The following is a 143,743-nucleotide window of genomic DNA, read 5'->3' on the forward strand; positions in this document are numbered from 1 at the left end:
CATTTTGAAAAGTCTTTGTATGTGCCCCTCTCAGTACTTTTGCAGCTTATAACTGAATCTGTGTGGTTTGTACTTTTAGGGATCTGTTTTATTTTACTGTTTCATGTTTATTTTCAGTTGTAGGAGTCCTGTTAAGTTACTGCTGATGAAAACCCAACATTTCCTGATTTTGCTGCCTCATAATAAAAGCTTTTAAATAAAAAAAATAATAATGGGGGACCATTTAAAGAATTTGTTTTATTTATGTATTATGTATTTATGTGTATTTATGTAACAAGCTGTAATATATTAATTTATAAGCTTGGGAGGTGCTGGCTGATTCATACTAAACAGACAGAAATGAGAGGCCTATCGATCTTGTCAGAGTGAGTGAGTGTATTTCACAAAATGTTGAATTATCATTTTATATTTGGTGGAATCGATGAAATGGTCCAGTCCAATGCCTCATGGTGATGGTGTTTAGCGCTGAGGTGGTGATTCAAATAAACAGTGATTTAAAAGAAATGATAATAGAAAATAAATCAAAGCTTAAAGACGTAGCTTTATCAGTGGTGGGTTTCAACACCTTCAACAACCACATTATCAGCTTCTTTGTCTCCTGATGGTTTCCTGCTCCTACTTCTCCCTTCGCAAGACAAATAGTCATTATAGACAGGAAACACATCAGTCCTTCTCGCTGCGGTGTTGAAATCTTTCCATCCTTTTTTGGCATTAAACTACATTTCAATGATTGCATTTAAATATCACATATTTTATATATCAGTCCAGTAATTTAAAAACTAGAAAAATAAAAATGGTCTCAGACATAAAGTTGAACACTAAAGTTCAAACAGCCAAGAGGGCAAAAGTGCTCCAACAACAATCGACGCTCTTCAGCTCCTGCATTTCAATTTGGTGAAGTACCTGGGCGGTGCGCTGTCAGCAGGATCTGTGTTCCAGTTGGGTGACTGAGCCTTCCTGGTATTGAAACATGATGACAGTGAAGGCGAGTCTCACACCAGCCAATGGAGTCATCAATAATAAGACAAGGTGAGCGGGGTGGGGGGGTGTGGTGGGGGGGTTATCTGGGCACAGCACATGCACTTCCCAGTGGGCCGCGGGGGTAGACAGGGCCGCAGAGAGGCAAGATATGGCGTGACGCTCCTGGAATCTGTGATTTGACATCTGCTCTGTGTGTGAGTCTGTCAGAGGGCAGGAGAAGGTTTTCGAGGGCACTGCCGCTTCCTCTTAAGTCTGAGTCTTTGGGTTTTATCAAAGAGATCTGACTTGCAGGGCACAGAGTGTGGCTGAGCAGCATGGCGCTCACTGGAGGTGGTCAGCCTTGAATGGACGCTGAATAGACGCCATTCATCCGGCAAAGTCAGTCCTCCTCTTCCACATAGGTAGAGGGAAACCAGCCCACCTGAGAACAGCAAAACAGGACAGAATTCAGGCAACAGCTCTCAACTACACAAATATAAGACAGGATACATATTTTTTAGGAGCTGTTAAAATTAAGAAAGATTCAATTTAGACCCCTCTTTAAACTTTGGATTATTTTTCACCCTAAACCTAGATTAAATTTAATTATTTAAATTCTTTTCAGTTTTAGTTACATCAAGTCATATCTGAGAAGAAGATATCTTATCTTATCAGTTTTAATTATATCAAACAATTCATTTACCCCTGCACCACCCAGGAACCAACATCACTGACTGACCTTTAATGACTTTAATTTAATTAGAGTATTTAGGTCAATACATACACTGAAACTCTACTGCTCAGAAGAATTAAACCCCCAAGAAAACTCAAAGGGTAGAACTTGATTAATTATTGTAATTATAGTAATTGGCAGGAGAATATTACTCCACAATTCAATAGAGGGAAATGCCAGTGTACTGGACGTGCAATAATATGATAGATGTGAGGTAGATGTGTGCAGAAACGCTACCACTGTATATGATGAGAGCACAGATGACACGAAAATGCCAAGGTAAAGACGAGAGAAAATGTGCACAGACATCTGTCATGATGACAGGATCCTACTGCACACCTACCCTGCCATCGACCTCTCCTTTCCACCACCCGTTGGACATCTTGGTGTAGATCTTGATAATATCTCCCTGCAGCAGGGAGAGCTCTCGTGTGTCTCTGGAGCAGAAGTCATAGCGTGCCACTGCGATACCCACCACCCTGGGAGAAAACACTGAGACAAAGAGATCTTATTTTATGACTGAGGGCGACATCCACTAATTTTCACAAACATTCAGAGAATAGTCTCAGACATTCAGAGTGATTTAGTAAAGTTCTTAGAGGACTACAAATTAACAACAACTATTATCACGGGCATTGTGGTCATAAGGCTCTCTGCAAAGTCACAAAAATTACAATCTTAGGAATCTTATCCTAAAGGTGGCTCACAGATGTTCCCACTGGGTAGCGCAGCCTATTTTTAAAATGTTAATACTTCAGTTACACCAGCAAGGATTGACTTTTATCCCCAATTAAGTCATGATTTAATTTTAATTAATGATGCATTTAACTTTTTTTTAAACTAGCTTAAAATTAAAAGACTACATTTAAAACTCTCTTTAAACATCAGTTTAGTTTTTAATCTAAATGAGGGTTATTTCTGTTGCGCAAAAAACTTTAAACTTATTAATTTAAACAAATTAAGCTGTGATCCAATATCAACTTTAAACTTAAACGAAGTTTAACCTTTAAAATGGCGGCCATTTTGAGATGGATTGAAAAAAATGATTCTCTGTTGAGCCATTATGAGTAGGCTAACTAGGCCAACCAAGTTTTTTAGCTAGCAAGCTAGCAAACAATCTAACTTTTTAAAAAACTACCTAGGACACAGTTTAAGTATGTTTTTTACTTTTTAGCTAGCTAGCAAACAATGTAATGTTTTGTTAATTTGTTTAGCTAGCTAGCAAACAAACAATGTTTTTTTCTCTTTTAGCTAGCTAGCAACAATATACCTGTTTTACCTACATTTTGGCTGGTTAGCAAACAATGTAATTTAAAAAAAAAAAAAAACCTTTTTCCTAGCTGGCAAACAATATAACAATTTTTTAACAATGCAACATTTTGTTGAGAAATGCAGAGCAGGGGAAAGTTACTGATTCTCCCCCTGTTTTATACTTACTAGGTCCCAACATTGCTAAAATGTATTTTTATTTATTGGTTTACTTGAATTTAATTCAAACTATTTAATTTTGGTCTACACTAACCTTGGCTTTAATAAATAGCTTTTAAAAAGGTCGCACAAGTGAGGATTTGCTAAACTCTGATGAGAAAATCTTAGATTAAATTAGTCTAGTGCAACACTGTAACTTTCAAGTGAAAAAAAAAAACATCCTCATTCTTCACAGTCCAATCTGTGGCACCCTGTCATTAAACGTTTGGGGAATTTCTCACCAGTGTCAAACTCTTGGAGCAACATTTTTCCCCACATTCAATAATCCTGGGCTTTCCTCTAAAGTCTTAGGTTTGTCACTTTGGGAGACCTTGTAAGGGCAAGGTTGCTGGGTGTCTAATAGCTCTATCCCAAACTGACTTTATTTTTAAATATTAATATAACTTTGACAAGAAAAATGGTTACTCAAGGTTCTCTGCAATCAATGCAGGACCTTCAGTTAATATTGTCAGACTAGAGCTCCAACTCTAAGTACTAACAAGGTTTTTAAAACTACAAGGACAATGAGAACAAACTCAATTCAACTCCACTCAGTTTATCTACTTTTGATTTACAATGGTACATTATTATTATATTTCTTTGGGATTTTGCATTTTGTAGAAGATTTGAAATAGTATGAAGTTACATTATCCACATTAAAATGACTGTATACGTAAGAATAACAATAACAATAACAACCTATTCTCCTGGGTCTGAGTCATACTAAGTGTAAAAAAAAAAACCAACAAACACACATGAAGGAATAATGTTCACTATAAGTTCAGTACATTTACTCAGTTATTTTGCTAAAGTACAAATGCAACAAGGTGCTTGTGTGTTGCACTCAACTTGAGTATTTCCACTTTATATGACTTTATAGCCAAACTATACTCAATTACATTTCAGAGGCAAATATTGTACTTTTTACTGCACTACATTTGTCTGACAGCTTTAACTACTTCTCACTTGTAAGATTACAGATTTTTTATAGCCTTCCTGTCCAGTGAAAACGATTCAAAAAATCATAAATGCATTGTTAAATAAACTATTTAAAGATTAAAATGTCATCAGTTACATTTAGAGTGTAAATTCAGATATTTATACGCATTTTTATATACAGTATGAAACCTGTTCTCATTGTTCTCATCACTTGGATGTTGCAAACAATTATTTGTTAATAATTGTATTTTTAATTGAGTCCCACGGCTATCATGATCCTCATGTTAAATTTACCAACTCAGATTTTATTCACCAAGTTGTTTTTGCCAACAAAAAGGTGAAATAAGAAGGTTCTTGTTTCAAAAAAATAGAACCAAACCACTGAAATGTGTCACATTTTCCAAAAGCAATGAAGGATATTTGTTTTGGTACTAAAATAAAAATGCTTGTGATCAATGAATTTTCATAAATGCTAGATGTATCAATTATGTTAATCAATATATGATACATGAAAATGATATATAACTATATTTTTGTATTTTATCTAAAAGGTTCATTAAACACTTAAATAAAAAATATATTATTTGATATGTCAGGCTTTACAGGGTTGAAAACCTTAGATTTGTGGGAAAATATTTGTCACAGAGCTGAGCGGAAAACTGAAAGCTTTTATTGTTATTTATTTTTTTTATTTTTTTGACATAAATATATGTGGTTGTCACAGGACAGTGTCAGGTACAAACAGTAAAGGAGTTAAATGAACTCATGATTAAACATTTAACTGATGAAAAATCTAACATACACATTAACGCAGCAGTGACATGAATCCAATGACACTGTTTTTTTTTGTTGCTGATAATACTTATATAATTTTAGATGAGTAAAACTATGATTGTAGGACTTTTACTTTTAATGACGTATTTCCACAGAGTGGCATTAGTACTTTTTTTTAAGTAAAGGATGTGAATTCTTCCACCACTGCTAGTGAAAGAGTAGAAATACGCACAGCTGGCCAGCAGATATGGCAGGTCATGGCTTATCATGGTCATGTGTTGATCTTATTAAAAGTTAATGTACAACACAGCTGATATATTGCACTGGCACTACAGGTTATACAAGGTTATTCATACACATGTAGGTCAGAGCTCATATCACATGGGAACGCAGGTGTACATTCATTTGTTTACCTTATCTGTGGAAATTCAGGTGACATGACTGGGAAGATACGCAGAATGAAAGGAATACATCTACTCCCTCATGCATGTACATTCAGGCACATCATGCCAACACACGAGCTCAAGCCTACACATACATGCATGCATATGTATGCTCATGCACATAAATGCACGCAAAGACAGATACAGACTATTATGATGTATTTATGCCATGTCGGCAGAATGAGAAAAATGGGAAAACCTCCTGCTATTCCATCTTGGAAGCATGTACTCATTACTGTAAAAACAGTAAAAAAAAAAAAATGCATTGAATCTAAATTAACATTTTCTGTTGTTTACATATTTTTAGAACTGCAACAAGTAATCATTTAATTGATTTTTAATCAATTATTAATTAATTATTTCATGTCAGCCAGCTTATACATTTCTGTTTTTTTGTTCCACTGGGGAACATTGTTAAATTAAAATCTTTGGTGACCAAGCAGGATGGAGAAGATTATTCAAGCTTTTATTTCTTCTCGTTTAAATTATTGTAACGCTCTTACATCTGTTATAATCAAACCCGTGTAAACTGAATGAAATGCAGCTGCTCTGCTTTTAACTAGAAATGACAAGAGATCACATATCTCACCGTTTTTATCCTCTCTTTACTGGCTCCCAATTAACTTCTGAATCCATTTTAAAATACTAGTGCTAAACTTCAGAGCCTTGCCTGGTCAAACACCCCAGTATATTGCTGACCTCCTCCCTCCTTAAACAACAAGTCGGGCTCTTGGGTCTTGTGACCAAAAATTACTGACTGTCCCTCGAACCGGCTATAAAACTAGAGGTGACCATGTCCACAATGATCCTGAGACGCCTGCAATGTTTTTATGAGGCAGCTGAAAACATTTTTATTCAAACAGGCTTTTGATTAACCTGTCTAATTAGATTTTGTATTTGTTTTATCTGTGAATGTAAAATTACTTTCAACTTAATTCAAATAATACTCTGAATTGTACTTAATACTTGGTAATACTTTTGCTTTGGATGCAGACGATGCCAAAAGAATTCAAACCACATACCAAAAACACTACTCCTTAATATTGTTATTGGCATCAATCCTAAAAATTCAGTATCAGTTGGGCTTCAAGTAAAATTATACAAACAAAGGTGTGCTTTCCTTTTAAATGAGCGAAATTCATAATATTATTGTATTTTGGTAAAATGTAAATGCCATCTATGATGGCTTTGCAGCTCTTTTTTTCACTTGTTTGTTACAATTCTGCAGTTATTTTTGCCATGTGGGAGACATCACAGCTGTCAAAAATTCACAATATTTCCGATTTAGAATTTCAAAAGGCTGAAGTGAATGTTTTTTCCCTGCTGGCAACTCGTATGGTCCCTGCAATATGACGTAAAAAGTGGCATCATTAGACTACATTATTTATCAGAGACAGGAAAAACAAGACAGTTCATCTTTGGAAACCTGAAAATGTGGGCACACAGCAAGGGAGAGACAAAGAGAGTAGAAAAGCTGTACCTGTACCTGACCAGAAAGGCGAGGAGGAGGGAGGAACAAAGCTGCAGCCGCCAGGAGGAACTACAGAGAAACGGGGCGAGTGATGGGGGGTTCGGGCCGTAGTGGGAGCAAAGAGAGAACATAAGCAAAGTAAACACAAGTTTGACAGAAAGAGACGAAGAGAGGTGGTAAAGGAGAGACAGAGAGACAGAGGGAAAGAGGAAAAGTTGGCAAAGTCAAAGAAGAAGCAAAGAGCAAGGATAGGTTGGAGATACGAGTCAGAGTGGAGGGCAAAACAGACAATTTGTAACTTCACCTGGTGCAAGATTTTTTGCTGATACTGAGCAATAGAAGGGGGGGGGGGGGGGTACTGGGTAATTAACAAACCTTATTTTTGATTGAGGTAAATCTCAAATCCTCACAGGTGTTTTCAGTCATTCTGGTTGTTCAGACCTCTGTTCAGGTTCCTATATGTTTCTGGCAACTAGCAGCTAGCTAGGAATAGCTAGCAGGAAATGAACCATTGCCTCGAATAAATTACAGTTTCTCAGCACTTGAACATTGTTGGAAACAAATGTAAGCAAAAAACTCAACAAAATATAAAACATATCTAGCATTTTGGGGCATTTTAATGGGGAAATCTTACATATTATTGCTTTAACCATCTTCAAAACGTATAAAATTAATATATATGAAAATAACAACAGTATGTTTTTGTTACCTTAGAATAAGTAATAAGAGTTTTGCAGCCACCATAGGTTCAGTACTCCAACACGCTTGGAACGGGAGGGTGAGGCAAACTGACAGCTTGATGCCACTAATTCCTACATACTACACTACACACTCCTTTCAGTCATGCCAACGGGAACTGAAACAACATGCCTTGACCAGCGCAACCCCTTTATGTTCTATCAACTCATACTGTTTTCAGTTTCAACCTGCTTGTAGCCAAACAGCAGTAGTCAACCTCACTGATGCTCTTGTGACTGAATGGGATCAAATCCCCACAGCCAGCTTTCAAAATCTTGAAGCTGTCATAGCAACATTGTTGCCCGTGTTGCATATGGGTGTAAAGATCAGGTGTTCAACTGTCTACATACATTTGCCATGTACTGTAGCTTCTGCAATGTTCCCCCGGTCATACTGCATAATAATCAGCAATAACAACCTTTTGAGCTTCAGACCAGGTGAGCCAAAGCAGCAGCATGGGAGTATAAGTATACGTCTGGGCACAGCACGGCGCCCTGACAGGGCAACGTCTGGGGATCCACTCCGCAGAGCTGACGACTTCTGCTCCCATATGAAATCCCATCTGAGCCAGCAGACCCTCACACTGTGAAAAGCACCACCTGTCACCACAACAATATGGTTCTGTGCCTTCCTCCTCTCCCCCACAGAGATAAGTAAATGCAGGCCAATATGTGTCAACTGTTTGTCTGGCCAGAGTGCACACAAACAACTATACACATCCCTGCAGGAAGTATCTACACCATAAACAGGCACATACTGTATGTGCTGTACATATAAACATAAACTAACACTAGAAGGTGATACAATTTAGTATGATCAACCTAAACATTTTGCAATATTTTCAATATTTCTCTGATTTATTCTTATTTTGACAGATATTTTGAATAGTAGTCACTTATCCTTAAAATTATAATTACACTTATAATTTCCTACTAATATAATTGGACAGTGGTTTGTGTGTTTGTGTGTCCCACCAGTCCTCCAATCCCCTCCAAACATGGCCCCAAAAATGTTCAGGAGATCCTTTGCATGTTTGTTCTCTGTGATTTTTATCATTTAATTTAATTTTATTGTTAAAGTACCAGTATCCAGAACTTTTGGCGCTTGGAACTATGATTTCCATAGAACTACCATCTAATCTACTGGTAATATAACAAAAGAAGAAGAGAAAAATAGCTACACTTTGCTTCCGCTGTGTAGCTAAAGTTGGTCGTGGGTCTGTGTAGCTGACATTAGCATTTGGTCTGTGTAGCTAATGTTAGCAGATGGTCTTACTTGTAAATATTTCTCAGAAATTGCACAGGATATTTTGAAGGGGTGGGGACAGAGCATCATGGGGGATCAGGAGAAGCTGGGGTGAAAGCAATGAGAGGGCTGGGGTACAGAGGCAAAAGTGTCAGGGGTCGGGGAGACTTAAGGAAAAAGCTGGCAACACCCAAAGGGCACTTTTTTTGTAACAATTATTCATTTAAGACTGCACAACTGTGTATCCTGATAACACTGATACTACAAAATGATCTGCCTGACAGACAATAAAACATACTTTTAATTATTTCCCAAACCTAACATTCACAGATGAGCAGCACTCAGTCAGACTTAATTAAAGATGCTGGCTGGGGTTTTTCCAAACAAATTACTCCAGAGTTTTGATGGTTTTTCAGCAGTTCTGCATCTTGTGATTGTTTACTCAGACTTGCATTCTGTTTTCTTTGCTATGAGGTGTCTGTTTTGAGATTCAAACCATTTTGTGTGAGTGTGTGCGTGTGTTTTTTTTTTTTGTTCTGGCATGACATCTGTCTTTCCACGGAGGCTGTTTACCAGACAGAGAACGCGGTGCCCACACTAAGTCTGTCTATGGGGGTGGACGACTTAAGGCAATAATAATCTATCCCAGAATGCACTGAGGCAACGGCGGGTCTGTCAAGGCTTTCTCACAGAAGGAAGCGTGGTGAATGGCAGCAATGCACAAACACACCTCTCGCAGAGCTGCTTTGAAGCCTGATGCGCTGGGAGACCGACACTGCCAAAGGAGGCAGAGGGACAAGGATGTAGCAGAATTTTACATCCGAACAGACACAAAGGGCTAACTTTGACTTTGTTCCAGCGCTCGTCGGCTTGCCTCGGCTGCTTCTGCAGCGGCTGTGGTTGTTTACACGTACACCTCTCTTTAAGTTACGACAGTTTACCTCCAGCTGCTTCCTGCTCTTTTACATCAGATCATATTTGCAAACTTTTCCCAGTTTTTTGTGGAAACAGGCACGGTCCCTCAGTTGGACCAGGGGTATCCCCCAGGAGTGTGTCAGCAGGCGGCTGTCACACAGTTTTCTCCGCTGCCAGCCCAAGTGAAATGTCATGTCCTGTCAGGAAAATTGTGAAACCATCTCAGAGCTGAGCAGCGTGCGGAGTGTGACGTTTGGAGTAGCAGGCTCCTGGTGCTTGCCTGGGGCATTGGGCCCTAACTGGGACCTCTCTGCCAAGCCTGGTGAGCTGCCGAGGCTCCTTTCTATTTCCTTCACTCACTGTCGCTCTCACTCCCTCTTTTGTCTTTTGCTTTCTCTCTACCTCTCGTACTCCATATCATCCCTTTGTACCTTGTGTCTCTCGTTTACCGCATTTACACCTGGTATTAACGTGCCATCTGTGTTTGGATATCTTATCTGGGTAAGGAAAAACACATTAATTCAAGGTGCAAATACAGAGTGATTGCATCAGCTAGAACACATCTTCAGGTGGTCTGGCTTGTATTGGATCTCAGCGGGATGTAAATGCCGCATTTTTAAAGGAACAGTTCAACATTTTTGAAAATACATTTATTTACTTTCTTGCCAAGACTGATCAATAAGCCTCTTGATTAAGATCGAGAGTGTTTTAGGGTTGGGGGATGTCCACTAAATTGGCATATGATGATGCCCACAGCGAAACATCGCCAGTGGACAATGACGTTGTTTTTAGAGTTGCTCTGAAAACCCTTGCCTCTTTGACAGCCTGTATGCTTGAAGAATATATTTATAATACTACTTCACTTGAAAAGTGGTGTAGATTTGTTAGTGCCATTCCCGCTGCCTTTCAAGCAACTATTTTGCATTTAACAATCCCCAGACGATCGGTAAGCACTGAGATCTCCAGACCTTGCCAAGAAATGGTTCAGAACATAACAACCCTAAATTGTGGTTTTACACTGTTTTTTGTGCAGATTAAACAAATGTAATTAGTGAGCTTCAGAGATGCAGGACCAGACTATCTGTTTTCCCCTCTTTCCAGTCTTTATGCTACACTTAGGCAGCTACAGTATATCTGTGTAGTTAGTCTTAGTTAGTTAGTGGAAAGATTACTTAACATCTCTCACACTCTTTTTCTCTCTTATATCAATGTCTGTCTCACTGTGTCCCATTTTAGTCCCTTTCCTTCTCTCCTCTCTCCTCTTCCTACACCTTTTTAGCCATTTCCTCCTCTTACTGCGCTCTCTGTTTTCAGTCTTTCTGCAGTGGGGTCTTCTTTCTCAAGACATCTTTCTTCTTCACGTGGTTCCTCAGAGGGAGCGAGCATCTGCTTCTGTCTCAGAGGGCCAGTTACGACACAGTGACTGAAATGTTGACTGTAACCACAACAATGCATTTAAATATGCCTGTAAATGTCGACAGGTTGGGATCAAAGATGCTACTTAACCTCTTACAGCGATGCTACTTTAGAAATACGGTGGAATCATTCTTACAGTTACCACATCTGTCCAGGTCAAATTAATCACTTTAAGTAGATATTTACTATATAACTGATGTCTCTTTGTTTTTCTTCACTTCTCATGCAGTTTTCCATCTAAGTGACATTTGTATACCTCTACATGAATATAAAGTAGACTGCTTCACTATTATTTACTGAATTTTCTTGACTGTTTCAACATACAGTCAAAATACACTTTTCAAATTACTGTACAAATTAAATAACTTCACTGTTCATAATTCAAATACACTATAATCATGAGAGACCACTTATTTCGTTAGGAGATTTTTTTTTTTTTTCCATTATGATTTCAATGTGCACACAGCAGCAGCCTCAGCCAGCTGGAAACAGATGGGTTTCTGCAAGGCAAAACATCATGGGAGTAAAGTAAAAGAAATAGTTACCATAGTTTAAAATTGTTTTCCATATGTTGTTATGTATGTCATGCAATCTTGTCAAGAGTGTTATGTAAAACGCATTCAAAGGATTAATCACTGTAACTGTTCCCATGGAACAATACTGAGTGCATGTTTCATTCTGACACTGAGAAATATTTCTATATAAAATCTAATGTCACATAAAATGCATAACATCTATTAGATACCCACACAGAGGGGTCAGAACTGGTTAAATAATTTATCTCTTAGTGTTTAATGAATTATTTTCACTGATTAATTTCATTTTATTTTTTATTATATTATTATTTATTTATTATTTAAGATCGAGTGATTTGATCAAAAGCTCCAAAACAGCTCCAGAAAAAATACCACAGCTTAGGTTTAATTGAGGTTGAGTGTAGATTGACAGTAATGCATCATTAGAGGCGGTGAATTTCAACACCTTTTGATTTAAAAGGTGAATAAATAGAAAATATGATGCATAACAATCAGTGACAAAAACTGGAACATAGGACTCAAAATGGTTAATGATTTATTTTTAAAAGTTGTTCAAAATAGAGTCCATTCATTCATATTCATTATAGTTTTTTAATGTTGGCCATCTTACATTATTGAACTAAACTGCATTAATTACTATTGGCTGTTTAATGAAAACAAGAACAAACATGTCATGGCTATCCTCATGGTTTCTTTAATTTTTTTCCCTGTCAAAGGGGTTTTGGGGTTTTTTCCCTACTCTTTCAAGGGTCTAAACTCTGTACAAGCTGAAACAAATCGTGATTTGTGATATTGGGCTGCATAGATAAAAACTCACTTTACTTGGCTTGACTTTGTTTCAACACTCAGTGTGACCAACATCTAAATCCAGTGTCATAAAGAGGGTTTTGTGCACGTGGTCAAATCTAAATGGCATTAAACATGCGCTAAAATGCTCTATTTCACTTGATGATAATGACAAGACGATGAACCAGCAAATCTGAAGAGGTCTGTCTCGCAAGGAAAGCTGCTGCTGTCTTCCACCCCGCACTGTTCCGCAGGGAATCGTGTTAGCTCATTATGCTGTACTAAATATTTCTAGCATGTTTCACACGTCAAAGAGAGGACTGCCTCGGGTATCAAGACACAGTTTTGACTTGAGTGTCTAATAACCAAGCAAATGCTCTGTCAGCATGATTTTGTAATGTGAGCTGGGACATTTTTCTCCATGTCTTCGAGGTGAGGGCATACAACAGTACATTAGCTGGCCTGTTATAACAAAATATAGCCAATGAGATACTGGTTTCAGCAGAGTATTTCTGCCCTTATCTTTTGTTGTTATTTTATGAACTGGGAAATATATGTTTCAACTAGCTGTTTTGGACATATAGAGAGGCCTTACAACCCTTACTTTATCTAAACTGGACTGCAGTGGCAAAAAATCCACCCCTCAAGTTCTCCAAAAAGCTCAAAAACAAATGCTCAGAATTACTTTCAACTTTTACTTTCAAGATCTGATCTGAAACGGTTGTATTTCCACCTGTCAGGCAGGTAGTCTCAGTCAGGGGATCTGGATGTTTGTGAAGCAGACTCACCACTGCCAGCCTTGGTAATGGCCCTGGGCATGTTTCCATTGGAAAGTTCCCTATAGGGGATCTGCAAAGTGGTGTCAAGACTGCTGAAACCCTCCTTCAGAGAGTACTGCTTGTAGTATTCCACCAAGTCCTGTGTGAAACGAGCACAAAAGACCAAAACACTGTGAATATAGATGGTATTGTGTACAAACGTATAGAAATCTTAGCAAAGATGTGTGGTTGGTTAAGAAGGAGCTGCTTGTTTGATCTCAACAAGACAAGAGAAAACAGTGCTGGGGAGGTGTTCCTGAGCAGGGGAACTAACCACAATATATTTTTCTATCTGCCTGTTTCAAGTGTAAGTACTGGAAACAAGCTAATATTAGCTACTGCCATATACTACAACAGGCAGTAGCTTGCAACATGCCCTTGTGGCTTTGTGAGTGTGTACACAAATATGGAAATAAACCACTGGGAGATTTATTTCAAAACAAAAGTTCAATTTCCACTTGCATGCAGAGGTTTATCTCAAGAGAGTGCTGCAAAAGATGTGTAATGTCAAAATTATTATACTCATTTATGCTACAGTAGTTCACAGGGCACAAAAATCCATAAAAAGTTAAAACCTTTACCAGCACAGTCTTGAAGAGTCGGCTCTCTGCGATGTAAAAGCAGGCATCCTTGGTCAGAATCTTAATGTGCTTGACTTTATCGTTGAACCTGTGGAGGAAGGAGACACAGGCTGCTAATCAACTATACATGCTTCCACATCAGTAGAGTCTCCATCACCGGTCTGAGCTGACTGACGGTTACTATGCTGAGGAAATCAGACCCAATTCAGTCAAATCAGATAAGAATATAAGCATCAAGGGATTACTGAATTTGGGTAAAAAAAAAATACTTCATGCCAGTGTAGTATTATCTTAAATAAGTAAAGGTATTATCTAAAAAAGCAAAACATTTGAGAAAAGTCATAAAAAAATAGAATCATGTGTAATGGAAAATTATTTCTTCCTTTTTTTTTACCTTTTGATGATCTTGAGATTTCTCTCAAGCACAACTGCCAGACTGCTTGTGGCTAAAAAAAAAATGCATGCTAAACTGACTTTGACTGTCTCAACCAATAAAACCTTTATGAACTCTGTTTGCAAAGTATATAGTGTTGTCATGGTAACAACTCATTTCACTTTTAAACCAATGTGTTTAAAACAAAAAGTATTTCATTTTTGAAAATCCCTCCAAGGAGTCCCAGAATTAACTTTTTAAATATAAAATAACTAATCAATCATTTAAATCCAGGTTTTATGGTTTATTTGGCAAACATCTGAGTAGTGTGGTTTTTATTCTACAAAGAACTGACTGACTTATTAGCATCAGGTGTGGAAAATATACCTCTGCAAAACAGTCCCACTGTACTATGTAGTCAATCTATTGTGTGTTGTACTACATTCTTTCTACTAATCGACTAAAGTATTATTACATTATTATTTACTATTGAATAGTCAGTTAAGGCCCTGTTCCATTTAGTGTAGTGAAGAGCCATTCCAGTGAGCCAGCATGCACAATAGCAGCAGCATGACTCTGTTTGGCCTGAATGGAATGGAACCGTAATTAGCACGACTGGTAACATCTGCGCTTGCTCTACAATTTTAAGTCAATATGGCTGCTGTGAAAAAAGGTCTACTGTTTGTTTTTTGTGATGTTTTTTTGAGCTGTCACCACCGTGGGCCTGTTTCTGAGCAACCAGTGTGTCTAATAGCAGGAAGGGCACAGGTGTAATTCAACAGCCTTGTCTATTAAAATGTATCATGTATCAGTGAGCCGTGTCAGTGAGCCAGCATCCACAGTGGTAGGGCTCTGAAACGAGTAAAATCAAATAGAGTGCAATCCCTTATTAATATTGTTAATTAAACCTGTGGTTTTCCTACAATGACTTGTAAAAATGTCTGCTGTGAAAAAGGTAATTCCAGCTGTGAGGAGCTCCTCAGTGCCTTTGTGCAAAGTATTGTGGGATGACTGTCATCACCCAAACACATTTTGTATGCACACACACAACTTGTTGTAGTGCTTAATTTCTGTTTCTCAGTGTGTGTGTACACTGTATATTGAAAAGCATGTTAGAATGGCTAACTGGGACACATAGGCATAAACAAAAACAGAAACCTGATCCTCATTAATATAATTCATTATATACAAAGCTCTTTTTTGTTCAGTAAGTTGTACCAATGGGTAAAATAAATAGTGTTTATATTACTCAAGCCTTTGACAAAGACACTGTGATGTAACACATTAAATTAGTTTTTTTTTAAAGAATAAATATATATTTTGGAACAGTTTTTGCATAATTATTGTCATTGACATTGACAGTATTTGTGTTAATTCCTTAGGTTACAATTATTGACCAAATACCCCTATCCTGGAAGATGCCATATAAATACACACAGTTTTGCAGCTGAAGTCCCGCTATCAGAGATCCTTTAAGCAAAGTTTATAATTTTAGCAGTGTCAACAGTGGAATTAAGGGACCTGCTGAAGCTAAGAAATGAGAAAAACCGTGTTAGCTGAGGCTCCTGGCTTCAAACGACAAAAAACGCCTCCGCACAGTAAGCTGATCAATGACTGCAATGAGAGGATGGGATCAAGGCAAAGTCTCATTCACTGAGATGGACAAAAATAATGCTACAATAGTTACAGATGAGGTTGCAACAGATGATCTTTGCCTGGACAGTGACATACATAAACCTGCCTGTGAAGCCACAACCTGACAGTGGATAATCACCTGTTATAAATTAATGATGATATTGTTAGGCTATAAAGATAAATTATAATTCAAATTCAAAATGTAGAGTCAAACAGAATAGTGTCAACATAATTATGAAGCAGACTAATTGTGCGACTCCTCTGACAGGTCTGAACCACTCGTAAATTTTGTTCATACCAGCAAGGAAATTCAAAATACAATAAGATTAATGACTGTGACAAATTCACTTGCACAAACCACTTTAGAACACATCTGTTCATATGAGTGGTTCTTGCATGAGACCCATTGTTTATTAGGAAAATCATGCAGAGTGTACCTTTAATTCAAAAGCATGTGATACAGGCCTGATTAAATAATTAAGTCATTAAATAATCATGTCACGTGAGAAGCATATCTCAGACTGAGTACTTTGTTGAAAAGTAATGGAGGCCAACCTTGAAAATACATATATATATATATATACTGCAGGCACATGTGGGAATGTCCTGTCAAGACAATTTCAAGCACAGTACTGTATATTGCATGTCTCCCACATGTTGATGTGCAAGCTACGCTGGAGACAGATCCGCACTGTAAATACCCCACTACAGTGTATAACTGATGAGAAGAATATGGGCATGTTGCAAAATTCACTGGTACATTATGAATATATGGTGAGACATACATTATTGATAGTGTGTTGAGTTATATGGTGCAGAACACACGGAGACAGATGAGCCCTGTTTGGTGAAAGCTGGCTCTTTCTTTCCTCCTGCACTCTTAGAAATAATGGTTTCTAAAAGGTTCTTCCTGAAGGGCTGAGGTTCTACCCAGAACTGTTTTGGATCTGAAGAAAGTCATTTTTGGAAGAAAGTCAAGGGTTCTTTGTACCATAATATAAAAATGGTCATAAAAAGGTTCTTGGTAGAACTGCCTGAGTGGGTTCTGGATAGAAGGCTTGAAATATAAAAAGGTTCTTGGTAGATCTACCTGGGTAGGTTCTGGATAAAACCCTTGGAATATAAAGAAGTTCACTGTAGAGCCCCCTGAGTGTGTTCTGGATAAAAAAAAAAAAAAAAGGAATATAAAAAAGTTCTCTCCAGAACTGCTTGAGTGAGTTCTAGATAAAGCCCTTGAAATCCAAAAATCTTGTTATCACCCTTAGAATGTGGAAAGGTTTCTGGATAGAACCCACAGAGATGGCTCTGGATAGAACCATTACACCATAGATGGGTTCTCTGTAGAACTTTTCACAGGTGGTTTTAGGTGTAACCTGTCACAGATGGTTCTAAGTATAAACGTTTATGTTGGGTTCTAGGTAGACAAGGTTCCAAGTGGAACCTGTATAAAAGGTTTTATCAGGAGCCAAAAAGGGTTCTCCCATAGGGACCAGCTGGAGAACCCCTTATGGTTCTAGTTAGCATCTTCATTTCTGAGAGTGCATAGGCTCCCACGGCTGCATACACACTCATAAACATCCTTCAACACACCGACACACACAGTGACGACTCATAGTGTTTGACATTAGACAGTTCCACTTGATTAGAAGCGGCTCTCTGTATAAAGCTCCATTATCTCAAACGGCCATCCTGATAATGATCTTAAGCAGTGAGACAGGCAATTAGGATTGGAGTGTTCAGAAACTAGCCCTCTACATCAAAGCTTTGAATGAGCGACGGTATGAGTCCACCAAACCAAATGGGCTGGAATGGTGTGTCACTGGCTAAATAGTCTTAACATCCAAACACCATTTCAGAGTTCACCCTCGATCGTTATAATCTCTCGGAGCCGTCATGCCAGGTCAGGAGGACTCGATAGCCCTTTCTTTTTTAAAAAAAAAAAAGACTGAACAAGCTTTGATGTAGCCTGAAAGATATTCGCTAGTGAAATGGACAGTGTTGGATTTCAAAAGAGGGATACCGAGGCACTCAACTTGCAGATAAAGCAGCCATTTATTAAGGCCTAAAGGAATGGATATTTTATCTACAATTCAAATGCGTTGTTCGCTCTCTTTTGAAATGCATTTCTAAGACTGATAGCCAAAGAGCAGCAAATAGTATGATGCAAAGCTATCAGGCTCTCCTTGAACATATGTCTGCTCAGAGGAGACAGACAATAGATTGATGGTAAAATAGATCATCCAATTCCACCTCGTCCTCTTGCTGCTTTCACTCTGAGATGTATGGGCTCCGACCATCAGAGTAAACTAAAATTAATGGCAACAATGTTAAGGTATGATGTAAGGTTCAAATAAAGCCTGGAAGGACGGATACTCAAATAAGAAACACATTTTCTCACCTACCTCTAGTGTCTAGACGCAGAAAGTTTGGGTTGTCTTTGACCTGGTTAAGGAATATTTATCTTTTTCTACCTGTACATCAGTATATTTCAGGAATAAAGCAACTGTGCAAAAAGTAAAGTAGTCTCCAGAGAACAAATGAGGAATAAATAAGGAACGGCATGCCAGTGAACCATCAGTTAATGACTAAGTCCTAGTAAAATATGATTCTCTAATAATTCCTAATGGAAGACTATAATAGATAACAATGAGTTACTAAAGAAGAGAAAAGATGACCCTCTATTAATGAATCATTGGGTAATTATTAGTTGATGACTATTTCTTCATCAGTACTTCATGTTTGATGGCCAGAGCATTGAGAATCACAACATCAACAGCAACAATTCTTTTCAGAAACAGAAACAGACCTCACTGTCAACAGTTTTCATATAAAATAGTTCCAATTAAAACAGCAAGGAAATCATTTTTCAGGGGCCGTATTGAAGGGTGGAAACAATATGCCTCCATAAACAACAGTGGTTGATCCACTGTTTTCTCCTAAATCAGTTAGTAAACTTCCCATGAATTCAAAATAATTTTTCAAATGTTTTTATCATATACGTATTAATCTATATATTACCCATAGACCTGTGTCGATCTGTTGTCTTGCAGGTATTGTCAGGTATTTTAATGGTATTTCAGACTGTGTTTTTCCCTGGAAAACCATTAAAAATTGCTGATGACTCATCCTGCACTTGGGTCCTCGCACTAAATTTGTGTTCAATTAAATGCTTTGTTGCTCATGACTCAGCGGAAAGGAGAGTATGTTCATGCTGTGGACCAGTCTGGAATGTTTTTGGTAAACGGGCCTGACTATAAAAAAGCGCAACTTTATTACTTTATAACTTATAACATATTTCAGAGAGAAAATATTTTCTGGTTTCCCCTCTGATGTGCTCCTGCAGCTCAGCTTCAACCCTTGTTGATTTAACTACAGCGTTCCCGATGGACAGGTATAGCTTTAGTTTGCTTGTTGCTAAAGTAGCTAACTTCTGCTAGCATTTCCCAAGTTGTATTATTGGTTGTGCTGCTGTTGCAAAGACAACATCTGTACACAACACTGGATCCATTTCGGTTTCCTCAGAGCCTCGCCATGTGACAAAATGATCAACACCACTTTGGAAATAAGAGAGAAGAAAGTAGCGTGTTCAGTGAAGAGGTGCATTGAAAGCTAATGTAATGATGTGTATTGCATAGTGATACCATAGTTTGAGTAACGTTGGCCTATTGCTTTATACAAACAAGTAACTACAGCAGGAGCTGGAATCAGGGTGGAGTAACGTAACGAGGAATACGGGAAAGGTGTGGATTTGTTTAATAATTTAGTCTATAATGGAGACATTATTTTCCCAGTGGCATGTGAAAGCAGTCGTACTATAGGAAATCAGTGTAAATAGGGATGGTGTCTGATTGACTGATTGATTTTTGTGTCCTGCACCATATAGTTTTCAGCCTGTAAGGGCTCAAAAGACACTAGGAAAAACAAGAGCCAGGATGGCCGCATGACAAATCAATAACAGTTCCACAAATTCAAAAGAAAAAAAGTGAAAAGAAACATCTTATTATGTTAGATACAATGGGCCTCATCACAAACAGTGCGCACGCACAAATTTGTGCTTAAACTGTGTGTGCAAATGTTTTAGGCAGAAATCTGTGATTCATCAACATTTGTCCCCTGAATTTGTTCGTATTCTGTGAACAAATTTAGAAGTGCCTCAGACCATGTGTACGCACAAATGATGACAGCCTGGCTGTCTTAGAAAATGTTAAAACACACATTTTAACTAAATGTAAAGCATATCAAAACTGCATTCATTAAAAAAAAGCTTTAATAGAAGTCTTGGAAGTGTTTTTAGGGTTTATTTGATTATATTTTCCTAGTTAACCACCTTTGTTATATTTTATGAATGTATTGTGCTAGATTATTATTATTATTATTATTGTTGTTGTTGTTATTATTATTATTATTATTATTATTATCATTATTATTATTATTATTATTATTATTAATATTATTGGTATTTTTATTGTTATTGTTATTATCATTATTATTATCATCACTGAGTGAAAGTCCTTGCAGAATGTCATCACTTTCACCCTCTTTTTTTTTTATCCCACTTCACATACTTGTGGTGAATCTCTTATCTTGGGCCGACAGATCAGGTCCTGCTTGTTCTCCACCTGTTTTCTTAGTTTTCTTCTGGTCTGTTTTTTTTTGTTTGTTTGTTTGTTTCTTTCTTTTTAAACTCAACTTTAATGTCAAACCATTCCTTTTTCATCTGAGACACAGTCCGTTTCTCCAGGGACACAACACAACATGCACCACTTCAGTTACCGCAGCCCAAGGAGTTTTTATTATTATGAATCACAAAAGTGTCTTTTCTGCCTTCCTCCTCGGATACGGGCAGTGCAGTGTTGTGTCTGCAGTATAGACTGAACGGGGGAGGTCGAGAGCAGGTAAATCAGAGAAATAAAATGTTATTTCCTGATTCTTTCACAGCGGTTAAGCTCTGAACACAAATAAGCACACACACACACACACCACACCAATGCCTGATTTGGCCTAACTGTGAAGTTAGAACAATTTCAACGCTTCCTCCATGACACTTTTCTATGCAAACATATTTCCTTATATAGAGAAAAGGAGGCGTGTCAGTATGCAGATTGAGGCAGTGAGCCTGTCAGTTTAGAATGATTCTGATTCACAAACATGGATGCACGCATGTGTCATGAATCAGACAGTAACTTTGCATGAGAACTTATTTTGTGTGAACAGTAAGAACTTTTCACACACTGTCTTAATTATCATGCTAACTTGCTAAAATAAAAGTCTCCTCATTAAAGAGCCAACGCCACATATCACCTTCAGACAACCAAAATCACTCAGTATTTTTCAGCTGGATTTTTGGTGTCATTATTCAATATTCTATATTTCCACTTTAAGCAGCTGAGGTACACTGTTGGCGACACGGTGAACGATTCCTCTTTCAGTGCATTGCAAAAGTAACAAAAAAGAAATAAAAACAAAAGCATAACTGTAATAAATAGCTACAGATGAGTCTATTTCATGCCCATAGATATAAGTTCAGGTTTATCCCACACAATGAATCCCATCTTTTTCTTAATTACCTAAAGTGATTAGCTAATATTGTGCTAACTACAGTATCCTGATGCAGGCTTCATTTGACCATATGTACACTGATATTGGTCGGCTGTACTTTTAGGTCAAGTGTGATAAAGTTACTATAATAGCCTCATGACTACCAACTCACCGAAATGAAGCAAAGCAAAAGTTCAGTATGGTAGAAGATGTTTGTGCATGCTTAGGCCTATAGTTTATTTCTTGTTCATTCTGCTTTTCACTTTTATCACAGATTCTCACGCGTAATTTCTTTGCAGTCATTGTCTGGGGTTGTAAATCATGTCATCAGCTGGTCAGTAGCACAGTGACACACCTACATTGTTAGCATATCATCTTCCTGCAGTCTTTATAAATATGATTTTCTCTCTGCCTTTAGTTCCTTCATGCTGTTGCCCTCTACCTCCCCATCACTGCCAAGTCACAGATTCATCAGCTTCATCAGCCTCTCAGTCTCAACAGGGTCCTCAACCACCACCACCACCACCAGTGTCTGGATTCCCTGAGGGATTTATCTTGCTGCTCCTCAGGGCAGATGCCTCTTGACTACAAATTTTCTGATAGAGTGTAAACACCAAAGACTTTGTAAAGACTTTATTATCACACATAATCTCAATAAACTTCATCTTTACTTCATTCACGTGTGTCTCCTGATCGGACTGCCTGTTGTTTAACATATTTAAAAGTCACAGTGTTTATTTGATGATTTAATGGTAGACAATGTAGGATTGTTTGTAGGCACACCATTCAAAGTTGGTCCTCCTCCCCAGCGCAACAAATCAGAGAGAAGTAGAGAGTGAATGAAGTGAGGGAGTGATGTTCACAAAACAAAACCCACACCTCTGTGCAATGCCGGTTTTGTGTGAAGACAGAAATCCTCAGTCTGCTCACTGCAGCTCAAACAGACAGAGAGCAGAGGAAATAGACAAAGACAGCGATGAAACTGTTGGTTGCAAAATTTGTGTAGAGTCCCAGCCTCACACCCTGCACACTGTGTTGGCTGAGGGCTATACTCCTGTGCCAAAGAGACAGAAGCCCACAAACTTCCCCAACACAGCAAAATATGAGAAATTAAGAAAATACAGACAGAGTGCAGGATCTCTGCAGACAATACTACACATGTCTAGTAGTTAATAAGTGATGATTGACAGGGATTGCTATTATATCAGTCAGTACACTGTATTTTAGGAAAATCCACCATAGTATGCTCTTAACATTGGTTTTTCAGTGTTCTACCTGAGCAAAACAATTTGCTTGACAGCACTAGTGGGTAAGTGAGAAAATGTGCTTTTTGCAATTTGGGTGAAACTACTCTTTAAACTAAATTCTAACCCCCATCATCTGTATTTCAGCATCAACTGTGATTCATCAGAGCAGGCAAACTTTTTCCATTCTTGAGTTGTGGCTGCTGATTACTGTATAGTCACCATAACTTGTTATTTTTCATTGACATGAGTGAAACACAGCATGATCTCCTTCTGCCGTGGCCCATCCACTTCAACGTTTGATGAGCTGTTTGTTTTCAGATACTGCAGCCATTGTTGTATGGAGCTGCTATTTGCATGTGGGCATTTTGTGAGCTTGAATGATTCTTGCCACTCGCCTCTCACAATAAGGTGTTTTTGCCCACAGGACCGCTGCTGACTGCATGTGTTTGCTTTATTCCACCATTCTGAGCGAAAATAGTAGGAGGTGTACTATGGAAATAAATGAAAAACAAGCAATCGTGTCACTTACTTTATACTGATGGCATATTCAGTGCACTCTTTACTCCTGTGTCGAACCAGATAGGTGCTATTTCCACGGTCCAGGAGCTCCACCTCAGCCTGGTATCTCTCCATAGGCCCTGCAAACCTGAACCACCCGTGAACAACTACTGCACTTACACTGCAATCAATCATTCTGAACATGAGGATGAGAACAGTCAATACAATCAATGAAACGGAGTAAGAATGACTTGTGGTTATTGTTAGCAATCTGCAGCCATTTGTTTTCATCACTTACCAGAGCTGCCCAGAGTAATCGACAGGTTTTGGAACCTGGCACAGAAAAGAATTGCGGGTTATTTTGTGTCTTAATGGAGTCGATACAGAGGGGTGGAGGTCATTTGTGGTAATGCGATATTCAAGCCACATCTAATGGCTAAAATCAGTCTTCTACAGCGAAAAAGTGCAATTGAAAAGCACTACATTCCTTTGCTAAGACATCAATAGTAGCCATTATCCAGTGAATGCATTGTAATCACACTAAATGTGTCTTATTGATTGCAAAAATTATGCGCACTTACACATGGGCAAGGCCTCACAGCGTCACTTGGAAAGAAGCCAATCTTGCTTGTCGCCAGAATTTTGCCCTGCAATGGCAACTGGCTGTTAATCGCATTATATATGTCTGGGAGCAACTACACCTCTCTCTTTCTCTCCCTTCCTTTTTCTCTTCCCCTCCCACACTCGCTTCAATAAATCCTCAGCAATTAGCACACAACAAGCAGTGCATCTAATTTGCAGCCCAAGTTAATTATGGTTCAAACTCTGCCGGCAGTTAGATTTGTACTGCATCAAAACAAGAGCCTCGTTTAACACTAAATAATGGATCTTATTCTGGTCTTTGAATACCCAAACAGCGTGAGCTCTCTGGCTCGCACTAAAGACTAACAATTGCATTTTAGCGAACCCGCCTCAAGCAAACACAAGCTTTATATGAAAATCATTAATTCCTTCAACAAACATAGTGTAGACATACTTTTTTCTCCAGCTAAATAAACCAAATTGGTTAAACAAATTACTTAATTTTATTCAGTTTTGCTCCTACATAGATACTCAGTATATTACATAACCTATATACATTATCTTGTAGACAGTAATAAGCATATATATCAGCATTAAGCTCAAGATAATTTGAGTTTCCAGCTCTGAGTTTGAGGTCAATTTGAAGTTCATTGAGTGGATCAGAGAAGACAGTGAGTGTTGAGGGCATGTGGAGATCTTCATTCAGCTTCCTGCCCTGTTTATGCTTTCCTCCGCACTCCTCTTTATTAGAGTATGAAATGCTTTTTGGGACCGTGCAAGCCCCGGCAGTAACTAGATTGGAAAGCGAATCTTTACCCATCTCTATGATTCATTCTGTGTAATAACATTTCATCAAAGGTTTTTTGAGAGCCCCTCTCTATTTGTTATGCTTTCGATAAGCGTATGATAAAGATTAAACTTATTACTCTGTTGGCATAAACAGGCAGCAGCCAAAGGATCAAATGAAATTACAGTGATTGATTGTATTGTTCTGCCAGTGGGATGGGGGGATAATTGCCTCCTGGGTAACAGGGGATATGAATTCTCAATGTTCTGTAATTCCATCCTCTGGCGCCACTGGGGACGCTGAAGATTAAAGGTACCCTGTGGAGTGTTCATTGTAAACAAACACAGTTTTGCTTGGATTCAGTGTTTCTCACAAAAACGCATTGTGTGTGACCCTAAGACTTAACAAACTTGTTGAAAACATTTGCAAAGCTTTATTTTGTTTGCCTTGAAACATGTTTTGTTTATGTCAGATTGTATTCTTACTAATCTTCTTTTCTTTTATCACTGCATCCTACATATTGAAACTCATGACTGCCACCAACTGTTGATATGCATTAACGCCTTCTGTCAAATTTTTGAATCTTTGAGTCTGAACACAGACTCCAAATCATAAGCAGTTAACATATTAATCACATTCGATACAGAGTCCATTTAATAAATGATTGATTTGGACGTTTTCATTAGCACTGCTTTGATGTGAGTGTAATTGCTCTCACAGTCTTAACGACTTAATAAAAAGTAACTTTCGACAAATTTAGCAATTTAGTGCCAGGGTCTCTCCTTCTCCTCCTGTGCCAGTCAGTAAGTGTGGCGTGTACGGCAGAGGATGCCACTCACCGCAGGAGTGGAAGTTAAGTTGTAGTGAGTTTCTGTGGTTACACTGATGTTAAATAGTTTGGTTGAGCTTTCCTCTCACTCTCTCTCTGGATTAGGGTGTTCCTATACTGTAGCTTATAAGTATGTACAGTAAATAGTTTGTTTAATCTTTTTCAACTTTACTGGTTTGACTTTATGGTGTGACCTTGCGATTATTTGGCTAAAGATTTTTCTTTCTACCTTTTAGTGTGATATGGGTGATCACACAGACAAGGCCACTAAGCTTTTTGCAAATAAATGTGCAATTATCATCAATATGCATATGAGCGCATGACATCAACTGCTGACACAACTACGAGTGACTTTTGGAACCAGTGCTAACTACTTTCATTGCAAAAAACCTTATGAAAATCATTATCATTTAGAAATTAATAACTTCTGTGAAAAATGCAATTTTGCAACGGCTACAAAACAAAGTTAAATTTCATGCCAACCTGCATTAACTAGACTTTGTCACATGCAGACTGACATCAATCTTGACATGCAAGCTATATCAAGAGATTTGGTGCATTTAATTACATTCATTCAAATAGATTAATTATATATAAAATAATTTTACTATTGGGTTTTATAATAAACTATTAGACCTAGCAAACAGAGAGAGTTACATTGCAAAGCATAGATACATTTTGTACTAGGGCTGAATGATCATGTTGCAGTCACTTTGACAGATCTTCCGATCACAATATAAGTCTCCATTTCATGGGTTTTGCATTTCATTTTAACTTGAAAAGTATAAAAATGATATGTGATTTTTGATGAGGTCTGTACCAAACAAGACTGCTCCCTCACGTCTGGTGAATATAGGATGGGGAGTCTCAGTAGCACCACAATTTATTTCAGTTCAATTTATAATGCTATGCTGTGATACTATATCAAAAAAATGCAGCCACTACAATTTGCATATTGCACTTGTCCATGTTGTAGTTTTTATAATGTTTCAGTTAACTGTGCAGCCCTATTTCATTCTCATGATGTATGATCTATGACCATGAAATAAATAAAATGAATTTTCTTAAACAAATGTATTAAAATGGCCAAAAAATTTGATGTATTTTCCCCTCACAATCCGTTTTCTCAGCCTCACTGCCTGTGTAGTTACTGCTCTCTGCCTTTGTAGGACACTTTACAAATCTGCATTTGTCAATCCTCTTATGTGCACTGATAAAACACATAATACAAACAATATGGGAACAGGACAGAAGCCTTATTACAGTACCATTGTGCACAGAACAGGAATCCACACTACCATGCATTATCATTTAATTCATTTAATTATCCCTTCCCAGCATGCATAGTTACCATGGCAGCAAACAATGCAGTGCCATCAGGTCTGCCGCATGACATTCTGGTAGCCGTTCTATCAGCTTACAAGAAGTCTCCTGGCATTCGTGCCCTCACCCTCCACCTTGTGCTCTGTCACAACAGAGAGAAACATGGAGCATAGGAAAGCAGGCTAACAGCCAACTCCCAGCCGTGCCGTTGGCAAAGACCGCAGTCTGATTGGAGCAGCACCAGAAGGAGGATGAGGCTTTAATGCCACCGTAAAGCAGTGTGAGAAACAGCTAGGGAGGCTGCCGGAAGACCCCAGATAAATCGCCATCCTTTCAAAAATAGATAAGGTCAAACGCTGTCAACCGTTGGCTGACCTCGTGAGATGGTTGCTAAATGTGCCTGTACGCAAGGTTGTGCACTACCATTAAAACACCCTCCAGAGGCTGGAGTGTCTGCTGTTTTATTGTCTCACTGAGGCACTCAATTAATCAAGTGAAGCCACTAATTGGTTAGATCATCTGATACAGGCTGTGATTCAATCTAAGGAGTGAAAGAGCAGACAGATCCCCCGTTTGTAATGTAACTGGGGTTCTCTGGAGTTCATACAAATCTTTGACTGATATTTCTAATTAACACTGACCTCATCATAATGTCATGTTTATGGCTCACCTGACACAGACATGTGATATATGAACAACAATGACCAAAGGGAGACATATTCTTGATGTCACTTCTTTCATATGTTTTTGAAAGCTTTTTTTTCTTTGTCAGATGGTGGGACAACCAGCAGGAAAGAGAGAAGAGATGACATGCGGCACGGATTCAAACCGATGACACTGCAAAGACATTGCGTGCACCGAGCCAACCCGTTGAGCCGTGACATGTTACTTTTTCATAGAGTCACAGATGTTGAGATAAAACGAGGATGAGTTGAGTGACACGCACCTGCCACCAGGAGCTGTGCAGGTCGGCAAACATCAGTTCAATGACATCCCCCGCATGAATGCTTAGTGGGGGCCCGCAGTGGGGACAGGGGATGCCACTGTAGTCTCTGATCACAACCATCCTGGGTAAACCTGGAAGACAGGGAATACAAATACATTTAGACTCAAATTGTTAGACATTTATCAGAGGAACATACAGCAGTGCAAGAGCGTTAGTACCTGGTGTAGCCCGATCGATTCATTATTACTGTACTGTAATAAATGTAAAATACTGTGTGACTGTTAAATAAAACATAAGAAAGATGGCACCACTAATGAGATCTAGGAAAAAGTAGATGGGATTTCAATCACAGGGTGCCATGTTGTTTAGACTGTGACTAACATGAAAAGTTCAGATATTTTAAGTATTCTGCTAGATGTGTAGACTGCATGTTAAAACATTCGATCAATCAAGAATGAATATTTACCTTGGTGAAGTCAAGGTGGAGTTATAAGCAGAACTCAGTTTGTGATTCTAATTAACAGTCATTTTAATTTCCAAACTAGTGTATCCGCAGACCCCGGAGGTATACTTTTTGTCATTATCTCGGAGGTGCTTTATTCCGTCGTTCCAATTTTTAATGACTTTGTCAATCATTTTGTCCCTAATGACTAAATATCACTGGTTTCTGTCTCTGTTTTAATTAGCGCTTTTACCAATTTATTGATATTTTTTCAGTCAAAAGCACCCAGTTCCGCCTACGCAGTTTTTAATAGATGGAACTGTTTATTGATTGTTTTCATGTTTGCCAAGGGTCCTAATTTAAAGTATCAGACACTTTCAGGGGGGCAGAAGCACTCAGATATTTTGAAGGAGACAGACACAAAAGCAACAGACACAGATTTCCTCATGAGCTCTGTCTATTTTTATGCAAATTAACTGTGACCTTCCAAAAATAATAGCAGTCTGTTTTTTCTTCAAATTACATTAGTTACATAAGTAATAATGTTTTGAGAATAAATAAGTTAATTTTCTTATTATTGTTGAGAGAAATCTGTAACCTAAACTACATACACATCAATATAACAACAGCTTTCCAGTCACCTGTTTTTATGGACTTATTCAATTTTGAGCATAAAAAAAACCCTGAGTGGAAACATCTGAAATTCAAAAAAATCTTAAAATATCGAAACAAATTTTTGAATATAGCAAAGACATAGCAAATCAATTATGACATGCCCATAACATGTGACTTAAACCTCCATTCCAGTGATCAGACAAAAAATAGTGACCGACAAAAACATCATATTTATGTGGAGCAATAAGGAGACTGTAATGATCCACAGATTAATATGTGAAACAAAAACACATGCTGTATTTCCATCATGTTCTCAACTCATAATAATCACATACTGTAAACATAGAGGATCGAAAGCCTCCTTCATTCCAATTTCCTTTTGCCATTTTTCTCACAATTCGGTTAAAATGTGCACTACATTTGGATGGAAAACTAGCCACTGACAGATTGGGTGTGGTCAGAAGTTTCCTGTTTCACTGTTTTTTTGCTGAAACCACAGCCAACAGCAATGTCACGGTGTACTGACACACACTGGACTACACTTCTATATCACTGCAGAAAGGAGAACAGTATAAGGCACCTGTAGTGCTATTTATTTTTCTTGATAATCTTGGTGTGAATTGTCGAGTTTCTGAGATATCAGCTGTAGAGATGTCTGCCTTTTCTTGAATATAATGGAAGTAGATGGCACTCAATTTGTGGTACTCCAAAAACGAGAAAAATGCATTTGTGAAACATCTGATGTTTCAAATAGGAACTATTTTATTTCTACCAAACTACACCTGCAAAAATATCACCATGCAAAAAAGGAAGTGTAAATCGATTGATGGATGAGAGGCTTATGCTCGTGAAAGCGTGGAGCATAAACATTAATGGCATGTTCATTGGCTGAGCTGAAATGTTAGCACTACTGAGCTAGCTAGCATGGTGAATGTACTGCAGTAGTAGTAGTGGATTATCTTGAGTAGCCAGGTCATGAAATCTGGAAAGAGACATTACTGTTGAGTTTTTCAGATGTATTTCTTTGGTGCTCTGAGCACCACAATCCGAGCGCCATCTAGTTCCATTGTTTGAGAGAAGGCAGACTTCTCTATTTCCACCACTCAGCAACTCATACCAAAATAATCTGCATGGATAAATATCACTACAGGCCAGAGGAAAAATATGTATTTTTGATGTGGAGATGAACTGTCCCTTTAACCCACAGGAGGTCAGCAAAAAGAAGATTTTTGGCTGCTCTTAAGTTGCTCTGAGCGTGACAAACAATTCTCCATCACAACTCCATTGAATTTGGTTTTGACAGCAGAAGTCTCAGAGGCAGATATGTCAAAACATGCACAAATAAAGCCACAGCTATCTGCATGACTAGATATCACTAGAGGTGGGTGAGAACTTGGTTTGTTGTTTCAATAATCATTTATATTGTTTGCACTAATCATGTATACAAAAGAAATTCCCTTATCGTCATTGTCCTGTCACTATTGATCTCTAACGTGTACATAACTGTGGACTCCCTGACAGTCTCTTTGATCGAGGTCTAAACCACCAGAATGGCAACCGTCCTAAAAAGCAGCAATTTAACCTCACAGGAAATTCATCTCTTCGATTTCTGTACGGTGCAGCTCCAATCTTTCCTCGCTGTGACAAATACAGCCACAAGCATCCAGCTAAAGCTAAGACTAAACACCCCTGCCAACTTAAAAGACACAGCCACTTACTCTCCCCAGACTCGCCCATCTAGCCCCTCAGACACATCTCCCCTTCCAGCCAGCCACGGCTCCCCCTGCAAACCAGCCCCGAGGAAACTATTAGCTGACGGTGACCTCAGATGAATGGAATATCTCACATTCATGTTTTTAATAAGAACAATAAGCATGGATGTCTTTCTCATAAAGCCCCTTATGGAAATTGATTTATCACAAAGGCACAGCTCAGCGGTTGAGGCTGAGGCATATAGACTGCTGGAAGTGCTTTTCTGCCAGCATTTCTCCCGCCGCCGTCCTCATAATGATTCCACCCACTCCAATTCATCTCAATGCCGTCTTGGGTTTAGGCATCACAGCATGCGGTGAGAAAAGGGCTTTTTTTTTGTGCGTCTTTGGTTAAGGATTCCTTCTGCATCCTATTATTCATTGGTTATTCTTACTCAAATATATTTGTCAAGAGGAAACTGTTGTTGCTCATTTCCTCCTTTGAACCCTTTGTGTGAGCTGGAGAGATTCGTGTCAGTTCATTTCTAAGAAAACATCTTCAGGGTTTTTTGGGGAAGAAAAAAAAAGAAAGAGTTGAGTAATATTTGATCAAAAATGAGAGGAGGAGGGGGATATGATAACATCTGAGGGTTAGCTTTCAACCAACATCTATCTCCTCCAGGTCTCACTCTGGCCTCTGACTAACCGTCTCCTTTTCATCCTATCTGTGTCTCTGTTTTGTTACAGAACCCAGATGAAAGCAGCTTAAAAGGTACCACGTAAAGCCCTTGACAGGTTCACGAAAGTGGGAAAGTGGTCAAGCCACACTGACCTGGGTCTGGTGGTGTTGTGCTTTCCTGTGAATGGAGAGAGAAAGTAGGCAAGATGGAGAAAAGGCAAGAAAACAAGGAATAAAGAGAGTTATGGAGAGAGGAAGAGGTCATTTTCACTCTTGATGCAGGACCAGGCTGACCTGAGGAATGACTCACACTCAGTACAATCATCTGTACTCTATACTCTCTGTGTGGTCTAACCATTTTAAAAGGAAAAGACAGACATCAGGAGAAAAATATAGGAGTTCTGTTTGAGGAAATCTTTATTTAAAAGAACTTTCCATCTTCACCTAAGTATCATAGTGTTCACATTTTTAGATTACTGTCAAATTTCATAAATAGAAATGCCTGAGAAGCCACGGGAATAAGAATATATAAACTTTTCAAGTGTTAAGTTATAGTTTAGGCAGGGCTTCTCGAATCCTGCATCTGATTTTTTCGAGGTCAGAAGTTCCCAACAATTCATGATAGCAAAATAACATGTTCAACTAGCTTAAAAGCTTTAAGCAACACACTTTCAGGAAGCAATTAACTAACATCGTATGACAGGCCTGCACGAAACTGAGGCAGACACAGCTCAGACAGTTAGCCCATTTATGTTTCGTGTATTCTCAAGCATTACCAATTGTTCATCTAATTGTTGATGTTCTTGTCTATAGCTGAGTAACTGTACTGTATGTATGCTCTGTGATAGCCACTATGTTATGCTGCACTAATTATGTTCACTTTGGCGCCTAAGTCAAAGAAGAGAAAGAGTCCAGGTCTTACTTACCTTGGGTTTCGGCTTGGCAGCATCTGCAGTCGGGTGAGAGACAGACACAGTGAGAGGAATACAATATGAGTGCGTGGTGGCTTCCTGACATACAACCTCAACTGTCAACCTCTGCTGGCCCTCATCATGCCTCAGAATGCATAAAGACCACAGCGCTTCTGCTAAGAAGGCTTGTCAAAGGCCTGAGCTGCCTCTTGCTGTCTGTGTATTCAGGGAGGGTAATGTATCTGAACTATGGCCCGGGACTGGTGACAAAGAGCTAAAGCTTGACACAGGACTATGATGCAACAACTGCTTAATATCTGTATGGCATAGTTTAGCTTTTCTTTAAACTAAAAAATGGCCAAAAAAGCATAAAACATAAAACACAATTAGCTTTTTTTTTTTTTTTTTACGAGATATGTAGGCTAGACTGAGGACTGCTGCAACAAGTCTTTCTTTCTTTTGCACGGATCGTATCCCCACCAGGAAGACAGAAAACACATTCAAATCTGCTGCTGCACTTATTGACTTACTGACTTATAAGTGACATGGTTAGCATGTGTCTATGTTATTGTATCTATCTAGCACATGCTGTTCTGTCATGGCTATTAGGGTGTGGATAGTTGCAAAATGTTGTCCCCATGCTAAGCAGCCATATTAAAACAGACACACAGTATTTTTCAACTTATAACTTATTGTGGGACACATAAAAGGATAGTTCACCCAAATACAAATGTTCTTCTTTAATAAAAGTCTGTTGCATTGCAACTTGTTCCATGTTTTCTGTTTCACACTGAAACAGAGATTAAATAGCATCTGTAACATCTGCACATTGAAAGTAGATCTGTGTTCTACACATAAATGAACAATAACTATTTGATGAATATACAAAATATAAAACAATGCATATTTTCAGAATACTATGCTCACTGGGGTAAAAAAAAAAAAAACTACAAAAGTTAATTTATGAAATTTAATCTATTTGAAGTATGTCGCAACTGTCCCTTGACTGTGTTGCAACTGTCCCCAGGGTTGGGATCAGTTGCAACATCTCACTCCTACCTTTCAAATAAGTATTGCAAATTAGATTTCTGATGTAATCATCTTTAAATGATATGGGTAATAAGCACACAGATGTAGGTTCAATATACTGTATAACAACTGTCCCCAGTCTCTCCTGCAAGTAGAAATTTGAGGCTGAAGATGGCAAAGTAAGGGAAGGTCAAAGGTTTGCCACATATAATAAATATTTACAGTAAATTTCATACTATATCAGCTGTTAAATATCTTACATAGAGCGTTGACAATCTGTCCTGAATGTGTGATGTCCAAAATGTAGGAACCTCCCACAGGGAGCGTGAATGTGCTCAGTAAATTTCATGGCAATCTGCCTTTTAGATTTTGATATTTTGTGTGTGTTAGTGGAAATTGTGGCCTGATGGCGGCGCTACAAGAAAGGTCACATAAAAATTAGGATATATTCCCTGAGGAACATAAATATTCACAGCAAATATCAAAGAAATGATGCCAAGTTAACTTGACACAAAGTGTTCAGAAAATGTGAAACACAACCAGGTTTTGGGAGGCCTCCATCTCACCTGTTCTCCCACAGACTCCCAGTCGACCCAGACACTCCTTATGAGCCCCCAGCCCACATTTGAGACAGAGATAACCCTGGTTAAAGATGCCCCTGGACACAATAAATCACAGGATATATTGCATGTATAACAGCCTCCTTAAGAGAAATACCTTGACATTTTGAATTTTCAGGCGTCTGTCACAGGCTCAAGATAAGAAAAATGACACAAGAAATGTCCTTCAGCTTTCAAAAACCATAAAAGTGATAATATCTGCTGAAAACTGGGACAGCTAACAGACTCTAGTCCCTATTTATTTCAATTAAATGCAGTGTTAATGAGCAATTTCAAAGTTAAGTGAGAAGTTAAACTCAAAAAACTTCCCTTTTCCCTAAAGTGCCTGAGGAAAACTGAAAAACTGAAATGTCATGCTGCTCCTTTCATACCTTCAATATGAAAAAGATTTGAAAGAGTATTTTCATAAGACCAGAAAAACTATCAGTGCAATAATACATGATGACTTGCCATCTTAGAACAATGTGTGTAGTCACAGTTCATCCTGTCATAGATGTGGGATTGAGTCCCTTGTAGTTTTTTTTTTACTCCACTGGGATTTCATCAGGTCTACATCACTATGCAAAATAGAAAATTCTGTTAATTCCTGAATATTACCTGAGCAAGAGGTGACAGAAACTACAGGAGGTGATCCTTTCAAACGTGTGCATCTTGAATTGGTGGGAGTTGTGGTTGGCTTTCTCTGGTCGGATATTTGATCTGAGACAGGAAATAAGAGCAATCAATGGTTCAATGAAAACAAGAGTCGACAGCCATGTTTAGGCGCAGCAGTGTTTTAAGCTAAATACTAACATCAGCATGCAATGACAATGCTAGGATGCTGATGTTAAGTCAATCTCAGTTTCACGTGTTTGCCCTCTAACATTTATTCATTTGCTCTAAACCAAAGGACAACTGAGGATAATGGGAATGTAACTGGTTTAAAGGAAATTTTCATTGACAAGTCAGTTTTGGAAAACTATATTTTGGACATTCTCACTGATACGTGCAACTGCTTCTTGACCCAGTAACATTTTTAAAACGTCTGTCTGTCAGCAATTCTCTGTTTGCCCGCTGCATGCTCCTTGTTCTGTTTGCTGCTATTCTTATTGCTCTGCCAGTCTGTCTTGCTATTTGTCGCTTGCTTGTTTGTTTATTTGTTGCATTGCATTGTCTGTCTTGCTGCATGTGTGTGCTACTTTGTTGTTGCTGTCCTACTTGATATTGCTGTCTGTTAGCCGCCAGCCCGTGGCTGTATTTTATACTGTTTGTCTTTTATGTAACGCATATTGTGTGAGTTGCTGTCTTTTATCTTTTGATACCCCTTTTAGTCCCTGTCCCCTTTTCCTCAAGAGGCTCTTGCTTGTTACCAGGCCTCCGTTGTAAATAAGAATCTGTTGTTAAAGACTTGCCTGGTTTAATAACAGTCAAATAAAAATAAATGAAAAATAAAAAAGGACAAGTGTAGGATTTAGTTTCACCTTGCCATGAGCTTGCAGATTGTAAACATCTGGTGCCGCTCTGGCCTTCCAAGGTGTCCACAAAATTTGCAAGAAATGTAGGCTAAAAGGTCATATCTGAAGTCAGTGTTTGGTTTTTCTGTTGTGAGCAACTCTAGACACATGACGGCAACATGGCAGACTTAGTAGAAGAGTAGATGCACTCCACAATATGAATATAGACAGCAGAATGAGTGGACGGAGCTCCCGAGTCTGAAAAGTGAAGCCAATGTGGAAGGAGGCAAGTTTGATTCTGTGTACCTTGATGAAATAATGACCTCACTTCTCACTTGATTTATTGCCTCTGTAAACAGTTTTCTGATGAGTTTATGGTCTCAATAGTTAGTTTCAAGTATTCTTCCATATAGAATGATGTTCATTTTTATAAATTATGGTCCCATTAAAAACAGGATATGCATCAGGGCGGGACTACCATGTGACTGATAGATCATCCTCAGTGAGTCTGTACAGAGCAACACACAAACTAGGCAGTGTTTATCACACATGAATCAAGATTATGTCACTGCATTGCCTATTTCTTGCTTAAAGTGTTTTCATAAATATATTTTAGTGTACTGTTTAGCTGTAATATGAGAAAGATTGTGAGCAGGCAGACACCATTATTTTCTGCTAAACAGACAACCCAAAACCAAGCACCACCCCAGTCACATTACATTACGGGACATGAACATGTGTACAATGTTTCATGGCAATCTGTGATTGTCACTAAGACATTTCACCCAAAACCACAAATATCAACCTCATGGTGGTGCCAGAAGAAAAGTCAGACAATGATCAAAGTCAGTAGGATTCATCCCCTGGGAATCATGAATGTATTTATAAACGCTGGAGCTAATCCATCTTGTAGATGTTAAGATATTTCTCAATGTAAGAGAAAGCGTTGAGCAGCCGTTCACCATGGGAACAGCTGCTCATCACCAGGGAATCACTGTGGTCATTAGGATCCATCGTCTGGTGAGATATTTCAGTCTAGACCAAACTGGTGTAATGACTGAGTGACAGATCAACATTGCCATAGAGCCATACTGGTAGCAACTCACTACTGTGTTTCTCAGTAGTGGCAACAATTTTCTTTTAATTTACTCGATATAGAAAACATTCTTAATCATTTCTTTATCAGATGAATAAAACAAGTTTGTTATGGCAAAATCAAATTGCAATTCACTTCCTTCAACTGACTGAAATCAAAGCAATTTTACCCCCAGTGCATGTGTGCGTGTAAATAAAGAGGACTTGAATCAGCCCAGACAAATCCAATTTTGAGCTGCATGTGTTCAAACATGAGAGGGGAAACATGCATAGCAGAAATAAGCAGCCTTTCTGGAACATGAACAAACACCACTGACACAAAAACGCTGTTTTGTATTGAACACACCATCCAGAAGCCACTTAAACTGAGTGCTCCCATAAGTGAGTCCTTCATCAGGAGCCCACATCCTCTTTACAGGTACAATTTTCACTTCCTGAATGGGCCCCTTCTGGTGTCATTACCCAATGCACAGAGGCACACATAGCTGTTTTCAGACACAAACTGTGCACCTGTGGAAAAACAGTTCCACCGCGGTGGTGAAAAATGGCTATTTCTTCTCTAAATTCAGGAAATTACACATAAGGTTTTGAGCAGGTGTCAAGGGCCTGGTGGTCATGCTGGTTTATGAAGTCACACATATGTGACTACTGTCAGTTCAAGTTGGAGAATGAGAGGCACTTCAATGTCACATTGTTTAACACTAGAATGGCAATGACAGTCATTTTGACCATTTTCAAATATATAGTACATATGCTATAACTTAAATTTAAAAAATACAATGATGCTTGTGTTCATCTTGTTCTAAAATTGTCTGTTTTTCTATTAAAATGTTTTTTGTATTGGAGCACCCCTATAGCTGAGTTGGTGAGGCATACGCCTCATGCGCTGAGGCCAATTCCCATCTGCGGTCCATTTGCTGCGTGTCATCCCCTCTCTCTCTCTCTCTATCCCCTTTCCTGTCATATCTTCAGCTGTCACTACCAAAATAAAGGCAAAAGCCAAAAACGAATCTTTAAAAAATGTTTTTATAGAAATTATAAACAAACAAATATTGTATGATATCAACATTATTGACACAGAGAAATTGCAGCAGGTATATCTATATTTTTTGTGCAGTTGGTTGCATAGCAACTGTCATGTCCATGTCAAAGAAACTTAGCATATTGTCTTAATCTGCCTACATTTAATTGAAAATAACTAGAATAAATTGTCCTAATCAGTAGAATAAAGTAGGGGAGACTGGGGACTGTCATAACACGTTGGCTGCATCAGAAATTCTATACTAACAGGCTATTTAATGTGCTAAAACAATATTTTTTAAATAAAATATTATTATTTAAGTATGCCCAAAAGCTTAATATGAAATCAGTAGTACATGAGGTGCATACTATTTCTATTTCTTATTACAGTATGTAGGCAGTGAACACTATGCTGCCAAATCTATCCCACAATGCAATGCACTACTGACAACAACAGCAACAACATAACAGAAAAAGGCAGACAGTGATCAAAGCAGCTCTGGCATAACATCAGTAACGCTTCGATTTAAATATAAGTAAGGTTTCACTTTGCAAGGTGTCATACATCTTTTTTTAAATTATTAATTGTTGGCACAGGTTACCATGGTTGTGCATCTTCAATCTGCAAGGAGGCTCTGCAGAAGCAACATTAAATGTCAGTGCGTCCAAAAATAATCATTCTACTGCTTATTTTCACAAAAGTATATTGAACGATAGTGCACATTTGGGGTATTTAGTTGACACAGGATTTGTCTCGGCACCCATTACTGAATTTTTGTGTTGGAGTCCTCAGATTCCCTTAGATTTTACAAAACAGCAATGCTTCCAATTTTTTCACTGTGCTTTCTATTTTCACAACTTAAAAAAGTATATAAAAACAACAAACACACAAAAGGGACCGACACCTGTTATATTATTATATATTACATTATGTTGAGTGCTTCTGTATGATTTTATGTTTTACATCAACTTGTTTCCAGCCTTTTCCTGTAGGCTATGATTATTTTCTGTAACTGTCCTGGGAGGATATTTGTTATAAATGTTAAAATAAAATGTTTTATTATATTTAGAAATGCATCTCAGTGTTTTTTTTAATATGTGGTTGATTCTACATTAAAGCAAAATTTGAATGGGATCTTGGTGGTTATTACCCTACAAAATACTGCAGTGACTATGTGAAATTATTATGGTTTACTATATGCAGTGGCATGCATGTTAAGAAATACCTCATTAAACTTAGCAATTTTACCTTTTGGTCTTATTCCATGTTTAAAAGACATTCTAATAGAATAAATGTATTAATTTCTTAACTGGGTATGAGAGATTATAACATTTTGGAATCAAAATGACAGCTTAGGTTTGCATTTCTAGTGTTAATGTACAACCCCATACACTGCATTGTTTTGCTACAGCGCATACATGTATACAAGTTTAATCCAGCACACTATGAAAAGTTAAAATGTATTCAGCAAGGTCATAGCAGGTATAGTCAGCATGCATATCAGGGATGTTTTCATACATATCCACCCAAGACACAAAAGCATTTGTTCAGTCAATCAGAGAGTAATGTCAAAACAACACTGTATTCTTCCAAATCAACATAACAAAGGATGCAGACAGGATATCTGCCGGAGAAAAACCTCCCACTGTTACAAAATAATACAAAAGATATACCTCCATAAAGCACTGATTTGAAGAAACATCGAGGCAGAGTGACTTCTTTGTAGTTTTGCAGCTCTTTGGAACAGTTTATGTTTGTGTGTGTGTGTGTGTGTGTGTGTGTGTGTGTGTGTGTGTGTGTGTGTGTGTGTGTGTGTGTGTGTAAGTGTGTGTTATCGTACTGTTGTCAGCAGTGTGTGCTTGATTACAGCAAAGGCCTGATCAAACAGTGCACATGAAAGAGTCAACACCTCTCTCGGCCTTGGAATAACATGCATGCAAACAAAGACAAACAAATACCGCACACACACACTTGCACATACAAGTACACAGTTTGTTTTTCCTATGATGCACACACACACACACACACTGGTCTTCTGCGTTGATTAAAACTGTCATGACAGTGGTGTTCATGTCTCTGTGTACTTACATGGCCATTTCAAACTGATCCAGCCACTTCTTCTTCAGCTCTCTGGTCTTAAAAAAGAATTCAAAGCCAGTGTGTCCCTGCTGGTGTGTCACATAGAACCCGTAGCACCACTGTGAAGGTTAGGAAGAAGACAGCAATCAAACTGGATGCATATTTTCTCATAAATACAAATGTACTCTTTCATATTCATATGTATATAAGGGAAACTGCCGTGGCAAAATAATGATTATCTCACAGAATGTACACTTTCACTTTGGCACAATAGCTCACACTTCACAGCAGTGTCTCTCGTTTTAGACTTTTGATGTTTTCTTTTCATTTGTGTAATAAATCTCCAGTACCCATGGTTGGTTGCTATAGTGTATTAGGTTTAGGTGTACTGCAAACAGGATATAACACTTTGTATTAGGGGGTTACATAAATAGGTGTACTATTTTAAATACCGGAGAATGGCTAGTTGTGGTTTGGCTGCTCAAAATAGCTAAACATGTAAAAACTGCAAAAAAAAAAAAAAAAAAAGAGAGAGAAAATATACCCTAGAAAACCATGTATAATTGCAGGTTGTTTCAAAGGTCAATGGCCAACTTCCCCCAGCAATATCTTTTAATCATCTTAAAAATTTGGTTCTCTTTACAACATACACCTTAGCACAGAGCATATTTCAGTAGAGGAAACAGGAGGCCGAGCTACAAGCTTGCTCAGTTGTTATTGGAGCACAGAGTGAGAAGGGGCGGGATATGAGAAGGATGGTTTGTTTGGTATGACATGGCAGAAAAAAAAACAAGCTGACCCAAAGCTGAACATTTCAGATTTTTCTGGGATGTTGTTTGACTTGTTTGATATTCCCCACCCCTTGTTATCTCCTCTAAATTCCCCCGTCTACCCTCTTCCTTGATCGCTATCCACCATACTATCTAATATCTATTGTTTCCTCTCAGCCCAAGATACATAAATTAAATTGTTTAGCCTGATTTATGGCAATGTCAAAACAATTCAAAATATTGTGAGGCCTAATTCTGCTTAGCCACTGCAGTTGTGAAGAGCCAACCATAAAGTTGCTAATCATCCTCTTTTTTTCAGTTCCTACAATGAAATCAGGCAAACATGACTTCATCAGACACCTCTCTTCGGTGCCATGAGGCACACACACCAACCAGAGTGTGTTTTTGTCGGCGTCAGGAGAGCAGCAGCAAAGGGAGTTTAACCAGAGTTCTGTCCAAAGAGGACTTAAGCTGTGATGACAGTGAGGCAGAGCCTGCTAATCTGCCTGGAGGAACCAAAGACAGTGTTCAATCTTTCTTTTCCAAACAGATACTAAATTTAGAAACACCACCAAAACTTCTAGGTCACAGTTGCCAAAAAATAAACTTCTGGGTGTAAAGTACAACTATTGCTTGCTTGTTTTCGCTTCAGCAACGCATTCACAGCTAGCTGCCGCTACCAATGCAGCACAAGCAGCTTAAACTCCTTGCCCAGGTGCATATTTGGGAACGTTTTTCAATCAATTCCCCAACCTCTCGGCTTTTGCCACCCTAATCTGTTCCAGCTTGTTGTGTCATATGTAATAACAGGAAAAGTGGAGGGGTTTACCCATCAGTGATTGGCCGGGCCCTGCAAAGTCCTGAGTGTTTTAGAGCTCTGCTGAGTGTTAAATCATTGATGACTGTGTGGGTGCTCAGTGGCACCACATTCACACTCTGAAGTTTCATTTAGCACAAAATGATATATAGCTATAAGCAGCCTTGGAGGACTGCACACATTTATCACCTGATATTAGCATCTCCGTCCTGCGGTGTGTGTGTGTGTTTGTGGGTGTGCGTTGAGGTGGATGTAGGTATACAGGATCTGTTTGAATGTGACTATTTGTCTTTTTTTGTATTCTCTGCATGAGAGTCTCAGTACAAATGAATTATTTTACACATGTCTGTTTTTTTTGTGCAGCAAAATGTTGTAAGGTGGACAGGATAAAAATAAAGGGTAATGATGTATGTCTTTGTCAGTGTTATTTTGTAAGACTGTAAATTTAGAAATAATGTAAAGACCGCCCTGGGAAAACAGACACATGAACCCAAGAACATAAATGTCAAAAGGGTAATTCAGATTATTTGAAGTGGGGTTGTTCGAGGTACTTACCCATTAAAAATAACATAGTGAATGCACACAGAGAGGGGAACTAACAAAGTAAGAACAGAGGACAGGATGTGTACGTTGATTTTGATTTGTACTGTTTTGTTTGTTTTATTCTGCTTATTTGCTTTTGCTGTTATAAATGTTTATGTTTGTTGATTTGATTGAGTAGTGTTTGGTGAAAAGTGGAGGGAAAAAATATTCAAGAATTTCAGATAGGTTATCTACGAAAATACAAAAAAAGAGGGTAGGATTTGATAAGTATATACTTCCTCATACATCTTTAAAGATATTAATTATCTATCTCTGCTGAAAGTTTGCTGTTTAGTTCATTTGTTATTTTTGTTTTGTTCTTGTATATTCTATGTTTTGTTTTGTTTTTCTATTTTAACATGTTTGAAATAAAATCTAATCTAATATAATGTACTGCTGTGGACTGGGTCAGGAACAAAAAGTATTTTATCCACTTAAGAAAGGTCCACCTAAAAAAAAGTCAATATCAGTTTAGTTAAATGCTACAGGTCCTTTCAAACAGAAGACTGCCATTGTTTTTGTGTGACTTCAGTGTTTTAAAAGGATAATTCAGATTCACCCAAGTCACACAAAAACACAAACAAACTAATGGATTAGGCAGCAGCAGACCAGCAACTCCTGTGGTCTGCAAGGTAAAATAACTGATTTCACCTGTGGAGTTTGGTTGGTTTGGAGAGAGTGACTTTTGGCTTATAAAATGGTGGTGTCCCATTAGAAAAGGCTGTCTGATGGCAAGAAAAGTGGTGAAAATATTATAAATATAGCATATACTTAAATTAATATACATTTTGGTTTAAGTGAACCTTTTTTAAGTGGCAAAATACCTTTTGTTGCCTACCCTGTCCACAGCAGCACATTTCTTAGCTTCCACATATATTTCTCTGCTTCTCCTGGAAGCTGGCGGCGTGCCAAGCACCATCGACTGTAAGTAATACAGTGACTATTGATAAGTACTTCATACAACTCCACTTCAAATGATCCAAGCTATCCCTTTAAAAAACAACCCTGAAAAATGCCAAACGCACACATAAAGCCAAGACCAGACATGTTAAATACCAATCACTGCCATACACATGTCCCACACAACAGGCAAACACCCAGACACATCATGATTGCACAATGGAGTAAATAAGCATGATAATGGAGTCCCTTTGATAAAACCCACAGACCCATTGCATTCTGGCAAGCCAAGCTGTCAGTTTCACATTAGCAATCAGCACCGGGGTGAGAAGACACCATCTGTGGGCATACATCAACAAGACATCAACAAGTCCCCTCCTCAACAATACAGCCTGCAAACGTTCCCATGGGGCGAAAAAAAAATGGCATACTGTATAAACTGTGTGGGGTAACGAAGGAGAGACCTGCAGGTTTCCACTTCAAAAGGGAGAAAACCCCACTGACTCTACACCAGGAAGGGAGAGGATATCCTTCTAGATTATGTTTATTAGGTGTCTGACATTTATTTTAGCAATAAAATCTGCAGCACAACAGATGTTGAATAGCAACATTTCTATACAGTGATGTAGTTTATTGGAATGAACCGTAAACTAATCAAAATGTGAGATAGATACAGATTGAGAGACAATATTCGATGCAATGCAAAGTGCACAAATACCAACATACAAGTGCAGTATCTGTTTATTTATTAGCATAAAAGTATATTGTGTTTTCCCAGCCAACTGACCTTTTTGCCCTCTCTGTCAGAGGTGGGGTTGTTTGTGATCTTGAAGGAGTTGAGGTCGAGTATGTCCTTCATCTCATAGTTGTCGCCTCGTCTCTTGCAAACAATGACAGCCACATCAAATAAAAAGATGTGTCTGGAAAATGAGAAGGCAGAGTTTTGTATTGTTAAGTTATTCTATTGTATCATAAAAGTAAATAATGTAAGTCTTATTTATTTAGATGAGGTTGCTGATTTTTTTCCCCCTCTGCTTTTAATTTTGCCTCTTTATGTCTGAGCATTTGGACTATATTAGAATATATAGAACTGATTAAATAGCAATAATTTCTTTATGTGCTTTCTTTTACTTATTTAATCTGTATTCACTTACTATTTCCACTGTGTGTTTAACAGAAGAGATGAGCTTTGCACACCTGTGTTCATCGATTGCGTAGGAAAATCAGTAATGAGTCTGAGTAAGAAAATGAGCTCTTGCACACTGTCAGCGTTTATGGATTGAATAGCTACGGCTCAACCTACATCAGACATTTCATGCATGTTTATTTCTGCACTCTTAATTTCTTTCTGAGGACACTGAAGCAGAACAACCTGTCTTGTTTCCTCTTGTCAACACTGGAGACCATGCGCACTTCACCGTCACCTTTAGGTCGACCAAAGCTGATTAGAGGCTGATTCTGGAAATAAAATAATAGAGAGTTAAAATCCATTCAAATTATGTATGAAAAATATGAAATAAATGAATCAATTACCAAGCTATTCTAACCAAAATCATAATTTAAATTCATTTAAAGGGTAATTCCAGTATTTTTAAACCAGAGCCCTATTTTTTCTACATATTTTAGGGTCTAAATGACTAATAGATACAACAAGTTTTGGAAATGAGTCCAGTAGATCACCTCTGAAGTGTGAGTTTACTAAGCCATCTCAAATTGCGAACATGACCATTACAGAAGAACCAAAAACCCAAAAGGCTGACTATGAAAAAGCAAAATGGCAATGAAACTTTAGGAGTGAATGGAAGGAGGAGTCTTTAGAATATGACACATCTAAGAACTTAATCTACTGTGACTGTGGTGTGGGTGCCACCAGTTTCTCCAACTAGCTGAGAAGTTTAGCCTTTTTCATCAGGAAACACTACATTACAATAAATGGAAAAAGTGGACAACCCATGTGTCACAAATTACACTTTTGGGCCACCAAAAATGCACTTTGGACGTCATATTTAGGGGTGTGGTGACTTGTGGGACCAGTGCTTAAAAATATTAGTGTTGACCCCATCTGCTTTTGTTAAAGGAGTCTGGTTGTTTTGAAGAGGGCGATATAATGACATGGATGAAAGAACGCCAATTTAACTTCACATCCCAGCCACTCCCTCTATACAACAGGAAATCAGCATTCAGCTCGAATCCACTCAGCTCACACCAACAAAGTCTGCCCGAAACATGGGCGTCATGACATCCCAAAAATAATTGACTGCTGCAGCTCAGTACTGGCAGGCCTCCCCACATGTACATTCAAATCTCTGCAGATGATCCAGAACTCGGAAGCATGTCTGGTTTTCAATCAGCCCAAAACAGCTCAAGTCATCCCGCTGTTCAGATCACTCCGCTGGCTTCCAGTTGCTGCCTGAATTAAATTCAAAACCTTGACACTTGGCTACAAAACAGCAACTAAAAGAGCTCCCGCCTACCTGAACTCCCTCATTCAGGTCCACACTCCCTCCTGCTCACAACACTCTGCCAGTGAAAGGCACCTGACTCAGTTGCTTGCTAAACCAGATGCTTTTGTAGTTCCCTGGTGGTGGAACGAGTTACCACACTCGATCTGCAGATTGCCTCTCAGTATTTAAAAGACTATAGACAGGTATTTCCTGAACACCTCTGCACTTGACTGACAGCAAAAAATATTTTTAAGAATTATATCTAATGCATCCTATGCACTCTATACATTGCCTCTTGTACTGCCTGTAGGCACCTACAACCTATCAGACTCGAACTTTGCTTTAGACTCATGCTGGTCTCTCCTGACTAGATCCTTGCTTGTGTTGTATCAGCTCTCAGATGTACGTTGGTTTGGATAAAAGCATCAGCTAAATGAAACTATAAATTTTAATTGTAAATAACGGCTTCAGTTCCTCATCAGAAGGGGCAGTCTGAAAAGATCTATCTCTGTAGGGACCCTTTGAAAAATGTCGTCAGACACGTAGAACAATCTGAGCCTATAAGTGGCAAGAATAAGCACTTTTAGTGGACATACTTTGATAGGCACATCAATTGGACCAATTCCAAAACTTTTGTTTCTGTTACTCACTTAGATCCCAAAATATTCACAAACTGGCCTCAAGTTTCAAAATACCAGAATTATACTTTAAAATGTGTTAAAATGTGTCACTAGGGACATTTACAGCAATATTAATCTTTTGCAGAACAAATATAAAATGAAAAAAATCATGTTTTGTCTCAAGCTTTGAAAACTGATGTGCATCATATTTTTTTTAATGCAGAACTGGGATCCACCGGACCTTCTACTTCATTTATGTTATTTAAAAGAAGATCTCTGAATTTAAATAGAATCTTTGAGAAAACCAAGTATTTTTAATGCATAGTTCATGTAACAAACTATTCTATCAAATCTGTCCCTCTAAATACTACTACTACTTAAAATATAACCCAGATCATGAACACTTATTCCAACAGACCCCCATTACCACTGGTTTTCTTCTTTCCTCCCTACATATTGGGGTATTCCCAGTCTAACATCACTTAAGCTCTGGCACCATCAGCTGATCAGTAACAGCTGACTCTTGTTATCACCAGTGACATTCGCTCAAGTCACCAATTTAGTTCTATCAAGACGATGAGAAGGTCTTTATAACCTGACAAGCTCTCGCGCTCTCTCACTCATAATGCCTCTGCTGCCGTTTAATAACCTGCTACTGGTTCTGTCAACTGATTTCTGCCTTCACCACCTTATCTCGTCCTGTTCTGCTTTCTTATTACCACACTGGCTGACGATGTCTCTTGCCTTATGCATGAGGTGTGTTCCATATGTTCTACCTTATATAAAATATGCTGGTGGTGTGCGTTGCACGGCCCTGGGATGAGGTTTACTGTAGTCCATGCTGAAACCTAAATTCTCTGGCCTGACTGTCTCTCACAGAAATATTAAAGCTCTTTAATTTGATATTTTAAAACATGCAGTTAATATGAACAATATCTTCGACTGATAAAGGGCTACAACTAATGATTACTTTCATTATCGATTAATAATTAATCTTATGATTATTTTCTCAGTTAATTGTTTTCCATAATATGTCAGAAAACCATGAAAAATGGCCGGTATAATTTGGTATTTTTAAATGCCTTGTTTTTCAGTAACAGTAATAATATAAAACCAAAACATAAGTTTATCATATCACATCACATATGACAAAGAACAGCAACAATTCTTCACATTTGATAAGCTGAAACCAGGGAATGTTTAGCAATTTTTGCTTTCTGAAAAAATAAGTTTTCCAATTAATTGTCAATTAATTAATTGATTGATTGATCAGCTCATCATTTAAGCTCTTAACACTTGTAACATGTTATAAGGGTTTATTTGAACATTATCATTATTATTCTTGAGAGGAGAATTCTGCAAAGGGGAGAAAAACAAAATTAATGGAAAATGTTACAGAATAATCAGAGACATGTATTGTAACCTTGTAGTTGATAACAGTGATTAGTATTATTTAATTTGGCTGTAAAGTACTTTTACTTGAATAATTGGTTGGTTAAGCCTACGTAAGAACACATCAGGTTTTGTTTTTTCAGAAAGAAAACAACTGGATTTTGACATAAGAATACAAAGAAATGGAAATTTTCTTACTTTTTTTGGCATATATGGTTAATTAGGTACGCAATAAATCTGGTGATGTGATCTGAAAGGGTTAAAAAGGCATTCTTCAATTCATCTCGACATTAAATGAGTAAAAAGCAGGTGTCTCGTACATTTAACGCAAGTGTCTTGTGTTGTATACTGTTGATTCCCTTGGACTGTTATAAATTTGGACTGACCTTGGATGAAAACTCGACCTACGAAGCTGACTAAAGGAAACAACACGTCTTCCTGATATTTTGCACTCTCACAGTATAGAGTGTACACTAACAGCAGCTGATAGCTGTAGGAAAAGACTCTTAGTTTACCAGGTTTTCAATAGACCTCTGGTACTGCTCGATCTCCCTCAGAGTCTCATTATCTCTCTTCACCTCGTTGACATACTGAGCAAGGTCCTGTGCAACACACACACACACACACACACACACACACACACACACACACACACACACACACACACACACACATTTTGTTGGGTTAGTTCAGTCTGGGGGTTGTAAAAATGTGTCAGGACACATTAATTTGTAATGTCCAGATTTTCTGTAATGCACATTTAAAGGAATAGTTCGTACATTATGAGAAATACACTTATTTACTTTCTTGCTGAGAGTTAGATGAGACAATTGATAGCACTCATATCTGAGCGTTTAATATGAAGCTGGTGCCAGGAGATAGCTACGTAAACTCAGTTTAGCTTAACATTTAGACTGGAAACAGGTGAAACAACAAGCCTTTTGAAACCCAAGTGTAAAATTGACATGTTGTGGTATTATGGGGGATACTTGGCGCAGATCTCATTACAATTTAGGGAGGACAGTGGTGAAAGTCAAACCTTGACTTATGTTAACTTTTACTACAAGCTGACAGAAGCAAAAAAAAGGTTTAAGTTCTACTTCCTACTCTTCACAAGGTTCATTATTAGAAAGTATGTCAGCTCAATTTACTATTCACTATATTAATGTTAAAATACTGTCTGATCCTGGTGGTCTTTCAAGTGGGCAGACTGTCAAACCAAACTCCATTTAAAAAGCAGGTTTTTGCATGGTAGGGACATAATTTTCAAAGTACAAATTGTAGTATTTGTCCGTCATTATCACTCTTTTCTGATTCACTTCAGTTTACAGGCACAGTCAGCACACGTCATTGACTCAGTGACATTAACTAACCTGTGATGAGCTGTTTGCCACAGACGTACGCTACACATATTGACTGGCCCGACACTACAAGGCTCGTTTTCACTAGATGAAAGCGATACATGTGGTTCATACCACAGGCTAGATAGGTGAGACATAAACAAAACCTTCAAAAAAGTTTGTGTGAGACATTTCCAAAATGGAGTAGGATTCTATTTAAATATACATTTTTGTAATTTCATGATGTCATTTATTGAGAAATAATTTACTGGGGTGGACAACAGGTCCCCTCCATCCTCCCCGGTATTTGCGCCCAAAGATAATTGAGTAAATAACACTCATAAAACTACAACTTGTTGCTTTTACTCTTTTAATGTGTCAATTACTAAGCTTTAGAGGTGCTGGTGTGTGGATCATTTCGAGTACGCAGGTTGTAGCTTCATATTTAACATACAAAAATGAAAGTGGCATTTTCTCATCTAACTCGTGGCAAGCAAGCAAAGAAATGCACTTCTTAAAATGTCAGCCTATTTCTTTAGTTTATATGTAAGTGTACATATATATAGTACCGTGCAAAAGTTTATACATACACACACACATACATATATGCAAGCCATGTTTAACACATGGCCCACTGATATTAATAAATATTAAATATTAGTAAATATTAATGAGTATCAATTAAGTCTTCAAGTTCTCTGAAGTTATGCAATTCCAGCATTTTAGCTGCCAAGCCTTTCAACTCCTTCAGTGCAAAAATAAGCTATAAGAGCACTCAGCGCTCATTAACATGATGTAAATGTAAAGTTTTATCAATTCAGACCAATCAGTAGGAGAGAAAAGTGATGATTTATGACTTCTTCTCCTTTATTGGATCTAATAAAAAGCTGATAGCTGAGTGACAGAGACACTTTGGAATTATCCACTAAATCAGCCTGCTATTGGTAACGAGCTGAAATCACAATGATTACAGACCATTTTCCGTAAGCGCTGCACTTACTTTCATGGCATCGAGAGCGATCTTCAAGTTGCTCTTGTCAGCAGCATCGTGAGTGTGTTTGACAAGCTCCTGTTAGAGGAGGACAGAACAGAAATTCACACAACAACTCACAAACAAGCAAACACATGTAACATGATTAGCTGGCTTATTAATTATAACAAAGACTACTTTTAAGTGCAGTTTTCATAACAACAAAGGCCTTTTTTGAACTCTTATAATACGAAGACTGACAAATTTATTTTTTTTCTTGGAAAATTCTGTTTATTCATTTTCCAAATTCATTTATGACAAACATCACATACTAAAATATAACAAAAAAAAGAACAACACAAACAGAACACAGCATAACACAATACATGACCAGTGCCAGTCCTCTCCCTTCCACATAATGACTGGTCTGCCACTCTGTCCCCTCACACACAACGCACAGGGATTAAAGGTAAATAATTAAATAATGCATCAACCTGATTCCATATAGGTCATCCATGGGTCCCAAGTCTTATGAAACAGCTGTGGGCTCCTTCTAATAGCATAAATTATTTTCTCTAAAGGAGCGCATGAATTAAACTGACTAATCCAGTGGGTAACAATTTTCTCATTTGTGAGCAAATAAAGTAAGAGGAAGTTAAAACTGGACCCACCTCAACCAGCTACAGCAGGAAAATGCTGTTTGCTCACATATTAATGGAACAGTAATAATACACACTATGAGTACTTTTGATACTTTAAGTACATGTACTATGACATAACAATAGTTACAAATCTTTTTCCTTTTGAATTGTTACAACTTGTAAAGATATGCAATATCATTCATAAAGTTGTACAGCAAAAAGCTTTATATTAGCTTAGCTTAATAGCTTAATAATATATATTCAATTACTGAATTAAGCATAAGGTTGTAATCACTCTACTAGCTTGTACTGCATTTCAGAGGGAAAGTGTACTTTTTAGGCTACATCACTCTATTATCTGACAGATATTAGCGTATCTGTAATAATAATCTAATAGTATAATACACATTTTTTCTGCATTATTAATACGTTTTGATGCTAAAGTACACATATTTTCAATTAAGTAATGGTTTCATTGCAGGTTTTCATTGTGTGGTATTGCTACTTAGTAACAGATCTGAAATTGAAAGTGCCTCTGTGTAGTTTTTGTAACAAAAAAGGGGGCTTTAGTAAGTAAGTAGTAGTAAGTCTCTTATTTGAAGGAATAAAAAAGGGATTTTTAGGGAAAGACTGACAGATATGGTTCAGTTAATACCATAAAGTAATATATTAAGCTAATGTTAAGCTAAATTGACAGACAGAAATGACTCTTTTCATCTGATTTGTTGCACTTTGTAAGAAGATACAATATAACTCACAAAGCTGCAAAGTGAAAAACTATGATGGGAAAAAGTATATTTACTCAAGTTCTGCACCTAAGTACTTCTACTTTACTGCATTCAATAGGGTAACCTATCTCACTACATTTTTTGACACTTACACTTACTAATTACTTTGCAGGTTCAGATCTAACTTGCAAAATCATTTAGTAAAATGCGATGATGCAATGTTCTTAAGAAACCACCAGATAATACAGATGGCAAAACTGGCTCCACCTCAACCAGCTACAACATGAAAATACTGACATATACACACATTCCTGCACAATTCTTTCATTTACTTAACATATTGTACATGTTTTTAAATTTTTTTCACACTTTATTGACGATTTTCTATTTCATTTTCATACTTCTTGATTTGCAATAGTTGCTTCATATCTGCCTTAATATTATTCTGTTTATTGTGAAGCAGTAGAGAGCTCATTTTATTAAATTATCCTTGTTTGTGAGTGGAAGCAGAGTGGAGAATTCAGATTGAGCTCTTTAGGTAAAGACTGGCACATTTGCTTTAGTAATAAACTGAAACATAAAGCTAAGCAGACATTTAAACAGGATTTCTCTTTCTTTATATTTCTACAAATACTGTCAATCCAGTTTTACTGCCAGAAATGGGAAGAAAAGGGATGTTCAGACACCATCCTGCCAACACCCACACACACACATGTTTATTTGATTACTCAACACATGGAGGTTATTGTTGAGGAGTGTATCCTGCACAGAGGCACCATGAAATCTGTCCACAGTCTCCTGTGGTAGACTTTTGTTTCATTGCTTTCAAAACAGCGGTAAAACAGCAAAGCAGACATGAGACAAATAATCTGAAAATAGTCCAGACTGAGTCATTTCTACAGTAAATTGCCCTATAATGACCTTTTATGACGATGTGGCAGTTAATAGATTATTTTCCCCAAGTGTGGCACCAGTTACACCATTTTATCAGGATATTGCAGCATTGTGCTTAATGTTTGATTGCAGTTTACATTTGATTTTCAATTCTAAGCACATGTGTAGAAAATTATATCACCAGCACTTAATTATAATGACAGCATTGTGTACATTATATCTAATATAAAGGTGGGTGGAATCACTTTAGGCCTGTTTATAATTCATTACCTCTTTAATATCATTACAGAATGAAGAGATTAACTAGGCTATTCCCATTTTGCTCCCTTCACTAAGACTCTCCTCGGAGGGCAACAGAGAACACCCAGGATCACCACCGTCCAATGTGGAGGCTTTTACCCTCCACAACAGTTTAAAACAGCTCTGTAGACGTTGTCCTCATCTGCTCTGCCAGCTATAGCCTGACCTCTGATTCATACTAACCAGGGGAGACGATGTCACACAGTTATCAGCAGGCAGTGAAATTGGGGGGATTTTGAAAGGCTGTATGTCTGGTTTCTGCAGGAAGGAAGAGTGTAACCACTCTAGAAGACATGCCTAAGATTAAAACCTGCACTCACATGCAAAATATATAAATGATGCAATCATAATTTCACTTGTAAGTCTATTTTGCAATAAGGTGACACTGCAGGACTAAATGATATTCCCCTTTCCTTATCTGAAGAAAATTCTGAAATTTCCATACACTGGAACGGGAGACAAATTGAGACAAATTGAAATAATGTTGCTTCATTCATTCACTGTCCTTGTTTTGGGAGGTATAAGATATAGAGACAAATTATAAGACCTAAATGACTTGCCAAAATAGATGTTTTTTTGGTTTGCACAGTGTGAGTCTGCTGAGACACTGTGAGAGGAAGCAAACACGAAGAAAAAAATGTGGTGAATGCTGCCCTCAAGTGGCCACAGAAAGAAAAACACCACACAAGTTGAGTTCACTGAAATACAAGTGACAAAACCTCTCAGCACTCAACTTGCTTGTATCTCTAGAAAAAAGTAATAAAATAATATAGGAATGTGTGTGATATCCTCAGAAAAGGCTGCAAGTTGAAATCTAAAGGCCGGATTTTTTGAAATTTGCTCTTTGCACTCACACACTTTGAATACCTTTAAGTGCCCTGAAGGAAACATGTTGCTGCTTTACATAATCCTTGACTTGAGGTGAAATGTGATATGGTCTGTATGGCCTGTATGCTTTACTGTTTCCCTTGTGTTGTTCTTTATGTACTGTAAATATTCTAACCTGTGAAATAGTCCTTTCTGTGAAATTCGCTGCCGTCGTGACCAGGACTCCATGGAAAGAAGAGCTCTAGTATCTCAATAGGACTGCCCTTGCTAAATAAAGCTAAATAAAGCTAATAAACTAAACTAAACTAAAATAAAATAAAATAAAATAAAACAACTGTCTTGGACGAAGGCAGTAAGTCACAAATGCTAACTAAACCATTAGATGCAAAAACTAATAATAAAGTAAATAAAAAATATAGGTGTATTGCTGAAAGCAAGCATTCAGATTGAGCTAATCTATTCAAAAATGACCAAACATATCCAAAACTAGGGGTGTCAGAACAAGTGTCAAGACCAAGAATCAGACAATTAAGGAGACAAACACGCTTTATCTAATTAGGGAAAGCTGATCTCTGAAATGAAGTGCTGTCTTTTAAAAACTGAGCACACTCTCATGCGGTTTGACACTGTTGCTTTAATTTAGTGGAGTCAAAGCTTCCCTACCTGAAGAAGTAGATGGTACTTGAGGACTCTCTGCATCGGGACAACCAGCAGGTCCCTCAGTGTGAACTTCCCATTGTTGGCTCTCTTTGAGCACTCCTGCAACAAATACAATACACATACTACATCTATAACAGCATGAATAATGACACAAATGATTTAGATGTCATTCTTTGGTGTTACTGAGACTTTTGGATGGAGGATGGGTTGACTAAAACACAAAACAGTATGTTTCCAATAACTTATCTGTTAATGTTTGTTTTAAGGTTCAGACTGTTCATAAAGCAAACTTTGAAATGTGAAACTGATTTGGGAATATTTTTGTGTCCTATTCAATTTTAAAGCAGCTTATAAACAAATGACATATATCACACATTTTAAGTCTATATCATTTATTATCTTATCCTTACTTTTACTTTTTTTTAAAAGGAAATACAGTGTTTTTGCTCTAACTTGTTGATTGCACAGTGCGTTACTATGGAATGCACATTATATCATTACGATAGCTTTTGCCTGTTCTCAAATTCTTCTTTCTTATCTCTCATTTCCAAAGTGGTATTGATAATTTCTTCAGATAAAGTGATCTGTTTTTGTTCGAAGTGTGTTCCCATATCAGTTCCCTCCACAGCTGAATGGTAAATTATTACACCTGTTGTCTGTGCCACAGCAACACAACAACACTACTTGGAAATGCTTAGAGGCTGAAAAGTTGTCTGTTTCACTTTAAAATCGATCACATAAAATCAGCTGTTTCTATCCATTCATATAAGTACAGTGTAGTTTTGAAGCTTCTTAAAGATGGAGAGAACACGTTGCTGTGAATAATCACATCACACCAGTTACTTTCGCCTTGTAATTTTGTCATTAATTGCTCTCTTATGGTTTCTATTTTTACTTAAATTCTTATTTCAGTTTTATGTACCTCTAATTATTTTTTTAACTTTCTTTATTCATCTGTACTTATCTCTGTCCTTGTGCTGCTGTAACAACAGAATTTTTCCTCTTGGGATCAATTAAGTAATGTACATATAATGCACAAGTTCAACACTTGGGGGTGCTGGAAAACTGGATCAGTGAGCGTGTGTATTTGCTGTATATGAGTTACTGAGTTATTTAGGGGCCAGCTTCTTCAGGTGCCTCACCTCCAGCTTTAGACGAACATCTTCTTTCTCTTTACAAATGAGATCCAAAACAGCAATGGCGATCTCCACCCGACTGCAGTAAATCCCATAAATCAGCAGTCTGCAATTCAGAGGAAAGACAGCAGAGCCACTGATGAGTGGTGACTTGAAGAAAAGGACAGTGTGTGCAGAGGGTATAGTACAGATAGAAAGACAGTCCTTATACAAAATTTGAAAGTATCACAGTGAAACTCGTAAGACGTTGCATGTTGCTCAGAATAAAGATGCTATCAGTTGATTCACTGATACAAATTCTGTTGCAAGACAGACAGTCATCTCCACTACATCATGATATGAGTGACAAGGAAATCCTTCCTCTGATATGGGAAGATGTCAGTCAAAGTCTCTATCTATTCACTGCATTTTGCAGCACCCTCAGTCTGACCCTGAATTTTATACAGAGCTGAAATCGAACAAACTGAACAAAGTCTGAGCCTTTAAACAGAGACGTGTAAAACTGACAAATGGCTAGTTCAACATGGAAAAAAAAAAAACTACATGGACATCTTCCAAAATTTCCTCCTGTTTTCTGTAGTTATGTCTCAGTAATCAGCTAAACATGTAGAGGATGTTTCATTTTAAGTTCACTACACTGCTAAACTTTCTCTTACATCTTACTATCAATTCATGGGCAGAAACATTGTGATAAACTGTCTTGCAACATTTTGGTTTTTATTTTATTTATTTATGTATTTATTTTTTTAGAAAATTGTTTGTTTAAAGGGACAGTTCACCCAAAAATGAAAAAATGTCATGCTATTTAAAAAAATGAATTAAGATTTTCAGAAATTTGATATTCATGCACTGAATGTCTGTATCCTGGAGGATATGATGCCCAGAGAAGCAGTATAAAACATGGATAATCACTCACAGATATGTGAGTCTTACACTCCATAAGTAATCAATAATATAAAAGTGTGAAACAGTGAGTACTATTTATTTTACCCTGTATTATTGATTATTTCACAGGTGTGAACATGTTTTCTGAGAATTTCTGTTTCTGTAATTCAAGAAAGAGAGGTGAAGTCTTGAGTTTTGCCGCCTGAGAGCTTGTCATTCATTCAATAATTACAACTGTCTTTGGCATTCAAAACATACTACTACTACTATTGTTCAGTTTCTGCGATTTTTAAAATTTTGCATGTAAACATGAAATAAAGTAGCTTATTACAGTTCTTTCAATTGTTTAAAAGTTGGCACATGAACTTTAAAGAAAGTGGGTGAAATGTTAAACGTATATCCTCAATGGGCAAAATATCTCAGGAGATGGAGAGTGTAAATCTGAAAATACAGGTTATATTTGAAAAAGAAAATCATGAAATTGTGTCATTTTAGCATAGATGAATTAGAAAAGCAATTGATTAATTTTACAAAATATTTAGATGTGCTGGCTCACTTAAGGGTTAAGTTATAAACACACCTGATGAAACTCATGTGAGAGAAAATGGAGGAAATTAGCATTAAAAGTGCACTGATATGTTTTCCCTGCAACCTAAATGTAAATGAATGGCATTCGGTATTACCTCTCTTTATAGCTGATAAAAATCTGGTAGAGATTTAAGGAGTTTTTGTTTAGGATGGAGTCCTGCACATCAACCATCAGGCTTTTGTGAACTTTAACCAGGTCCTGCATTAGAAAAAGAAGACATCAGTATCTGGACGTGAACATTTTATGTTTTCATGTCGTGTGACAAGAGGAGAAAGTCGTGGGACTTACTGGAATGTTGACAAAAACTTTGTCAATTTCAGCTGCAGAGAAAAATTTCTTCAGAGGATTCAGGAAATACTGGAGAAAGAAAAATCTGAATGAAACCTTTCAAATCCTCCTCAGATTCTCTCACTAACTGATTTTTCAACCAGAAACAATCTTACTGCAACAGCTGGGGTGAAGTCATGCTGAAACTGATACCAGACTTTACATTAGGTGTCAGATAAGAGGACCACAGCAGGGCAAGTCAGGGAATTGCTAACTGAGAATTTCCCTGAAATACCCCCAAATTTGAGTCATGTGCATAATAAATAATAAGATTTTTTTTTTTTTTTTTTTTTAAAGATGCTCGCCATCTCCTGTGGTGAAAAATTAACACAGTATCTCTCAGCTTTTCCCACTGATCCCAAACAAATGATCAGCATCACTGTTCAGTACTCGCAGAGATCATTTAATAATCTCAGTCAGACTATGACTGAATACTTTGACACCAAGAAATCCATCAGTTAACATTTGTCATGTGAAAGTATGTGTTCTATAAGGAAGTTCAGTACCTTCTCAATGGACTCTAGGGTCTCTGTGTATTTCTCCTCCGTCTGTTTGATCTCTGTGAGACAGCAGCTCCGGACGTCCACCTCTGCCTGCTTCTAGAGAGACACACAGCCTTAGAAAATGCTGCTTAAATATTACTATCCAGTAAAGAAAAATGTGTTTTCTGTTTTTGTGTTTATCCGCAGATGAAGTGTGTAGGTGTATTCAGACTGTGTACTCAGAATACAAACATGAATTACCTGTACTCAAATCACATCAGGTGGTTCTTTTTTAAGGCAAACTATTTATAAGCTACAGTATCTTCAAGGTGACATGTGTACACGTCCTCCTACACAGATCAAACTCAGCAACAATGTCAAATTCTTACATTTGAAGTATATTTTAGTAGCATTATCCTCATTTTGTATCTGCCACTATCTCATTTGATTTTGATTAATCAAACAAAACACAAAATGAGGTGGTTTACACATTTTCAGTGATTTGGTCTTTCATACTTGTCCAGTACATAAATGTGTATTTTTGCTCATGAAGATTAATTACTCTGATACATTAATTAATAACAACTACTTAACTTTGTTTTTCTCTTTATTAGGAATAATACAAATTGCCAAATGGCTAGTCCCTGTGGTACTCCAAATTACTACCAATGGTGGAAACCTTTACTCAACAACTGTGCTTGAGGTAATTGTACTTTACTTCCATTTTATCTTACTTAACACTTGTACTCCACTACATTTTAATGGAAAATATTGTTTATCATTATTAACATCTGTCATTACTAGTTACTTTACAGACATACAAGCTCCTCATAAAATATAATACACTGTTATAGATTAGCTACCAAACAGAATAAAAATAGTAAAATTGTCTCCTCTTTCTGTACGAACTAAAACTAAAATGCTGCTTACATGTGAATGCATAGATAGTATAAAGTATGATATATATAACAATGTAATACTCTTAGAGGGGTGAACTTTTACTTTTTACTTAACATTTTTCTAATCATATTTCTGCCTTTACTAAAACATACTACAGGGAGTTTTTCACTGGTTATGAAACTGTCTCAGCTTAGTACTAATGCTTCTATATGGCCTACATAAGTCAAAAAGACCACCAGTGAGACGTATATTCATATATACTCCATTCTTAACACCTGCCACCAGGTCAACATGAAGAATGGATAAGCCTATGTTTACATTTTCCCTGGCAAAGTTACAATGGGCAGTGCCTTGGCCAGTCAAAAAGAAGCAGGAACATATTTTTCATTAGATCATTTTATATTTGACGTGGTCACTCTGGTGACTCTGGTGGAAACACTACCGCTTTTGTCCACAGGAGCTTCAGAATCAACAAAATATGAAAGTTCCTTGTCATAACTGTAACTTTAATTGTGATTGCAGAACTTTTTCTGGCAGTTAAATATTTTTGCATTAATATCTTCATACTTTTATTTCAGTAAAGAGTCTCAGTATTCTGATGTTAAGAAAAGATTTCATCCACCTTTTTATACCATGAGAAGCTGCAATGAGGATTTTGTGGGTTATATCCAACATCGTCAAACCTGAAGGTATTTAGTGTAGACCTAAATTATCTTCCTGAGTATTCTGCTCAACATCGTGCGCGTCTGTGTTTGTTCATGTGTGCGTAGGTGCACACTTGTGTACCTGTCCAACAGGGGACTCCCTGGCTAACAATGGACATTGTTAGGTCCCTTCTTGATCATGCTTTAAATCATGCTAAAATCATGTCTAATGCCTTTTGGTGGTATGTTTTTTAGCTTTTGACCTGAAAGTGTGTGAGTGTCATACTGTGTGTGTGTGTGTGTGTATGTGTGTTTGTGCATGACTCATTGCAGTACCAATGGGGGTTGTTGCTCAGTTCTCATGAGGTCCTCATAGATCTCTCCACTTGCATAGTCTTCCTCCAGCCCGTAGACTGCTGCATACAAGTCGTCTTCGTCCTCTGGGACATTTTCACTATCATGCACACGCACACACACAAAGTACCATCTCTAAACTGTGCTGAGTATTGATCACAATTTACTTCTTGCATTGTGAAAGAAGTCAGGCAACAATTTGAGGATATTAACGATTATTAAATGCAATATTACAAAGTAAGAAATATACACAGATAATAAAGGAAAGGCAGCACATTTTTGTGCAGTGTTTATGTGTTTGGAAATAGTTTTGTAATAGATGAAGAATCAAGGCTTAGGTGGCTCTGCTTCTCAAATTAATGATCACTGCAAGGCATAATACAAAGAACTGTAAAGAAAAGAGGCTCTGAAACTATTATGTCACATGAAAATGATATAAATACTGTATCTGTTCCATATATTCTATATATTGCCCCTATGTGACTATATCTATCAATCAAACTGTCAACAGCACCCCTCCAGAGCCTTGATGTGGTGGGTGGTATGCAAGCACTCAGCAAAAACATGCAGAATTACTCATTCGTTCACTCTGACAGTAACAGAGAAACAGAGCCAAGCCTTTTACCAAAACATGTGGGTGTCCAGACCCCTGGAGAGCCTGGATGATGAGCAGAGCTGGTTCTGCTACTGAGCGAAATAATCATGTTCTATCAACACCAGTAATGGGCCCGCAGAGAGGAGCCTCATACATACTCAATCAAGTCTTCCAGATTATTGTAAATGTCCTCGTCTTTTAGGCTCTCCTCGGTTGGGAATGGCCTAGAAATGACAGCAAAGCAGCGTGAGGCTCAGTGTTGAACAGAAAAATCACAGTGAAGAAACTCTAATTAATGGGTGACTTAGGGCAGGAAAGTAACTTTTGATGTATTAAAGTGTCTTCAAATATCTAGAGCAGTCTAATATGCATTTGTAAGGCAAAAAAGAAAAAAATTGGTTACTAATTTATCAGTGCTGCGTGCAGCCATTAAGGCTCAAGCCTAAATTTATTGACAATATTCAGTGGATGCCTTAAAAAATATTAAAGATACAAAGATTTTTAAAAATCCATATTATGCAAACATATAATTTTCTGTCTCTCAGTATCAATTTTTGTCACATCCTGTGTAATATAGTGTGCTTTAACAGACTGTTTAAAAAACACAAAAATATCATTTGGACTGGTGTTTCTCATTTCTGGTAATGAAGTAAAACATCTCGTAAGACTGGAAATTAGTGAGCGAAATGTGGCTAAGTATGGCCGCAGTGATGGTAAAGGAGTGAGGAGGTGGAGGTGAAGTGGAGGTGCAGGTACTTCAAGTTCTCATGTAGTCAAAATCGACGTTAAGGTGGTTTTATCACATATGCTACAAACACAAAGTTGTTGCAGGAATGTAGTTGCAACGTAACTTTGCGACATTTGACATTGTAGCAACCTACTAAGTGAAAAATTCCAGAGTGTCATCACCATCATGTTATTGTAAATGTCACTAGTATGTCACCTCAATGTTTCCACCACTTTTTGGAGATGCTGTGACATTTTAGCATTATTGCAGCAATGACATGGTCATGCAAAGAATGTTGCAAAAAAATATCACAGAATGCCTGTTATATTGTAACATTTCAACAACGTAGCACCAACGTAGCTAATGGTAGCATAACTGAAATATAACTGTGTTGCAGTAGCCTTGTCACAACATCACAAAAGACTATGTTTGTAGGGTTTGTACATCATATGTATCACCTGAACGTCAGTATCTGGCCCAACAATGACATAAAAGCTGTTTTGCAGATATTCTCCGATATTTTTAATGACATTTCAGAGTTTGTCTTTTCTGGAAAATGATTAAAACTGATAACTTATTTTTCATCCAGTGAAATGCTTTCTCACATATGACACAGCAGAGCATTTAGGAAGAATGCATCCGTTCACTGGAGTGTCTCTGTGGAACAGGCCTTACTGTACAAAAGCATAACTTCATAACTTTATTCACTGATTTTGCTGTAACTGGTAGCTATTTCATGGAGTAAATGTTTTCTCGGCTCCTCTCTGATGTCTGCTCAGCTTCAGCTCTCAGTTGTTTAATTACAGAGTTCCTGATGGACAGGTGGCTTTCGCTTACTTGTTGCTAAAGTAGCTAACTGTAAGTGTGAACTGATAGCTGTTAACTGCTATTAGCAGGCAACAGAGCTGGTCTCAGCAGCCTCCCAGTGAACACGACTGGTCACAGAGTGAATACAGTCATTTGCAGTTTTCTGGTGGAATGATTACTTGTTGCTTAAGTAAGATAGCCAACCATTAACTGCTGTTGGCTCAGTTAGCTGTGCCAGCAGCCAAACCCAGCAAGAAAACCACCTTGTTACTGTAATCTATTCTCCATTGGTCTCTGTAGCTGTTCTGGTCCTGGTCCAACTGTGCTTACTGGGAGCTTTCAGTCGTGGAAGAGTCAGCAAATAGGACGACTCTCCCTACTAGCATTACATCCATGAACTGTTTTAGCCACATGGTGGGGTGGACACAATGCACAGCGCTATTGGCTACTGCAAACGCCAGTCAATGTCTGTAACAAGTCCCGCCCTAGCTGGCTGTTTTACAGGAAAAATGTAAGGAAAGATTCATGCGAACTTTAAGGGTTGAAATGCACATTTTCTACAAGGTGTAACATATGCAGGTATAGTTTGATTTGTTTTTTCTTTTTCTTCAATAACTTTCTGAAATTCTGACTGACATCTAAGTGTGTTGTAATTTAATGTGTGACTTACTTGAATCCTTCTTGCTGTGCAATTGCTGTATGGGAGAGCTTGGATAGAGTGTCCATAACCTGGTGAGGGAAAAAAGGCTTTAATTTATGTTTTTGAATGGCTGAGGGAGAGACAGAGACTTAGACAGAGAGAGGGTTGCTATTAATGCCGAGTTCATGTCATATTGGAGTTAGTATAATTACCAGTTTCTGAGTTGTAAATAGCATTCATGTCAACATCAAGCCTTAATTATGACTGGGAAACTCACAATTTCTTAAAGCTCTGATATACAGTAGGCTATCAGACTTGCTGCTTAATAAGATTGCCTGAAACCAAACAAATATGGATGCCTCATGTCAGCTGAAGTCCATCATTCAATCTGATTAAACTCACACACACCGTATTTTCGATTTGAGTTGTCCAGTGACTTGGTCATTAGTGGTAAATATGGGAATCTTTCCTATCCCTAAAATCCATGCCATGATGCCAACACACCATAAGTTCAAGCAGCCACCATCTACCAAATACCTTGAAAATCATATGTACCAGCAAGTAACACCTTAGCAAACACTTACCAACCAGCTAGCTACTGCTTAGAAATCATGTAGCACCCACCTAGGGATGCACTAGCAACCAACTAGTTACAGCAGAGGAAACACTTGTAACATCATAGCAACTAGTTAGCATCAATTTGCGAGACACCTAACCAGTGTCTCAACAGGTATCAACACATTAGCCACCACTATGAAAAAACAACATGAATTGGTTACCTAACACTATCGTTAGCTACTGTTAGCTAGCACTACCATTAGCCACTGTTATGGAACGCTCCCATTAGCTGCTGTTAGTAAGGTAGCTACAACTACAGGTGCAAAAGTGAAAGCAAGAACAGTTATGCTGAAGACGGGAGAAGATGGGAGAGGTTGTGTCTATGTGTTGTCTAGTAATGTGCAAACCGTTTGTTGTCTTTTTCCCCCATATCACAAATTAGTATACTTAAAATGTGGAGTTATCTGTTTGTCCAAACTTAACTTAATTACGATCATGCCAATAAATAAAATTCAAATCAACAGCAAGAGACGGGTAGAGGACAGAGTAACAGAGAAAAGCAAGCATGGTCTACAGGAAATGGTCATGCTACCTAAGGCTCACACCTTTGCACCAGGCTGTTTGAGTGTGTGTGTCTTTGTCGGTGTGGTGGTGGTGGGGGTGGGGGGTGGGGGGGTTGGTGGATTGTGTGTTAGCAGAGAAAAAGAGGAAAAGAAAACGAGTCTGATTATGAAATCTGCACTGCAACTACTACACCAAAAAATCAATTTGTTAAAAACTCTACATGATGCTTCCTTTGACAATAAAATATATTATCGAAATTAGTTTTTCAGTCACATATCAAGTAAATGACTGTATAATTTTGCAAGTGGAAAAAGTATACCTCATTGTGATAAGTATGTATTTTCCCCATGTACACTAATCACACATTAGCTGTGCATTTATGTGTCTGAAGTTTGCAAACACAAATGAAACTGGAGAGCAGAACTGATTTGAATCCTGTGCTATAACAACTTTTAGTGTTCTTTTATCTGGACTCATAAAAATCTGAGTTCATGAACACTAAATATCAATTCTATACACTCCAGTACAAGATAATTACTGGCAAATCAGATGACGCACAGGATGCTGTAATTAACTTGCTGTCAATGTTGCAACATGACAGGTCACACAGTGCAGTCAGTAGAGTGCTAGGAGAAACACTGGCAACACTTTGAAGTGGTGTGCATGAGACATAAACTGTCATTAACATGAAGGAGTCATTGTGCGGGTCTTTATGGATATTAAGTGTCACTTGGTCAATTTTGTCATCTTCAGTGCCAATTGACATTGTTTTAGATGTCTTTGTTATGACAACTTGATATTAATCAAGCCAATAACAACCTGACATTATCAGACTTAAATAAATTATTTAACTTTATGTTTTGACCTTAAATTTATACTGTCATATGTCATATTTTCTTTGACCTCAAGCAAAGTGATCCATTTTGTACTCATTAAGTTGTCATTAAGTTTTATTACACTGTCAAATGCTTTTGTAACAGTGTTATGAATAATTTCCTGGACTTCAAGTAAAGTTAGATCATTTGGACTTGTCAAAAATATGTCATTAAATGTTACGAGGCCAATTTGACGTACAGTGCCGATTCTCTACTAATGTCAAGTTATAATGACACAGACATTATTGTCTTGACATGGTTATGACAGTGTAATGTCAGTCATATGCACAGCCCTTTTAAAAAAAAAAAAAGTGTGTACGGAAATAGTGAAAGGAAATTTAATGCGTTTAACGAGGATGACATGACAGAGATTCACCACAATGAAAACTTAATAATTTTATGCTTCTATATCCCAAAAAAATGTATTAACAGAGGACAGTGATTCATCTGAAAGTTAACTCTCTCATTTAATATTTCCCTCAACTAAATTTCAAGTAACAACGTTGCAAATGGCTGTCTTCTCAGGATTTGGTTAAAAACAGATAGTTGATGGTGGGGTACGATATAACAGTCTGACTATCTGCAGTTTATTGCCTCTTCCTGTGTGAATATGTGCTGTGGCTTTGGCTGAACCCAGGTGTGCATGTCACTTGAAAGAGTCCTGTTTGTACAGCAAAGGGCCCGCTGCATCCTCACAAGCTATTTACAGCAGTTGAAACGATGTCTTGTCTGAAACAAACAAAAATTCTGCCTTTGAGGAGAGATGATTTCATTTATTAGAAATGTGGTGTTAGGCACCCTAATATTTATTAGTTGTGTATTATTATTCCACAACCTGACACCCAAAACACATTCTGGTCCTAAAGGTCAACAGGTTTAAGAATACAATGAAATAATAAAGAATAAAATGAAATGCTGAAAATTAGTAAGCATTTTAGTCTCCATTGGTTTTTGCTTTGGCAACATCATGTAATAAGAGATAATCATTCATAATTAGAATTATTAATGATTTGATTTGATACTTTTGCCAAAGAAAGAACTTTGACACGATCAGTATAAATTTCATTCTCACACATCACATCCATCTCAACTGACTTTAGTGACAGCCGACGATGTGCAGGACTTATCAGTTTTTTGCAAAGACGTACTAAGTAGAAAGAATAACTTTAAGAGGAAGAAGCAGTAGAATATCAGATCTTTGATAGAGAGAAAGAAGACCTCGTACGCTGCAAAAATCAAACATTTGTTTACTTTGTATGATGAATTGTAAAGCCTAGGTTGTCGTAAAAACAAGCTGCTTTTACACCTGGTGTGCCTGGTGATCTGACATTTACTTTAAGCCACATGTGACTTGAGAAGCAAAGCCACAAGCTGAGCTAAAGTCCAACCGCCGTGGTGAGTGTGGTGGCCTATTTACAAAATGTATCTTAAATCCGCAGAGCACCAAGAAAAAAAGAAAGTAAATGGAAGCACAGATGTAACATATCACAAATCAAATGTGCATGTTTTTGTTATCTAAATTATACACACTGAAATATTGATGATATAACACCGTTAAATCCCATAGGGTTTCATTTTCAAGAACTTATGACACAAGTTTACATATTATGCAAAATACATTTTTTTGTGGTTTTTCATCAAAAATATGCATCCCTGGTGTCTCTTACGACCCTCACAAAACATGAGAAACTGCCATTTTCTGTCTTTTTTGCTCACTCCGCCTTTCAGAAAAAACAAAACAGTAGTCAGATTTTTATGATGTCACACAGAACTTAGCACAACCTCTGGATAAACGACCACCTGAGCAGGGAGCTGACCAATCAGAGCAGAGTGTTTCAGACAGAAGATCAATAAAGAAGCTGCAAAAATGGACAAGATAAGAAAAATATTATGTCATATAAATATTAAAACCTATAAAAATACTATATCAGAATCCCGAAATGATCCCAAAAATGAGCATAACATGTCTCCTTTTAAGGTGTCTCGTTTGTTAAATCTGTGCTAAAACCAAAGTGTATAACCACAACATTTTTGCAGGAGCTAACTGATGGAGACGCCATGAGATCAAACCAACATGACATAACATTTTAAAGGACCAGTGTGTAGGATTTAGTGACATCTAGTGGTGAGCTTGCAAAATGCCATCACCTGGTCTCACTTTCCCCTTACAAACGTGTAGGACGGGGTTAATAAAGGTTTCTCTGAGTCCTCAGGAAATCTGGCAGAAAACTAGCCTTGATTTGAGTGCCTCTTCACGTTGTATTCTTTCATCACAACAATGCATTTGCTGCACAATAAACACACCACCTGCAGCTGTCAAAGTAAATAATTACTTGTCTGTCCATTTGCTCTGGAATTGGCTATTTTCACGTCTCTTTAGCCTGAAGAGTTACATTTTTAAGGTTGTTCAAAGTGCCTATGTATGATTGACTTTTAAAGTGTCCAGTTGTAAAGTGCATTTGCATATGTGACACACAAAGGCCAGATTATGCAAGTACAAGCAGGGAGAACCAAGGCTTAAAAGTTGAAGTGCATAATATTTAAAGTGCTCAAGTTTTAAAGTATGCATGCAAAAGCATGTCCTTACAGTTTGTACAAAGAGCAAGGGGGGAAAATAGAGAAAAAAGAGAAAATGAGGCTTGACTGAGTTGACAGAGAAAATGGCAGGTCTGAAGCAAGCGTAATGCTACTGAACCAATCACAGCACATAGGTGTTTTAATAAGACATAAGAAATACCGTACTGGTTCGGATCATACAGTCCATGGTTCAGATGTCTCAAAATAGTAGTGCAATTTGCCATATCGCACACACACCAGCCTGATTTGCAGGTCACAGTCTTGCAAGCCATAGAAAAATTCAAAAGGGTCGTATCTGGCCTACAGGTCGCTGGTCAAATAGGCCTGCATGAGAACTGGTGGTCTCTGTGGAAGAGGACCTGCACCCTGTGCCAATAAATTCATGTAAATCTCACACACTGGACCTTTAATTATTGAGCTTTAGAGGAGAGGTGGATTCTGTTACCTTCAGACAGAGCCAGGCCAGCTCTGTCCCTTTGTTTCCATTCATTATGCTAAGTTAAGCTAATCGCCTACTGGCCGTAGCTTCATATTTACCTCACAGACATGAGAGTGGTATCAATGATTTCATCTAACTCTTGGCAAGAGGGCAAATAAGTTACTTTAAGAAAAAACTAGCTATTCCTTCAACATAAAATATCCTTTGTTGTTAATTTGAATAACAAGCCCTGTGCTCTTACAGTCCAGGTTGACATAATTTGATGTTAAAGGAAAAAATAAACGCATTTCTTCATCCCTGTGGCCCCCAGGCTGCTGCATGTAGTCAGCGTGGCAGCCCGGGGTGAAGCCTGTAGTAACTCAGCAGAGGAATGTAGGTTAGAGAGCTCTCATTAGATATTCAGCGGACTAATGCTCAGTCTACGGGCAGAGTTGGCACAACTCAGCCGAAGTGGATTAGACTGGCTGAGATTTGAGATGTTCTCTTTTGGATGTTTTTTGGAAAATAAGGAAGAGATTGAGCGTTTCTTGTTCAGCTGTACAACTCTTCCTGGAGCCAATCCAGTCCAATCGCTGTAACCTGCAGACACACCGTATTTTTAACTAATGATAGAAAAAAAAAAAAAAACTAATGATGCAATGCAATCTTCCCTCTCCGGAAGCTTGTTTGTTTGATGGACAACCCTTGAACATGACGGAGATTATGCAGCCCGGCTTGGATGTACTGTACATATTTGCAGCACCTCCCCTGTGGGATTATCAGCAGCCAGATTAACTGGAAGCTTCTTTAGAACACTGAACTGAAAGAAAAGAGTCTGTGTGGGAAACTGCACGCAAAGCTCAACATGCAGTCCTCACACTTATAGAGAGAACCAAGGACCACTGTTTATTCTGGGCAGGGAAGTGAATTAAACATTTTAATCAGGTATAATATGCCTGGCTAAAGAACTTTTGATACACCTTTTGAACATTTCTATTAAATAAAATTTGCTCATATACACAAAGTATACCTGGAGTTCTAAAACTACATACAGTACAGTATAAATTATTTCAAATAGATACAAAATATGTTATGACAAAATAATTTGATATATAATTAGAAAATATTGTATATAGTGGAGAGTAGTTTATCCAAACAAATGATAGTCCTTTTAGACTGGGGGCAACAACAAAGATTGTTTTATTAAAGATTATTATTTATATTTATCATCTAATCAGAGTTTAGCAAAACTAGGTTTAAAATGAGTAAATTCAGATTTAAAATAAGTAGAGTTCTGTTGCACAATTAAAAACTAATCTCTGAAATGAAAAATTTGAGTGCTGTCAGGAAATAGTAAGCATAGAAGAAAACTTATAACTTTCAGCTGTTCAGCACATGAAATATTAGCCTACATTGTTTGCTAGCTAGCTAAAAAGTTAACAAAATGCTACATTGTTTGCTAGCCAATTAAACAGTTAACAAAATTCACAAAATGTTACGTTTATTGTTTGCTGTACAGCTAAAGTATGTAACAAAAAATACATTGATTACTATCTAGCAAAAAAAAATAAAAACATTACATTGTTTGCTAGCTAGCTAAAAAAAAAAAGTTAGCTGGTTTGGCAGAGAAACTCTAATTTCTCCTCTCCGTGACATACTTGGGTTTAAAAATGAACCATTGTTGTTGCAACCCAGTCTTCTGTATTTCAAATGAACTTAATCACAACATAGATATATTTAGTAAAGATAAATACAAAGTAAATACATCCAGTGGTTAAATGGTTTAGAAACATGATGATGTATTTCCCCATGGATAAACCAGAGATGCTCCAAGGCAAGGTTATGCACCTAATGCACTGAACTAAGGAAATGTGGGAACACAGCTGGTCAGAGTGAGTGTGCTTTCTTCAGCAGAGTTAAATCAGGTCCCTGCACTGCGAGCGAGAGTCAACTGAGAAGCGAGGAGGAGAACACTACAAACCCACTGACCTGGTAACTCTATGTACACACAAACACAAATACACTGAAGCCAGCTCCCACAATAACACAGCAATAAAAAGAAGTCGACCAATCCCTTCAGAAATGCACCAGAAAAATGCAAGACCAGGCAATGGGTGGATAAATACTTTATGCTCATAAACTCACTCACACACTCACACACACACACGCCATGCCTCCATCAGAGAGAACAACATCACACCTCTGATTGGCTCTATATCACATGGGTCTTATTATGTTACACTGCATGCATTTCTCATAGTAACCTGAATGTGTGACTGGACGTACAGGCAGACACACGTACTGCTATTTCTCCACAATGTTCAGGTGCAGGCTGCAAATGCAAATGCAGATGCGGTCATGCACGTCATGATTTCTAGTTCACTTTAAGCACCACTGGTTCCCAAACTGTGGCTCCCCACCAAGCTTAATCGGGGGCTGCAAGGATTTCTTGGGGGGTGTAAGAAAAATTTTGGAAAAATATACCTATATCTCAGCATTTTATTTGTTTTTGTTTTTTTAAGAAAACTAGATCTTCACTATCTGCTGAACATAAAAGAAGCCTTTTATGTATGATTGCTAAAATTAAAAAAAAAAAAAAAAACATAATAGGTTACTGATAAAGAATAGTATAAAAGTTACTAAAAATACCAGGAAAACTTATCTCTTATGTAATAGTCAGGAAATAATGGAGTTATTGTGTTCACAATTTTTAACTGTACACTTTATTCTTTGCTCTGTATGTTTTTTGTTATACATTTAATATTTTAAGAAACATCAATGAAAAATGTGGATCATCAGTTTACTCAGGAAACGATGGAGACCACTGCTATTGGAATTGTTTGCAAAAACATTTACTATGAGTGCAGGTACTGAGTGCAGTTGTTTAAATGAAAAATACTTCCTTCCTTATTTTGTTAATTTAATTGTTGTTATGATCTCAGTATAACTGCAGCTGCAAACCAATGATTTTATGTACTATGGTGCTTTTTTGCCTTCTATGAGGAGTGTTTTCTTGGTGTTACAAGTTATTTGGAAACCCATTTGCTGTGTGGCAAACTATAACACACATTTGATGTTTATGTCACCAATTTCCCCCTGTTGTTTCTAACTGTAGCACTGAGAAAGACTGTGAAAGGCATTATTAATTACACAGACAGGCAGCACAATCATCATCATCACTCAGCTGTAATAGATGTCACATGAATTTAACAGACTATGTACTCGCTCAAATGGATTTTCCTTGTAAAACGACTTGTAAAGGTGCAAGATCCTGAAAAGACTTTCATAAATCATTGCGAACAGAGCACAAGACTGCTAAAAGAAGGATGGAGAAGTGAAGAGAACAGAAGAAATTTGACCAATGGAGACTCATCATCGTACGACAAAACACAGGATTATTTCATGGAGTTGTGACAGAAAAACAGAATGATGGATGTGGGTGTTACCTTTCCAAAGTCTCGAACATCGAACAAGTCAAAGGCTTCAAATAAGTCACTTTTCTTCATCCCAAACACCGTGTTGCAAGAATTCAGGAATGTGCGGATGTTCTTCAAGCACAGGAACTGCAAAGGGACAAAATTCAATTTAAATGTGTGTAGAATTGAATTGTCAACAATTCTAGGAATAACTTTAATGAGTCTGTTCGCCCCAATTTACAAAAAAAGGCACACAGAAATATTTTACTGGTATCTAGACATGCACTTTTGGACTATTGCCATCTGAACCAGATGTAAAATTAAAGGGTGTGTTCACCCAAAGTACAATAACCCTGGTTTTGCTCACAGAAATACAAATAGAATGCTGCAATACCAACATTCCTTTACAAAAACAGCGTCACATAATAAGCTGCCAACAGATTCCATTGGAAGAACTTTTTTACCAACAAAATTGTTGAACTGTTGACAGCATGGTCTTTAGATTATCCAGAGAAGCAGCATCATTGTTTCTACACTGCAATTTTGCTGTTGTCTGTTTTAAATAGAACCTTTAAGGCTTTAAGCACCACAAACAAGCACAGGCTTATGTGTCTCCATTGTAGAAATCTCTATTGCTGCCAAACTATCAGCAAGGCAACAAACCTTTTCCAACCCTTTAATTCTGTTTTAAAGGAGCAGTGTAACACTTCCGCATCCAAAGATAAATACAGCAGAGTTGGAGTCATAGATTGAGCCTAATGCACAATGTATAGTTGAAGCAGGTTGTTTTCTCCTGCCCCCTCCTCCCCAGAATCAAGACACCTCAGACAGGCTGCAGAAATGCTGCAGCAGCACATGATGTGCTGTACCTGTCTCACTGCCTGCCAGACTCCATTAATATAATGCTCAATTTAACCATTATAAACGTCTACTCCCTCTAAAAGACTACTGAGGATTTCTTACGATTCATAAACAGACACTTATTCCTTTGTCGAACTTTTGGTATGAAACTCTAATTAACATGAAATGGGCAACCAAAAAAGTAATTCAAACCCAGAATGAGAATTTCAAACGTGGACAATGTGGCTAGAGAAGCAAATTTTTAAACTTAGCATGTTTCCTCAATTTCTGATGGCATATGATGGTCCTTTTATTATCTAGTACAGTAAATATATTCCAGATTTCTCCTTTAATAAACTTACATCAACAGTACAATGAGCGTGCAGTGAACTTCAAGTTGCCTTTATAAAAGCGAAGGTGAACCACACACAGACAACAAACTGGAAATGAAAACTGAAAGTTTCATTGTGAAATAAAACCACCAAGCATGTGAACCTTTGGTGTCACTTCCTAATAGGATCTGTGTGTCAGTGGGAAAAAGTTTAGCCAAACTTTCATAACAACAATATGGTTATGGGTTCGGGTTGGGGTCTGAGTCAAGCTTGGACCATTTCTACTATTTATACTACTACTTATGCAGTAAATGCTCTAACAGTAAACAAGTGTCCCAGCTTAATTTGCCATCGCACATGATTTAGTGATGACTAAACTAGGGAATGCATATGTGATGATTTGAGGTAAAGACAGAGCTGTAACCAGATTCTTGAGAACAGATAGGCTCCTTTTTTTATCACATCAGCTCATCGTGGAGACGCCTGCAATCACTCCACTGCCCCCTGGGGCCCCGTTTGTCTGCGGAGGAAGTGCATGAGCCTGATGGCTTTGTACTACCAGCAGCCTCGTACTCTCGAGTACAGCCACAGCTCTGCTGCATGCTCACTTTCTTCACACGGACTTTGAGAATAAACGCTGTGTTGTGTATTGTTTATAATTTACTTTGAAAACACTATATAGACTTTTATTTATGTTGTCCATTATTTATGTTCATAGCTGTATGTCTATAGCTATGCAATATACTGCGTAAGTCCATTGAGAGCAATGAAAAAGTCATATTTGCATGTGTGCACATAATGGGCCAATATAGCTGCTTTTGCTTCTGATTCTAATTCTGACATAAACTTACACAGAGCTTCATGGATGAAAAATGCTAAAAGAAAATTGCAGGCATTTATTGGAACAGTGTGTTTTAAATGATTGTGAAGAGTAATCAGGAAGGTTTCTTGATACAGTATTTACTCAGGATTCTGTTCCTGCTGATTTGATATCGATCTAGACTAGGGATGTTAATGACGATCAATCATTAATCGATTTATCGCTGTTAAGAATTTAACTGATTGAGGCAGCGGCAGCACCGAGAGTCTGTTTTATTATTCTGTTTGTGTAAATTGTTTGGGCTTCATAATTTAATGTTTGACATAACTGATGTGCCACTATAACTGTTTAAATAATAACAGCTATAACAGATATTGTAATTGTGATATTATTCATGATCAATGGGAATGATAAAAAACTGTTAAAATTATGATGCCTCTGCAAGTTGCATATTGCACTTCGCCATATTGTGATTTCCATTGCATTTTGATTAATTGTGTCTGAGTCTCTCTTGAAAGATTTTCTTTGAATATCAGTTGTTTTCTCTCTTTGTCTATGAAAGCAACAAAGGCAGACAAGATATTGAGTTATATGTGCAAGAATTTTGCCGTCACATACTTTGCATTTGCACCAAAGCTAACACACAGTACACGCAGTACACTGCACTCTCATCCCTCAGTCCATTACCTTCATGCCCTTGTTTCCATTCCCAAGATCGTAGGTCAGTAGGGCACAATGAAAGGAGGACCATTTAAAATCTGGAGCCCACTGACACACATGCTTTTCTCCACCGTACTCTGATGGCCTACAGCTGCAGGCTACAGCCCGCCATTGTTGGGCACGTTATACCCTGAGTTTGCTTTCACTGTCTGTCAAGCATATAAGAGACGAGTGGAAGTGCACTGACAGAGAACACACACAACACTGCAGTTTATAAGGCAGAGCACAATCAGCCCGGCAAGGGAACTAGCTTTAACTCTAATGCACATACTCTCACATCATTATTTTAGCTATTTTATATTTTTTCTTGTTTTATTTAGCTTAATTTTTTTTTTGATTCCATGGTTGCTTGTTTGCTTACTTTTGTGGATTACATGACCTTTGTATTTTCTTATACATGTAATGTTTCCTGAGGTGAGATTCTTTCTATATTCCTCCAGGGTTTTTTTTTCTTCTTATCTCACCTTCAAAAGTTGCTTCTTTCGTTTCTTTTATTTTTGTGTTTCTGTTGCTCTGTTTTGTGTAAATAAAGAACTAAAATTATACATAAATTGACCGATTATTAAACCTACTTGTGTTCAAACTTTTTTGCATGCATGCTTCATATGCTGCTCTTTTCTAAGATGTGAAAAGGTGCGTTGGAGATTTCTTGTAATCAAACATTTTTAGACTCTGACTAGATGATATATTTATAATATGTATCATTCATAGAAGCTGAGGAAGATCTTATCACCTGCAATGTTGCCTGAATGAAGTGAGTACAAGTGGGTGCACAGGAAGCCTTGCTCTTAAAGTCTTATAGTGACATTTTACAAAGAGGCAAGAAATTTATTAGCAAGTATTCTTGTAACCACAACAGATTACAGTTGAGTTTACTGGCACATAAAGAAGATCCGTTGCTATAAATATCTTTTTCCATTAATTCAAGCGAAATTTGCTTTTCACCACAATACGTTGATATATTTTCTTTTGTTTTATTACGCCTACCACTGAGATTAGAAATTAAAAATCTCTTCTTCAAGTCATAAATTTTATTATTTATAGATTTTACCATTCAAAAGTGCAAGAATAAAGTCTTCTAATGGCTAACTACATGTGTTATAAGGCTTCACACTGGACAGTCACAGTCTACAAGCTTGTGCACACATAGTAAAAGTTCCTTAACTAATGGGTGGATCAAAGCCACAGGATTTTATCAGGCCTCTCAAGTGGCAGAGGGAAGAATCATGGGTGAAGAGAGGTCAAACCTTGGACCATTCCTTTGGGTCTCACAGGCTGGGGGGGCATTACGCACTTCTTCGCTCCATCAAAAGGAGTTTGTTTAGAAGCAGAATATGCAGGATTTGTCAGTTGCCTTGCTTTGTAAACACATCAGGAAGGTAGTTGATTGTCGAGTCATAATGAGTTGGTAAAGCGTCCCAAACAAGGTGAAATAATGAGAGAAAAAAGTACAGGCAGAGGAAAGGGTCTCTGCAGATACAAACATCTCCACACGCTGCTTGGGTCATAAGCGATGATTGAGAGGGATTATTTTTATATGCGTCTTTAATTTTTTTTTGTAAAATCCTGCATATGTGTTAAAACTTACTTGTTTTTTTAATACTAACATATAGAAGGGTAAGAAAAAAGTTTGGCTTAATTATAATATTTAGAACAGGTAAACTGATGATGACACATATCAGACGATAATCTCAAAAAGAGTCAGTGAAAGGTCACTTTGTGGCATTATTTTCCAAAATGTTTGGAAGAAGAGAAAGCATGTGCTCTGTGTACCCAAAATCTGGATTTGTTGTTGCGACAAATCGAAAATGACAATGTACTGGTCTATTCTGAAATCATGGAATAATCTAAAGGGTAAAAACTTCTCCCATACCTCTGCATTTAACTTTACTCATGTGGACTTACTTTATTTTTTATCTCCTACAGTCACTTCTTGACAAGCAGGTGCCAGTTTATGCATACCACAACACACTTTACAGTCAGTGTTTGTATGTATAACAGTGATTTGGTTTCCTCCACCAACAGACAGTAGTGGAGGAAGTACTCATTATTTACTCAAGTAAAAGTAGCAATACCACAGTGTATAAAGATTCTCTTATAAGTAAAAGTCCTGTATTCAGAACTTTACACAAGTAAAAATACAAACTTATTAGCATCAAAATATACATACCACAATATGTACCAAAACATAAAACTGGATGTATGTACGTACATAAAATATGCAGATAGGTAACAGAAGTACTCATGATGCAGAATGGCCTATTTCAGAATAATGCACACTAGCTTACATTATTGGATTATAATGTACGCATGATTTCAACATTAGAGCTAGTAAAGGTGGGGCTAATTTTAATTGCTTTACTGCTGTGTAACTTCATCTGTAATAATAATATATTATATTAGGGCTGCAATAGGGTTGGGTGATTGGATGACTATATCGTGTATCGCCGATGGCCTGAATCCATCGCCGACAGCTTTTTTTGGCCGATTTTTAGGGCGATATTTGTCATTTTGTTTTGCTAATGTAATAGTTTGCAGAGTGACAGTGGCGCAGTACACACCCACTCAGCCGACCATGAGTGCTCTGAGCTGGGTGACGAGTGAGAGGAAAACAGCCTGCAGACCTGCAGAGATTTATTTTGACCAAACCAGAGTTGGTGATTGTTGTAAGAGTGGACAGACTAACAAAGACGGTTTTGATGAGTTTTACGTGTTCTTCTGTCGAGTTTGAAGTGTGTTTTCCAAGGAATTGACGAGCCAGTTAAGGTCATCTTTGTTTGGTAAAAGAGAGAAACAATTCAGAAGGTGAACGGTTGTTTTTCTTCATTTAAAATGGAAAATAAGTGTGAGAACATGTAATTTCTAGACACTGTGAGTTTATTTTGTTTATTGGATGTAGTGAACGTACGTAGCATGCATAATATGGTGAATTCGCCACTTGCGCACAACTCCCGGCTGAGACCCAAGAGGTCAGGAGGAGGTGAGAGTGGGGACGATGATTGTTTGGACATTTTAACATATCACCCAACTCTAGGCTGCAATTAACTGTTGGGCTGTTTTAATCGTCAATTTTTAATCTGTTGATTTTTTTCTCGATTAACTGGCAAGTTGTTTGGTCTATAAAATGTCAGAAAATGGTGAAAAGTGTTTATCAAGGTTTCCCAAAGTCTAAGATGAAGTCTTTTTTTTGCCCACAACCAGTTTCCATTGATAGAGGACAAAAGAAACCAAAAACTCTTCACATGTGAAAAGCAGAAATCTGAGAAATTTGACTTATTTTTCTTAAAGAAAAAAGGTTTGAAAATGATTGCTTGATTATTAAAATACTTGGCCCTAACCCTAACTAACTGACTGATAATTGCAGGTTTATATCATAGCTTATATTTACTGATTAACTAGTATTAACTAGTGACTCAATTTATCAAATAAATGTAATGGAGTACAATAATTCCATGAAGTTAAATAGCATAAAATTGAATTAGTCAAGTAAAATACAAGTACCTCGACTCAACTCATGTACAGTACTCGAATAAATGTACTTAGTTACTTTACACTACAGCTGACAGAATTCAACTCTGCAGCACCTGCTTATTGAGTAAATTAACTCACATTAACTGGACTCTGGTATTATTTACATCTAACACTGCAGGTTTTAATGACAGATATCAAATCCCATTAGTGTCTGAACTACCTCTAAATTCTTTCTCAGTAGTTTGCAGTTCCTCTGCACGCATTACAACCACAAGTTATAAAAATGACCGGTCTACCTGAGACATCTGCGGCCGGAGGTTGATCTCCTTCAGGTTGATGGTTTGGGACTTCAGGTTGTTCAGCAGCTGGCACAGCAGCACCCCGTCCCGCAGGGTTTGCGCCAGGTCGAACACCTGCGCCGAGTCCGCAGTCACCCGGTGGTTCGCCGGCAGCACGTTGCAGCTGATCAGCCACATCGCACACTGCCTCCAGTACTCCATGTTATCGGAAAACAGCAGGTTAGAGTCAAGTAAAAAAAAAAAACTTCAGTCCCTGTTTGTGCGCGGCATGGTGGCTGCGCTCTCAGCTCCGTCCGTCAGCCTCTGTAACCTCCAGCATCGCCTCTGGAGGACGCAGGGAGCTGCTGCAGCTTATGAGCGCCGCACAGCTGAAACCCTCCTCTGTCTGTCTGTGGCAACTTCCCCTTCCTTCTTCTATCATGTTTACACAGAGGTGGTCGTAAAAAATCTTTTCTACTGCTGACACGAGTCGCCCGTTTCTACCCCTGCAGAATGCAACGAGACGAGTCCTGCAAAATCATGTTTTTGTGAAACTTCTAGTGTTTTTGTCACGTAAAAAAAAAGAGTTGAATCAACGCTGGTTATTTCCGAGACTGTATTTTTAGTAGGTAACAGCAGGTGTTTGTCACGTCCATTACCATTTACAGGCCTATACGCGTAAAACTTAAACCTGACTTCAATGTAAACATAGTTTTGACAGTTTTTAAACTTTACACAGGGAGCTCCAGCTGTTGGCTGCAAAGGAAACTCACATTCACATCCTGTATGAATGTTAGTTTCATCTGATAAAGAACTGCTGCGAAGCTATCGCACTCATCAGTTATCAATTAATCTAGATTACAAAGTTCTACTGATCTCAAATCTTCTCTCTTTTTTGAGTTTATTTAAACTCATAATTTTTGAGTAATCTGAACCTTTTGCAGTTATGGGAGTACTAAAATGATAAAATTTTGTCACTTAAAACATTTTTAAAATTTGTTTAGAAGTGAACATGAATTTACTCTTTTTTTTACTGAGTTTATTAACAGGGTAGTCACCAATTTATTGCAGGACCCCAAAGATATTCAATTAATAATAATATAAAATAAAACTAGCAAATCCTCACATCTGTAACCAGCAAATATATGATAAATTGCTTGATAAATTACGTTAGTGATCAATTAATAATTAAAGTTGATGGGAAATTAGTAATTTTTTTTTTTTTTGTTATTTCTTGGCATTTTGTTTCTCGTAGTATTTTTTTAAACTGTTGTTGTTGTTGTGCTTCTATTCTGAGACCAAAGTCTGACATGATATGTCCTGTTTGCCTACATGTGGCAGGTTTGACAGCAAGAGCCTGTATGTGCTTCACAGTAATCATTTTGCCTCCCAGCCTCAGCTGACATTCCATGTGGATTATAAACAGCTCTGACAGGTGACTATAATCTGGGCTCTTTGTGGTGTGTACGTAGTAGAGCTGTGACCTCTATGTTTCAGTATGGTCATAAGTTAAATTAAAAGAGTCAAGAGATCTAACAGAGGCAGAGAGAAGGACAGCCTCCTGGCCTACCATGGGATTTACTGTAGATCACCGTCATTAAAGCCATGGCATAAACACAGGAAGGAAACTGTGTGGGATCCCATCTAGTTTTACCCTGAGTGAGAAGGACAGATGTTTCCTCAGACACTGACCAGGCTCATGAATTTCAACTCATATAGTCTAAAAGTAAGTATATTACACAGGAAAATGTGTTATCTTGATTACTTAAATATAAAAACTCACTATAATACAATGCAATATTCACCTGATAGCAAATTGTCTGTATCAAATAATTTCCCTGAAAATAAAATTAGGACAAAAACTTGTATTCAGAATTGGTCCATTTCTGCCATAGCATCTATTGATGGTGAATGCCCTCTTTTAAAAATAACACACACTGTACAAACACCACACTAAACTGATGCCTAATTTCAGCCTAACATTTGCTAAAATTAGATATGCTGTGACTTGTCCCTAGCTCAAGTTAGATATGGCTTTTTCATCAGACATTATTAATCAAAAGGAGGGGAAATGAAAAGAAAAGTTGAAGGAAATTAGCTAATTTTTGCCCTGAGGCTGCTTTACAGGTTAATCTGGCCTGCTAAGTGAAAGTGTATTTTAAGACACACTAATTGCCATGTTTTATATTATGGATCAAATGGTTCTGTCTAATGTGAAAATGGTCGCTTGAAAAACCCACAAAGAATTATCATTTTACAGGCATTTTACCATCTTTCAGTGCACTGTTTTGGTTTTACAGCTGACAACTCAACACAAATGTGGAGCATATAGCAGCTAAGGAGTCACACATTTCCCTCAGGAGTTGGTGGAGGCAATTAAGGCAGTTAAAAGGGCTGTAAATATTGGACTTGTTCATGACGTGTAAGTAAGGGACTGTGAGCCAGAACAACTTAACATGTGTCAGTGTTGTGTTTACACCTTGTTGCTGCCCCCAAGTGGCCAAAAAAAAAAAAAAAAAAAAACAAGTTTAAAACAAATGTTGCTTCATAGCTTAATGATGTGGCCCTGTCTGAGGAAGATGAAAATGCCTCTATGTAAAAATCTAGTTTTAAGACCCTTATTATTCATTTTTGTGATAAAATTCCAAAATCATTATACACATTGTTCAGAGAATGGGAGGAGGGCCCCAGCAGTTTTTGTTTGTTTGTTTGTTTTGTTTTGTTTTGTTTTTATCCCACAGGCTGCCAAGCCATTACAATGGAGTATTGGGGCCACATTAAGGGGGGAAATGAGCAGGGAAAGATTTCTTTTTTTCTTTTTTTTTTTCTTTTTTTTTTTGTACTTTGAGAATAAAGTTGAAATGTCAAGAATAAAATCACACTGTTAGTGTTAGTGGCAGGGATAAGAAAAAAATAAATCAGAGAAGGAAGATTTATTTTGTTTTAATTTTGACTATAAAGTTGTGAAGTTGAGAAGGGGAGGAGGGGCCCAGCAGCTGTTGTCTTTACAGCTTATTGCTGCCCCCAACTGGCCAAAAAAAAGAAATCCATTAATCTAAATGTAAAACAAGTCCGTATTTATTGCCCGTGGTGTGGCCCTGCTTACATGTTATTTATTCCTAAATCAATGTACACATTGCTCAGAGAATGGTAGGAAGGTTTTTTTTAGTGCCACTCAAAGGGAGAAAAAACAGAGATGGAAGATCTTTTATATTGTTCATTTTGAGAATCAAGTCAAAATGTCAAGAACGTAATGCTTAAAGCTGAATGTTGAAATGTGGAGAATAAAGTTGAACCAATTAATGCCAGAAGTGGTTTTGTTTATAATAAAGTTAAATGGTAGTTCAACTTTATTCTCAACAATTCAACTTTATTCTTGGAAATAAAAAAGAACCATGGCCAGAAAAATTAATGAAGAAAATAAGCAATAAAAAAATCTTAAGTGGCACTGAAAAATGGATTAATGTGGAATTTGTTAATTAATTTAACATAACACGGACTATACAAAAACCACACATGAACCCACATACTATAAAAGTCTTCTTCCTCTATATATATAATTTACTACTACTACTACTAATAATAATAATAATAATAATAATAACAATAATGATAATAACAATAATAATGTAATTGTCACTGAAAGATGAATCAATGTTGAATGTGTTAAAGAATTTAAAATAACACACACGCTATATAAAAGCACGCACAACACGAAAAACACTATAAATGAATCAGAAGAAGATATATGTATTATTATTATTATTATTATTATTATTATTAACATCATCATTATTATTATTATTAGTGCTGTTATTATAATTGTTATTATTAGTAGTATTATTTGGCCTCTCATGTGTAAACTTCCGGATAAAAAACACGAAGCAAGCACGACACCGGAAATGGAACCACAGAAGAAAAAACAGAAAGGAAAAAAGAAGCTGAACCGTCAAAACATAAACAGAGCAGCAGCCAGCCAACCTTGTGTGAACGCAGCTAGCTTCTTTAAGTCTGTCTTTTACAAACAGCTTTATGCACGCAGTCCTCATGTCGTGTGTTTACCGTCAGAGAGTTCCTAGTCGAGGCACTTAGCTCCTTTGCTAAGCAGCGAGGTGGAGAGAATAAATCTGCAATAAAGATTAGGACTAAACTAAGAAGTACGCCTCGTCGGGCCTTCGAGTAGAGGTAACGCTAGCTGTGCTAGTTAGCCACTACCAGCAACAGTAGCTAGGTTAGCTTCCTGCTCGCTTTTTGACAACCAGCTGTTCGGTTGTAAAGCAGAGCTGACAGCAGTATTTCTGCTGCTCAGTTAGCATTAGCTCATGTTAAAAACTGTGTTAGTAGTCGAGCTCTTCAGCGGACAGTACACTGCTAAACAAAACAAAGCAAAATTAGGCCTGTGAGACAGCTAGCAATCGAGTTAGTTTCTTCATGTCGTTACGTGCAGCCGTGGATAGGTAGTAAAATTAGCCTGGCTGTTAGTTTGAAAGCTACCGTGCTAACAGGTAACTTGTGTCCCACGGCACACGGACGGCGCAGCGTCGGTAGTTGTCAACAGTTCAGCCAGCGAGTGTATACAGTGCATACAGGTCGTCTTATCTTAATTTGAGCCCCTTCCAGTTTCGTTAATAAACAACGTAAGTCTTGTGTTTGTGTGTGACACCCAAAGGTTCTCCCTCGGGTCGACGCAGGACAAAGAAGACACAGAATGGCTGAGGCTGACGGCAAATCCACTGTGCTTAACGGTAAAGGATCAGTGCTAGAAAGTAACTGACTATTTATACTGACCATAACTGTAAGACGTGTTGTGCTGGCAGCTAATCAGAGGACATGTTTGTTTGTGTTTTGTTTTTGTTTTTTTTACTAGGCTCTGAAGAAAAAGAGCCCGGAGAAGATCGACACAAGGAGGAAGATGCCTCTGGAAGCAAAGAGGGGCAAACAGAGTCTTCTTCTTCTTCTCAAGATGGTAACCCCATTCTTACTGTCTTCGAAACAGTTGTTTATTTTTCTCGTTTTTTTCCACAACCTGTAAGAGTTAATTTTGACGTGTACATACACAAAATATAAAACAGTATTCCTATTAAGCTGCTCACGTGGTTAATGAGTATTCCACAGGATTGCACAAGTAATCAAAATATTATTGGGATCTCTGTGTGGATGCATTATGTAATATCCACATCACTGGAGCTGCAATTTTTAAATAAAGGAAAAATGTGAGCCAAAACAGCATTTTAATGAAATAGTACTGGAGATATGCACTTATGTACAAATCATGTTCTCCATCGTTTGGTACCTCAACAAATGTCAGATCATGATTTTATTTTATTTTTTATTTTTTTCCAGTGAAAATGAAAATTGTAATGCAAAAATTACCATTCCCACTAATCATGAATCATAAATCAATTGTGATATCTGTCAAAATAATCACTTTTTTAAACCATATCGTCCAGCTATAGTAGAAACTTTGCCTTAATATATTTTAATTCTGTCCAAATTACAAATAAAAAATCTTATCTATGAGGGTACTCTGACATTGGGATGTTCCAATACCAATTAAAAAGTAGTTGATACAAATAATAATTATATTCCACAATGCTTGATACCCAATTCAATACCACAGTAAAGAGCAAAAACAGTAATTAAAATTCAGACATTTTTCAGCCACCTGAAAGAAAATTTTTCTGAGCTTCTATGACAAAAGACTGGTGGGTGTATTTACTAAGCCTGACGCAAATCACTGCTTGCACTCTGGTTTTTGCAAATTTATTATTGATCCCTTTTGATCCACCTCAAATGTAAAGTACACACGACTGTTACCTATTTTTTCTTTTTGCCCAGTCAAGGTGGAACTACTGCTAAACATGGTGCCATCTTTTATGTGTTGTTGTTCTGCTGTGACATTATGCCATCTTCTTCTTCTTGCTTTTAACGGTTGACTATGACACTTTTAGGCATATATGCTCTCTAGAAGAAGTGCATCCCCAGTACCTACGGTACTGTAGAACAACAAGTAATGTCATGTGTTCAGAACTTAAGCACCAACTTGGTACCAAATTATTGGTTTTCTTGACATCTTTACTCTGATATTCGGAATATTTCTGAGTTTAATTTTCTGCTAATTTTTAGCAGCCTAATAGTAGAATTTCATGCAGCAGTTCTTCACCTTTTGTTGAATCTCCCAATGAGACCCTTGTGTCTCAACCTTATCCTCCCTGGCTTTGGCTTTCCCTATTTCTGTAGCTCCCAAAGAAACAGGAGAGGCATCTGGAGACAAGCCTATGCCAGATGTGGAGGAAGAGACTGAGGCAAACAGAGAGGGAGAGGAGGAGGAAGAAGAAGATACAGACAGCATGGACGGCAGTGGTCTTTACTCCCTGACTGAGGACGGTGAAAGAGAGAGTGAGGGAGGCAGACGGGAGAGAGCAAAGGATAAAGACGGTGGGAAGAGGGCGGCTAGAAAGAGGAATAGACCAGGCGGCGGCACCAATCACTCCACCAGCTCAGATGACGATGACGATGAGGATGAAGAAGAAGAACAGAAAGATGATGAAGACGATGATGAGGCTATGGAGGCGTGGCTGGGAGCAGAGCTCCGTGACCTGCGCGGCCCCGTATGGCGAGCAGTACCCTCGCTCCGTTCCAGGGAGATCGGCAGGGACTCACACCAGTTTGTGAGGCGTGTGTGTGGAGCCCGTGGTCTCGTGCAGAGGCTGGAGCTCCAGGGCCGGCTGGAGAGGCACACGGGCTGTGTCAATACGTTGCACTTCAACCCCTCGGGCACACGCCTTGCTTCAGGCAGCGATGACCTGCGAGTGGTGATCTGGGACTGGGCTATCCGCCGGGCTGAGCTGGAGTTTGACAGCGGCCACAAGAGCAATGTCTTTCAGGTAAGATAAAATGAAAACTTTCATGAGAGCAAAGGAGCAGATGGATTAAAGGGATTATTTGAAGTGCGGTTGTATCAGGTACTTATCTATTGTCAGTGTTAGGGCTGAACAATTAATCAAAATTTTATCAAAATCACAATACAGTTTACTGCAATTTTAAATTTACAGGAGGTACAATATTTGTTAAAGGCAAAATGTCATTCTTAATGTAATATTGTCGTTCTGCCGAGATGTCCTGGCTTACACATCATATCCTACAGACTTAAGAAAACAGCTTTGTTTGGTACAGATCCCCGCAAAAATCACACCCACACCATAACAATTTTAATGTTTTTCAGTGGAAATGAGAATAAGGACGTTAAAATTATCATTCCCTCTAATATTTCAAATCGTATTGCAATTGCAATATCAGTCAAAATAATCAAGATTTTTGCAAAATTGTTCAGCCCTACTCAGTGTATTAGTGACAGCAGAAGGTGGTTGACACGCCCCCAGTTTGGAGAAGCAGGGAGGAATATCAATGTGGAAGCTAAACAATCTACTACTGTAGACAGGGTACACAAAAAATAATCAATATCAGTTTAAGAGTACGCTATATCTAGAATATTTATATAGCTTTACTTTGTTGTCAGACAGCCTTTTCCAACAGGTAAATGCTGTTAGATAAGCCAAATACTGCTCTCTCTCGCTCAACCAAACTCCTTTGACAAAACTTGTTATTTACCTTGCAGAAGAAGGAGATGCTGGTCTACCACTGCCTCAGTTGGTTGGTTTGTTTGTATTATGGTGTCACTTCAGTGAATCTCCTAAATTTCTCCAAACTGAGGGCATGCTAATCACTATTTGACTATGGACAAATACCTCATATCAATGCACTTCAAACTATCCCTTGAAGGTCTAGTTTTGATTAATGTTAAGAGAAATTTAATGGAAGGCCAAAAAAATTGTACATCATGAGAGATAAAGATTATTTTATAGTAATCAATATAAAATTATAAAACTTGACATGACTGGAAGTTTGTTGTGGTCCGAAACTTAAAATGAGTCTTCTCCCTGTGCTTACAGGCAAAGTTCCTGCCTCACAGCGGGGACTCCACTTTGGCCATGTGCGCTCGAGACGGTCAGATCAGAGTGGCCGAGCTCTCTGCCACACAGCGCTGCAAGAACACCAAGCGGGTAGCACAACATAAAGGGGCAGCACACAAGGTGAGTGTTGTCGTACTGTAAGTGTGAGTCTGAAAGTGTTTGTGGCATAAATTGCAGTTGTGTTAGATCAATTGAGGATTCCGAACGCCTGATGATTTAGTGTGTGTTTTTCTACCCATTTTTGTTCCAGCTTGCCCTTGAGCCAGATTCCCCCTGCTCCTTTTTGTCTGCTGGAGAGGATGCTGTGGTGTTTGGTATTGACCTGCGTCTAGACCGTCCTGCCAAGTGAGTGATACTGTTATTAAAGTGTATCAAGTGTAAATGGAGTCAGGAATTGTATTTTTTAATTGATGGGAAGATATGAACTACAACACAGTATGCATAATGTTGGATTTTTGTCAAGATAGTCAGAGGTATTGATACATCTCTGTCCTTTTTAGGCTGCAGTTCGAAGTGTTGTTGCACAAATATCCTGTCTGTCAGTCAGTGTTGGTGAACACGTTCCTCTTTGTCAGTTTTCCTGTTTGCCTTGTATTGTCATGATTTTGTATTTTTTTTCTGTGCCAGAGCTCATAACTATTTTTTCTTTGTGTCTCTTGACATTTATTTGGCAGTAAACTGGTGGTTGTAAAAGAGGGTGACAAGAAAGTAGGGTTGTACACCATCTTTGTCAACCCAGCAAAGACACAACACTTTGCTGTGGGCGGGAGAGATCAGTATGTGAGGTATGAACCAGGTTGTATTTCTATTGCAGATCATTATTTCAAAATAATGCAAAAGGGGATACAATGGAAATTACATAGCAGTATTTGATGTTGTTGCTTACAGTCTCTTAGGTGTTAATTCTTAATTCTTTTCTCATGTTCTCTTTTCCACACCGTCTTTAGGATCTACGACCAGAGGAAGATTAATGAGAATGAGAACAACGGCGTACTGAAAAAGTTCTGTCCTTCACATCTCGTATCCAGCGAGTCCAAAACCAACATAACCTGTCTTGTGTATAGTCACGATGGCACAGGTAAGAAAAAAACTTGCAAATTGATGAAGTACAGTTTTTAAATGCTAAAAATGATAATCTTTTATATCATAAGCATGACTTAATTAACTTGCAATTAAGGCTGCACAATATAATTGTCAAAATAATCGCAATATGATTTTTTTTTGGTTAGACATTGTGAAGTGATTACTGAAAATGATCATTTTGGCATCATAATTCTTATTTTCTGTAAACAAAAAAATTGTTAAAATCATCATGATATGGAATTTGTTGGGGTCTGTACCAAACCATGTTTTCTTCCATCTGGAGAGCAGGATTTTGTAGACCAGATCATCTCTGCAGCACTGCAGTACTTCATTATAATGCCTTTTGATCACACATTATATTTATTTTTTTTAATTGCAGCTTCTGTGATTTGGACATGGCAAGAAGCCATATTGCAGTTTTGATAATATTTAGATAAATTGTGCATCCCTACTAATTTCTCTTGCTGCTCTGAACATGTTCTAGAAATATTGAAAATAATGAGCCCCACACTTGATGCTTGCTTGATTCATTGTCTGAAACCTTCTGCCCTTCTTTGCCTTCCTGATGCAACCACAGTGCAATATCAGCAACAGACAAACAGAATGAAATCTGTTCTCACTGAATAAAAATCATTAGTGTGCTCTCGTCTTTGTAGAACAGCATTGAGGTCAGGTTCAGTGTCAGCTGCAGGAATTTACTTAAGTCCAATGAATATCTATTTTTTGAGATCAACAGTGTAGCTGAGCTGGTCTGAATCCTCTGGATCTTCTTCTGCCTGTATGGCATTAAAGGACATTAAACAAATGACTGATGGACCCTTTTTGTCTGCAGAGCTCCTGGCCAGTTACAATGATGAGGACATCTACCTATTTGACTCCAACCACAGTGATGGAGCTGACTATCGCAGGAGATACAAGGGACACCGCAATAATGCTACAGGTAGAGCTCATATCGTGATTCTTCTTGACAGACTTCTTGACAGTGCAATTGCAATATAAGTCACAATTTTATTGGGGATGGTATATTTTGCAATAATTTAAATATTTTTTTTACTGGCAAAAAATATAAAAATGATGATGTGATTTTTGCTGGGGTCTGCAGCAAACAGACAAGTTCCCTTACATCTGGAGAATATGATTTTTAGGCTGGTCCATCTCTGTAGCACCACAATGCTTCATTTATTATGGTTGTGACACATTTGCAGCTGCTGTGATTTGGATATTGCACTTGGTCACATTGTGATAATATTTTGATTGATTGTTCAGCTCTAGCTACAGCTGTTCCTCAGTTCAGTTCCCAACTACAGCAATAATTAATTACAACAATAAAATATTGGCCTTTAGATCTACACACAGTTTTGGAACTTGTTTTTTAATTTACGGTCAAATTCTGGATCTCACAGTAAATATACAAACCACCACCAGCTCACATAACCTACGTGTATTTCATGGTCACAGAAAGTAAAAGTAATATTAATGAATGTGACAATAGAATAATAAAAATGGGAAATAATAACAGCAAGATACATCATAATAAATAAGGGCACAGTAGGGGTAGACAAATAACATTGTACAAAAAGATAACATTTCAGTAGTTATGTAGGATCAGGCAAAATGACATACTTAAAATGTCTTCAGCATTTATCAAGTGTGAGTTTCTGTAAGTAAGTAATGGGTTATCTCTTCCATACAGTACAATTCCTGTAGTTTTTGCAACCAGATTGTGAGCTGAGTAGGAGGATCTTGGTCTAGCCAACACATAGTGATACATTTGATAGCTGCAGCAAATAAAATCATCTGGTGTCACTCCAAGTAGTGCTACCATTGGATCCCTTGGCAGGTCAATGTCAAAAACATCCCTGAGAGTTGCATATTTGTTGTACCAATAGGTCTCAAGCTTTGGACATGAGCACAGACTGACAGTGTATCATCCTCTCTCATCTTCACTTTGTCACAGTGAAGGGGGTGAACTTCTATGGGCCGTGCAGTGAGTTTGTGGTCAGTGGCAGTGACTGTGGACACATCTACTTGTGGGACAAGTACTCTGCTCGCATCGTCCAGTTTATGGAGGGAGACAGAGGAGGAGTGGTGAGTCACAGGGACAGAATAATATTTTGTTAGGTTCAAAGATGACTCAGGAAAGCTTGTATAAACAAACTGGTAGTTGGTAGTGTTTCTACTGTAAGCACTCTCTTTTTCGTTGGTGATTACCCAGTATTTGTTTTCAGTTGCCGTAAAATACAATACAAAATCTCCCTTCATCTTCATGTTATTATCTCAGTCATTTTCTCTGCCCTCGATAACCACAGGTGAACTGTTTGGAGCCGCATCCCCATCTGCCAGGTATGGCCACCAGTGGGCTAGACCACGACATCAAACTGTGGGCCCCCACAGCTGAAACCCCCACAGGACTCAAGGGCCTGAAAGAGGTATTCTAATCTCCTTTTTATTGTTTTATAGGTTGGGCCATTGTTCTATTGGCTGTGGTAACATTTAACCCACTTCTCTCTAGAGACACAGGGATGTACATATTTCCTCCTTGACAACTTTTCAGCTCACAGTTTTTCTTGCTTTAATCCCTGCTCCACAAGTCTGTGTGATATCACAACATAGGCATAGTAACAAAGCCAGTTGAACTTATTTGATTAAACTCCTTACATGAACATGAAAATGAAGGTCAGTGTGCCTCAGATGTATATTACAGTTGTCTGTTGTACTGCAAAACAGTGGTGCAGTATTGCAGTAGCTCTATATTGTATAAGAAATGTTTACAATGGCTATGTTAGGCCATAAATTATCAGGGATTTAATTTAGCATAATAGGAATTATGGCAAAACTACAAAAGAAAAGTTCCAGGACATTAAACAAATAACATTTTATTATATTTTATATGAGGTTGTAAAAACTTTGTTACAAGAATTACTGGAAAAGTCATGCTGTAGCGATTGTATTGGAGGCATATGTGCAGAGTGTGAACTTTTTTCCCCACATTCACACCAGTGTGTCTTGTGTTTGTCAAGGTGATGAAGAAAAACAAGCGGGAGCGTGATGAGGACAGCGTGCGCCACGGTGACCAGTATGACACCCAGCTGCTGTGGTTCCTGATGAGACACATGAGGAACAGACGGCCCCCAAGGGTGAGCTCTCAAACACGACAACAAACCCAGGACACATTGACTGTGTTCTGGGGTATGAAGTTGAAAAGACATGGGCATTTACAAGAAAAAAAGTTGCTGCTGGTTGTATTGTGGAAAATGAAGGATGCAGCTCTGTTAAAGCTTCATACATAATAGGAGCTAAAAGTTAGGATATTTCAGCCTCTGCTTATTTAGTTTTGATCATTCTTTTTTTATGTTTCCTCTGAGTCCCTCAGTTAAAATACTAAATTACTGGAGTACCCTTTAAATAGTGTTGAGGAGTGTTTAGTTGATGTTACACTTGGATTACATTCTATTGGGCCACCATCAAATTAAAGTTGGAGGTCACAGGAAGCTGTTGCTGTTTACAGGTGACTGCTATAAGTGTTGTTCTACTGACCAACAGCTGAATGCTGTAATGTGCAACGTGTAACAATGCACTGCAAAGGCAGAGAAGAGGAAGACAGCAAGCTAGCAAACATGGCTATAAAACAGTGCACAATTTAAAATATAAAACTTTATTTAAAACTTTTTATTGGGAAGGAAATGCATTCAGTATTTTAGGTCGGTAGAATACACACATGGCATTTTGTGAGGAACACTAACTGAATAAGTACAACATAATTTCTAAAATTAAGAGTTCCTGGGTGCATAGTGCAAATTTGTCCCTAATGCAAAATATATCCTAAGAATGTGAAATCCAGTAATACAAATTCAAAATTTATTAAGTGATGGTCTGATAAAAGAGGATTTTGTGGGAAAACTATGAAATGTTCAGTTTCAGTGCCATATGCCAGAACGAGGTTGAGGGTGTGGTTGAAGCAGTGAGCAGACTCATGTACACACTGACAAAAGCCAATTGAATCCAATAATGAGATAAGTACACTTCTAAGGCTGTCATTATTGACTTACAAGTTAATATTAACACACATAAAACACCTACAGTAATTATTTTATCAGTTTTAAGGACTCAACTTGATAAAACTTTGATGAAGGGCAAACGCTTAGAGATCATAAGGTTTTTCCGTACAGCATCCTAAGGAAAATCTTGTGGTGATTTTATGCAACTTTTATTTCCTAAGGCATCCTTAGATGAAAAATTTAAGGAGATTATTAAGTGGCTTTATGCAAATGAGCGCAGATTGGAATAGTCTCATTCTTACTTTTTTCTGTTGTCTTGTTCTTTGTCTTGATACAGGCACGCCGTGAGGGTGCAGAACCAGACACAGATGAGTCCTGGAGCTCTCCAGATTCCTCTGATGAAGAGGAAGGAGGTCCAGACCATGTCCAGTGCATGTCCTCCTGAGCCACACACACACACACACACACACACAAACACACACACAGACACACACACAGACATACCTACATACGTACACACTTTATTGCCCTTGAATTGATGCACATAGGCAAGCACTATTGACACACTGGCACACTCAAACACTGATGAGCCACAGACTTGGGTGTTGTTTTTTTTTTTACACACATACAAACTCAAACAGATAAACACATACACATTTACTTAAACATAGTTTTGAAGCAGAGTGACAGAGATGCTTAACGCCTGGTTTCCCAGCAGTTGTGAGTGTGCGAATGGCGACTACAGACTGCATACACACTTCCAGAACCCTGATCTTTGAGAATTGTACAAAGAGGTGTAGTGAGTGCTTACATCCCTATAAACCACTCGGAGGCCCCTGCTTGTCCATATATTATCTATATGCTCTGCCTAGCCCCAGAACAACGTACTGTGCGTGTATGGCGACAAGCACCTCCTCTTTAGGCGCCCTGTAGGAAGCTATACATCACCAGCACACAATCCCCTCTCTCTCTTAGTAACACACTTCTTGCTCTCAAGCTTTCTGTGCTGATGAAAGAGGTTCAGCAGGGAGGAAGGGCGTAAAATGGTACCCTCAAACCATCCCCTAAATGTGACTTCCTTTAAGATTTGAACGTATAGAGGGGAAACCCCAGCGCCCCTTGCTGTATCGCCCTAGTGTTATACTGATGTCTGGCCCCGAGCTTGTGCAGCTAGTTGCATTTTCACGTTTTTCTCTCCGAGGACTACTAAAACTACCCTACAACATGCTGCATCACCCTACATGCTGCCCTCCCCTCCTCTTTTCCATCATCCTCCCTTCCCCCTCACAACTGAGTGCACTTTGAATCAGGGATGCTTTCGTTTGAGACACAGACAAAATGTGCACTGAGTGTTGTCTCGTCTTGGAAAACCTACAGTGAAGTTTAGTTTTAATTTTTTGAGTGGGGGGGATACTTTGCACTTGAGCGTGTTTTTTTTTTTGTTTCTTTTGACAGAGGAAGAGGAGGTTTCTTTGCTTCCACCAGCCTTTCCTCCTCCTCCTCCTCCTCCTCCTCCCCCTCCTCCTCTTCCTTCCTTCTTCCTCCGTCACTCTTCACCATGGCACCCATCCTTGACAGGACATCTTGAACATGAAAATGCAGATGGTGTTCAGCATGTACATAGGATATAAGGACTGATGCTGGGCTCTGTTGGGGAACTGTGTAATGTTAAAGGGATAGTTTAGATTATTTGATGTGGGGTTTTATGAGGTACTTGTACTTGTTAGTTTGTGTAATAACTACAGTAGATGCTGGTTGACATGCTCCAGTTGGGACAAGCAGAGAGAAGCACTGCCACAGAAGCTAAGCAATGAACCACTTTAAAAAGGCATTGAGGCACAAAAAAAACCTTGATATCCTTTTTAAGCGTACATGGTATTTAAATGTTTTACTGCTTTACTTTTTCTGATCAGAGACCGCTGTTCTATAAGGAACATTAACTTGCTCTCCAGACCAACCAAACTCCATAGGTGAAATCTGTAATGTCATCTTGCAGAACACCAGAGTGGCTGGTCTACTGATGCTGCGATGTGTGAGTTTGTTTGTGTTATAATGTGACGGTGGTGTTTTAAAAGGATAGTTCAGATTCACTGACATCACAAACACACAACACAAACAAACTAACAGATTGAGAAAGCAGTAGAGCAGCAAATCGTGTATTCTGCAAGGTAAAATTACTGATTTTGCCTGTGGAGTTTAGTTGGTTTGGAGAGAGCAATATTTGGCTCATGAAAAAGCAGTTTCCCAGGCTGTCTGATAGCAAAGTAAAGTAGTGAAATATTCCAAATATACACTTACACTTCTTTTTTTTTCTTTTTTAAATGTTTTTAATTTGTTGCTGACCCTGTCCACAGCAGTACTTTGCTCAGCTTTCAAGCTAGTACTCTCTGTTTCTCCAAACTGCGGGCTAGTTGAGCGTCATCTAATGCAGCTATTACCCTGATTATCCATCCGTACCTCATACAACCCCATTTCAAATAATCCAAACTATCCCTTTGAAGAGCCAGAAGCGACCTGGATCAAATCTTAACTGAAAGACTGCCTATGTGCCAATCAAGATTGGACTAATAAAAGACAGCACTTGTCCATGCGGTTCCTTAAAATCCTTCCTAACAGTCTGAAAACCAATTGCTTAGTAACATTTTTCAGTTTGTTTGAACCAGGTCGTGTGTTTGCAGCCAGCACACACACTTGTGAGGAAACGTCTGTCTGTGCTGTATTAACATTGGCTCAAAGAGGAGGACAGAGGGGGCGGTAGGGTCAATATGCTTGCCAGTCATTTGTTGTGTGAGAGCGATAAAGTCCAGCTTTTCTCATTTTCTATGAGAACTCTAGTTAGTTGAATTTATATGTACATATATAAATATATATTAAAACTGTAAAAAAAAAAAAAAAATCAACTTTAGCAAATGCTGTTTGACTTCAAAAAAGAAAAAGAAAAAAAAAAGATGTCAAAACATTTGATTGGTATTGATGCAGAGGTTTATATTCTATATGAGGACAAAGTACTTTTAAAATCCAGAGAAAAAAAAATGTTGATGTTGACTTGAGGCACCAGTTTTGTTCAGTTTTCCCTTCTGTGAATGACATCTCTCTGTTAGGAACAGAACCGCTGTCATTTTCAAGTATTAAAAGTTTTGATTCTCTTTCTTGTTCAAGAAGAAAAAAAACAGTATTTCCTTTCTAGATCTTAATCCATCATTTGAAACAGTTATATCCAGATTTTCCCACTGGCTATTTTTGGCATCTTGTATACATAATAAGGCTTTTGATGAACAATTTCTTTTCCACCACTGCCTAATATTGCGTTCTACCAGGTCAGTTGGAAATATGTACGATTCGTGCAATAAACAAAAAGACAGTGCTCTTGATGTTGTTTTCATTTTATGGTCTCGTTCTGTTGTATTGTTTTATGTATTCATTCATCTGTGCCAGAAACTTACTTACTCATTTCATTTGCAGAGTTTGAGCAACATGAGTTTCTGAAAGCTTGTATTATTAGTGACGTCTTAAGACTAATGCAGAGTAGCTATTCTGTGTCAGTATTTGTCATTTTTTAAAGAGATTTCTTATTGTACTTCCATTAAGTTGGAAGGCTCATAAGAGGAAGATTTATAAAAAGAAATGTTAAAATCTGTGCTGCAGAGTCAAAGATGTCCCAACTTATAAATTAAATTTAGGTCAAGCCCTAAAAATAATGGATCCTAGATGCTACATTTCACATAATACAACCCAGTAACATCTTTTGTGAGACCATCTCTGTGTAGTAAACACTTGTCTTTCAAACTCCTAAGTTTGTACAGTAGGTTTTCTTTTAAACAGAGCTGCAACTATTAGTCAGTTAGTTGTCAACTATTAATCACCAAATGTTTTATCAGTTTTTAAGTTCAAATGTCCATATTCTCTGATTTCAGTTTCTCCAAAATGAATATTTTCTAATGTCTTTAGTCCTCTGACAGTAAACTGAATATTTATGGTTTGTGGACAAAACAAGACATTTGAGGATATCATGTTGGGCTTTGGAAATACTGATCAATGTTTTTCTTCATTTTCTTACATTTTTTTGGATCAAACAACTAGTGGATTAATCAAGGATATAATCGACAGATTACTCAATAATAAAAATAATCATTAGTTGCAGCCCTAAAATTTTCAGCTCACAGTGACAGATTTTCTCAGACTTCTGAAAGCTCCACCAGAACCACAGAAAACATGATACGCCAGTTACATTACTCTATACTTCAATGTAATTGAATATTACTCTTATTAAACTTGAAGTATCAATTTGGTGGTGATTAAACGTACCATTTTGATGCCAAAAGATGACGAGTATGATAAATCAAGTTCTGTTAGTGTCACTTTTAACAGAGAGGGAACACGTGGAACAGCCTTTAGAACATAAGTAATAATTCTATTAATCTATTATCCGTCACGTTGGAAGTAGACACGGACTTATTAAGATCCAGTGTTTGATAAAACACCTACATGGTTTGTAGCATACAAAACAAAAAATGATTTGTTTGGATGGCCAGTTTTTTAAAGCAGAACAGTCTTTGACACAATAATATCATGTCATAGTGGGAGAAGCACAGGCCTTCATATTTGATTTAGCTGTTTGAGTTGCTGGTTCAGGTGTTGTATATGTTGGCTCGCTGTCACAATGTCACGACTCTCTGGGACACTGGAGTAAAACGAAGCCATTGTATTACTTGATGTTTTGACACTTCCTTCTTCCTCCTGGCTGTTACCAGTGTGCAAACTGAAAAAGGGCATCTGTCCAAAATGCCTGCTGCCCAATTGATGATTTAGGGGTGGAGGTGGGGGTGGGGGTGGGAGGGCAGGTTGAAGGTTCAGTACCCAGGTAAGTGTATTAGAGGCCTTAACTTTTCCAAATTAAAAAAATATATATATAAAAACAGTTTCACATCTCTGCATCTTGTTAAGTACATCAAGGATTTTTAGGTAAAAATTAAGTGTATAAAAGCCGCCCTTTGTTCAGTCGACACCCTCCAATTTATGCCCATGACCTCATGCATTCTACTTTTTACCAAGTGTAGCAAAACTTGATCTATAATTCAAATTCCTTGAAGAAGTTATCTGCATTCAGAGACTCCTTGTTGCAGTTGAGAAATTACAAAAGACCTGACAAATGATCCTTACATCATGTTTTTATTCAACAGGTCTGTGAGTGGGAATTTAAACTGCATACATGTTGGCAGAGAACACATATTCACACACAGCTGTTACCAGCCACACTATAAATCCATACTCGATCTGGCAGCCTCACTTCACACAAACAAAACAAATATACAACATGTACAAATTAGTCTGTAAATCTGATTGGAGAACCTGAACTGATGTGCACAGCTCTAAAACTGGTCCTCCAGGCTGGTGTCTAGAACAAAACCAGATCTACAAAAACAACACACTCAGATACCTGTGATCTGAAACTGAAAATCTGATAACAAAAAACACAGCTTCTTTCTCACTACTCTGACATATCGTGCCATCTCTCGCTCATCACACCAAAGGTTTTGAAATCACAAAGAGGAAAGCAGACGAAATATGAAACCAGAAAAAAATGAGTATAAATGCAGCATGAGTAGCCCTTTACAACTCATCCCATTTAACAAGCATGATTACTTGATATGAGTTTCTTGTAATACAACTTGGGGGGGAGGGGGGGAATTGGAATGAGTTGTGTATTTTTTTACAGTACGCTAGTTTAAATCTCCCAAACACAGGCGATAACAGCCCATCTCAGTTTATCAGCTGGGCTTCCTGCCTCATGCATGTTGGAGATGCAATCTATTCTATCAAATACAATCCACCATGACATAGTGCAGACATAAATATTAAAAGAGGCACGATCATGGGCTTTCACTTTCACCTCATTTATGCTAGCGCACGCACACACGTGTGCACACACAAATCACACACACAAATCACACTCATAAGAATCTGAAGGCAAAGTGTCAGCTGTGTTATTCCTTGTACTCCAGAAACTGCTGCAATCTTTTCCGGTGCTCTGCAGACATCTTAACAGCTCTGAGGATTTGAAAAATAAATATCAAAAATGAGTGTATTCAGTATACTTATTTTCTGGCATTTGAGGGAAGTCAATTTTAATGAAAGGCCTTACGTTAAATGCTTTCCAAAAGTGGTTGTTATCCTGTAGATGGCAGTCTTGAGTGTGGCCCTGAGAGCAAAGCGCAGTGTTTTGTAGGTGGAGTCTCCCATGCTGCCAGTGGACCTGACAGGCTTACTGGAGGCATGAGGCAGTTTGAAGTGTCGATCTACTGCCTGAACACGAGGAGGACAGGACATGACTGCTGTCAGTGGGAGTGCAATGCTCAGCAAGAACTTTGGTCATTTTGTTTTGCCTCCATCCACACTGCAGTGTGTGTAGTGATGCTCTGGTTGTGTGTACCTGTTTGTCTATGTCACTGTGTACTATATCAATATTATTTCCAATTTTTTCCCTGAGGTCTGTGCTTCTTGTAAACAGTTAAAGGTAGTCTTAGTGCAGAAACACTTGAGAAATTCCGTCAGATAAAGGTGCAAAGGTGTTTTTTTTTCATGATTTAGATGAACTGGTCCTTTTAACTTTCTCAAATCTTGGCAAACACAAAGTAGTGCAAAGTTTCTGTTTGTTTTCAAGGTACAAAGTTCAGTTTAAGGTTTGTATTGATGGAATTCAAAGCCAATTGTCACACTCAAATACAATACAGCTGACCTATGAAATATGATGATTGTTTTTTTTTACTTTGTTGCTGCGCCAATACGTACTCTCAGGGTAGCAGCAGTAAATCATGACAGCTTACCTCTTGTAAGCCCAGCATGCAGCTGAGAATACTGCTCAATGTAGTCTGTACAACCCCAAACTGGTCTTCTGTGAACGAGGCTTGAACGAGGTAAGACAGCCCTGAGGGAGGACACAGTAATGTAGTAATGTATCAACAGGTCATTTCCACATCACATGAACATGAAGTCCAGCATCTCTTCCTACCTTCTAGAGCCCAGATGTGAGCCTGGCTGTCTGCAAACAGTGCTTGACTGGAGGCTTCTGGAAGCTGAAAGAGGCGATGTTGATTAATATGAATTCTCTACTTAACAAACTGATGCACATTTACAGTGACTGAGTGATGAGTTAGGGAGTGGACATGTTTTAGTGAGACCATACTACAACGTGCAAACATGATCAAAGCAAGATACATAAACCTCAAAGCAAAGAAGACTAACCAAACTACTTTCTACAAATAGGAAATGGTGCAGTGCAACTGTTATATGTTTAGCAGTGTCTCACACTTCTAATGTGATCACAAGCACATGATTTCTCAACATTTGGTTAGAACAAACAGTTTTGACAGTCAAGTGATTTACAAGACAGGTGTGTTACACAACTCTTAACAGGCAGCTTTTAAAGCAATTAGTGAGGCTCACTGTAACAGCTAGTGGGATGGAAAAGAGCTGCATTTAGTAATATCTACACAATCAAACCCTAAACCAGCAGTGCTGAGTCAGTTATGTCTACAGGGCGAGGGTGCTAGATTAGATCTGAAACCAAGTGGAAATCTACTAGAGAGCATGCAGGGAGCCCCAGTGTTCAGAAGCCTAAAGAAGACAGCATGCACATGCCACACAACATGTCCTTACCTTGTTAAACAAATACATTATCAGCACCCGCTTTGCCAAGAAATTTTTAACCTGAATGAGACAGTTAAGTGTAAAGTTGTTTTGCTTTCAAAACTACACAAGAAATATGCAGCACAAAGGCAAGAAACACTGGCTTTTCACACTTAACCCTTGGCTAAAACCATCTCTGCAATTTTAGCTCAGAACAAATGTGGATGATTTGATCTTCACTTTATAAAGCGGAAGTGATCAGTAAAAAGAGAACCACGTTGCAGATAAGTGCAGAAGTCCTGAGAGGCAAGTGATCTATTCTCTAAGTCTCTTTCTACCCTGTGTGGCATGAGGTGCACCACTACCTCCTCTTCACAGGACTAAAAGAATTCATATTTTCTTCCAGGTGAGTCTTAATTTCTCATGCAAGTACTGTTGTATTACTGTCAAGTCTTTTTTTTGGCATGAAATATGTTTTAATGAAAGCCTGTTGTCCTAGTGATGCACTGCAGCCTCTTGTGGCTGAAATGAGTATTACAATGACAAACAAAGAACAAGGACTAAGAAAAAATCTTTGTTAAAACCTGTTGGCATGCCTCATTTCTGAAGCACACCTCTGTGGTGCCAGAAGAAAGATGATTGGTGCAACTGAGCTGTGAATGAGGAATGTAGAAAAAAGAATCTGAAGAGCAAATGCAACTCTGTCCTTTTTCACACTGTGCACACCCTGACCAATCACTGCATGAAGCAAAGGTGACTGTCAGGTTGTTGGTTTTGTGGAAGTCATAAAAACCAGATGAGACAGAGATGATAACCTCTGTATGACCACTAATGTTAACCCAAGGTTAATATATGTTAAGTATGAAAAGCCTTTGGTCAATGTTGTATAAAACATCTGTATTGTAACTCTGCAGAGCAACAACAAGACTGAAGTACCTGCTCTTTTCTGTTCTGGAGGAACTGAGCCAAGAGACTTGGTTTAGATGGTTCCTGCTTCGGACTGGGAACTGAGGCAGGAGAGGACTGAGGACTGCCATTGACCTGTGAATCTGCACAGAGACAAACGTTAATCACAACTGAACTGTCAAATGATCTGGCTTCCCTGATATCATTCATCTATCTTCTACTGAACTCACATGCACAAGAGCTGCACGCAGGGAAATGTCCCTAGCAGCCTCTCTAATTATTTAAGTAAATGATTAAAGAAAACACTCAAACACAACACATAGTAAAAGCTCTGGAGGCTCTGTTTTTAAATCTGAGACAATAAATGGTTCAGGTGGTGGCAGGTTGACGAGTTATGTGCACATGAGGATTCAAATGAAGTCCGAGCCAACCTGCTCATAACTAAAAATCACCACATACAACTTTCTTCATTTATTAAAGATCATTTTGTTTTCATGATTTCCCATTACTTTTTAAAATCATTATTATCATAACTTAAGTCAGATAGAGGCGAGTCTGTCAGTGAGAAACACTTTTTACATTATTTATCGTCATTTCATCCAATCACATGTGAGGCTGATCATTCTTGAGCATCGGGTTTGATACGAGTTACATTATTTTACTTTTTCCCAGAAACGTTTAGTCCCAACAAAACATTTCTATTGTCCAAAATACACAATAATCATATTCTGAATAATTCAATAATGAATTCCCAATCAGAATATCAATAACCACAGACTCATATGATAAATAAATAATATAAACACATTCTGTATCAGATCAGGACACAGTACAGTCTAAATGCAGACTGCAGGTTGTTTTTCATGTGCAGGTGTTTGTTAAACAGGGAACAGGCTGTTGCTCTGACATTGATGATGACTGTGAGTCTTTATTAATATTAACACAGAGCACATATGTGCAGACAAACGCCATCAAAAGTCTGCACAGCTGTTACAGTCAACTGACAGCTGAGCCAGCTTTGATCAGCTGTTTCCGTCACCATGAAGGGACGTCGCTTCATGTGACGCTACAGAGGACAGGACGTCTCATGTCTCTTAAAACACATTTCCTCAAGTCCTCTCACGTCTCTCCATGAATGCTCGGTGGGAGGGACAAAGACGGATGGACGCATGGATGAAATTTAAGAGACCTGGGTTGTAACCTAAATCTTCACTGTAGATCCTTAGCTTGGAGTCACGTTTACGTGGCCGTGCAGACCTTGTGATCTAGGTGTGTGTGTGTGTGTGTGTGTGTGTGTGTGTGTGTGTGTGTGTGTGTGTGTGTGTGTGTGTGGTGTAACGGTGTGTACACACAAGTGAACAGTGTCTGGGCTTTAGGAGACTTGTGTTACACAGACAAGCAGTATGAAGGTATTTTATGTTTCTTTTTTTTCCAGTTGTTTTTACCATTTGAAAACTGGTCACCATTCACTTCAATTGTTTGGGAGATTCTGCAACACTGTTTTCCTGTTAAACTCCAGCAGTTTTGTGGACTAAAAAAACTAAACCCGAACTTCAATCAGCATGAGGGTGAGTAGATAATGACTGAATTTTCATTTTCAGGTTAATTATTCTTTCAACATTAGTTTCAGAGCTACAAAGTCCAATAAGTTGAATTTTGTCACTTGCCAAAACATCTTGCCATCATCTAAAGGATAAGTCATGTTCACTATTACCTTGTATGCACACAGTATTTAATCATTTTTAGTATAAATGGTCTTGCAGTGCTATAAATTTTTGGCAACTATTTAGCTGAAACTGGATCTGTATGTGTCTATGATCTGAGTGACTGGATGTCTTCCATTATTGTCCCCTCACCTGTGGAGGTGGACCAGAGTTTTGGGCCTCTCCTCATGACGTGTGGGCTCTGCACTGTGCCGAACCACGGCGAGCATTGTTCCACAGGAGCAGTAAGACGCCGCAGGCTGGGAGACGCAAAAGGGCTGTCCAGGTCAGGAGTGAACGGTGCCGTCAGAGGGCTCTGAGGACCACCAGCGATGGAGCGTGCAAAGACAGAAGCTGGAGTTTTCAGCAGTACAGACGGCTTCGGGCTCATCAGATCATCAGTACCTGAGGTTACTTTTAAGAAGACAAAGAGCAACAGAAAAGATAAAGGGGACTGATTGTAAATGAGTCGGTTTCTTTGGATTTTATAGCAACAAACCTGATGTATCAGATGAAGTCTTCCTCTCACTCCCAGTGGACAGTGATTTGACCCTGCCATTGGTTGCTACATTTTCATGATAGGCTATAAGTCTCTGCGTCAGATCAGACAGCAGGGACAGACACTCCTTACTGATGGCGTTCCAGTTATGAGGATGGCCCCCTGGAAAAGACAAGAATATAAAGAAACATATTTTAATGTTTCACGCTCTCTTCTAGAGACCTAGAGAGATTTCTTGCCTTTTTTTATGTAGTTTTAATATTGTTTTTTTATAGTATTCCACCATTGTATTTTATATTGTTTCTTTTGGAAATCCCTTTGTATTCCATGTGAGGCTGGTGCTATGTACATAAATGCATCATCTTATATTGACCACTGCTGCTCAAAAGCCAATAACACAAATAGTAGCCTATAAATTTGCCTACAGACAAATCTAGACTAAAATTTTACATACTAAAATGTATGATTCACAGTTTGAGTCGAGTTTGCAAGGATTAATAATTGTCACAGACTTTTAACAATACTATGTCTTTAAGTCTTTAAAGAGAATCACAGCCTTTTTTTGCAAACATAATCCAGACCAGCCTCACCAAAATAGTCAATTTGAAAAATAACATGATCCTGAACACAATGACAATGTAATCTGTTTTGGGGAGTTCTGATATGCTAGTGGGCCAGTTCATTCTCAGCTAAATGAAAGTAGGAGAATGCTGAAATAATTTTCCATGACAAAATAAGATTTTCCACTACAATCAACATTGCGCTCATTTTCCATGGGTTTTCCAAAGACAAAACTGGTCAATTGATGTGTGAGACCCCTGCATTTTGCTTTTGGTGTAACCTAATTAAAAATGAAATCTGAATATTTGAAGTGTGTCAACATTTACTTGAAAGAGGAAAAATTAGAAATAGTAAAAGGTAAGATGTATTTTCTGTGCAAGCAACATGGCAGACCTGGCTGACTCAGACTAAAGACCTCACAGCGTCGTGATGGGGAGTGTTGAGACAGCAGAGCCAAGTCCTGCAGAGCTAGGAACTAAAATTTGGGAAAGACAAGTTACAACACACAAATCTGATGATCAGTAAACATGAAAAAAATCAGATACTTGAAAGAATCTAATTTTGTGTTTTATCTACCTTCAATATCATTGGCTGCTTGTCAGTAAGAACTTTAGGAAGACAATGGGGGGCGTCCTCACTGAAAGACGACTGCACAGGAAAACTGTACACCTGCAGGAACCACAGCAAATAAATCATTACCTCAAAGTCAAGTTTTACAAGAGACATTTTAACTGATCACTTCAGATAAATTCTGAGATGTTCACCATGAATAATCCAGTTCAGTCTGGTGTTCTGCAGATACTTGAACATTCAAAATAATGACAATGCTGCCACCTACTGTCTCTGAATAATTAAAGGCAAGCAGAGGTCATCTTTGTAACAATATATTCTATTTTAAAGCCAATCAGAGCCACAAAACTGGCAGTCAGATTTGATTATGCCTGCCAAAGTCAGGTAAGAAAGGGCTGATCAAAAAGAAAATTTAGAATGAATTAAATGAGACAGAAGGAAACCAATAACAAAAATTGTGAAATTTTACTATGACTATAGCACAATGAGACATTTACTTTAGGAAAATTAGGGCTCATTTAACTGTTGTCTTTTACTGACACTCATACCTCAGTGACAAAGATCCTAAAGAGCAGCAGTGTGATGTGCCATGTGAAGAGAAGGAAGCCAGCACTGAGCCACAGGTGGTAGAGTAGGGAGAGGTCCAGCAGTCCTGCTATGCTGTCAAGGGGGTGAGCAGAGCTGGAGGTGGAGATTAAGCACATATAATACATTACGTTAGTGCTTTATATTGGTCCAGGAAGCAGCACAGTGTGGCAGGGCCAAAAAAAAAAAAAAAACAGAATCCATACTGACCTGTTCAAGTGAAGATTAAGTGTTTTACAAATCCATGCTTTTGGAATATATCCTGTTAACATAAAAAAAAATACATATGTTGACTTTCATGTTGTCTTGGTGTAGAAAAAGACAAGAGCAAATTAAAAACAGGGCTCAGGTAATATATGTCTATAAAAACAAGACTGTTAAAAGCACCAGTGTTGAGGATTTAGTTGCATCAGGTAATGAGCTTGCAGATTGCAAATTGCAAACACTCACTCTCCCCTTCCATGTGAACAGAAGAACCTACAGTGGCCATGAAACTCACACAAAAGGCTGCATCTTGAGCCAGTGTTTGGTTTATCCATTCTAAGCTACTGTAGAAACACGGGTGGTATATCATGGCTGCCTCCATAGAAGAGGGCTCACACCCTCTGTATATATAAACATAAACAATTCTCATTTGCAGGTGATAATACACTATTGAAAGCATACTTAGTAATATTATGTTCCATTCCTGCCGTATTCTGCCAAGAGATCCCCATAAATCTTACACACTTGACCTCCAAGAGGCTATTTGGGAGAAGACTTAACGTGAAAGTGCTGGAGCTCTACGTTACCCAAGTTTCACTTATAAACAGAGGTCACCTACCCAAAAAGAAATACACTACGATGAAGTTCCTGATGGAGTAAAGTGCTTGAGTGGCGCTGCATTTTACCACCAAAGGCAGGGATCCCTTAAAGCGAAGGTATTTGTATTGCTGGGGACAAAAAACAATGAGTGAACATCAAGTCTAGCCATAAAATACTATTTTAAGGATAGTGACAGGTATTTTGCTTTTGCAAAGATTGGGTTGGCCTGTATACTTGAAGATATAAGGGTTTAAGAAACCTGCATCTTACATGTTAATTGGCAGATGCGTAAATCATCAAAAAAGTCATCATCAGTCAGATAAATAAGCAAAGTCATAGCACATACGTGAACAGTTTGGAAAGAGACATAGTTCATGTTGTAGATCACACCCAGCAGACTGTGAGAGAGTCCCACAAAGGCTCCAGCCAGCAGGAGGATGAGGTGATACTCATTCAGACACATCTGAGGGGAACTGTTGCTGTTAAAAACAAATTAAAACAATTAGACTACAGATGAAGCATGTGAAATTCAACATTATAAACAGTTTTATGTGGTAGCTGCTCACCCATCACTCTGTGGAATGGGGTATGCAAGCGTTTCGTATCTTCCCCCAGTGGTGATGGCACAACACCAAGCCACAATTATTCCCATGATACAGTGGGCCAGGGAGCTAAGAAACTGACGAGGGTGGAGCAGCTGACCCAGGAGGGCGATTTTTGAACAGGCAATAGTCGGGATGACTGAAGAGAAACAGAATAAACAACAGAGTTACAACCAAAGACAAACATATGTGCAAGCTATCGAAATTCTCACATTTTGCTAGACAGTAGACACTGTTGCCAACAATGAATTATATGAATGTGTAGGTATATTGTTTACATTCAGTACTGACAAAGAATGCAACTTAAGCAACACACCTGTATATGTCATAGATTTATCTGATTATATTGCATGTACAGTGCTAACAAAATTAAATCAATGTTAATCAGTTAATCTTTTTATTTCGTCATTTATCAAGATAACATGATACAACATAACTCATTACACTTTCACAAATGTTGATTGCTCTATTAATGAATAGTAAATTAGCAGTTCCCACCTATCACAAGGCATCCTTCTATACAAAGCAAGATGTGAGTAAACAATTATAACCAGCGTCCTGCCACTCACCTGTGTAATACTCCAGGTTCAGGAACCCAACCATGAGGATCACTCCACACAACAGGATAAATGAGAAGACGGCACTTGCACTTGTTAAGAGGGACAGGCATTCTGCATGTAAAAAAGAAGACTGTCTGTAGTAAGTGTCACACAACTTCTGACAGGAAAGAATCAAATCTCAAAATGACCATGGTGACTGACCTGATATCGTTTGGATGGGGTGGAAGAGACTGAACCTGCTGAGGATTGTAAAAACTGCTGTGAAGGGTGGCAACAACAAGACAGCCCAAGCAATACTCGCCGCAGCTCTCCAGCAAATCACCTGAACAGAGGAGTCAGTTGTTATTACACATAACAAACAGATTCTCATTAACTGACTTTAACCAAGGCCACTGTTACGACAGATATTTAAAACTGACAAACTATTCTGCTTAGCTGCCAATATGTTAAAAAAAAGAAATTTCCATTCTCTGCAAAATGCTGCTGCAACATTGTCAAGATCTACAATGTAAACTTGAATGAGACTGAATGCAGTAACAGTTTCAACAAGTCATAGACTGTAATATTCACTATATTTATATGTTTTGTGTTTTGAGATAAAATACATATACTGTAATATTGATCCAATTAGTAATTTTAAAAATATTTTCTGACATTTTATAGGATAAACAATTATTTTGATAATGAAGAAAATAATCATCTGATGATTTCATAAAATTTAAGTTATTTGCAGATGCCGATCCTAATATTTTTGTTTCTTTACAGTACTGAGCATTTCCTCTTTTTATGTGTACATACATTTTGGAAAGAGCTAATCTGGGTGTCTTTTAAAGCTGAAAAAGTACTTAAACATCTTGATCAAGCTTATTATAATCGACTACAAGTAAAATCTAAATCAAGGAATGAAAAAAAAATCAGTTAACTGAAATTAAAAACACAACTAGACTTAAGAACAAAAAAGAAAACTAACCAAAACGATACAAATCTAACTAATTATGATTAAATTTACATGAAATATCTTTATTTTAAGTCCGTCAATTTGGTCAAATTTGTCAAAACAATAAGCATGAGGAAGCATTGCTGCATATGCATTAGACTCAGTCATGTTGACAGACTGAGTGAACTACAGAAAATGTTGTCATGTTATTGAATTACCTATTTCGAACTTATTAAGTCCCTGCCAAATACCTCCCATATAGTAATTTAAAAAAGTTAAACTAATAGTGAAACTCGTAAAAATAACTAAATAAGATTTTCACACAATAATAACTACACTGAGACGATCAAACCCACTCTAGCAACCAACTAATAATCAGTTGAATTGAACATATAAGCATAAAACATATTTTTGATCAATGTATTGGATCAATCATATTCAGGTATGAAACTAGACTACCAGGTTATTTGAAATTTGATTTATTTCTTTCAACATAGTTCATTCCATATCGAAGTTTAAAATTAAAACTTCGTAAGATAATCATAAAAACATAACGTTAGCTATTTTGCTCTTGATAGTCCCATTTATTTTTTAACTCACTTGCTCTGGGTCTTTTTTCAGTTTGGTAACTTATATTATTACATATATAGTATATGTGCCATAGTGTATGTTTTTTTTAGTGAAACTGTACTTCATTTCTTGCTCTGTATCTTGTTTTAATATTTTGTGTCACTTAGCCAGAACTAATGTTAGCTTCGCTCACATCAGCTAGCCTAAACAGACTTAGAGTTAGCACGCTAGCACACGCGATACAGTTTCTCTTTCATGAATGAAAAATTAAGCATTAAGACTCACCTTACGAACAAACCAACAACTTTGCTCTGTAGAAAACATGTTGTTCGCACAGATGGAGAGCCTCACAGCAATAATATTCTCCTTGGCTCCTGCTGTCAAACTATTTTCCGTTTACTTTCCCATATCGCGCCACATGCATTCAAAGGACCTCTGAAGGACCCCGACTTATAGTTGTCCTGACCATGCCTGCTGCCAGTTTAACAGCCACACGAATTTAGTTTTATGAGGTTGTTCGACAATAAAATATGAATAAATTCGTACTCTCTGGCCAATGCAAACTTGGTTAAACGGAATAAGCTAATAAACAATAGTATTTAAACGCTATCTGAGATTAATGTTAACTGAAATAGATCTATAAAACACTGAAATAACTGCATTATCACTGAATTAAATTACACAAGGCACAAAGACAAGCCATAAATCTGCTTTTCAGTGTTTAAATATTATATTATTTTACTCATTTGTTTATTAACAGATATATTAAACATTAGTCTAATTATCATTTGCTATATCTCTGCTTTATTTTTTTTAAATTACAATGTTAGTGGCTATCAGTCAATATATCAAAATCAGTTCTGAATTCCTTTGGTTTCATCATGCAGGAAAGCTTTCTTGTCATGATGATATCCATTTCCATAGGTTGGAAAGCTGTGTTTATCCAATACAGTCTTTTTCTCATGATCCCGAGAGAATGGCTTCGTCTCAAAGGCATTGACTGGGAGCTTTTGGGATGATCCGATGGACATCTCAGTCTGAATTGCTTTATGGACCAATGGTTTTTGTCCATATTTCTGAGCTATTGCAGGGAGAGCGAGCTGCTCCCTCTGAGACTTCTTGTCTTCCCACAGCTTCAGCAGACGGCGTTGATTATTTGTCATATCCTTGAGATTTTGCTGCAGTGACTGCACTTGATCCTCTAAAAGTGTTTTAGAGGTGACTGTATTTGCCAACTCTGATGTCAGATCATCAATGGTCAGACTCAGTTTCCCAGCCTTCTCCACCAGGGAGCTGCACTCACGCTCCTTTTCATGCAAGTCATTGATTATGTCCTTTGTGGTCTTTCCATTGAATTTGGGGCTGCTCTCAAGTCCAATCTCAGTGCGTAGAGCCTTCACTTGTTTCCTCAGCTCCTTGTTGTCCATCGTCAAGGTCTTGAGTTTCTGTTTCAGAGCCTCAGTTGAACGCATCCTTGACTCGTACTGTCTGAGTTTCTCTCTGAGGACACTCTCTCTGAGCATGGCATCATCTCTTTCCTTTCTGCATTTCTCCAAAAGTTTCAATGTCTCAAATTTGGACACTTTTTCACCTTTCCCATTTGAGCTGGCCATCCTACAGTACAGTTTCCAAATTACTTTAATAAAATGATTGTTAAAAAGGCATTTTCTTTTGAAAAATGTTATTACTCACAAGCTTTTCAAATGGTCCTTGAGCACTGTGTTGGTAAATCCACTTCACAAACATGAGCACCTACACACATGCTGAGACTGAGGCAGGTGACATTCCTCTAACAGGGTTATCTGTTTGACAGGCAGCTCCTGTGTAACTCAAAGCTGGGGCTAGAATGACCATTAATTAGGGCGCCACCATCCCTTTGACACCGTTTCAAGTGACACAATTTTTTCCCCCTAATTTGTTAATTAATCGAAAAACTTTGCCCTTGTTAAATCAATGGAAATATTAAACCCAGACTTAACAGATGTCCCCTGCATGTAAGCTGCTGCCTGCATGTTGTGAGCTTGTAGAAACAGGCTTTACATACATAAGTAACATTTTCCACTGCGGGTGATCTGTGCATCCACACAGTGACGAGGTAGATTCTATCAGTTTGCTCGACCACGCGACAGTTTAGATGGATGAGTTGGAAAAACAGCAGCAGCAGCCAAATGTCCACTTTTAAAGTTAGACACTCTCTTTGAAATTATACCTATTAGTTACGATCTCTCCCTTAAATATTTAAAATGTCCAACTGTTGAAATGTGGTGGCAGCCTTTGATGCTGTCAGGAGCTGGTGGAGAAGAGTCACGTTGCTGACACGTGTGGGGGCTGGGGTAATTTAAGGTTGTCCTGCCTAAAAGGTTAGGCTTTACTACAAGAAAAATGAACTTAAATTGTTCACTGACCTCTTGAGCATTTATATGATGCAGCCACTATACATTTTCACAGGGATTTTTGCAGCAGATACAGTTTTATAGATGGAAAACATCCAAATGACATGGAATGCAGATGCCTGTTATTCTGACAGTAAATAACAAAACACTGCAGTGATCAGATTTAGTGTGCAAATACTAGAATTTAGTAGCAAAAAGAGAGACAAAAAATGTTGATGTTACTAAAAGGAATTGTAAAGATCGATACCACTCTCATATATTTGAAGCTATAGCTACCAACTGGTTAGCTTAGCATAAAGACTGAAAACCGGTAGAAACAGGTAGCCTGGCTCTGTTAAAAGGTAACAGAACCCACTACCAGCACCTCTACCAACACACTGCATCTAATTTAGTTGATCCATTTGACTGTGGCTTCACTTAAAGGGATAGTTCACCCAAAAATGAAATTCAGTCATTATCTACTCACTCTCTTGCCAATTGAAGGTTGGGTTTAGTTTTTTAGTCCACAAAACACTGATGGGGTTTCACAGAAAAAACAGTGTTGCAGAGTATCCCAAACAATGGAAGTGAATGGTGACCAGTTTTCAAATGGGGGAAAAAAACAGGCACATGTGACTCCAAGCTAAGGATCTACAGTGAAGATCTAGGCTAAGAAATATGGTTTAAATGACGTCTTTCAAGTCAAGTGTTGTGTTTGTTTGTGTTTATTGTTGTTTGTCCCCTTTATGTCATGTTTTTGTTACTAACAAAGAGAAAGACACAAAAAAAACATGCCAGTTTTATCAATCTTACAATCTAATCTTGTGAACTATTATTTTAACTTGTGTAAAGACAGTACACAAATTATATGTTAATAGAGTTTAATTTGTGATTGAACATAGACTCCAGGTTGACTATGAATTGATCGTTGTCATAACAATTATGATTAATAAAGGATGGGCATTGTTTCCCATAAAAAAAACTTAAAGAGACATTTTATCAAATGCAGTTTGTCACAATAAAAACAAATGAATTTAAAAAATAGTTACACAAGCTGTAAATGCCTTGGACATCAGAATGGGTCTTTGGCATTAGTTGAGGGCACTTATGGTTATATGAGTTGATGGTAAATACAAGAACTATTTGTACAAATCCAACCTTTGAAGATCTTACCAACACCCATAACTGTTGTGCTGTTCATACAGAAAATCCTTTACACAAACTATACAAGCCAGTTCCCATTAGCAGAGTATAAAAAATGCATATACAAGATGCCTTTGATGACACCAACTTTACTATACAGACTGGTTATCTAAATATTTCAACATAAGATCTATTAAGCGGAAAACTAGCATACTAAAAGAGACCTGACGTGCCGTGTAACACCATACCCCATTTATCTTTAAGGAAGTTTAGAACCCATCCCATTAGAAATAACATACTTGGTACCAGTGTTGTTTTTCAGAGGTCACGCAGTTGAAACAAGCGTACACACAGGGTTTTAAGGTCTTAAGCCAGAATGTCCGAGTGCAGGTGAAATCCAAACGACCCATGACTTCACCGCCACAGCAACCCGAGTCTCTCTAATAAGGCAACAGGAGAACCTGCAATTTAAAAAAGAATAACACTTGCTTTGGGAAGGAGAAATCATGTAAAGGAAGTCCGGTGTCAGATGTTCAGCTCTAGTAGGTCACAAAAACACACAGCCAAACCACAGCCACTAAAATAGGCCAGCAATGCAGAGCTGCTACTAAAATAGGAAGCCATCATTACAAATACAACTGAATGTGAATACAAAAACAGCCATGAGAAAGTACAAAGTGGAGGAATATGACTTACAAGTATCAGGTTATTAGTGTATTTGTACAGTGGGATCATGGCACAAAAAGCTTCTGTGTTGCCATTGTTTACCTGCAGACAATGAAAGGCTTTCATGTCGAAGACACTGGCTTGACCACCTGTGTTGAAGCAGAAATTTCTTCTGGAACTATCGAATCTGGTTTGCTAAAGAAGTAAGCCTGTAAAAGAAAACACATAAGGAAAAGAGTGTAAAACGACCAGACAAAACGTGATTACAGTATTATGAGAAACTACCAATCAATCAAGAGCGAAAGTCATTGTGTCTGTGAGTAAGTGTGCAGCAAATGTTCAGTGTACAGGAGAGTATACAGCATTCCTGCAATCCATTCATCTTGGTCAGCCTACAGACATGTAGACTAATTACACGAATGTGACCAGACACACGATACCTCTACGGCTTTGACCGTATTCATATTAAGAACGGCACTAACAGGCCGTTCTCACACCAGTTAGCAAATGCGGTCACAGTTTCCAATGAAGACAGTCTGCCCAGAGGGAGTAAACTTGACACTATCAGGTATAGTTCATTTCCCAGAAACACACAGGGAGAGACACGCAAAAATGTCTTTGTAGTGTAGTGTACAGTCTGTGATTGACATAAACATGTTGGGTCAAAGTTTGGCCATGCCACTGAGATCACTGAGGACAAATTGGAGTGAGTCAATCATTGTTGTTATCTATACCAGGCAGCTTGAATCAATTAGATTAGTGCAGATGTAGTTTGCCAAAGCAGGACAATGGATGTTGTATCTTATTTCGGCAATTAGATTTATTTTCCATATCTCTCAAATTTGTAATTAATCCTAACAGGAAAGTGATGTAAAAGCAGCTTCATAATTAAAATGAGTATAATTACCTTACAACCAACAGCGAGCAGAGCGTTGAGCACAACAATGGCTGCCATGATTGTTATGATAACTTTGGGGTGGTCGTCCCTGACAGCAGGCCAGAAAGTCATCACCAGAACTGAGCCAGAGAGGCATAGAGCCACAATGATGGTGCACCACCTCAGCCATTCATACGGGAGAATCCATAGGACCTTATGTAAGAAACAACAGTATATTTTATAATGGCCGTCTCATTTTATGAGAGCTATTACAAGACACAAGCAACACTCTAAAGAATTCCTGATACAAGGGAAAATAAAATAAGTATTCATCTAATATCAAGATTTGTAATCTGTAGCAGACACATTGGATGGTGAGTAAAGGCATTTTGCTTTACATGTAATCGTTCAATACGCTGTTCTAAAATCAGTTTACAAAGCATATTAAAAAATTCACCTACACTGTGTGTAGCTACACTATGCACTACTTACTCCTGCTTGAGTAATCTTTGCCATAACCTACAGTCCCAAACCGGTTTAGGAAATTAGAGTCTTTATATGAGGGTTGTTTATGATTAATTATTAACCTATTAATCAACGTTAAGAATTTGACCAATTAAAAATTTCTACAATGTATGTTTTATGTTCCATTTCCCCACACCTCACAGGTGTTTTCATGGTACGGTTTAGTCAGCCGTGTTAGTGTAGAAATGGTAGTGATTGCACCCCATTTTACATTATTTTGTTTGCCGGAGCCGTATGTTGAACAGGGCAGGTGGACAAGAGCAGCCATTTTTGAACAAAAGCCTTATGATTGTTTTACTGATTGGTTCATTTAAATTGTGCTTCCAAAATTAATGTTTCAGAAATGTTTAGATAAAACTTGAGCTGAGAAAAGGGCACTCATATTGTATCTTATTAATGATTAATCAATTGATGATTGTTAATGGTTTTAACTACAGGATAAGGAAAATACAGTAAGAACCAGTAGACTTAAGGCAGAGTGCCACTGATGGAAAAGAATAGGGACTAACATGTTTTTGGCTGTTGCTAACTACAACAAAAATAACATATTTAACACCAGTGTAATAATTAAAACATGGTATAAATGGTTACACCTGTAATTCAGAGATAAAAAAAATTCAGGTCTTACCACTGCTGGAATGTAAATTGCAAGGGAATATCCATACACACAGACGATTTCCATAAAGGAGTATGACACCAAGTTCATGATCTTGTTATTTCTCCACAGCAGAAAACCCCAGAGGGCAAGAGGCACCAACCAAGCATAGCTGAAGATCGCTGTTGCAGCTATGGACACTAGAAAACGCAACAAATTCAAAAATAGAAGTGTTTTTTTTTTATAAGAAATGTGCAGCTTCCTCTTATATTCAACCCGAACAAGTGAGCTATGACCACCAAAGAATAACAGCACTCACCTTTTCGAAACTCTGGGGTATACTTGTGCTTTGGTTTGCCTAAGTTCACCAGAAAGTTGGAAATGTTTCCACTGATGGCGATGGCAAACACAAGAGTGGTACAAATCCAAAATGGTCCTGAAAGTACAAATATCAAGCATTAGAAGTGAAATTTGTGCGTCAATTTACTTTTTTTTAATTCAAATATAACAATAATAATGTAATATAATGATCATTACAAATTTACAAATCTTAAGATACAGTGCAGAACAGGAAAAATAATTTTCTCGTTTCCTAAATCAAAAAAATGTCTGACAACATCTATTTAGGACATAAACATTGTATTTCTTCAGTGCTAACCATAAAGATCAGGATTTCTTCGAAGGTAGACATTAATAAAGTTCTTTCCTGGCCATGGCACCATTGATCCAATGATTCTCTCCTTCACCTGAAAGAGATGTTTACAACAATTACACATGTAAAGCATCTCATATTACAAGCCAAATTGCCAAAGTGGTTGAAAGTCATTAGAATCTCTTGTAAATATATTACATGATGGGTCTCAACGTCGAAGAATTTTTGGTAGTACTCAAACGTCCAGAACGGGGCACTTTTCTTTTGCCCTGAGAGAAGCTTCAATGGAGAAAAAAAAACAGAGAAAAACTAAATTAATCAAGTATTTTTGATGCCACAACATTTAATAGTTCACAAAAAATCCACACATTCTCTGTAAGTGTTAGTCTTGTCCAGACCTCTGTCTTGTCGTCACTGGCTAGTGGGTCCTCATCATCACCATCAGGAATGAAACCAGCATCTTTTCTCTGCTTCTCAGGTTTGACATCTTCATCTTCAATGCTAATGGTGACTGCATCTCTGTTCGCTTCTAACAGATTGCCAGCTTCTTCAAATTCTATTTTCATGGCAAGGAGAAATGGAAAATATTAATCAAATATTTTGACAGCTTTTTTTTAAGGGAACTAGCCTTTATTCAGATCCCCATTAGCTGCCACTAAGGTAGCAGCTACTGTTCCTGGGACTCGCACACAACAAAACAGAGCATATAAAACATGATATATAATGCATTTTAAAAGTATCAATATTAAGGATGCATGGTATGATAAAAAAAAAAACTCATACTGTGAATATTTCGACTGAAACTTTGATTGCAATAGTGGAATGATCCTTTTTGCAATCGTCATTGTCATTAATTGTGTAGCCCTAATCAATATTTACGCACATGATGCTCCACACAAGAAAAAGTCGAGTAAAAAACGTTTGATATGTTATGACTGACTTATTTATAAGACTAAAGTAGTTGTAAGAGTTTGTGTTGCAATTTGTGTGGGGTCATGCCGTCTAATACTTCTTCTTTTCTTCTTCTTCTTCTTCTTCTTCTTCTCATACATTCTTCCTCTCATTTTTTAACATCATTATCAGTACGTTTCTCTCATTATAGCTACCAAAGGCTGACCAACAAATTCACGCATTGCTGCTGGCAATGCATCACAGTGCAGAGAAAGAGAACAGTAAAGTGCAGCATCAATGATGCACCTTCGCTTCCTGATTACACTTAAAGCTGTGGAGACCCACCTTGAAATTGAAATGGATCATTTGCCGACGCCATTTACACAGATGTACTGTCAGTGACGAGGTTCTCTCAGGAATTTATCGGCAAGTTAATGTTGCACTAAGGCAACAACTTGATCTTAGAAAGCTGTAAAGGAAAGAAACGACATTAATTTGAGCTGCAAAGCCTAGTTATTGCATGCCTTTGTGATAGTTTCAAGCGCTATAAACAGTTATGAGCAATACAGTAAAAAAGAAACAACGTTAGAAGTTACCTTAAGTTTAGTTAGCTACCAAGTCCTCACTTGACAGCTCATCAACACACAGTTAATTAACGCTATATTAAACACCTTACGTGACATTAGGACTGGAAAACATAGCAAGTGTCTCAGTTATATTTAAAAACCCAGTGCAAAGTTTCGTTAAAACAACGTATTCTTACCAAATTATCTTCCAAAACTCATGAAAATCATTTCACTTCTCTCAGCTAGGTTAACGTTGCCGTGGAACAGGACATACTAGTCATGTAAACAAGACTTCTTCCTGTTACTAAACAGTTTCAAAGTAAGGGTTTGAACTCTTAAAATGTAACGTACAATTGACAGTGTCCTGGTGGGTTACACGCCATGCTTTTCAAATTTTAGTGTAGTGTAATTAGTGCTACCTATTTAGTATTTGGGGATCTCGAAGCAGGTTTCTATTCGTGGTGGACTTTTATTTTGAAGTTAGCGTCATGCAAGGACCACAAGTGGGTCGTGTCTAGAAGGGAACTCTAGACCCGCGGATGATCTCGCAAGAGTGATCGTCTGAACCTAAACCATGCTTTTCCCCTAAGCATAACCAAGTTTTTTCTGTCCGTTAATATGCCCAGATTGTAACCACGGCGCTGTTACATTATACAATAAAGTTTGTACAAGGTGCACAATCAATAGAGTACAAATCTCGCGAGAGTTTCGTAAAGTAAGGGTTTCCTTCTAGACACGACCCTAGAACCGTGATTACTTGCACTGTGGGTTAGACTAAATACTTGAAAAAAAGGCAAGTTGTAAATAACTTGGCGGAATAAGACGAGAAACGATAAAAGACAATACGCGGTTCATACTTATGGATCCTTTTAGTCTTGATTATAGCTTAGTCAGGGACCCACAAATTGGCTAACTAGCGAGCTACCTTGACTTTTTGTATTGTTTCAGGTGTTAAACTAGCAGACCAAAAGTGCTCGAGTTAATATTTTTATCTTCTCACAGGTAAAAGAGAAGTGTGACCTTAGTATGGACAACAGCACAATTTATGTCCGAGAAAAAGGCAGCCTTCGTCGTGTCGGTGACATAGTCCTGGCACAGCCAAAGCCAGTGTCATCATGCAGAAGGACGAACCCGTTTGTGCTGAGAAAAGAGCACTTCATGTTCACCTACAATGCAGAGGGAAGTCTGAGATACACCACAAAATCCCTCTTTGACATCACTCTGTTATTCGTGGCTGACAACATTCACCACGTGGACTCTCTGGTGGGCTTCCCCGAGCAAATAGGAGACAGACTGTTCGCAGCAGCAGAGGAGAATCGTGTATTTTTAAACGCAGACGTTTCTGCAAAAGCCCTGCAGTTATTCAGCGATGCATATGGTGACATGGTGCTTGGATCCCTCTGCCTGAGAAATAGGTAAGAAGTTATAGTGCTAAAATACCCCCAGCCTCCCAGTCAGTGGTGTAAAGTTTCAAAGTACATTTACTCAAGTACTGTAGTTTTAAGCTACTTGTACTTTACTTGAGCAATTCCATTTTATGTTACTTTATACTTATACTCTTCTATATTTTAGAGGGAAATGTTGTACTTTTTACTCCACCACATTTATTTGATCAATTGAGTTACTAGTTACTTTAGTGGTTCCAAATCATTAATAAAAATATTAGCAACAATTAATATATATTGAGAAAATTGAGAAATTAAAATTAGCCCCACCATTACCAGCAACAGTATAATCATATGTGCATTAGATTAAAATGTTTTAATTTATAATAATCAAATAATATAACATGCATTATTCTGAAATGGGACATTCTGCATAACTAGTACTTTCACTTTTGGTACTTTAAGTTTATTTTGTACTTTTACTGGAGTAAAGTTTTGAGTAACAGAGTATTTCTACATTGTGCAGGGTTCTTACAGGTGCTGGAAATCTTTAAAACAATGAAATTTCAATGTAGTGTTTTCAAGGTTTGAAAAGTGCTTGGATTTTGGATAAATTGCTTGAAACGGCTTTAAATTGTAACTGCACGACTTTCATAATAAATTGCTATCTGACTCAGTAGTTTGCTTCTTAAATAAATAAAATATGTCAGAGAGAGCCTAATTACTTTGATCTGGGCAAATGAAATAATCATTTTGAATATACCTATGTATATAAATATGTGATTTACTGCAGCTAAGGTGATGGAAAAGCTGAAAATTCACCTTGAAAATTGAAAATTCATAAGTGCTTGAATTTGACTTCCACCACTGCCCCCAGCTTTCTTTGCCAGACACAGCAACATCTCTTGTCGTTTTAATTTGTGCAGGTTCCCACTCTTGCATGAGAGGATGGATGAAATAAAAACATTTCACAGTTTGAAGTCTCTGGATCTGTTTGGCTGCAGACTGGGTGATGATCATGAGATATTCCTGCATCTAACATCCAGTTCATTGGCAAGGTAACGTGATTTCTCAGTCCCAAAGACATGATATGGTGAATTTGAGGTGCTACTAATAGAGGGTGGTGCTGTGGTTAGCACTGCTGCCTTACAGCGAGAAGGTCCTGAGTTTGAATCCCCTAATCAGCTCGGGGGCTGGAGAGTTTGTGGGTGGGACAGGGCCTTTCTGTTCAGAGTCTGTCTTGTGTACCTTGTGTCTGCGTGGGTTCTCTCGGGCTTCCTTCTACAGTCCAAAGACATGCAGATTAATTGGTCACTCTATATTGCCCATAGGTGTGAATGGTTGTCTGTCTCTGTGTCAGCCCTGCAATGAACTGTTGAGTTGTCCAGGGTGTAACCCGTCTCTCACCCAGTGTCGCCTAGGATAGGCTTCAGCGCCCCGTGACTCTTCAAGGATAAGCGGTTATAGACAATGAATGACAGTTACTCATACTTCTGTGTGTGTCTTCTTCAGCAGCCTGATTCAGCTTTTCATCGGTGGCAACAGTTTGTCAGATGTTGGCATGCAAAGATTGACGGCACCCATCCGGATGATGAAGAAGGGACTGGACTGTCTGCAGTTTCTTGATGTTTCCTGTTAGTACCAAAATATTATCTGCTTTTATTTTGTTTTAGCAGCACGATCACCACCACCTCCAAGTTTTAAGAATTGAGATGCTGATCAATTATTCTATTTCTTACACAGATAACCCTATCTCAGAGAGAGCTCTCAGATATCTCACTTGCCTCCCCAAACTTGAAAAACTTGATTTATGCGGGACCAGTTTGAAGGTATGGCAGTAATGATTGTGTGTAAGACTTGGCTGTAATTTACTGTGTTGCTGGCATCTAAATGTAATTTATACCTCCAGCTTAACACAAGATTGAAGACAACCATATGGGACCTGCTGGGGCTCATTTATTCTGAGAAACCACTGGACACCTTTGATCATTCAAGATGTAAAACAGAAGGTTGGGCAGAGCAGGTAAATATTTTCAGACAATGATGAAAGTAAACACGTGTTTCTTTAATGTAAGCACTGTTCTTTAATTCAAGGATAAATGTTGCAGATGTAGCGCTGTTTGACATCTCATAAACAAATGCATTGTCTCATTTTCAGGTTGTAAACCAATGGGAAACAAATGGCTCACAAATGACAAAACAGAAGAAAATTGATGAATCCAGAACATCGGCACTTCGCTTTTGTGAGTTAATTTTACACTACATTCACATTGCAATAGGCTATTTGTAAAAGTCAGGTTTCTTTAATTACAAATTATCTAAAATTGACTTGAAATTGTTTTTGTTCTCCAGTTGGCAGGCAGAAGTTTGTCAGAGACGTACTGAATGCAGCACCCCTGATATGTGACAGCGAAGAAGACACCAAGAGAGAGAGACTGCATTTCTACCGACCTGCGGCAAACATTCACGTGCCAGAGAAACACACTCCTTCCGCAACAAACCATCAAGCAAAGCCATCCTGGCACAATATCAAAAAAAGGCAGCGTCAGTCAGAAAGGTCTGACAGTTCAAGTCAAAGTCCTCCAACAAAACATTTGTCCTCATCAGCTCTCACTGTAGAGGACATTGACTTGTTGAATAGCTATTAAAGTATGTGTCCATCTAGCATTGTACAGATCCAAGCGGAGAGCAGCCTGAGCATGTTGGTTATCAGGTATAATTTCAGCTCAGTTGAACAAAAATATTTTCCAAGATGATTCACACATCTAAACTAAAAAGACTTTCTTGGCTATCAGTAGCATTGTTTATATATTTTTATAAATAAAGTTGAGGATCTTGCATGTGTCCGCTTCCTTGATTGTCATTTTGCTGTTTGGAGACTAGAGCTGCAACAAAAGAACATTTTCATCAGTTAATGTGGCATTATTTTCATGATTGGTTTAGTCTATAAAATGTCAGAAAATTGTGAGGGGGAAAAAAGTGAAAAATGCTCATCACAATTTCCCAGAGCCCAAGGTGAAATCCTCAAATTGCTTCTTTTTTTTTTCCAACCAAAAGCCTGAAACCCCAAAACTCTTCATAGTATCACAAATGACAAAGAAAAACAGCAAATCATCATATTTAAGAAGCTTGAACCAGCAAAAGGTTCACATTTTTACTTGAAATTATTAAATTATTAGAATAGTTGGCAAATAATTTTCCTTACTACTATTTTTTTGCAGCTCTATTGGAGACACAAACTAGATGATTTTTAGACAAGAGTTCATCAGACCAAATCAACTGAAAATGTTTGGAAATATGCAGCACTGACGCACCATATCAACAGACATGATAAAGACCGTAAGGGGGTTACCTTATTACCTTCTCTCAAGGCTTTGTTTTGAAGAGGGTCGCTCTTAAAAGTTTGTGTTCCTGTTTCTGTATTTCCAAATTACTTTTTTCCTTTAAGACTGTATCAATTTACAAATGCACTCCTATAACGTTGTCACAATGGACTAGCAGAGCTGTCTTTTTTTTTTAATTTTCTTCTTCCTTGTCAAAACTGGGTGCCCACACTGCCCACAATCAGAGCACCTAAAGTTGGGTCTGAGAATGGGTGTGTTGAGCTTGTAGTGGCTAATGTAGCCTCAGCTGGAGTGGAAATAACAATTTACAAGTAATGTAATTCACTACGTATTGTATTTTCATAGCCCATAGCAGGTCAATGAAAACTATGACATACGGACAGACAGGAAAAAACGCTGCAGCAGCCACAGGCTTGAAGTGACGACAGAGACCACTGAGCTGAACAGCACAGGAGTTTGGAGAAATTCAGACTGAAGATTTGGAGAAACAAATCACAACTGATTGAATGCCTGCTATTGATAATGCATTAAACATCAACAGTTATGAAGTTATACAAAGCTGTAAAAGTTGAGAATACGATGTATTTTTACTTGAGTATTTTTTTTTTTTAACACCAGTAGTTTTTACTTGTAGTTAAGTAATAATTCAGTAGTGTAACAGTACTTCTACTTTCCACCACTGAGGCTCAGCCTGCCAGCCTCAATCGGAGATGAGGAGAGAACTTTTGAACTCCACACCTCCAATTTTTTTTGTCATTTTCAAACTTGTAGTCTTCAGCCCGGACCGATGCAATATAACTGTGTTCAGGCAATTTACATCTTTACAAGCCATGGCCAAGGCTTTATACACCTTTTCACATATGAAATAGTACTCCCCAAGACCTGTCAACAGAATTTGATGTGTAAAATGAGTGCAGTTCCCCTTTAAATCAAATTACCACAAAGCACACCTGGAGGCTAGGTGGTATCCCAACACAGAAGGCTGTACACCTCGCACAAAGAGACAGAGAAGAAAGAGGTTAATGGAGCATCGGGCAGCTCATTTTTGCCCAGGTTATTTCAGCTGACTAAGACCCAGTTCTGAGGATATTCACACCAAAACGATAAGAAGCTTGGAAAATGGCTGGACAGGAGAGCCTGAAAGTGAAAACAGAAGTAGACTGTGCTAAAATGATATACCATAAGATTGCTGGGGATTTTTAAATTTTCAAAATTAGACCAGTGAATTCTAATTTGAGTGGAAAATAAGTTGTGTGATGGTGCATTACTGCATTAGCAAGCCCTCATTGCACTGCCCTCTTAGAGATTAAAGTGAGAAAACAGTCACTCTATTATACCACAGGGAACTGATGCTATTTTCTGCAGTCTTGCATAAACAACTGGTTGCTGAGTGGGGAAAACACTCACTACGTTTAAATCATTTTAACAATAAATTGTCACCAGAGGTTTTACATTTCCAGCAATGGAAGCACTTTGCCCACTGCAACACAATGCTGGAGACGCAAGTAAAACCTTCACAACACAGTAACCTGAACATGGAACACAGTACCATGCTGTAGTGTCGTCTAGTGTATAATGTCAATATCAAAATAAAGAAAAGTCATGTATAATTCCGTTATTTCAGGCACATTACAATCAAATATGCATGGATATCTCAGCCAGTAACATTTTGTTTTAGGTGGATTTTTTATTAAATAATGAAATAAAAAAAATTACTGGGTTAGGCTGTAGATTTCAGGTTGGACTGATATTTAAGGGACAGCAGGGTACAGTACGCCAGTAGAGACGCCAGTGAGCTGCATTATTCTATACCAGCCATTCTCAAACTTAAGAAATGATTTGAAATCTGAAACTTTTATTTGGCCTACCCAAACCTTTAACCACAACTCCGATCAACAAACAAAACTAACACCAGTGAAAAGAACCTTAACACCTATTTTTGTGCTATTTAAATCTTTTAGCTTTTGGTGAGCAGGTAGCTTAGTTGTTAGAGCGGCACTGAGGCTCTCTGCAGCCGCTGTGGGTTTGACCTCCGCCTCCATCCCCCACTCCCTCTCTTCCCCCTTTCCTGTCTTCACTTCAGCTGTCCTGTCTAATAAAAACAAAATATTTTTAAAAATCCCACAGCTTTGTTTCATTAGTTCTGATGACTTTTTTTTTTTATCATAAATATTTTCTGGTAATTTCAAATGCATAAAACTGAATGATTACTTATTTTTCATGACTTCTCAGTGGCTATGACCTACACTTTGGAAATCAACTGTTCAATATATTACAAGTTCTAATATAACACTAGACAGTTTTAGATTTGCTGTCATTTAGGAAGGGAGACGTGTTAACATTTAGAAGAAACAATGGTGACTGAGGAAATTTAAGCAAACATGGGGTGCATGAGAGCAGAGCAGTTTAGTTTCATTTTGTTTTCTTGTTTCAGATTAGTTTGTATGATTTAAAGTTTTTTGGTGTTTTTTGCACAATGCCTCCTCATGCTTGTTGACCAATCTGACCAAATTGACAAAGAGTTAAACTAAAACAAATACTACATTTGTTAGCTAATGGAGATCACATAGAATAGCCTAAATGGATCGATCTGGTTAAAGAGATAGTTCAGAGATAAGAGTATTAGGGAATTTTTTACTGTTTTCCCTACATTTCCAGAGTCAGGAGAACTTTTTATGTGCCTGGTGTAGTCTGTAGTTATGTCAAACAGCGGTGTGACATAACTGCACTCAGTTGTTGAGAGTCCATGTGAATTAAATAACATAATTTTGATCCCACACACATGCAGTCTCAGACTTTGACAACCCCTGAGCTTCAGTATACAACGACTGAAGAAAGTTACACCCAAGTCATGAACTTTACTCCATTGTATTTAATTCTGATCCATCAGTACAAGAACAGACAACAGTGAAGCAGGAAAGTCCCTACTGTGTGTACCATCGCTAGTAATTAAGATTAAGAGCATAAAAGTTTTATTGTAAAATTCAGTATGTGGAAACCACTGCAGTAGAAACATGAAAACAAACAGGGAGATTCTGCAATGTTAGCACAACCTATTTTACCGTAAGTTCCAAGTTTGGGGTGAAACCTGCATCACTTCAAGTCACAAATAGTTCATTTAAACATTATTCAATAAAATAAGCACACCAACAGACACCTAATGCACACATCAAAATTTAAGAAAAATCCCCCAAACCTATTTTCTTTGTACTAATATCACTATGCTATAATGCCTCAATCATACAAATATACAGAAAATAAACCTTTCTTCACTCCAATTTTAAAAGCTTCAAAAGGGAGACGAGACATCAGTAATACAAAATGTTCTGCAAGTAGTTACTCCTGTTTAGACCACGAAAAGCACAGGTCCTGTTCCAGAGGATAAAAATCAACTAAAGATTATTCTTAAAGGAGGATTTCCCTTCTCCTCTGCGACAGCTTTGGCTTCTAGATGTCAGACTGACCCAGGTTCACTTTGGAAGGGAGCGGCCCGGCCTCCTCCTCCTCCTCCTCCTCTCGCCCTTTGGAGGTGATGATCAGCAGGGAGGACGCTGGATACGGGGTCAGTTTCTGTTCTTTTATGTACTCCTTGTCACCATAGATGCTCAATTTCTGAAAGAAAAAAAAAGAAAAAATGGATTTTAACATTTTTAACTTTGCTGACATGAACAGTACTCTAAAGTAAAGACAATCACAACCTTGACTATAACTACAGTTTATTATACAGTAAGATATTAATGCTACTACAAGGAACTTTTTAGCATTTATTGTGTTGATTTTTTAACTGGCTAAGTCACATTGCCTGGGAAAACTGCAAACACGCCGTTTCTGATCTCAAGGAGAATCTGACTCAATGGCAGGTATTAAGACTAACTATATAATGGCCAGTCTTGTGCTTATAAAATTAACAGTATTAAACAGAGTTTCATAAGCAGTTAAAAACGTATTGTAGTATGGAAAGGAGAAAACTGCAGTATGTTCTGTATTTCCAAAAGTATGTTTCACATTATAGGTGTTTAGCTCATGCCTTTAGCATGAACATCTTGCAGAGTGGAAAAAAAAGTTTGCCATTTTGCCAACATGTTTATTCACTTTCATGCTGACAGCTGGATGAGAAGATGAATGTCACTTGTACATCTGTACTGTAAATACGAAACCAGCAGCCAGTTTGCTGAGCACAGAGACTGGAAACAGCTGGCCTGGCTCTCGTCAGGGTTCCTACACATTTTCCATTTCAAAATCCCATACCCTCCCAGACTCGAATTTACCAGACTTCTCAGTATATTTTTCAGACCATATTTGACATCTGAGCACAAATAGCTAGATGTAGATGTATGAAAACAAATACTTTTAAAATCCAGCTGTTATTATAACTGATTGTAGCCAAATACTGTAGCTCAAACAAATCAATTACCCTTCCACAGAAAGTTGGATGAAATTCCACTGTCAAACATCTCGGCCCGAGGAGGAAGAAAACTAAATGCTCCTACTTATACTTGTATAATTGTCCCTTGACATACTGAATAAATATTATACTAATGTGCTCCCCATATGTTTTAGTCTCTTTTAGAAATAGGAACCAAAAATGATTTGAGAAAAAAAAATATTTTCACAGCATCTCTGCAGCCTTTTTTTATTCACTCTGTCCATGAAAACAACTATGAACACAGCCATAAAGGTACAGTATCCTTATGCAGAAAAAAAATAGTATGTTTACTTTTCTGATAACTTCATCACTGCATGACATTAATGTTCAGACAAGGTCAATATTTGTGTTGTTATGTACACGTAAAATGCAGATATACTGCCACATTTTCTTTATCTAATCTTTATAATCTAATTTGGTGGTGGATGTCTAGATTTGGTTCAGTTATAAAACATTTGGGGCAGAGCTGAGTTTCAGACTGTGACGTACAGGCATAGAAGCAGCTCTACATGTGAATGTGCACTCAAGTCGCACGTCATAGTTCTTGCCTTGTTTTTGATGATGTCAAGCTTGCTCTGGCCCACGCTCTCTAACACAGTGGTAAATCAATTAAAACACTCTTAATTTTACACAATATTTTGGAAAACAGAATAGGAGTAATAGTCTGGAAACAAACAATTAAACAAGTTAGTTATTTCCCACCATTTCCGGTTGTAGCGCTATGCTAAGTTAACCAGTCATTTGTTCCAGCTACATATTTAATGAGAGTGGTATAGATGTACTCACCCAGCTCTCAACAACACCATGGATGAGCATTTTTCCCAAAATGTTAAAATATTCTTTTAACCTCCTCAGGTCACATACACACACATTAAAACCAATTACCCATAAAATAGCAATCAACTCTAAGAAGTACAAAAACAAAACTACAGCACCGTGAAATTACACCTAAACATTTACATGCCTGAATTGAGCTTTTGTATTAACACAAACGCCAAACGAAAAAACAATTTCATCGGAGATCTTACCTCAGCAGGTACGTACTGGTCCACAGCAGTTGCCACCGTGGCACAGCAGATCCAGATCAGGACCAGCACAGACAGGATCAGAGTTGTGGTCAGGATCCAGCCTGGTAGCCAAGGGTTCCTGAGAAGAAAGGTACAAATATTAAGCTTATGCGACTCCACTGGGATTCGATTCTTGGTGCTGTTAATGTCACGCTACGCTGAGCAAGTTAAACTATTTAATTTCCTTGACGGCGTGGATAAACGTGTGCTGACCAACCTTGACAGGCAGCTGAAGAGGTTGTAGTCATCATCGTAGCTGCGGTCCCCTGTCATATCTCTGTCCCTCTCCTGGATTAAAGTGCGATGGTATTCTTTGTAAACTGGGTTGCTCAATCCAGGGACTTGAAAATGAAAAATAAAAGTTATTTGGCACGCACAAACATCTAATCTGTTTATTTTCCCTGTACTGCTGTACTGCAAGATTTACAGATTATGTCTTGCCTCTGTGTAGGCAGTTTAAGAATCCCCATATTTAAACACAATTGTGTGTCTATGACAGCCAGCTTTTCACTTCTCTTTGCTGTGAGCACATTCAGAAACAACTGTTAACTAGGGCTGACGCTGTCTGGTCAGTTGATCGATTGGTTGGTTGTTACACTCTTGTCCGACCAAGCCGGTCAGACAGTCCCTGGTGTTATTTTCATAAGAAGAGAAGCGCCTCTGATGTGGTGTCCTTTTTAATAGAGAAGCCATTTACTGGACATTTACTCAGCTCTAAACTAACTGACGCCGTGTCAAAGAACAGTCACAAAATGCTACATTGACCACAGCCTCAGAGAACTGAAGAGCTGGGAGGATAAGAAGTTTATTTCTGGTGACAAAGTGTCTGTGGATTTTTCTCCACTGGACTTCTTTATCAATGAGGGCTGAACAGTAACGGTTCAAGTTCAGTGATAGATCCATACAGCCTGTCTGTGACCAGACTTCAAACTTGAAAGCTTTAAGTTTAGCCATGTTTCATGCTGTTTTAGTGTTAGAATTTGGCATTACTAATCGGCGTTGCTAATATGGCTGTTGCCACAGGCTGAGGTGACGTTAGACTAAAGCTGTAACACTGAGGGACAGTCGAGTGAAACTGTGTGAACATTAAACTTCATCTGAAGACAACCAGTTATTGAGTTTTCCATGTTGCTTTTAGTGGAATATTTACATACAATAGCTGGCGTGACCTTTGTCACCGGCATGTGTGTGTGCTGCTGCTGTATGCAAGGCTAATTTCCTTGATTAGACATGGCTCAAGAGTAGATAGAATTACAGTCAACCAAGATATTCTTAGTTTAACTAGAGCCCTACTGTAAACACTTTTGATGTCAGATGAACTACTTCTTTTCTAGTATAACCCAGCCCTTAGGCTGTGTGCTCCAGTGAAGGTATAAACCAGTATAACTGGTCACAAACGTATAGTCTCATTTTAATAAGGCTCAGTAATTTTCTAGAACAACTGTGCTCTGTGGGCTTTTATTCAAACTTTACTCAATCAGAAGCAAATAATGCATTTGTTTGAGAGTAATTTCAGCTGTACATTTGGTATTAGGGCTGGCAGATATGGCTTCCAAATAATATCTCAATATTTTTAGGCTATTCTGTGATACACATATTTTCTCTTAAATAACATACTATAAATTCTTAAATATAATTAGAATATATGATAGGTATTGTAGTAGGCCTGGGCCATATGGACAAACTCAAATACTACAATATTTTTTTACCAAATACCTCAATACTGATATTGTGACATTATCATAGGGTTGATTATAGGTGCTTTCAATGAGGGACATGTTACTCAGTGCAACTATGTGTCTCATTTATGTCTTACTTGGGACAACAATGCAGGTTGATGGCAGAGAGGAAAACACTAGATCAGGTTAAGAAAAGTACAGAATATCACCAGCTTTAGGTAGATTTTATGACAATTAAGTTGGAGGGCTTACAGCTCTTCTGTGGCTCCTCTTTAACTTCTTTTTCGACTTCAAACTGGGTGAAAAACCTGATTTGTGGTTCAGTCTGTGAAACAGAAGACAAAACCGTGTTTGTTTGCTTGTAAACAGAGTTCTTCATGACATCTGCTCAGTAACAGGATGAGCTGTGCTATTTGCACACAGAATGTTTCCTCTACTGAGTACCTCACCTGGAAAATGACAACTTTGCCATCATCAGCCTGGAGGTAGAATGTCCACGTGGAGGTGATAAAGCTGTGGGCCTGACTCATCACATCCTCCCAGAGCCCTCGGACCAGAGTCAGGGGGTACAGGAGGTGAATCCTCGGCATCATGGCCTCCAACTGAAAAACAAGGGAGACTGAGTGCATTGTTCTTTATTGGGATATTTGTGTATCCATACAGACCAGCAAGTGATAGTAACATACTTGTACCTGCTCATGCCGCTGCTCAGCAAATGGAAGTTGGTTCTGACAGCCCAGGTTGCAGGCATACTGCTCATCAGACTGGGAATAGGCTTCGTGACAGGCTGCAGAAGTTTGCAGGTGTGAGAGATGGTAAAACAGGATATCAGACACCGGACAAAGAGCCGTTTAGTGCAAGTTCAAATATTATGGAATTGGGCGTGTAAACATTGGGCTGATTATACATGAGAACAACTTTTTATTATCACAGCCTCTGACATTATACAGCATGTATAAGCCTTATGAATCTATAAGTCTAAAAGTTTGTTTCCACTCAGACAACGATGCAGCCACACTAAATATCATTTTCTAAATGTTGTTTTCTGCCATGCATGTCGCAAAGAAGACAGCAGCCCCACTGTATCCAGTTATCCTTAATATCCATGCTCATGCCTCGTCCTTCTCAGTAGAGCTGCAACAATTAATCATTTATTAAAATAATCACCACCTATTTTGATAATCGCTAAATCAGTTTAGGAAAAAAAAGTAAAAAATCTCTGATTTCAGCTTCTTAAATGTGCAGATTTTTAGTAAGTAACTAAAGAAATACTTTTTTGGCTTATCATATCAAATTTAAAGTTAGACATCTTTAATTATCCTAAACTAAAATATTATCAGCTAATAAATGAATTTAGCTCTATTGCACATCTCTACTGCACCATGTAGAAGGAAAAACTTATATTGTACCTGAAATTCAACATTTCTTCCATTTGCATCTAAGCTGAAACTAGAAAGCATTATTGAACATGACTGTGTCAACACTGTGTTGTTCAGTCTCAAGGTTGGCAGGTATGACAACTGTATACAGCTTGACTGAGGGTGATTACACGGATAACAAAGGATAGCACAGAGACCAGAACACAGTAAAGTGGAGAATTAAATAGGTCACAGACTCAGTGCATAACTTACTTGATTCACACTCGGATTTGGTCTGATTCAGATCTTCGCTGTCACGAACAAACTGACAAATGGAGAAGAGACGGCAGCCTCTTTGACAGGCGTACAGTTCCTCCTCCTACAAAACAAACCAGAGGACCAGTTGAATGTCTCTGCAAACAACGACGCATCCGTGAACAATGACGCACTTTCAACTTTAACACAAGTCACAAGTTCTAATATGCAAACAACACATAACTTTAATTAAAAGGAAGGCTAAATGAAGTACACAGGCCCTGTTTTGCTTCGCTAACTTACCAAACGTTAGCTAACCTTAGCAGACATTACTTTCCTCATCGACAGAGGAGCAGCTACTCACCCGTGGATACGTGTGCAAACTGTATGTCATTTCACAGGACTTGTGGCAGGATGCCGTGTTTCCTAACACGCTGTCAAACACATCTGAAGAGGCGGATGCATTCGCAAGCAAGAAGAACAGTCCAAAAAGACAGACAAAGGACGATAGAGTCCCCATTTTGCCTGCGAAAACCTAAACAAACAACACACTCTTCTTCTTCCTCCTAAATCGGGTTGTGATCTCGCGGGAACTCCGCCCCACGCGAGACTGTTGTAATGATGGGCTATGTTTAAAGATCCTCGTAAATTCGACAATTCTTTCCATAGAAATTAAAATAAAACAAACTATTTAATTTCTGCTCATGACTCTTTGTGACTCACACCACTGTCACTTTACCTGTATTTTTGTCTCCAAATACCTTTGTTTTGGTTCAATTTTGTATTTTTCCCCTCATTTTAATTAGTATATACCTCTATTGTACATATCTTTATTATTTATTTATTGGTTATTTGTTTATTACTTTCACCAGTAAAATTAGCAGCGGAGTATTATTTTACTTGGTTGTGGAGACAATATTTTTGCACATCCATTACAAAAAGTAGTGAACAATTGCACCACAAAATGAAGACAGACTTTGGAATGAAAAAAAACATACTATTCCATGAATTATGTATTTAAATAAATAATGTATTTCACTATGAAAATAATATTGATAAATAAATTCCATAATAATAATAATGTGATTTTTCATCATTTTGTGGTTCAGTATTATTCATTTATTTTGCTGTGTTTATTCATGTACTTACAATTTCCCTATTTCCCACCTTGTTGGGTCGTTCCACAGTACTCCCTATTATTTCCGGCAGCTCCTGAAGGCAACGTTAGGAGCTAGTAGCCACTCAGCTATAGCTGCAGTTTTAAAGGGCAGATTTGTCTCAGCTGTGGTTTTTAATGTTACTTTTAATAAATGGAGTACAGACAAGTGACTAGGACATAACCAGTAATGCGTCTAATATATTGAATTTCAAACGGAGGTTAGAGTTAGCTAGCTAGGTAACGTTGACTAGGCAGCTAAGCTAACTGCTAACAACAGTTAGCACCAACAACTTTGTCAGTTGTTTATTTACTAGCTTAGTCCACTCGGTTGCTGACTGCTTTGTATTTGAAGATGGACAAGTTTGTGGTACGACTTCCCAGGGGAGAAACGCCTAAAAAACAGAAAAGCAACGAAAAGGTTTACAAGCAGACTACAATTGAATCTTTACGGGTGAGCTTTCAGTCCCACTTGTGTATGTTGTGTTTACTGTGTGACAGATTTACTCAGTAATTCATTGTCTTTGTGTTTCTTACAGAGGGTGGTTGTGATTGAAGATATCATGCGCTACAAGTCCATCCTGGAGCTGCCAGAACAGACCAAAGACAACCTGCTGTCCGCCCTGACAGACCTGAGCAAGAAGATCCCATCTAGAGAGGTCCTCAAATCCACAAAAATAGGTAAATTGAGAGGGGGAAAAATAATTTGAAGATGTTATTTTATATTTTGCTCTTTGCTATGCTGATATATTGCCATGTAGACTACTGACAAAATGCACTCTTGATGTGGACAGCAAAAACATATATTGGTATTATCCTTTTTACTGAAGATGCAGCACAGACTGTTACACAGCATTGTCAGTTTAAAGGGATAGTTAACTCAAAAATAAAAATTAAATCATTATCTACTCACCCTCATGCCGATTAAAAGTTAGGTTTATTTTCTTAGCCGACAAAACACTGCTGGAGTTTCACAGGAAAACAGTGTTGCTGAATCTCTCTAATAGTTAAAGTGAATGGTGACCATTTTTCAAACAGAAATACTGCTCATCTGGTGTAATCCAAGGCTCCTAAAATCCCAACTTGCTGTTCACTTCCATACACACGAACATGGCTCTAAGCTAAGAACTACAATGAAGACTTACACGAAAATCATGGTGTACATGACATCTTAAGTCAAGTTGGCATCTTGGGGCTTTAGGAGACTTGGATTACAACAGAGGAGCAGTATGAAGGCATTTTATCTTTTTATTTTTCCTCAGTTGGTTTGTCCGTTCCAAAACTGGGCACCATTCACTTCAGAACTGGAGATTTTGCAACACTGTTTTCCTGTGAAACTCAAGCAGTGTTTTGTGAACTAAAAAACTAAACCCAACCTTCAGTCTGCCAGTCTTTAGTCTGTTCAGGGTAAGCAGATAATGACTGAATTTTCATTTTTGGGTGAACTATCCCTTTAACACTCCAGGTCTTCCTACCATACATTTATTTTTGTGAGTTTTATGGTGAGACAGGGTCTTTTTGTGGGGATAGTAGGTCAACAGTATATACCACATAGAAAGTAGCATACATCATCTGAATGGTGTGAACCTGAAGGTTAATTTAAGATGCAGCCCAGCACTCTGTTATTTCATAATAACAATAGTCACAAATCTGTAATAAACATTGTGCTTTCTTTAAGCAGCTATTTAATTTTGAAAGTTTAGAGTGTATAAGGACATAGAACATTATGATGAACGAATATAATGGCCATTCTCATGCTCAGTCATGTTTCATAAGTTTTTGGGTCTGTTTTCTTTTTCCCTTCATAAAATTTAGCCTAACTTTGGAGCTTTAGTTTGCCAGATTTTCAACTAGCATGACATCTGAATGCAATGGATTTCTTAGGTCTTCTAGTTTCATATGATACCAATATCATCACTCTAGCTTTAAAACTGCCCGCTGCAGCGTCTGAAAGAGTGAAGTTGGCTGGGGATGTGACCATCCTAGAAAAATCAGCAGTTTATACGATGAACATATTGCATGGTTTCAAATCCTGATTTGGGTTTTTTCACTGCAATAATACAGCAGCATTATAACCCAAAAGAGTAAACAGCTATCAAAGTTGTGTTTACCTCACACATACCAGGCTCTTTATCAGAGCCACATTACACTAATTAGTCCAACTCATAATGAAATCCTCTCTCCTCTAAGGTCACACTGTCAACAAAATGCGAAAGCATCTGGACCCTGAGGTGAGTTCAATGGCAGCAAAGGTTTACACCGAGTGGAGGACATTCATCGAGGAGAATTCCAATAAGCCATCTATTGAAGTTCGCTCCGACAAACAGTCTGAAGGACTCAGGAGCAACGCAAGAAGACTAATGTCTGAAGCCCTGGAGGTCAAGGTGAGAAAGAGAGTCTCAGTGAAGTCCAATGTAATAGCAGAAGTCTTTGTGGTTTATTCCACCTCTAATTTACATTTTATTTTACATTAATATTACACTGGTTAGGATATTTTTGGTTATATTTTGGGGAATAACTACTACTACTCATTATATGACAAAAATAAAGTATGTTTGCTACAACTTCACTGACATCTTTGAATATATCTGTTTGCTTATGTTTGTTGTTTTTCTTCTCTTATCTGACCTGCAGGAAGATTCTGGCCTCATAGACAACATTGAGAGAGAAGTGTTCCACCAGAGCTCCCGGTTAGTCAGCAGCTCGTACAGACGGACTGTTCGAGCGCTGGTGTTTGCCTTCAAACACAATCCTGAGATCAGAACTCAAGTGAAGGGCAGCGCAATATCAGTCAGTCAGCTGGTTTCTAAATACAAGAAATAACTGATGATCAATTGGGGCGAACTTTCGACTGCATGTTGAAGACTCCTGGTGGTTTTACTTGAAATTTGTCAAGATTTTATGATGTATACACATTTTAAAATTTTTCTTTTTATTATTTTCTGTAAAGGAGATATAAAATACATTTACACATTGTGGCACATCAGAAACCTTACACTGTTTTATGAATGGATGTACATCACAGTCAAGAATATGTCATTTATTGTTGGTGGTCATGATAATGCCTTTCCTTTGTACTGTAATGATAAAGTTTTTTGTTGATAGGAGCTGTTTTTATATTGTTTGTGAACATTTTTATACAAAATATGATTGAAAATATGACAACTTAAGCGTTGGAGTCCTTTCTTTGTCGGAAAAGACCATTCATATATATATATATATATATATATATATATATATATATATATATATATATATATATATATATATATATATATATATATATATGTACATATATATAATACTAAAGCAGCACCAGCCAAACAATCGCTATCACCATGAGAATAACAGCCAGAACACAGATGCTAATGAAGACGATGTCACTCAGGTCATGAGGCTCAGATTCTGGAACCCCTGCATCACCTCCACTGTCACTGTCGGTCTGCTGGGCCTGCTCCTCGAGACGCCGCTCCTCTGCTGAAATGATGGACACCGATGCTATCTTCCGCAGGGCATCGCACTGCACCCTATATTCCTGCACATTCTGCTGCTTCCCATCAGAGAAATCAATGTAGAGTTTGTTTACCAGCACGGTGATGTTCCGATATTTCTGTAAGAGATCAGGAGTTATGGTATTTATAGAAGCAAGCCACAAATCAATGTCTCAAACTGCTAAATGTATAGTGAATCATTGCCTATTATGGTGTACCAGTAAGTGATGATGTGAGACTGTGGTTAGTCACCTGGCCCGCAGTGCCACAGTTCACAAACTGAGCCAGAATCTTGTATGAGGTGGCGGTCAGCTGGGCTGCACAGGTCGGGTTTCCCAGGTAGATGCTCTCACGGTCCAGCTGAGGTAAAGACTGCTGGGGTATCAAGATGGTGAATTCTGATCTTGTGCAGCTGACGTTTACAGGTACCACTTTGGGGGAGAAAAAAAAAAACAGTTCACACTGTTTGTGAAGAGCAGCATAAAAAAAGAGCTGATTGTAAAGATCAATATTGAGCATTTTAGGCATTTACAAAGAATATAGTTGAGATTTATAGTCCAGTCAATCTGTGGTTTGACCTAGGGAAAATTGCAGTAGTGAAAAGCTAATTAAGTGTCCATATTCAGCACAAATGCTTTCTTGCATATTATGTCTATAAGGAACTATTTATACCCAACTTAGATATGGATATATCCATAGGACCGCTGTGGCACAAATTGTAAAGCTGTGTTCACACTACAAGTGTTAGTGCTCAATTCTGATTTATTTCTCGGATGTGATTTATTGCTCGCACTTTTATAGTGTTATTAACACCTAATTATGTTAATAAACATCTTATAAGGACTTATAAGGGCCTTGTTAGCTATGACCTAATATGAGGACCTTAGTATAAAGTGTTAGGGTTTGTACTTGCACAAACCTCAGTCAGATAAAGGGTCAAGGAATCAGGCAGACTTGATCAGTGTTTCCCAAAATGCTTTTTTCTGGGGACCTACTTTTTAAACATGACAACCCGTCATGACCCAGTTCACAGCAGGCCTTAGCAATAAATCTTGGGAAGTGTTAAATTGTGCATAAATGAATGTTCCTGACCATTTTTACTGCCATTTCCGCATGACCTTATATTATCTTGATGCGTGTTATTGAAAAGATATACACAGGTTAAATACTGCATAAATGAGAAATAAATGAATTTAGACTGGGTTAACAGGCCATATGATTGTTTTTGTTTCATTCATCCAGAAAATGATGTAGGACATTTTAACCTATTTCATGAAAGAGACAAAATAAGTGCATTTAGGTGGAATTATCAGGCTCTCATTTTTCCTCTTATCAATAAAACAATGTACACATTTTAAATGCTTTAGAAAAGATGTACTGCAGATATAAATTTTAAAGTTTGCAGGACTTCTTCCATAATCTTTTATTTATTTGGGCATCCTCACTGGACTAGACTAACATATTCAACTATACAACATCCCTGCCACTGCACTCTTTCTGCTAATAGAGGATGGAGAGGAAGGACGGCAGATTACACAGGGGGGTGCGTTTTAGTCATTTTGCTAATAGCATCCCCCCCATTCCCCCTCACATCACCTACTGCAAATATATTATGCAGGAGGGCATCAGGACCACTAAAAACTATGAAACATTACCACTGCAGTTTCTCCTGGGCTGAGTGAGATTGACTGGACAGTTACATTAAACTCGGGAGTTCATGAATTAAACCTACAGCCCTCACAGAATAAGTACAATTAACACTCCTTAAATTATACATATGAAGTTTTTCATTCTTAAAATAAATCAGATGCCTGCATAAGGAACATTTACCTCCGAGATAAGAAGCAGTGAACCCTCTGTGAGCTTCATTTCTGTCCGTGCTGAGTACCACCAGCAACTTGTTGCCCTTGGAGATTAGAGAGGACGGTTGCTCCCTGCCACACCAGCGTCCCAGCAGGGCGTCCGTCTGACTGTGCCCGTCGTACACTGCCACAGAGTCGTAGTCGCACTTGTCTGACAGACTGTTGCGGTCCTCCAGGTCCATGATGGGAAAGAAGAGTTTGATGCGGTATCCAGCTGCTAGAGTGATGCTCCAGTGACAGTTGATGTTGTTTGGGTAGATGTTTGGAAAGTGGGGGCTGCTGAAGTTGCCACTGACAGCTGTCAGGACCTGCTGGCATTCACCTGTTGGAGTAAAGGTGATTATATGTTAGTCAACTTAATTATTGGTTTCCTACAGTGAAGTTTATGTTTATAGCAGGTATATAATCAAAGTCTTATTATTAAAGAGATAACTCCTTCACAAAGTATGGGAAATGTTCCTTATTTTGGGGAAAATGTGTGTACACTTTCTTGCTAAGACTTAGATGAGAAGCTCAATCCCACTCTCTTGTGTAACACTCAGTCTTGAGAATTGGTACAAAACTGTATTTTGATGGGAGTTTGATCTTTACTCTTCAATTATGCCAGCAAAAAATATTTTAAAGGCTCAAACTCTTGGCTTTAAAACCTTGTAACAGGCCAACCTCAGAGTTGATGACAGCACAGTTGTAGTAAGTGGAAATTTTATTTTCTAAGTTGCTAACAGTTCTCTTTATACTAATCAAAAAAACACATTTCTAACCCACAATTTTTATTTGGCTTTGATTTAGGAGGGCTGTGCAATTGACATGTTATGGTTGAGACCCATCTGATGTCAAGATTATTTGATGAATTTGTGGAAAAATAGAAATTTTACCAGTGCTTGAGTTGTATGATTTGTCCCAACTCTGGAGAATGGGTGGTATGATAAGTAAGAAGCTACAGGCAGCAGTGTTTGGTGAACACTCATCAAACAAATATCTAAGACCCGACCTTGGCTACTCAGACCACATCTCTGGGACCTCAGGAACTCTCAAGCTGCTTTTACAGCTGCTACTGCACTACTTCACTTGACACTTATCTACACTATTTATTTTTCTATTTCTGTAACTCTTATATAGCGATCCTGTGTATTGCACAACATATCTGTACCTTGTATTGTACCTTTTTGTATTTTCTTGTTTGCACCTTGTGTGTGGTCTGAATGTTTCATTGATTTTTGTTTGTTTGTTTGTTTGTTTTGCACCAGGGACTGACAGGAACATTGCCTTCCTCTACAAATTGTACTGCACTGTATGGATGACAATAAAGTCTCTCTTATCCCATACCTATTATCAGCAACCGGTTAGCTTAGCTTAGCATGAGACTGGAAATGGAGGGAAACAGACCGCCTGGTCACTACACCAGGACAAGAAATAGCGAAATGGCAAATTAAACAAAGAAATAGTTAGATAGATAGAGAAATAGTATTCTTTTGTTATTGTCATTATATTTCCACATTTATTTTCTCATTCTTTTACAGATTTATTCTTTTTTTATTGCACTTGTGAGTCATGATAGTATCTGTCTTGTCATCTAACTCTTTGCAAAAAACAAATACATATTTCCCAAAATGTTGAACTATTCCTTTAAATGCATTACATTTAAAGACTGCAGTTCTTGCGATATGGAAAAATGGATGAATAAAAAGGGATTAAAAGTATATAGTTTTTTCATGTCAACATAAAATAAAATGGTTAAAACATTACTGTATAACTAATAAATAAAGTGAAGATTAATGATTTAAACAGCCAGTAAACTGTCTGTGCCAGCGTCCTTCTGCAACTGTATTTTAGGATTTTCATCCTCCTGCCAATCAGTTTATGCTTGACAAGGGGACTTGGGGACAGTCTGTGATCAGCTGTCTCAATGTTATTCTTTTCAACTGCATTCAAGTCTGAGCCACTCAAGGACTTTCACTTTGTGGACTTATTTTCTTGTTCGAGGAAGTGATGGTATGAGACGGGTGACAAGCTCTGCTCTACACAGATACAGTGCTTTGCAAAGTGGTAGAAGTGTTCGATTTTCATTCAGTCGGATGACAGGATCTTTTGTGCCATGTTTGAGGTCTTTCACGTGTGTTGTTTCAAACTTTCAGCATAATGTAAAGGGTTTTTTTTCCTTCCCACCACTAACATCACCCTAATATTATTCCCGTTGTTTCCTATTACTAAAGTCCAATGCCCAGCATTTATAGCCCTCAGCAGGTCTCCAGGTCTCAACTGTGAGTGTGGACAGCTCCTTAGATTTCATGGCAGCTTTTCTGTTCTGAATAGGCACATGAATAGGATTTCTGTGAATAAAGGTTGCTTTATGTAAACCCTAAAGCCTGACAGAGTAATAATATGTGACATTGTTGATAACCGAACAAAGTTATTTGTCTATTTCCACCTCCTGCAGTTACAGCCATAGTCGATGGTGGTCAAATATCGAAAGCACTTCATATTGCGTGAAGAGATTCCTACCTGAGTAATAGTAGGCCTTGAACCCACGGCCACCAATATTGAAGTCAGACTTGAAGACCACCAGGAGCTGGTTAGAGGTGGTGACGATGTGCGGGGGTTTATCAGCCCCGCAGTATTTCCCCAGGTGGCGGTGGGTGACCGTAGGGCCGTCAAACAGGGCGACAAAGTCAAAATTACAACCCTCGTTGTTTTCCAGCTGGAAGTCCAAGAAAATCAAGGTGACCACGCTGGTGTTGGATACATGGATGGCCCAAGAGCAGTCGGCATTGTTGCTATACTCATGAGGGTAGCCTGGACTGGAAATCATACCTGATAGCCCAGTTAGGACTCCGCCACACATATCTAGAGAGGACAGAGGGAATCTTTCTTTTTGAAAGGGATTAACACTACAGATGACAGTGCATGTGTACAACCGTAGACTTATATATGTAGATGCTGCATTGGCCTTTGGATCATACGTCAGTGTCATTGCCTGTGATCAAATACATGTAAATGGAGCAGCTGCCGTTAACAGATTATAAACCTTTAAATATAACGTGACTCATTGAAATCATGCGAAAAATCCAAACTAACTCCGTCACATTATATTCCTTTGTTTGAGTTGGGTCTACATGTATTTACTGGATGGAAATCCTGCCCACAATTTGATTGAGTTCATCCAACGATGTTTTATTTATTCTTTTTCTTTTTTTGACTGAACATCTGCATCCTTTGCATCTTTGATCCAGTTCATAAACCACTAGTCCATAGTCCGTATAGGAACAATTTATCATTTGACTTTTCTCCTCTGCTCCCATGCTTTAAAAAGATACTCAAAAGATGCAAAACCATTATCAAAAATATATTAACTTAAAGCAATTCTCCATCCCTATCAAATCAGAGTCAGGAACATTAACTTCTTCAAACATTATTTGTCATAAATCATGATATGAAAGACAGCATAAAATTAAATAAATTTTGTTCCCATCCCATTTATCTCACAATATTCACAAATTCTTTCATCGTCAATTAAACCTTTGTATCTTCCTGTTCAATACCTGGTGGTAATTCACCACGTCTTAACCACGCACAGACTGATCTCTGACTTTGAGGCACATGAAACTCGACAATGTTTTTCACATTTGTAGTCTTTCTTAAACATTAAGACAAAACATCTCATCTCGATATATACTCTTAGCAGATTTCCTCTGCCCATTCCTTAGCCCAGACCTGTTTTATTAAAACTCCTCCAGCTCTATGTTAATTCTTTGGAAATAACTGTCTTCAAGTCCACATTTGTTCACAGGCTAATCTTGCCCAGTCCAATATGGCAGCAACGTTGACATATTGCAGCAACTGCATCTCAGGCTTTGAAGGCCACAGCTGTAGACTCTTAGTCTCCACTGTTAAGGGAAGCTCTAAGTCCTTCGCTGATTCTAAGGTCAGGAATTCTTAGCTGAAAGCCATGAGTTATGGTATTGTCAGAAAAAAGCAACTCAAGTTTTGGGCAGTTAGCCAGCTGATCCCTGTCATATCGCATCAAACGTAACGAGTTACCTTTTCTGTAGCCAACATTGAAGCCCCTGTAGGCCACATGGCGGTCGGAATGGAAAATGATGGACATGACGTTCCAAGACGAGGTGAACTGCGGCGGGGAGATGTCACCGCAAAATATCCCAAGGAGGTTCCCCTCGTCCTCAGATATGCCATTGTAGATTTTGATGTAGTCATAAGCACAGTTGGCATGATACTCCAGCTCAAAGTGGTGAAACGTTAGGAGCACGGAGGAACCTTCTGCCACCACAATCAGCCAGGAACAGTCAATGTTGTAGGGATACAGGCCTGGGAAGTTTGGGCTGGAGATATTTCCAGATGGAGCAGAGAGGATTCCTCCACATTTGACACCTTGTAGTTACAAAAGTTTAATTTCAGCTCAAAGAAAACAGATACAGAGTAAAGGTTATGGCTGGTTTGGTCCCACTTTATTTTACAGTACACTAATAAGACATAACTAACTGTACTTTGTATAAAATTAGCCAAAAATTTGAGATATGTTCTTTATTAGTTGGTGAGCAAATACAGCTATACCTTAAGTAACAGCTTACCTATAGATTGGTAGAGCTGGTTGACATATTCTTTGTAAATGATAAAGTAACAGATATATCACTTTAGATTACAATACAGTTCTTTTGTGATGTGTCTGTCATTACCCTCTAATGAGGCCTAATAAGGGTCTAACAATGGGAAATAATTTGCCCCTAATGACCATCTAAGAAAGTCTAATAATAGTCTATTAAAGGGTTTTAGTACTGTCTAATACAGACCACTTTATTTCTAGTTTTTATTAGTGTACTGTAAAATAAAGTTTATTAGACAGTAGGTATACCATAATATGATACCATACACCTACAGGTACACTAATAAGACATAACAACCCATACTTTGTTGAAGAACTACAAATAATTTCTTTATTAGATACTAGCCCTGTAAATAAACCTACACGTTACAATGTACCTGTACTGTAAACTAAAGTGTATTGTTTTCCATTTAATAGGAAGCCAAAGACACTGTGTCTATATCTGTGCTTTCACTTTTGTTTACAGAGCTGTTTGTTGTAATGTGTTCTTAATTACCCTCTAATACAGTCTAATAAGGGTCTAACAGTGGGAATTAATACATTTTAGTTTACAGTACAGCTCTGTTGTAATGTGTCCCTAATTAGGGCTCTAGATTTTGTCTAATTTGATACAAAATACAGCTTGTTACATCTTAGTAGAGAACTGTAAAATAAAGTGCAGCTGCTCTTTTCTTGCTTATGCATTCATTTGATGATTTTCTAGCAACCCCTGGAAGTGTATTACAAGCTGACATTGAACAATTGAGGTCCAACTTTCTCTGTATATACAGTACCCGCAAGATAAAGCACTTCCATCAAATTTAAGCTTTGCTCCATCAAGATAACAAATAGCAACTCACCTTTTTTAGAATCAGCCTTGTCAACAAGCAGTAGTAAATGAATCAGCATAGCCACCCTGAGACTCATGTTGTTATTGTTGATTCGGCTTTTGTCACGCCTCAGCTACAATACCAGCAGAGACAGACAACGGCAGTGTCAGAGCGTGCAGCCTTGAGACATCAGCAGTGGTGCCTGTAGAGGTAATAGGACTTTGAAAAATTCATCCACACACAGCCTGAATGAGAAACCTGATATCTACCTGGGCCACGCTTTGCCCCCTCTTCGCTAAATTTTAATGACTGATATCCAATGAGCATGAGTGGCTTGTCAGGACACTGTTTGGAGAGATGCTATACATTTTTAATGATGGTCTCACACAAACACACACATATACACACACTAAACACCAGCAGCAAGTGGAGTTGATAAAAGAGACGGGAAGAAAGAGAGGAGAACGATCACATTTGTCTCTAATATAAATGGCTTCATTAGAGCGATGTGAGGGAGAGAACGTCCCAGAACTATTGATGTCATGGACCAAGGGCCACTGCGTAGACTTTGCTTTTCTTGTGTAAAAGCAGCTCAAGCACCGCACAAAGACATCAGCTTCTTAACTTTGAATGGGAATGTATATTAATGAAGAAATGCATCAGTGTGTCAGATGTATGTCAAGTATCTCACTTCACTGGTTCATAGAATCAGATGCTTTGTAGCTGCGACTACAAGAGTTTTAGCACAGTCACTGAATCTTAGAAGTACAGATAATTACTGAGCATAAAAATTCATTCATGATCTTGAAAACAGTAGTTTAACAAAAAAAAAAGTTGCCTCAGATGAAGACCGCAAGCTAGTACAAAAAACAGACCTTCAATTAAAGGACCAGTGTGTAAAATATAGTGGCATCTAGTGATGAGATTGTAGATTGCAATAACTGAATACCACTTGTTTCATCCTCCCCTTCCAAGGGTGCAATGAAATTTGTGAAAAACGAGAAAGGCCAAAAGGCCCTAGAGCCAGTGTTTGGTTTGTCCACTCTGAGCTACTGTAGACACACAGTGGATTCTGCGGAAGGGTACGTTAGACATGAACAACTCATTCTAAGGTAACAAAAATATTTCTTATATGCAGGTGATTATACACTAATAAAAACATAGTTGTGAATATTACATTCAATGTGTGCCATATTTCACCAAGAGATGCCTTTAAATAATGAGATCTTTAATATATCTATTTTTGTCAAGGATAATATTTCTATTATTGTTTGCATACATGGAATACATCCTCAAATTCACAACTTAAAGGAATAGTTTGACATTTTGGAAAATGCTTTTTCTCTCTTACCAAAAATTAGATTAGAAGATCAATATCACTCTTATATCAGTCCGTTCTAAGACGCTACAGCCAGGTGACAGCTTAACTTTGCACTAAACAGGAGGCAAACAGTTTGTCTTGAGGTCACTGTTCCCAGCCAGATTCTTTAGTTAACTGTTCCCCTGTTTACACTCTTAAAGTTAAGCCAAGCTGGCAGCTCTCAAACTTTTAAAAGGCATAATATGCAACAATTTCCAAAAAAACAATGCATAAATGAACATAATTCCTTTCAATCACCACTTATAACCCTCTAGAAGTAGATGGTGTGGTTGTATCTGCAGAGACCCTGTTGTCTGCCTGTATTTTTCCTCATTACTTTGCTGTGCTCAAGACATAAAATGTCAATATTTGACGTCGTGGAATGATCTGATGCATTTACGAACAGCTCAGACAAATCCAACTGATTTCTATGTTTAAGTTCATGCTCCTCACCCCACATTTTTTAATCAATGACAAGGAATGAAGGGGATGAAGGAACTAATAAAAAGGACAACCTATCCCAACTTGTCCCTTACTGACGTTTTGTAACTGACCCTTGGTGTTGCACATTGAAGCTCAAGGTAACCTTATGTGGCTGTACGTACACTGCCAGAAAGCCTCTTTTAACATGTTAACATTGAGAAGCAACCACATTTTGGGTAGATTTTAGCGCAAAAACTACCCCAAACCCATTCTAATACTCCAGTGGTCAATTGAAATGACAAATCGTCGTCTTGCATTTGAATTTTACTTTCATATTGTTTTTATTTTGGAGGCCCTTGTGGACAGAAATGGTAGTGCTTCCGCTGTAATAACCACAAAATATAACGTCAAAAATAAAATTATCTGAATGAACATCTCCTCCTGCTGCTTTCTTAACTGGCTGAGGTAGTACTCACTGTAACTTTGCCTGGAAAAATGTAAACACAGACTTGTTTCATCTGATTTCAAGATGAATCTGACCAAGTGGCAGACATTAAGAAAAACTACTGTGTATAAAAACAGTCAATCTTCTCTGTGGTCTTGTCTGCTTATACAGGTCATATAGGGCATCCATATTAAATTAAGAATGTATCATAAAATTCCTTGTAGGAGGTTTAAATATCAACACCACTCTAACATTTACTAGTCGAGTGGAATGATAAGTTGTCATCTTGCATTTACATTTTATTTACATAAAAGTGTTGAAGCATTGGCATTTTAATATAGTCTACAGTAGTACCTGCTGTGAGGAATGGCTCCTCCTGTGTCTCTGCTGTTTCTGTTTCCACTGAGGCTAATGCCTGCAGCTTGTGTTTGAGTAGAACACAATTATATCACGCATGATCGCAGGCTTATAGAAACTGTAAAGCTGAACATGAACTATCTAAATGTTCAGCTTCTATTAGTTCACCATATACTCTTGCTGTCAAACCCCTTTCTGCTGTTGATAAATGTAGCAAAAAGTTGAGTTCTATGAAGTAAAGTTGAGTTAAAATATAAAGTTTGAAAGAATGTTTCATTAAAAACTGAAATATACAAATATTGGCAGTAGAAGTCACTGTGTATGACTCCTGAGCAAGGTCATCTCTCTCAAAGATTCAAGCCATTTTAATGCAAATGTTGTTTATGCCGTAGTTTCTATTTCTGAGAAAATAATGCTGCAATGACTCTCAGACAGAGATTTTGCTGTATTTGCCAAATGTCAATCATATCCCATGACTCATTCCTCCTGGCTCGGTGGTCTTATAGCTGAACAGTGCAGACACATGTAGACAACAATAATCCTGAGAGTGTAATCCTCACTGGAGTGTATAACCGACAGGGAGATAAAGTACTCTTAGTAAAAACCTATTCTGCAAATAAATGTTTGCTATTCCAGCAGTGCTGCGAAGGCTTTTAGACTGAATATCTAATGGCTTCAGAGAGCAAAGCTAATACCTGAAGAGACCTGCTAGATGGCGCTGTTGCACTATGGAAACAGCAGTGAAAATCACCACTGGCTTTTAAAAAGTCATGCCGAGCACTACGCTGAAATAAATAAGAATGTGATTAAAATCAGTCAAGTGTTTTTCACACAGCGGTTCCTGGAACTAAAATGAACCGCCTTGCCTTTGAATTTTAATTCTGTCCTCTCTGAAAGCTTGTCATTGTTCAAGGATGTGGGTACTGGGCAGTGCTGAAATGTGTTTCACAAAGATATCGTTTGTTTAGAGCAATTAAATCACCTATTAGTAAATACTGAAAAAACAAATAAAGTTGAAAGTATTGTTGGAAGTAAAATTCCAGCAGAATAAAGGGGAACTTCAGCTGAACAAATAGCAGCCTTTTGACCCGAGGGAGCTTAATTGAATGCTTTTAGTTCAAAAATTCATAAAATGAGCGTTGTGTTATAATTTGTTATATTCTGCAAAAAAATAAAATTAAATAAAATCCATTATTAACACCTTGAAGCATAAGTGGATGGGATTTATCTGTGTTGTTGTGGGCGGAGGCACTTGACAGCCATGGCATCTGGCATCTTTTGATCCAAATAGCGAGAAGGCAAATGATGCGAACGCTGATAAAATTTTAATAAAACATAATCTGTTTACAAAACATCTTTTCCCACATCAGGTCAGATTATGTTAGATTCTGCTACGGGTATACGGGGACTGTTGGTAACTGCTCACTCTGATGAATGTTCTCTGAAGCCCCTGACAGTCGGGGGGGAAATGAGATGAATATATAAGCATATATGTCACAGGACAATAAAAAGTTAATGTTTCTGACACAGCCTGCAGCTTGGCAGAACATCTCTGTGCCGTTTTCAAGTGTTTTCAAGTGTGCTATACGGTGTCTAAGTTATGATTTGTCTTTTAATATTTTTAATGCATGGTCTGTTTCTTCAGACAGAGCCTAAGGATAACCTTGAATCAACTTATGCTGCGTGTTGTTCAGTTGTTCCATCAATATTTTCCATACTTTTTGTATTGCAGCTGGTTGGATTTTTGACTCCTGTTTTATTTCTTTTGAGCTCAGGCTCCACTAAAATCTCTAAAAACAGAGCTTTACTTAATGACATTCAGAGTATTCAGCATTAATAAGATTTCTGTAGCAGTGGTGGCAATTTTTATGCAGGAGTGGACCAGCCAAACCGAATGTGTACAGAGGAAACATTGCTACAACCTTGTACCTTGTATTCCCAGCTGGTGCTCACTTACAGCCAGAAATGTTGTTTTTTCTCCCTCGCAGTGGTTTTGTTAACATTTTCTCTGCACCACTTTGTTCCATTTCCACCTTCTCTCTCTACCAAGGACAATATTGATATGTCATTCCACCTCCAATTCAGGGAGCTCACAGATTGGATTATGGACCATAATGAGCTAAGCCTCCCTCTATAGTTATGAGGGCAATGAAATCCGTTATTCAGGTTAGGGAACAGAAAGGAGAAAGATTTGACTTCCCTTGGCAACTGCTCCTTCTACTACCTCCGCTCTGCTACATCGGATGAGGATGACGTTTCTTATGTTGCCCGTAGTTGTTTTTGTTATTTATACACATTTAATTGCATATGGAGTGAAGAGAAAACAAAAGCATCACAGAAAATGAACATAGAAACAATAGAAAAAGCAAGTAATGAGACACTATGAAGACAGTGCTCTGAGGCTTAAA

General features: G+C 38.0%; 9 protein-coding genes across 15 annotated transcripts; 3 read left to right on the forward strand and 6 right to left on the reverse strand.

Moving 5' to 3' along the window:
* Positions 1-368: 368 nt before the first annotated feature.
* LOC146317881 (guanine nucleotide exchange factor VAV3-like) lies at positions 369-76,461 on the reverse strand. Of its 3 annotated transcripts, none has more exons than XM_084732105.1 (28): positions 76,055-76,461; positions 69,606-69,722; positions 61,198-61,256; positions 59,152-59,217; positions 58,381-58,498; positions 56,525-56,614; positions 55,980-56,048; positions 55,786-55,889; positions 54,224-54,323; positions 53,085-53,180; positions 49,061-49,129; positions 47,236-47,322; positions 43,637-43,722; positions 43,052-43,184; positions 39,205-39,314; positions 34,165-34,266; positions 33,514-33,605; positions 31,934-31,956; positions 31,161-31,185; positions 27,581-27,711; positions 23,695-23,760; positions 23,412-23,446; positions 23,145-23,261; positions 13,823-13,910; positions 13,212-13,341; positions 6,803-6,856; positions 2,037-2,185; positions 369-1,402 (listed from the first exon to the last, which is right to left on the reverse strand). In XM_084732105.1, the coding sequence occupies exons 1-28, from the start codon at positions 76,256-76,258 to the stop codon at positions 1,361-1,363; spliced, it is 2,562 nt and encodes an 853-aa protein (XP_084588231.1). In that variant the 5' UTR covers positions 76,259-76,461; the 3' UTR covers positions 369-1,360. The 3 variants fall into 3 exon arrangements, with proteins under 3 accessions (XP_084588231.1, XP_084588230.1, XP_084588232.1); XM_084732104.1 differs by having other exon boundaries at positions 56,525-56,617; XM_084732106.1 differs by lacking the exon at positions 6,803-6,856 and having other exon boundaries at positions 56,525-56,617.
* A 3,485-nt stretch (positions 76,462-79,946) lies between these two features.
* On the forward strand, positions 79,947-90,396 carry dcaf8 (DDB1 and CUL4 associated factor 8). The gene is made up of 13 exons (XM_084732597.1): positions 79,947-80,221; positions 80,706-80,781; positions 80,904-81,002; positions 82,277-82,923; positions 83,989-84,129; positions 84,260-84,354; positions 84,684-84,794; positions 84,957-85,087; positions 85,925-86,032; positions 87,050-87,180; positions 87,402-87,521; positions 88,113-88,229; positions 89,428-90,396. The coding sequence occupies exons 2-13, from the start codon at positions 80,745-80,747 to the stop codon at positions 89,533-89,535; spliced, it is 1,845 nt and encodes a 614-aa protein (XP_084588723.1). The 5' UTR covers positions 79,947-80,221; positions 80,706-80,744; the 3' UTR covers positions 89,536-90,396.
* A 4,616-nt stretch (positions 90,397-95,012) lies between these two features.
* Positions 95,013-105,461, reverse strand: ndc1 (NDC1 transmembrane nucleoporin). The gene is made up of 18 exons (XM_084732927.1): positions 105,299-105,461; positions 103,708-103,828; positions 103,516-103,617; positions 102,911-103,085; positions 102,691-102,823; positions 102,364-102,472; positions 101,751-101,802; positions 101,504-101,636; positions 100,962-101,054; positions 100,779-100,860; positions 99,825-99,986; positions 99,479-99,739; positions 97,653-97,765; positions 96,747-96,797; positions 96,100-96,163; positions 95,915-96,015; positions 95,233-95,393; positions 95,013-95,138 (listed from the first exon to the last, which is right to left on the reverse strand). The coding sequence occupies exons 1-18, from the start codon at positions 105,335-105,337 to the stop codon at positions 95,075-95,077; spliced, it is 2,016 nt and encodes a 671-aa protein (XP_084589053.1). The 5' UTR covers positions 105,338-105,461; the 3' UTR covers positions 95,013-95,074.
* Positions 105,462-105,709: 248 nt separating this feature from the next.
* On the reverse strand, positions 105,710-107,976 carry LOC146317884 (uncharacterized). Its single transcript, XM_084731446.1, has one exon. The coding sequence runs from the start codon at positions 106,624-106,626 to the stop codon at positions 105,868-105,870; it is 759 nt and encodes a 252-aa protein (XP_084587572.1). The 5' UTR covers positions 106,627-107,976; the 3' UTR covers positions 105,710-105,867.
* Positions 107,977-108,094: 118 nt separating this feature from the next.
* yipf1 (Yip1 domain family, member 1) lies at positions 108,095-114,340 on the reverse strand. Of its 3 annotated transcripts, none has more exons than XM_084731445.1 (10): positions 114,321-114,340; positions 113,080-113,203; positions 112,242-112,399; positions 112,042-112,122; positions 111,850-111,937; positions 111,511-111,627; positions 111,225-111,391; positions 110,102-110,284; positions 109,297-109,403; positions 108,095-108,989 (listed from the first exon to the last, which is right to left on the reverse strand). In XM_084731445.1, exons 2-9 carry the CDS (start codon positions 113,111-113,113, stop codon positions 109,317-109,319), a joined length of 915 nt encoding a protein of 304 aa, XP_084587571.1. In that variant the 5' UTR covers positions 113,114-113,203; positions 114,321-114,340; the 3' UTR covers positions 108,095-108,989; positions 109,297-109,316. The 3 variants fall into 3 exon arrangements, with proteins under 3 accessions (XP_084587571.1, XP_084587569.1, XP_084587570.1); XM_084731443.1 differs by lacking the exon at positions 114,321-114,340 and adding an exon at positions 113,498-113,635; XM_084731444.1 differs by lacking the exon at positions 114,321-114,340 and adding an exon at positions 113,331-113,350.
* lrrc42 (leucine rich repeat containing 42) lies at positions 113,797-117,525 on the forward strand. 2 transcript variants are annotated; one of them, XM_084731441.1, is made up of 7 exons: positions 113,797-114,715; positions 115,612-115,743; positions 116,198-116,319; positions 116,429-116,514; positions 116,595-116,708; positions 116,844-116,928; positions 117,038-117,525. In XM_084731441.1, exons 1-7 carry the CDS (start codon positions 114,327-114,329, stop codon positions 117,331-117,333), a joined length of 1,224 nt encoding a protein of 407 aa, XP_084587567.1. In that variant the 5' UTR covers positions 113,797-114,326; the 3' UTR covers positions 117,334-117,525. The 2 variants fall into 2 exon arrangements, with proteins under 2 accessions (XP_084587567.1, XP_084587568.1); XM_084731442.1 differs by having other exon boundaries at positions 116,201-116,319.
* Positions 117,526-120,881: 3,356 nt separating this feature from the next.
* tmem59 (transmembrane protein 59) lies at positions 120,882-127,405 on the reverse strand. Of its 2 annotated transcripts, none has more exons than XM_084731447.1 (8): positions 127,179-127,405; positions 126,833-126,938; positions 125,888-125,988; positions 125,651-125,803; positions 125,454-125,526; positions 123,740-123,863; positions 123,484-123,601; positions 120,882-121,641 (listed from the first exon to the last, which is right to left on the reverse strand). In XM_084731447.1, the coding sequence occupies exons 1-8, from the start codon at positions 127,332-127,334 to the stop codon at positions 121,477-121,479; spliced, it is 996 nt and encodes a 331-aa protein (XP_084587573.1). In that variant the 5' UTR covers positions 127,335-127,405; the 3' UTR covers positions 120,882-121,476. The 2 variants fall into 2 exon arrangements, with proteins under 2 accessions (XP_084587573.1, XP_084587574.1); XM_084731448.1 differs by having other exon boundaries at positions 125,894-125,988; positions 127,179-127,403.
* Positions 127,406-128,006: 601 nt separating this feature from the next.
* Positions 128,007-130,869, forward strand: tceanc2 (transcription elongation factor A (SII) N-terminal and central domain containing 2). Its single transcript, XM_084733150.1, has 4 exons — positions 128,007-128,424; positions 128,510-128,651; positions 130,161-130,354; positions 130,605-130,869. Exons 1-4 carry the CDS (start codon positions 128,326-128,328, stop codon positions 130,791-130,793), a joined length of 624 nt encoding a protein of 207 aa, XP_084589276.1. The 5' UTR covers positions 128,007-128,325; the 3' UTR covers positions 130,794-130,869.
* Positions 130,870-130,884: 15 nt separating this feature from the next.
* Positions 130,885-138,847, reverse strand: cdcp2 (CUB domain containing protein 2). Its single transcript, XM_084733149.1, has 6 exons — positions 138,781-138,847; positions 137,362-137,709; positions 135,826-136,167; positions 133,292-133,645; positions 131,714-131,892; positions 130,885-131,580 (listed from the first exon to the last, which is right to left on the reverse strand). Exons 1-6 carry the CDS (start codon positions 138,845-138,847, stop codon positions 131,275-131,277), a joined length of 1,596 nt encoding a protein of 531 aa, XP_084589275.1. The 3' UTR covers positions 130,885-131,274.
* Between the last annotated feature and the right edge of the window lie 4,896 nt (positions 138,848-143,743).

The sequence above is a fragment of the Lutjanus erythropterus genome, chromosome 12 (genome assembly GCF_056507025.1).
Source record: "Lutjanus erythropterus isolate fLutEry1 chromosome 12, fLutEry1.hap2, whole genome shotgun sequence".
In the NCBI taxonomy this organism is placed as follows: Eukaryota; Metazoa; Chordata; class Actinopteri; order Lutjaniformes; family Lutjanidae; genus Lutjanus; species Lutjanus erythropterus.

Excerpts from the sequence above, each read along its gene's own strand:
- LOC146317881 (XM_084732104.1), bottom strand. The coding sequence starts at position 76,258 with ATGGAGTACTGGAGGCAGTGTGCGATGTGGCTGATCAGCTGCAACGTG. Across the intron at positions 61,257-69,605 it reads ATGTTCGAGACTTTGGAAAG|GTTATGGACACTCTATCCAA; the intron begins GTAACACCCACA and ends TTCCCTCACCAG. Across the intron at positions 13,342-13,822 it reads GACTCTTCAAGACTGTGCTG|GACTTGGTGGAATACTACAA; the intron begins GTAAAGGTTTTA and ends CGTTTCACACAG.
- dcaf8 (XM_084732597.1), top strand. The coding sequence starts at position 80,745 with ATGGCTGAGGCTGACGGCAAATCCACTGTGCTTAACG. Across the intron at positions 80,782-80,903 it reads CAAATCCACTGTGCTTAACG|GCTCTGAAGAAAAAGAGCCC; the intron begins GTAAAGGATCAG and ends TTTTTTTACTAG. Across the intron at positions 84,355-84,683 it reads CGTCTAGACCGTCCTGCCAA|TAAACTGGTGGTTGTAAAAG; the intron begins GTGAGTGATACT and ends TTTATTTGGCAG.
- ndc1 (XM_084732927.1), bottom strand. The coding sequence starts at position 105,337 with ATGTTTTCTACAGAGCAAAGTTGTTGGTTTGTTCGTAAG. Across the intron at positions 101,055-101,503 it reads TTAGGATCTTTGTCACTGAG|GTGTACAGTTTTCCTGTGCA; the intron begins GTATGAGTGTCA and ends TGGTTCCTGCAG. Across the intron at positions 97,766-99,478 it reads ACTCTGGTCCACCTCCACAG|ATTCACAGGTCAATGGCAGT; the intron begins GTGAGGGGACAA and ends GTCTCTGTGCAG.
- LOC146317884 (XM_084731446.1), bottom strand. The coding sequence starts at position 106,626 with ATGGCCAGCTCAAATGGGAAAGGTGAAAAAGTGTCCAAATTTGAGACA.
- yipf1 (XM_084731445.1), bottom strand. The coding sequence starts at position 113,113 with ATGGCGTCGGCAAATGATCCATTTCAATTTCAAG. Across the intron at positions 111,628-111,849 it reads AAGAAATCCTGATCTTTATG|GACCATTTTGGATTTGTACC; the intron begins GTTAGCACTGAA and ends TTGTACTTTCAG. Across the intron at positions 110,285-111,224 it reads CAATTTACATTCCAGCAGTG|GTCCTATGGATTCTCCCGTA; the intron begins GTAAGACCTGAA and ends TTCTTACATAAG.
- lrrc42 (XM_084731441.1), top strand. The coding sequence starts at position 114,327 with ATGGACAACAGCACAATTTATGTCCGAGAAAAAGGCAGCCTTCGTCGT. Across the intron at positions 115,744-116,197 it reads ACATCCAGTTCATTGGCAAG|CAGCCTGATTCAGCTTTTCA; the intron begins GTAACGTGATTT and ends TGTCTTCTTCAG. Across the intron at positions 116,709-116,843 it reads CAGAAGGTTGGGCAGAGCAG|GTTGTAAACCAATGGGAAAC; the intron begins GTAAATATTTTC and ends TCTCATTTTCAG.
- tmem59 (XM_084731447.1), bottom strand. The coding sequence starts at position 127,334 with ATGGGGACTCTATCGTCCTTTGTCTGTCTTTTTGGACTGTTCTTCTTG. Across the intron at positions 126,939-127,178 it reads GTTTGCACACGTATCCACGG|GAGGAGGAACTGTACGCCTG; the intron begins GTGAGTAGCTGC and ends TTTGTTTTGTAG. Across the intron at positions 121,642-123,483 it reads ACCAGTACGTACCTGCTGAG|AAATTGAGCATCTATGGTGA; the intron begins GTAAGATCTCCG and ends TTTTTCTTTCAG.
- tceanc2 (XM_084733150.1), top strand. The coding sequence starts at position 128,326 with ATGGACAAGTTTGTGGTACGACTTCCCAGGGGAGAAACGCCTAAAAAA. Across the intron at positions 128,425-128,509 it reads CTACAATTGAATCTTTACGG|AGGGTGGTTGTGATTGAAGA; the intron begins GTGAGCTTTCAG and ends TGTTTCTTACAG. Across the intron at positions 128,652-130,160 it reads CCTCAAATCCACAAAAATAG|GTCACACTGTCAACAAAATG; the intron begins GTAAATTGAGAG and ends CTCTCCTCTAAG.
- cdcp2 (XM_084733149.1), bottom strand. The coding sequence starts at position 138,847 with ATGAGTCTCAGGGTGGCTATGCTGATTCATTTACTACTGCTTGTTGAC. Across the intron at positions 137,710-138,780 it reads CAAGGCTGATTCTAAAAAAG|GTGTCAAATGTGGAGGAATC; the intron begins GTGAGTTGCTAT and ends TGTAACTACAAG. Across the intron at positions 133,646-135,825 it reads CAAGGCCTACTATTACTCAG|GTGAATGCCAGCAGGTCCTG; the intron begins GTAGGAATCTCT and ends TTACTCCAACAG.